Source organism: Saccostrea echinata, unplaced genomic scaffold (genome assembly GCF_033153115.1).
Source record: "Saccostrea echinata isolate AGI-Se365-2 ecotype Australia unplaced genomic scaffold, CSIRO_AGI_Sech_v1 ptg000009l, whole genome shotgun sequence".
In the NCBI taxonomy this organism is placed as follows: domain Eukaryota; kingdom Metazoa; phylum Mollusca; class Bivalvia; order Ostreida; family Ostreidae; genus Saccostrea; species Saccostrea echinata.
In genome coordinates this window covers 19,437,666-19,572,150 of record NW_026889758.1, presented here as the reverse complement: position 1 = coordinate 19,572,150, position 134,485 = coordinate 19,437,666, and the positions used below count along the sequence as shown (strand labels likewise).

Genomic DNA, 134,485 nt, shown 5'->3' with positions numbered 1-134,485 from the left:
ACTTTTTTCTGAGTAGAAATTGAAATAGGCAGATATTCAAAGCCTTGTATCCCAAAAGAATCTCGTTTTTGTCAATATTGTAAAAATGTTGTAGAAAATGAAATACATTTCATATATGACTGTCCTATATATAAAGATTTGCGAAAAAAGTATTACCCCTTGAACATCTATAATTTAAATGATAACATGTTGAAGGAAAATCATTGTAAAGTACTTTGTAATCCTGACAATGCAGTTCATTCTAGAAGGCTATGCGAATTTTTACATGAATGTTTTGAATTGCGTTCTAAAAATAGAGCACAATAATATATATTTAATGCATTAATTAGTTTATCTCTGTCCATATTATACTGTTTATACTATTTGCATAATGATTATGTATAACTTCAAGTTGTAAACGTAGTTGACTTCACTGATTTGTACACTTGCATATATGTATGTACTTTAGTATATGTTTTAGTAATCTGAAAACACACTGTATTTTTCATTTCGTTTGTAACATGGTTGTATGCCAACATGTTTGGTGAATCAATAAATTGAATTGAAATTGAGTATAGTATTTTGCTATAGTAAGTCTTCCTTTAGATGCTGGCCCCCCTCCCCACTTTTTGTTGCTGTATGGTCGAGCACTGACGAATTCCAGGATTCGGACAGTTAAGGAGTTTTTTTTTAATGCCCCCGTAATCGAAGATTTAGGGATATATTATACTTTTTGCCCTGTCCGTCCGTCTGTCTGTCTGTCTGTTTGTCTGCAAAAAAAATTAACATTGCCCATAACTTTTGATTGGTTAGAGCTATGCCTTCCATATATCAAATGTTTATTCCTTGACGATGACAAGACATTCCCTTGGGTACCAACATATTTGATCTCTTGTCCTTGAAGTTTGACATACTTTTGAAAAACTTTAACCTTTGCCATAACTTTTGAATAGTTGGTGATAGGGCTTTTATATTTTGCATGTGTATTTCTTATGGCAAGGTCTTCCCCTGCGTACCATTAATTTTGACCCTTTGACCTTGAACTTGGAGTTTGACTCACTGAAAACATTAACCTTGACGATAACTTTTGAATGGTTGGTGCCTGGGCTTTTATATTTACCAGGTATATATATCCATTGACACGTCTTTTTTGGGTAGCAACATTTTTTACCTCTTGACCTTGACCTTGGAGTTTGACATGCATTTGAGAAACTTTAACCTTCGCCTTAAGCATCAGTGTTTCACAAACACATCTTTCTTTCAGATTTTTTCAAACCGATGCTACGGGCCTAAATCAAACAGTCTAAATGATCCGACACTGTATATTTTAGCATTCTAATGATTTATCGGGTTCCTGTGGTTTCAGAAAGGGAAATATCTTTCCGATATTGTGTATTGTTTTCCTAAAATGACCAGATGATTCATTTGATACAATGTGTTGCATTCGACTTTATATTTAGATTTGCTATCTCTGGACCATCTCTCCACGATTTTAAATTATTATTTGTGTGAATTTAAACTCAACAAAACGAGCAAACACATTTTTTTAAATGTAATCAGAGAGATCGAAGACCAAGAGACCATAAAATGAACATTTAAAAAAAGGGGGGGGGGAGAACAAAAAAATGACATTCATTGTGTAAACTCATTTCCAATATGTTGCAACGATAGCACTGTGATTTTGATCGACCATTTTTTTTTTTTTTACAAAACAAAGAATGTTATTCGACCCCTTTTATTCAGTTATTGCTTCACTATGGACTGATTGAGTTGAACTCAGTGTTGAAAAGACGCTCGAACTTTTATTCTATTAGTTTTGTCAAACAAAACCGGCCGCGTCTACGATCCACTGTAACAAAGTTACCAGCGATTGTAGTGTAGATTATAAAACACCTTGTCAGCAAATACAGTCTATCATTAAGTAGAATGCTGACCGACGTTTTTCATACTAATTGTTATTCATTATCCATTATTTACACACTGGATTGTCTACGGATTTTCCCGATCATGACCGGTCGACATGAGATGCTTACTCCTCCATGGCACCTGATCCCACTTCTGATTTTTTTTTTAAAGGCCCGTGTTTGCTCTGCTCCCAATTTGTATTGTTTCAATGGACTTTTGAGCTTGATTACTCTTCGTTATCTCCATATTTCAATTTAACCACCGTATTTGTATCTCTGCTGGTGGACAATCTATCCCGAGGATAATTTTGGTACTTCTTCCTTCATGAGTAGTACATAGTATAACGAAATGATACTGGCAGATACTGATATACCCTGTATAAAAAGGCGTCAGTCTTTTGAGTCTATAAAGGACATGGACTCAAGAGTTCAATCGGTGTCCCTCGAATAATCCTCAGGTATATTAAACATGTGTCATATGTGCAGTCTTCATATTCCTAGTTTTGGTACAAAACCAACAGTTCATACATAAAAATTGAAGGAATGTACAATTTCTATTAGAGATATATTTGAAGATTCCTTTTCCGATCCCATGTCTTCTATTTCAAAATGTTCTGTCAAGAACTGTAAAACCTGATGTTTTGATTACAATAACAAAACCCTGCAAGTGGTAATACAAGGAGGAAATTCTTCAAAATCTATGTCAGTATTAAATATTGTTAATCAAAATGAATTTGAATTACCATACTTATACTGGATTCTGTACTGGATTCCTAATCAGAAACATAGCAGGTTCCAGTAAATGTTCTACCAAGCCGCTTTCTTTAATTTACTTCTCACTAAAATATCAATAGCAATGAAGGAGAAACTTCAAGATTACTGTAGTATAACAGACTATAGCATACTTGAACAAAACTTCAGTGCAAAATTAAAATCCGTCGAAATTACACCACCCCATATCGTATATACCAGTACTTAGAACTGCGAACGATAGTATTGTTCTCCCGCATACTTCAAAGTCAATTTTCAAAAGTTAACACATTTGAATGATTTTTCATATCTATATATATAGATATTTATATGAATTTTCATAAAACATTACTTCGTTGGGAAAACAAAGAGAGATAACTCTATAATTTTGGTAAAACGTGTGTTTTTCACTATAGAAATCAACGGAAAAAGGAAAATATTTTTAAAACATCCCCCCCCCCCCCGTGAAACAAAAATTCCCTTTTACAGGTAATATGGACTGTCCTTTCACAAATTCGTACCAAAGCTGTTTGTGTTTCACGGGGGGTGGGGTGGGGGGCATATGTTTACAGACAAAAAAACCACAAAAATGCTTATTTTTTTCACCAATTTCAAAGGGGTTTACAAGTAAAACATTGTATTTTATTAATAATATATGTTTAATTTTATATGAGTAAAACATAAGAAAAGATTTAAGGAACATCTATTCATATCCAAGAATATTTTAAAGTGTGGTGATGCTTTAAAGCCCGATTTCAATGAAAAATATCGTCTACCCCCCTTATTTAAAAAGCTGGAATTAGGGGTAATGAACTATTTAACACTGGTATTAAAATTATCAGTCAATACCATTGAAGTGTTCTTTGCATTCAACAAAGATTTTACGGCCAAATTGCCATTAGTATTGAATTAAATGGGGGTAAAATGTAGGCGGGAATCGAGAGTTAGCGTGCGTAGTTCTTTACGATTTGCACCCTTGAAAATAGTCTCCGCATGTTAACTTTTTTCCCTTGTCAAGGAATTTATGTTTGCCCCTCCACCCCACTCCCAGCTGAATTTGTTTTCTACGGGACAGATCAAAAATTGTGCCACTGTTGTAAAGAAACAGCGTTAGAAAAAAATTCTATCTCGCAGACTACAAATATTTTACTGTCATTAATCCAAAGTTTCAAGTATTCCCATAGTCAAGCGACCCAGCAAAGTCACATACATTTTCTTTGTTAACCTGATATACATGTATGTATATGCATGTATCAGACATCGTCCATGTCTATATTACTGATATTGAATTACTGAATAACTGATTCTTAATTCATTGCTCTCTCTCTCTCTCTCTCCCTCTCTCTCTCTGTTTTACTTTATTATTTACACTTCATATTTTCAATTTATTGTTTGCATGATTTGCGATTGATTTTGAATAACACGGATGTTGTTTGTAGATTTCCTGACAATTATAGGGATTAATAAATAATGTATGAATTTATTGATTAAGATGGCCAGTATCTCACCATCATGAAACAGGAGAAATTCCTTAACACTTATACATGGATATTAATATTTCTTTGTTTAATAATTAGTGGGACATACAGCGCATACAAAGGTACGTTAACTTGTAAAAGTCTGAGATAAAACCTTGTGTCATTTTCGTAAAAAGTTATAGCTTTTTGAAAAGACAAATGGCGAATACAATTAATTTTGATTGGATTTTCAGAGAGAACATGTATATATTATTATACCGAAGTTATGTCAATGATTTGTGAGTTAACAAGAAAGATTCTACGAAGATTCGTTGTAATCATTATTGAAAATTAGATTGCAAGATCTTTTGTCTTGACATTATTTGATATTTTTCGAAATTAACATTTTATTACATGTACGTTCTGATAATACCCTATCGCCTTAGTTTTATACGCTATCACTTTAGTTTATGCTATCATGTCATTGTCTTTTTTTCCAAGATGTTCTATTTATTCTTGAGTCATCAGAAAATATCTCTCAAGATAACTTTGAAGAAGTAGTGGATTTCGTTGCCAACGTGACGTCATGGCTCACAATTGAGCGGAACGAGACCCTCGTTTCTGTGATTACATATGCTTCAAATGTGACAGAACAGTTTCCATTGACCACGTATGCCACTTCTCTCGAATTAATACCCGCTATACAATCACTGAAGTCCATCATGCCAACAGGCGGAACCTTCACTCATCTGGCTCTGAATTACAGTTATTCAAATTCCTTTGAATCCAGAAATGGAACTTCCAAGGCAATTGTGGTTCTGACATACGGGAAGTCTCATAGTCAAAATGAGACCCATAAAGCAGCAGATGACCTTCGGTCAATTGGAGTGGAGGTTTATGCAGTGGGAGTGGGTAGTGAATTCATGTACTCTGACCTACAGGCCATAGCTAACGATCCAGACACAGATTATATCTATCACCTGGACGACTTTGTATATCTCTGTAACGTCATTCCAGGCATCGTCCATAAATTAGGTAGATACAAATCTATGAATATAATATACAAACACCATTATATTTTCTACATTATTTTTTGTTATATCCTGAAGATTTTTTTTTATTCTCAAATATCCAGTAGAGGAATTACACAGGGAATGGGACAACTCACTTCAACTTTTATATTCAACAAGATTTGGACAAAATAAAAAAAAATTGCGAATCGTAATATAATTTGTAGGTGAGGTTAAAGGTAGAATATTTACGTAAACATCACATTCCTCGCACTTCTTACTCTTTATATTTTCAATATAAGAATTCATTAATCTTCGAAAGGAAAAGAAATAAATATATACATGTATGTTTATTTTAATTAATACGAACGCGTGAACTTTTTGGAGTGCTCATGAAAATGTATCATTTATGTATTTTTTTCACTCATTCTTTGAACTGTTAGTAAAAAAGTAAAAGACAAATCTTCTTTACATAAGGCCATTTTAAGTTTTTTTTCTGTGCTTAACGTTCGCCTTGGTTTTTTGAAACCCGAGATCAGAAAAAACTACACAAAATCCAAAGTCACGAAATTAATTAATATGGTAGAAACATCCGAATGCTGTCATTTTCATTCTATATTTAAACAAAAACCCATCAAAATAGTAAATACTTAGCATTTAATACTTTCGTTTGCATAGTAATCTATCTCTCTGCAAGAAAATAAAATAAAGAAACACACACAGATAAAACATTCGTTTTTAAGACTTTTAAGTTTGTGTTTAATTTTAGGCTTGTGTGATTTTTGTGAATAGGTAGGTAGGTAGGTACTTGAACAATGATGGACGCTAAAAACTTGGAATGGCCTAATGAAGCTAACTGCGACATGCAATACACATTTTCCATCAAATTGAATTACTAAAGAACACTTCATACACTGCACACGAAAGAGTTCTGATTCTGTGGTGTTTGATGCAGTTAAGAGGTATCTGCCCTTTGATCTTATATAAAATAAATTGAAATTTAACGTGTATTATTTAATCTGATATTAATTTATGCATTTTAATAGGCCTAGATAATTAAATTGAACTCTTTATTTGCATGTATGTATTTGCATCCCCACTTAAACAGTGATTTCTTTCATTGATACCTCGTTTTTTTTCCTGTGGGCAAATGCCAAGTACTCTATGTTAAAAAATAAATGGACAAGCTCAATATCTACACAGTATAGGTTTCTCAACCCCACCCCCCAAATAATAATAATAAAAATAAAAAATAAAAAACAAAACAAAACACGTTCCTTTAGTGTATAGAGGGTTCTTAAATAATACCAATACATATTACATGTAATTCACATTAAAGGACTTAAACAATACTAATACCAGAATAAAAATAAATTAAAATGATTTAAGTTCGTTTAATTTTTGGTAATATCGCAAAAAGCGAGGATCCTCGCTCCTTCCAAACCAACGCTTCAATGAAAACACAGAGGCTCTTTATTTTAGCAAGACAATTTACATTAATTTAACAACGTCCCCCCCAAAAACTAACTTATAATGACTTTGACTGTAAAATAAAATAAATTATTATATTATTCGCAGAGAACACTGCAGTACCAATCTCAGACTCAGGCTGTCCAGAAATAACAACAACAACATCACCGAAGATTAATGCAACGACAGACGAGACAATATCAACAACGACAGAGGAGTCAACGTCTATCGCAGACAATACAACAGGTATATTGTTCGTATTCACAATGCTCATCCTGGTCTATCAATACACAAAACTGTGTTCTGTTGATTGGTATTTTATCGTAGCTTCTAGGCAAGAGCAATTAATAAGCACTTTATAAAAAGAAGACAATCTTAAACGTTAATTGATATTGAACTATCCTTAGTTAACTGAATAAGCCTGCTCACGGCTACAGTGACCAACTACTTTGTCATTTCAAACTAATGTCGCAATGATGACTTTGTCAAAGCATGATACCCAGATTCTTTTGTCTTCTCGGTCACTGGAAAGTCCAATAATGTCATTCAACCCATGATCCTTTGTCATAATGTACTGCAGGAACTTGCCATTTTTATCTAATAAATGAACTCGATCTTCATGGTCTCCCACAAGTATGCTACCCAACGTACTGCAATCAATGCATTTTGGTTCAAATTTCCCACCATTGAGACCCTTGTACGTAAATTTTCTTTGACCGTCTGCAGCAACTGCAACCACACACTTCTTAGCCATGTCCACTACTACAATGTCTCTTGTCACACTTGAGGCGACTTTGGCGGGGTTTTGAAACATCAGTCGCCGACGTTCATCACTACAAATTTGCTGCAGCGATTTTCCCGTGCTGTCATACCGCACAATTTTGCCAAACTGATCCTCTTTGTGATAGAGACATGCCAAAATTTCTCCATCTTCGTTTACACACAGTCCCTGAGCATGGAAAGGACTGGTATCAATAAAGCGGGTAAATGATCCATTTTTCAGTTTTTTTATTTCCATGTTCCATGTGCTCATGTAAAGATCCTTGCCCAGCTTGGAACATGCAATGTTGTATGGCGTTATTTCCACCTTGATGCTGGCTAAAACTTTTCCAGTTATTGTGACGACCTGAACAATTCTCTCCTCTGTTCCTATCATGGCGTTTCCATTTCCGGTAGTACATATACTGTAAATCCCATTTCGAGCTTTCTGGGCGAAGCTGGCGATGACTTGAGCTTTTACGTTGAGAGGAAACGCGACGGTTGTTCGGCGTCTCGTCAACACTGGTCTTGGTTCGTATTCTAAAGTTCCAAACACCTTGGAGAATTCTTCGTCTTGTTTGCCAGAAACAAATTCCGGCGGACAAATCTTTTCTGGTCCGGTTTCAGCAGATGGTAATTTCAGTTTTTCTACTTTCCGCTCAGTCTCTGCACATGCATCAAGCAAACTTATACCACTTTTGTTTGATAAGTTGTTTCTGCAGAAGTGAATCGTTTCTGCCACTTTCGTTGAGAGATTTTGCAGTTTGAATTGTTTTCTATTGATGAACTGTAAGTCTACTTCTTCTTTGGTTTCAATTTCCTTAAGCATATTGTCAGTAATGCTGTCCAGTTCAAATTTCAACTTCTCGTTTCTTTCTTTTATTAATTCCCTCTTTAGAGCTGCACTAGATACATACTCAGCTTTGTTTTCTTCATAGTTTTCTGTCATTTTTCTTGCCTTTTCAAGTTCATATTTTTCAAGGTGTTCGAATTTCTTTCTCAGCTGGTTAAATTTTTGCTCAGCGGCATCACCGATGTCCGAAATATTGTGAGTCTTGTGAATTGTCCGAACACAAATGTGACACACAAGCATGTCGCATAAATTGCAGTACAATTCACATACTTGTTCTTCGTGAATGCGACAGATGTGTAATTCGATATCATCTATATCAATGGCGTCACTTCCGGATTCCATTTCGTCATCTTTGTCTTCCCGAAGAAGCCATATTCCATGCTGTTTACTTGCATTACTTCGGGAGTGTAACGTTTGACAATTATCACACAAATTCTGGGCACAATCATGACAAGCCCAATTCACAAGGAAATATGAAAAACATAGATCACATTTAACGTTAGCAGGATCTGAAATGTCAGGAAGCGCTTCTGCCATTTTACTACAAGTGAATTAATGAATTTCGCAAGCGTTTCATCGTGTTGTCTTTTTCCGGAACATGCTGCAGCGAGTGCCTACCAGAGAGATGTCAGATCGGAACATAGAACATAGAAATAAGTTTCTCTGGTCGTTGTAACTCAATTAGTCGTCGCAATGACGTTGTTTTTCGCCGATGGTCAGACATTAAGATAGACATCTACAGACCTTCACTCTATCACGTCCTCTGTACTTATGTTTATATTATGTACAGTTGTAAACACTTACATTTCTCCTATTTATTGGCGTACATTATCATTTATTGATCTTTTCTTCTCAGTGTTAAATGCTCACGTCTAATTAATGCTTTGCAAACTGAAATCCACGTAGGCAATATTTTTTTTGCTATTTTTGTCAATAGCTTCATCCAATATGTGCAGCAGTATTCTTACCGCGCTTACGTGTTTAAAATTCTGCCTTTTTTGGGACATAAACAATGTTTTTAAACATAATTTACTTCGGAAAAAAACTGTACATTTAAAAATATTTATGTTTAATGGGAAGTGTTGTAGCCAGATTTGATAAAAGCAGAGAGAGAGAGAGAATGTTCTAAATGACCGGTCCCTCAAGGGATCAATAAGTATTCTTAAGTATGCTGGAGATTGACATGAATTCCATTTTGCATATTTATAGAACCAACAGGTGTGAATTATAGTATTTCTTGAGATTTACTTGAGATAAGGGGTCTATATGTGTATCTGTGTTTTTGTAAATGAATTATCAAATATTTCGCTTGTTTATCGTATTTTTTTCAACAAAAGTTGATTGAGATATATTAGAGGTATAAACATGCTTTTGCAATTTTCCGAATAAAACAAAGAAATTGAACCAGTATTATCCATTCCTTACTTTATCTTTTATAGTTTACGCTTTTGCATACATTAAGTAATGAAATCATTTCTATTAATTCGTCATATTAGAATGGCATTTAAAGAACTATATTGGTTTCTGTCATATACTTTAATTCCGATAAAAAGTGCGTAATAATGAGTAAAAGGTTATAACGTATGTGTCATAATGTGGATAAAAGGCAAAAGAACTTACGACTAAGACCAAAAACTTCAGTTTATTGTAAAATTTTGCAGACTTAATGATTCTGTTCAAAATTGCCTTTTGTAAAACGGACCAGGTTTTAAGGCGTTTGATAAAGGACTCAAAGCTCATTGCATCATGCAATTTGCTTGCTAGATATTTAAACAAGATTTTTAAAGAATATGTAATTTTCTAAAATCATGCAACAGTTCCTGCTAGATTGACTGCAGTAAAGATTCACAAAGGTGAATTTTCTATATATACATGATCAATCTAGCTCACCGCACATCCCATAGGACCTAAACCCTGGATACGTTGGGTATGAATTTCACATTTTTGGTAGAGAGCTAATTTCTCATTATAATAAATTAAATACTGGTAGTTTGCAGCTAGATGTCCAGGAATAAAGATTTTAAAATGAATAATATATTTTCAATATGTAACCAACCCTTCATGCCCTTCTGCGAAACTTGAACCCTGGACAAAGGGGACATCCATTTCACATTTTTGGTGGAAGGCAAATTGTTCAGTATAATCTTGCAAAAAGTTTGCATACTTGGTGTCCAAGAGAAAAGAAGAAAGAGTAAATAAATGTTGAATAAATGACAAGGTATAGTCTTACTGAGAGGGAGAGAGGAAGATTTTTAAAGAATTTATGCATTTTTACTATATGATCTATAGAGCCCTGTCCTAACACCAGAACCCCTGACCCAAGGGCCAAGATATTTACAATTTTGGAAGAGGCGCTCTTGCTCACCATACCTATATATACTTGGTTTACCTGCTAAATACCTAGGAGCAGAGAAGATTTTCAAAGAAATAATGCACTTTCGCTATGTAATCAATAGATCCCCTCTCCTGCAGAACCCCTCACCCTGGGGCCACAAATTTCACAAATTTGGAAGAGGCACTCTTGATCATCATAACCATACACCTAGTTTATCTGCTTTATATACAGGGGGAGAGAAGAAGATTTTTGAAGAATTTATGTGTGTTCACTACATGATCATTAGAACCCCACCCTAACTCCAGAACCCCTGACCATGGGGCCAGGAATTTCAACATTTTGGTAGCGGGCTCAATGCTTATTAAAATCATGCCAGCAGTTTGACTGCTTGATCTCCAGGAGTAAAGAAGAGGATTTTTAAAGATAGCACTAATTTTGATAATTTTAGCCCCACCCCTCAGGCCCCAGGGGGGGGGGGGAGGGACCATGAATTCACAATTTTTTACCCTTTCACCCATTGATGCTACATGTCAAAATTGGTTGATATTGGTTCAGTGGTTCAAGAGAAGAAGCTGAAAATGTCCAAAAGTTTATGACGCACGTTGCACAACGACGGACGAAAAAAGATAGCAATAGGTCACCTGAGTGACTCAGTTGACCTAGAAATCAATTTAAAAAATCTTCTCAAGAACAGCAAAGCCATGATTAGTCACTTTAATATGGAAGCATCCACAGATAGTGTAGCAAATCATAGATAGATAAGACATGATAAGTCATATTTATATGGAAATATCCTCATGTAATGTACAATCAAATTTATTTAAATCATAACCTCTGGGGGTAGGGTGAGGCCACGATGGGGGATCAACTTTTGACATGTCTATGTAAGGGAAAAAACTTCAAAAATCTTCTTCTCAGGAGCAGCAAAGCCATAATTAGTCATATTTATATGGAAGCATTGTGGCAACGCACTTTGAAAAAAATTTTCAAAGTGCGTTAAAATTGGGACAAAATCAAATCACTTTGAAAAAAATTTTCAAAGTGCGTTAAATTTGGGACAAAATCAACGCACTTTGAAATTTTTTTCCAAATTGCATTAAGAGTGTACATCAACATTTTTTACCATGGAGACACTTAACGCTTTTTGAAAAAATACGTACAAAACAGAAATTCTGGACTTAGATTTTAGTAATAGACAGCATTAATTTGTTATATTTCTTCCGAAAAACTGATGAATTCATCGAGAACGAGGAGAAGACAGGTAGAAAGTCCCTCAGCCCAACACTCTATCTTTCTCACACAAATATATGTATTTACATAACTGGTATGATATTTGATATTATTTCTCTCAATAAATTTCAGTGAACGTAAAATAGATGAAAATGATTGAGATAAGCTTTCCTGAAAAAAAGGTACGCACCCTCTTATATCAAAGAAGAGAGCCTCATAACCTTTATTCAAAATATATCCACAATGATTCCTCAGAAAAAAAGGCATTTACATGGTAACTAAAACATGCTATTGGACATGTCTAGCGGTTTTATGATATCAAATTACAGATTTAGAAGTAATCTGACTGCATAACTTTTTTGAGAAAAAGTTAATAGTGAACGAGGTAAAAATTTCAATCGAGTGAGTAATATGGCTAAGGTTTATTTTCTTACTATCAAATAAATGAGTCAACCATTGTTTCATATATGTTCACAATAGATAGATAGATGAATATGCTGAGAGAGAGAGAAAATTTTCATAGTATGGAAAAAATCATGATTACCCCCTTTTCCCTAAGAAAAATGCAATGCTTTAAGTCACTTATCAACACCTACATCTACCGAACTTATTAGAGACTGGATAAAATTTAAAGAATAAAAGAAAAAAAGAAACGAAACTGTGCTATTAAACAATCATTCCTCCTTTATTTCTAAAAGACCCATTTCCCTTTTATAACATCTTCTAGAACCTTTGGAAACAAGACAACTCCTAAAAATCTTTAAAACGTCTATATCTCAGATCCTGACGTCATCACCGAAAAGTTATCCAACCAGGTTCAAATAATTATTTATCATACCTAAAATTTGCAAGAATATTGACCAAGCCGTGCACAGTTTTTTTTTCAAAGTGCGTTAATATGGTTCGATATTAACGCACTTTGAAAAGGAATAATTTTTTTTTCAAAGTGTGTTAACGTGGTCCCAAAATTAACGCAATTTTTCAAAGTGCGTTGTAACAAAGCATCCCCAGGTATTGTAGAATCAATTTTGTTCAAATTATTGGACAAAATCTTCAAAAATCTTCTTCTGGAGAACAGCAAAGCCACTATTAGACATATTTTTAGCTCTACTGTTCTGAGACAAGAGCCTATGCGATAGTAGGGTGTCCGTCGTTCGTCCGTCTGTCTGTCTGTCCGTCCGTCTGTAAACAATTTTTCAAACCGCTTCTCCTCTTACAGTTTTGGTCCGATTTCAATATAACTTGGCACATAGGTAGACTACACTAAGATACATAATTCTGTGTATCGGTTTTTGATTTCAATGAACGGTATTGCCATGGTTACTAAAAATAGAGATTTCTGGGAAATACTTTCAAAATGCTACTCCTCCTACAGTTTTGGTCCGATTTCAATATAACTTGGCACACAAGTAGACTACGCTAAGTTACATATTTCTGTGTATCGATGTTTGATTTCAATGAATAGTGTTGCCATGGTTACTAAAAATAGAAATTTTTGTGAAAAACTTTCAAATTGCTACTCCTCCTACAGTTTTGATCTGATTTCAATATAAGTTTGCAAACAAGTAGACTTCACTAGGATACATAATTCTGTTTATTGGTATATGATTTCGGTATACGGTGTTGCCATGGATACTAAAAATACAAATTTCTGTGAAAAACTTTCAAAATGCTACTCCTCCTACAGTTTTGATCTGATTTCAGTATAACTTGGCACACAAGTAGACTACACTAAGATACATAATTCTGTTTATTAGTTTTTGATTTCGTTGAACGGTTGCCATGGTTACTAAAAATAGAAAATTTTCTGTGAAATACTTTCAAAACCCAACTGCTCTTACAGTTTTGGTCTGATTTCGGTATAACTTGGTAGACAAGTATACTACACTAAGAAACACAATTGTCTTTATTTTTTTATTTTGTTGAATGATATTGCCATGGTTATTAAAATAGAATTTTTTGTAAACTTCTTTATAAAAGGCTACTCCTCCTACAGTTTTAGTCTGATAGCAATTAATCTTGCTACAAAAAGAGACTAAACCAAGGATCATTACTCTATTTATTGCTACTGCATGTTTCAAGTCCAAGTGCTACCTTTCTCTTCCTTTGTTATCAGTACAAACCAGTAGAGCTACAGTCTCGACGGAGACTTCTGGTTATGGATGCATCCCCAGATGTGTAGGTTCAAGTTTGTTCAAATCATGATTTCGGGTGGTATTGTCAGTAAAGGCTACAAAAAAACCTGGACTTCTTAAGAAACTTATATCTTCAGAGATAATTTAAACAAAATTTACATTTCCTTTATTCGACTTCTTGAGGATGCATCTGACGTTTGGTCAGGCTATTGAAAAACTTGAAAACGTTCAACTGCATGCCAGCTGCAAAAATTGTTACAGGTATTAGCATCAAGAAACTCATTGTGTTGAAACTGGTTGGGAGCCTCTTGTAATAAGAAGAGACAAGGTTCTGACACATGAAAAATATTGTACCAAAGGTTAGAAAAGCTGTTTCGAATTATTATTCATGTAATTATTCATTACCACAACGCAAACTTGAATTACTTAACAAGTAATTTGTCCCCGAAACCATTCGCAAATAGAATTCACCCAGTAACGAAACAAGGAAAATATCTTCAATAGGAATTTTAAACAGAAAATTATCATATGGTAAAAGGTATCTGAACATTTTACATACAAGGCTAAGACACAATTGTATTTTAAATGATTTTGTGAATATAGAAGTAATATTATAACGAATCCAAGTTGTTCTTGTGGATATGAGGATAGTCATCATTTTTTTTCTTCGTGTGTAGAAATTATTTAGAAGCTAGACGTTTAATGATGAATGTACTTGTAATTAATAATGTAAATAATAATGTAAAAATGTTAAATGTTCATCATTTGCTATGAGAGATGTCAGAATTCTTATCTTTGTAGGAAAATTAAAAAAATAATGGTATTGTTCAAAAACTTATTCATAAGACGGATCGTTTCAATTAATACTTGTTTGTATTATCTCTTTTGAAACTATTATCAATATAATCATCATCGTCGTTATAATCGTCATTATTAATGATATTCCTTAGCTATAAAAACGATTTTTTTCTATGTACTTTAATGTTATGTAAATGATATGGCTTAGTCAGATTCATGAATGGGGAAAGGACTACCTAAGTTTTTGGAACTTGTGTCCAATCCTTTTGACATATTGTCAATAAAATACGAGGGTCATTCAATAAGTAATGCAACATACAGTTTATCATAATAAATGTAGACAGTTGAAAAGTTCTATTTAAGAACTCATAATCACAGAACCCCCCATGCTTTTTCCTATTGTTGTCGCAAAGGAATTCACTTTCAAAGTAAGCATGGTCACTACACTGAGCTGATAATTGTGTAAAAATGATCTCTGCCAAGAAGATGAAAATGAGGGCGTATATAAAAACTGTGCTTCATTATATATATATAGCTGAACAACCCATATTAAAGATATGATTTTGATATGTGGAAAGACTAGTCTTTCACCCTGTATAGTTTTCAGATGGATTTGCAAATTTAAAAGAAAAAAAGTACAGTTAATTTTGATTTGTGGAAAGACTAGTCTTTCACGCTGTATAGTTTTCAGATGGATTTGGAAATTTAAAAGAAAAAAGTACAGTTAAAAGATTGCAGTCAAACTGGTATATCGAAATCTGTAGGGGCACCAAAAAATATCGATGCTGTGAGCAACATGATATCTGAAAATACCAAATTTCCGTTGATAGACTTTGCTAAAACATGAAACATTTCATCGTCATAACAGTTTATAAAGTTCTGACAAATGAAATAAATCTAACAATAATTCTGTCAGATGAGGGCCTTATTTCTTTACAAATGCCTAAGAGAAAACACACGTTTAGTGCCAATGATCAATTTAAAAATAAATACTTTTACAAAAAAGAAGATTTGATAAACTTGAGTGATGGATGACGAAACATGGGTGTACTTTTTATAGCCGAAAAGGAAGATCAAGAATAAAATATGGAATAAAAGAGAAAGCTGTCGTCCTATTACTGCAAAGAGAAGCAAGGGTTCCAAATATGTTTTATTACATGTAATTTTCTTTTTATTCAAGAGTTCCAGTAAACATGTAATATAGCCAAAGGAAGGACTATCAATGGTAACTTTTATGTAAAAAGTTAAGCAGATTTCCTTCAAAGCAAGCCCAAATACTGGTCCCGGAATATTTTTTTCTGTACTTGAAAACGCTGCTGCAAAAAAGCATAGAGAAATAAATAAAATTTTGAAGAAAGGAAAGTTTACAGAGCTTGGGCATCCAACATATTAGCTAGATCTTAGCCATTGTGAGGTCTTTTTCTTCCAAAAACATATGAAAGTAATCAAAGGAAGATTTTACAATTCCAGGTATATCATGGAAAGTATTATTCACCAGTGTCTTTAGGGCATCCCTAAAGATGTTCTGGTCATGGGTACAAAGATTTTTAACATGTGTAAATGTTAACAGGGAAGTTTTGAGGGATTGAAAGTATTAAGAAGTATTTAGAATCTGCTTTACCTGCTTTTCCTATTTTTAGATTACCTTTTGCATTGTTTATTGAACGACCCTCGTATGTTCAACACAAAACAAAGCATCCCGTGACCCCCGGAGATTCGGTGGGGTCACAATGAGAATATACACATGTATAGGGAAAAAATCTAAAAATCTTTTCTCAAAAACAGCAAAGTCATGATAGGTCATATTAATTAATGTGGAAGCATATTCAGGTAGTGTAGATTCAAGTTTGTTCACATCATGACCCCCAGGGAAGGTTGGGGCCACATAAGGGGATCAAAGTTTTACCTTTGGAGAATATAGAGAAAAAAAAATCTTTAAAATTTTTTTCTCAAGAACAGAAAATCCATGATTAGTCACATTTATTTGAAAGTATCCTCAGGTAGTGTATATTCAAATTTGTTCAGTGGCAAATCATGACCCCCTGGGATAGGATGGGCCACAATATGTGATCAAAGTTTTACAAAGGAATCTTTAAAGATCTTCTTCTCAAAAACTGTGCCATGTTTAAGCTTCTTCAGGTTGTGTAGAGTTTACCCTCGGGAACACATTGTGGGACCACAATATGTGATCAAAGTTTTATATAGGAATAGATGGAGGTAAATCTGCTAATGAAGAACAGCAGGGCCATAGTTACTCAGGTGAGCGTTATGGCCCATGAGACTCTTGTTTGGCGTTGTTATCCCTTCTCATTTTGCATTAAAACGCCTTCAATTTTTTTTCCTAATAGACTTTCGTAGGTTAGCACAAAAAAAGAGAAGAAAATACTAAAATTCTCCTTAAAGCTTTAACCATTTGATTATATGTTCAGAAGCCTTATGTTATAAATAATAAAAGCGCTAAGAGATGTTTTCTTACTTTTCAAAGAAATAATGCAATTTCACTATACAATCAATAGACCCCCCCCCCCGCAGAACCCCTCACCCTGGGGCCACACATTTCACAATTTTGTAAGAAGCGCCTTTGATCATCATAACCATGCACCTAGTTTATCTGCGTTATATACATGGGGAGAGAAGATTTTTAAAGATTCACTTTATGATCACTTTGAAAATCTTATCTGCTCCTAGGGGTATATAAATATGATGAGCAAGGGCGACTCTTCCAAAATTGTGAATATCTTGGTCCCTGGGTCAGTGGTTCTGGTTTAGGGCGGGCTTTGTCATATATCATATACTATTATTATTATAGCACGGCCGTAGGAACCGGGGGGGGGGGGGGCACGGCCCCCCCAATAATTTTGCCGATATATAGGTTACCATAGTAACCATAGTAAACATAGATACCATATGCTAGTGCCCCCTCAATAAAAACGTCTGAAGACCTTTTTTTTTGCTTGTCAGGAAATCAGGAAATTTTTGGTAGTGCCCCCTCAACTGTCAACTGAAAAATGTATGGCTGTGCCCCCCCCCCCCCAAACTGAAATTGCTTCCTACGGGCCTGTATAGTGAAACTGCATTAATTCTATAGAAATTTTTTTTTAAAGTTACATAGTGAATCAATTCCATGTGTTTCTTTTAAGATAATTATATCATGAAACTAAAGAGTTGTGAGAAATATGAATAAGGCGAAGTTTTGAGAGACTGCAAAATGTAAGTGCCGGAAAAAGAAAACTTGTATCTATGGCGTGGTTGTTATAGTCAATGTCAAGGTTATGTGTCTTTTATTTTTAGCGTGAAACTTGTAAACAACATTGAATTGGGGCAATCAAAAGTGAGGATTAAATTCTTATTATCTTTTTTGAAGATTATATCGAAATCCTCGGTCATCCGACATTTATATCTATGGAATTGACACCATGGTAACGTCTTCAACTTTTCTGCGCATGCGCACCTTAAAGAGGAAGAAGTGAAGCATATTTTCGTGTTGGGACAAACTAAAATTATTTTTACTTATATTTTTCTCCATAAAAGTAGATTTTTTAGTTTCTGAAACCTGTAATTTTCTGAAACCTAACACTTTCAAAAATTGAATAAAATTTGCATGTGTCCTGCAAAAATTCTACTTTTGTCAATTTTTCCTTTTTTCCGTTAAAGCGTCTTCTTAATATTTGGAGTGCAAAGTCAATTATTTTTATTTTTAAATTTAAGTTTGTCATTATTAGTAAAAATTTCTATAAAAGGGATGGGGACCGGTATACAAGGAAGGTAAAACTACTGTTTATTTATTATTATAGCTGTAACATATCGCTTGTGTAGATGGGTTGCAATGATACACGGTGTTAAAAAAACAAAAAAAAAACAAAAAAAAAAAAAACAAAAAAAAAACCCCTCAAAAACAAACAAACAAACAACAACAAAAAAACAAACAAACAAAAAACAAAAAAAAGCCGGATCATTTGAAGCAAATAGAAAAAGGCAACTTATAGGGAAGGGAGATACTAAGTGCTCCCAACCTACCCGCCCCCAGAAAAATAAAAACAAAATAAAATTAAATAAGTACCAGAAATCGATGTTGTAGTTCCTGTACTTTTATATTTAATTCAAAACTTTCATTATGAAAGATTCGGAATATTTTTGTCCAGTACACACACACACACACACACACCAATTTAAAACAGATGACCAGAAATCTAGAAATTCAAATTAATTAGAGAGAGAGAGAGAGAGAGAGCTGTAGCTGTTTCAATATGCTACATAGAGGATCCCCCCTCCCACCTTAAACTCGGTGCTTAAATTTAAACTCCATTATCCTCACGCTGATATGGGCCACACCACTCACCTGAGCACATTTGCTAGGAAAAAGCAGAAATCAGTACAGTATTGAAAAGTTAATAAGGGAGAGAGACAGAGAGAGGCTATGCTGTTCTTGGGCAGAAGATTTTAAAAAAATTCCTATGTAAAACTTTGATCGCTCACTGTGGCCCCACCCTACCCACCCTAAATTTGAACAAATTTGAATCTTCACTACACTGAAATTGGTAGTATTTTTAAAAGAATATCTTGTGCAAAATTCACTAGGCCCGGAAAAGCGCTGATCCCCTCCCCTTCCACTTTCTGTAATAAAAGTAAAATCAGCCACTGAAAGGGGGGAGCACAACCAAAATTTTCAGTATGGGGAGCACTTCATTGAACAAAAATTCGGCCTTGACAACATGGGCCCCAGTCTGATTGAAACCACCCCCCTTCTCCTTACACTCCTGACGAGTGTAAGAGAAGGGGTGCATGGTTTTAATCAAACTGCTTGAGCCTGGGCCAATAAAAGTCATCAGGTTTGATTATTGAGGGAGCAAATAAAGTAGTTTTGTTTTTTCATAGTATACTATATATCGGCAACATTATTGGGACCCCCCCCCCCCCTCCCCTCCCCCTATACATTCATGAATGTTTTCAAAAGTCAGAGACAAATTGTTTTTAAGAGATATGCCTATAAGAGAAAGCTGAGAGAAGCGCGAGATCTCGTTTAGTGATTTTGTTTTAAGTTGGTACATTTCAAATTTTTTGGTATAATTCCAAATTATGTGGAAAAATTCTAACGTTGATTAGGCCTAAAACATGAATACATGTATGGTGCTGTCGACTGCCTGGACATTTAAACCGTCCTATTAGTCCTTAGGGGGTGCCGTATTGACAATAACAATAATTACACAAGCGATGTAAATAACGACTTATTAAATTCCCTGTCAATACCTATCTACAATTTTGATCCGGAAAGTGACGTCTTCAAGTCATAAAATTTCTTAACGCTTGTTGTTGCTTAGCTACATTATGCCAAATCTTGCGACATTGAGCTTTCCGGGTCACTGAGAAAATTTTCACCCAATCGTATCGTGCGATACCCGAGTCTCGATCAAGTAAGCGTTTGAAAGAGCTAGTTTCGGTGTGCATGTAATACTTAGAAGGCAGGGATATTTTTGTTACACAAGATTTTCGCGATTTCTATTACATATGAGAGAGGAATGTAGAATCATTAAGAATTTTCGCAAGGGAACATTAAACGGTGTCGGCATGTGATGAAAATTTAAGCGCTGGATCGCTTTAAATAGTATATAGACCTTCAGAAATGCAAGGAAGGTTTCGCACACAACGAATTTTCATTTTCCACATTGCGTGTGTTTTGTTATTAGAACTTGGTAAGTGCATGTAACGAATTATTTTTCCCCACTATTTCGGTTATACAAAAATCGACCCTGTATTGTAAATAGTAAGGTTTTTGTTGTTCAAACAACAATTTTTTAAATTAATTTAATTATTGAGACCAGAGATCTAGAGAGTAAATAACATATACATTGCCTGGCCATAAGTGAGTCATAATTTTATTTTTCCGCTATATATTTCATTGAAAAATGCATTTTTCTAAAATATTATTGCAGTGTTATTTATTGCTCATTTTTTTATGATTAAACACCATAAAATGTAGAATTCTTTGTAGTTTCTCAGGGTTCGACACTAACATTTTTAGGCTTTAGTCCGGCCGGACTAGTGCTTCTCTACTTTTACTAGTCCGCACGCGATTTTATGAGTCCCTCAAAAAAATAAATAAATAAACCATCAATGTTTTGTAACGGTTAATTTAAAAAAAAAAAATTGCAATGTACTTTTTATACTTTTTTGAAATAAACAAAACATTTACGTGAAATGTTTTATTCCAAGATTCGTTGAAATCTCGTGATCAGGAACTACGATCGTATTCCCGATCTCGTTTGTTTTTCTCTATACATTACATCCAAACGTCCAACATCTTTCTTTATGTATCATACTAAAACATGATGAACTAAAATGTTTAATTTCATATCAATCAGTCCTAAATTTGAGCGCCGAATTGACTCGGAATTACCTAACTTCCCGCCAAGAAGCTAGAAAGCTAAAAATACATGCGGGGTTTTCTTTCCAGTGAAAGTTGTCGAGAATCGAACATCGGTAATTGATTGATTTTTTCCAGAAATTTTAATTAGTCCGTTCGGACTAATTAGCCATAGATTTTATTAGTCCGAATGAAAATGTATTAGTCTGAGACTAACGGACTAAGGTTAATGTCGAACCCTGTTTCTTCACATCATTTCAGAATAAATTGTAGGGATTGCAGTGATATAACACATCAAATGCGAATAAAAAATTTTAGGACTCAAATTTGTTAAAAAATTATAGTATTTGAGGGAAAAAAAATTTATTTTGATGATTTAATAAATTATTCTCAATGATTAGTGTATCTTGTTTAGTAATCTGCATGATTCAGTGAAAAAATCATGGAAATTGGGCTAAAATTGACCTCACAATAAGTTTTTAAAATAATTGGTTTTTCAGTGAAATATGTTATAGTAAGTAAAAATGCAATTATGACTCACTTATGGCCAGATATGTAGGCAATTTATAGATGGGACAGGGAAAATTTTTACAATCGCTAAAACTATGAATCCTCGACAGAAATGAAAAAAACTGACCTTTGTAACTAACAATCATAATTATAATGTTGTATATTGGTATCTCATAATATCTTGGTACTTATTTCTTAAATTTTGTGTAAAAAAAAGTTATCAAAATTTCTTACTTTAATTTTTCATCAAATTCTATCCATAAACCGACAATGGAACCCATATGATATAATGAGAATTGAGTATACAGGTTGGAACCAATTGGTAGGGATGGGTATTGCCAAAAATTTTGTCTCTTGATATATCATGACTTTTTTTCAAAAGTATAACTATTATGTGATATTTAAACATGGAGTTTTTATTATGATTTAAACAGTTAAGTCTCTCTCAAATACTAGGGCTGTGCAAAAATATCGATATTCCGGTATATTACGATTCCTTAACAAAAAATTTCGTATTGTGATACGTTTTTCCAGTACCGGTCGGTATAACGGTAAAATGCTTGGGCTTGGGTTTTCTCATAATAAAAGTAATTTAAGATGCCAGAAATGCTTTCAATCATGCCAAGCAATAAGGTTCCTGTTGTATGGTTGAATTTCGTTGTAAAACTGAAGTGAAGTCGACAAGAACTTTTTTTTGCACAACGTATAAGATACACAATAGTCATGTAGTTTTATTCACTCTGATTATAAATGGAGTTTAATAAATAAGAAAAGAGCATCTTGACTGTTATTAAAAATATTGCAATACATATTGCAATACAGTTTAAAATATTGCAGTATATCCAGGGATCGACACTAACTTTAAAACCATAGTTGCCAGCAGGGCTAGCAATTTCCATTTTTTACTAGCCCTGTTCATGTATTAGTTGTCCAGCAGCCAAAGGCTGCTTGCCAAGTCGCAAAGCGACGAGGAGGGTAGGTGTGGGAGGGTGTTTCCCCCTCCTACTGGTGGGGGTATGGGGGCTTCCCCCAGAAAATTTTGAAAATAGAGATACCAAATCCTGCATTCTGGTTGTAATTTGGGTAAAATTATATGTCACGCTATGACTGTACCTAAGATATTTTTCTATTTGAAAAATTCCACATTTACAGTCATTTAGGGTATTCCGAATCACCTTGTACATTTTGACTCACAAAAAAAAATAATTTTGATGTTAAAACATGTATGAAAATAAATTAAACAATTATCAGGTCTTACAATATTACTCTTTAACGTGAACATACTCATGCATGCTTGTACACATCTGTATTGAATGTATTTCAGTGTATGATAAAAAGATCAACAATGACCATTGTATACCTGAGCTAGTCTTTAATAGCTTTTGCTTTGTCATATTATAACTTTCATATCCCTCGCATTTAAAGAAAAATATCTGACATATTTAAAAAATTACAGTAGCCCTGCAGGGCAAGCTTAAAGACATGTTTAAGTTGCTTGACCTCAATTTTCAGTTGTCCTGAGCCAGTAGGCTACCGTTAGTGTCAAACCCTGATATCCCAAAACAAAATTCCCAGCCAATACCCAGCCCTATCAAATGCATAATATGTACATTTTTCCCACTTCCGCTAATTTTAATTCAAAGTTTGAAAAAATGCTTTCTGGAATTTATAATTATCTGTACCTGTATTTTAGTCTTCATATCGCAATATATTGAACAATAAAAAATCATGATGTACTGGTATATTGATATAATCGTGCATCCCTACAAATTGCCCAAATATTTATTAGTACAGTAAAACTAGCAAAGTACCAGGAATGAACAGTATATATTACACGTAACTTTTTTAAATCTATGGGGAAAGAAAATCACTTTACCATAAGCATGAATTTTATTGTTAGCAATTTGTTTGCTATAACCATGTTTTTACTGTATGTCTTTTTATTTTTGTGAGTGTGGTAAATTTATTACCAGAACATCAGAGTACTTTAAACAGATACTGACATTGAAATTTTCTATTTTTTATTGTTACTGCAATCTAAAAATGTTTTATATGACTTCAGCAGTCAAATGTGAATATTTAGTCCCACTGACTGATCTTAATCCAAATCTGGACATTAGAGGATGTGATATAATATGATTTACAGTTGAGCAAATATTACAGTAAATGTTGAATGAAATTTTTTTTAAGTGACAAAGATTAGTGTATTACTGTGTGAACATGTACAAAAGAAAAAAAATTTACATTTTTTATGAAAAAAAAAATATACGAAACCAATTGTTTCCAAAATAGTAGTGCTTACCTGGAACATCAAACACTTCAGACATGTTAGAATTGAGATTTTTAGAATTATTAACTGAATGATGTTTTGTTTTTTCAGACTTGACCGCTGCCCAGTGTAACTGTTCGACCGACTGTGTGACTAGTTGTGCTGCTGGACAGTACTATAGTAGTACCTCATCATCATGTATCACATGTGAGCCCGGTCATTAGTAAGTATTATTTAGCCTATGTAACCAACATAGAAAATTTATATCTTTCTCTGCCATGTCACACATTTTCCATGCTTTATCTCACTGTTAGACTTTGTTGGAAGAGAAGACTTAATGTTTTAAAAGTTTTCCTACTTACAAAGTCAGGTTTCAATGGGGGTTCACAGTTCTAGAGCATTACACAATTATATAAGAAATAATGGTATCTTTCAGTGCAAGGTCAAATTTAATATAAATCAAACCATTTTAAAATTTATCTCAACCATATTGAAAAGTTATCAGGAAATAAGTAAAATGACATTTAGAGAAGGAATTTAAACATCATTAAATAGGCCTTCACACCTCAGATTTATTTTCAAATGTTTGTTTTAGGATTTTAGATTGGCCAAGGTATACAATTTACATGGACCCTGCTTCTGTGTATCTGTCTATAGAACTCAGGATCCACAAAAAGCTAAATACATATACATGTACATATACTTTATCTGTTATACAAAACTCTGAATTTTACAGAGACTTACAAATAAGTATATTATAATTATGTATTTATCAATGTACATAAGGAATGCACACACACAAACACACACACAACCCATGTAAAATCTTAGAGAAGGGACAAGTGTGTTATTTGTGTAATATCTATGTTATATTACATTTTCACAGTGGAATACTGTAATTTATTTGTTGAATAAATGAAATTCTATCACAGTGTGAAAGGATATATATCAAAGTGATCAGAAATGTCCATGGCAATTTACTCTCAATTTTCCTTCCCTTCATGAAGAATGTTGTAAAAAAAATACTCCCTATCCTTTATAATATAGAGAGTGTAAATAAAGCATCCTGACAGAAACTAAAACTGTCCAGGTTTCTCTTAACATGTTGCTGAAATCCATGTTTACAATGTATTCAATCTCACAATTGCTAAGCTATGACATCTCAACCACTCAACTACAAAGTCACAGCCTAGCTATGCCAATGTATTATGAAAGACAGATGCAAAGGGAAAATCAAAGAAAATGTACTAAGCAGAAAATTCAATATTTTTTAGTTGGATATGGAATTTATTTGGCTCTGGAGACAGAATTTTTTATTTTTTATTTCACACTCTTGGTACACACTCTTGAAAATATTTTGAAAAAATCCTGTCCTACTCGTGAAATAAATTCCATATCCAACTACAAAACATTGAATATCCTTTAAATATTTCTTCCAAGCCCCTAAATGGCAGTCTGATAGATGCATTTCTAAATATTAGTTCAGGTAAATTATGCAACCTGTTGGGGTGACCATTATCATTATGTAAATGTGTAATAGAAAGATGTGGACCAAGTTCTTCTCTTACTCTACTGAAAGAACTTTAATTCAATGAGATTAATATATTGTTTTGTGGTGTGATTCAATAATTATCGAATGTTCTCAGGCTGATTGCTGCATGACACTTATAGTTTGTGTCAAAAAAATTGATGATGCATAGCAAAAATGCTCATATTTCTTGAGTATTGATCGTAGTGTGAGGAATTTTAAAATTTAAGTTTATATCAGGTTATATTGTGCTTTAATATGGGTTTTAGTATGAACAAGCAGATTGATTTTGCCTGCAGTTTTAGACAAGCTATTTTTTGTTCTGTTATAGTAGATAATATTGAGGACAAAGTTCTCCTAAATCACTTAGTATTACTCTCTATTAAACATGGTTAAAACAATAGAAAACATTTAGAGAATTTGTGTCCTGTTACATCCGTCAAACATTGGTTAAAGAGTTCTGTAACATGTTTGTATCCAAGTTCAAAATCCCCCACCTCCATTTTAATGAAACAGTGACTGTGTATAATGTCAATTAATTCTTTTAAGTCAATTTGATAGAACCTTAAATGTAAGAGAAATTTAAAAATTTTGAAATTTGAATTTATGTTCAACTCTAAGGATCCACTCTATATTATTATTTCTTATAGCAGTTTTCTTGCAGTAAAGTACCTTAATTTTAACAATTTTTGTATGACAAAACATACAGTTTCTTGGGATTATAGTTTTGGTAAGGAATGAGCAAATAGCTGCAAATACTGTGTTATACAGGTAACTCTCGATACCTCGAAGTCCGCGGGACCGAGGAAAAACTTCGAGAGATCAAGAGTTCGAGTTTTCAAGAGTCAAGAGTCTGGAATTTTCCGGATTTGTTGACAGGTTTTAAAATTAGTCTTACCGAATGTAATGATTTTCATGCAGTGCTAACCTTTTACACGTGGTTTTTATAAAAACAACGATATTTTCTCGAAATTTAAATGAATATTTCATTAAACTGAGTAAAGCAAAAAATGTATATTGTCATTTCATATTTATTTATTTATTCTTTGTAATACGGACATCATACTACGCATCCGTTACATGAAAACGACATTTTACAGCGTCGTACATTGCATTGACTATTCCAAACATGATCACTGAACGCAGTTCTGTAAGTATTTGTCCAATAATAGTCGTCATACTGACTTTGAGGCTGTTTCTGCTTTTTCATATTTCGTTTAACTTTGACACTGACTCAAAATAAAAATTAAATTAGTGTTCCGTCTTTTAATCAATTACTACTTTTCACTGACACTGCGTCTCTAAATCATCCTAAGACAGACGATGATAATTATTTTAATAGCATATAGGCAAAATAGGATTAATTATAAATCAATCATCACCTTGCAGCATAAGTGTCACCCGAATAAACATCCCGGTCCTCGAGACCCGCATCTTCTGCCTGGGGCCATTTAAATGTCCAGTTAAAGGTGCAAATTATATAACCTTGTATACACATAGCCACTTCGAGGTATCGAGGGTAAATTCTAATAGAATATGCATAGCGGGACTGCATTTTGACTTCGAGGGATCAAGGGTTTCGAGAGATCAAGAGTTCGAGAAATCAAGAGTAAATTTGCTTAGTTATATAGGGGGAAAATTCGGGACCGGAGACTCACTTCGAGCGATCAAGAACTTCGAGAGATCGAAGTTCGAGCCATCAAGAGTTACCTGTATTTATAAAGACGATAACTATAGCCTAAAAGTTGAAGTTATATTGATTTTCTTTTTTTTCTTGCTTTGTCTTAGAGGAAGCTTTTATTAAACCTTGTATCGTTGATTCAAACCTTGACACATGACAACTGATTTAAACCAATATATACCCTTGGTAGAGAAAAACACAGGTACATGACGTGATTCTAAGATTGCAGTATTAAATGCACTATGAAAGAACAAACAACCTTCATTAATCTTTAAATTTCTTAACAAGGAAGTATTGCTAATCACCATTGCTTTACAATCTCTTGCCTTCTCATGGTTCTGTTCACATATATTGATAAAGCTGTAGATACACATGAGAAAGAGGTCATACATTAATCAATGCTTTAATTAGACATTGGAGACTTTCAAATGCAAATCATACTCTTTAGTATGGATACACTGAGTGGTGACTGTATCATTATTTGATGCTGGTGTGTAGATGAGTTCTGAAGATTCATTGTATGGAACCCACTTTAGATTATATTGACATATAGATAAATATAATAAGTACATGTCCTGAAATATTTATATATATAATTATTAGCAGCTAAAAAAAAAATCAAATGCCATGCATATGTCTTGAACATAGTACATGACTTGTACATGTTACAAATGATACAGCACATGTTTTAAAATGAAAATTAATATTGGGGTGTGCTGATGTTTGCTTTCATGTATAGGGCTTTCAACCTTTTGAGGAAAGTGGAGTGTTTGCTAAACAGAAACTCCGAACCATTTAGCATTTATTCAGGCTGATTTATGGATCAACTAGCTGAATGTAGGGTATGATCTGTCAACAGAGATACCTTCCTTATGAATGTGGACATTGTCTCCTAAGCAAGATCACTTCAGTAAACTGGCACATCTTTATATTTGTTTAAACACAAGAATTCAGTCTTAATTAAATGTTACCAGTCACACATGGAAAGTCCATCCTTCTATCAGAGAAAAAAAAAATTAACTCTTAAGATATTTATTTCTACTAAATACAGGACCTGTGATATATTTTTTTTGATTACTGATTACTAAAAAAATTTCCTACCATTTTGTAGTAATGTTAATTTAAATACAATCTGAGTTAAAATTTAACACAACTATAAGTCTCTAAATACATGGAGATGACATTTTATATCCTGCACTGATATCAGTGATATATATGTGATGAAAAAAAAAAAAGACCGCATGCATCTGCACAGGCTTTTATTTAAATTGATTATCTTGACATCAAACATGACAATTCCATTGAACTGTATTTGAAACTTAGGAAGTAATAGATAACATGTATTAAAGACACTTGATTGTGGTAAGTTTTTTTCCTGAGTTGTTCTTAAATGCCAAGGGTCTTCATGGATACCTTGGTATCAAAACTATGTAGTTATGACCAGCTCTGAAATATGCATCAATCATTTTACCTTATAGAATAACTGAGAGTGCAGCAAGCGTCAAGTCCTCACATTTATTTTAAACAAATCACTTTTTGTATTTATCATCACCTGTAAATGCTCAGGTTTCCACAATGTTGTTGATAGTGTTTAGTAAGGTTTTTGGAAGACAAGTAGTGAAGAGAACTATCGAGGGATATAGACTTCAGGAAAAGTGGTCTGCTTATCATTTAAAGTGTGAAAACATAGAGCTTACACACTTCATAAGATTAATAAGAAAAAAATGTATATTTATCATAAAATGGTCATAAATATTTTATGTAATCCCAGTGGTTTAATACCTGGTACCGGTAGTTATGAAACAGATATCGAGATAATGAACCACCATTTTCCTAGATACCATATAATTAAATGCTATTGCACATTTTCATAAAATTGCAAATAAATTCTGTTAAAGTGCGTAATCCTAAGTAAATTGTTTTGTAATTTATATTTAGGCTCCACCATGAATATGGCAGGGACAAATAGTGTAATTATCATGTCTGTCTTCTATTGTTCCATCTGTCCATCTATTATAATTAGTGTCTAGCTCAGTCTTAGGGAATTAATTACTATTTATTGACAAGATATTTTAAACAAACCTTATATGCTAGCTAGTATACATTTATGGAATGGGTATGAGGGAAATAGCAAATTTATGGTTCCCCAAGGGAGGAAACTATTTCCAGAGGCGGCGAAGCCGCCGAGAGGAATAGTTTCCTGCCAAAGGGAACCATAAATTTGATATTTCCCTCATACCCATTCCATAACTGTTTTATTATACCGAAACAATCATGGGAGATTTATAAAACTAGAGACTCAGGCATTTTTTAAAACAATATAGAGGCATTTAAATAATCACAAATACATGTGATTAAAAATATTGTAAGATAAATAATGCATCAATACCAAGGAAAATAAAATTATCAGAAAATATATAATAAATTCACTGACACTTCAAAGGATTATCGTTGCCTTCATTTTGTTAGAATTCCAGTATGAATTTGACATCGCTTGTCGAAATGTTTTGAGGTCATAGTTACATTTCTAATAACATTACGTCACAGACTCGAGATTCCTTGAATGCTCCGCCCACTGTTCATTTGAGTTGGTTAAAATTATTAATAAATATTCATGAGGGAGTAGTCCCAGGGAGTAGCTCTGATTTTTCAGGGAGTAGTCCTCAGATGAGGGAAGTAGTATCTTCTCAGGGAAATAAACAGTTTTATGGTATTAATTTTATATAGAGTAATAACAGTGTAGGTATAATAATATACAGTTATGGAATGGGTATGAGGGAAATATCAAATTTATGGTTCCCCTCGGCAGGAAACTATTTCCCTCGGCGGCTTTGCCGCCTCGGGAAATAGTTTCCTCCCTCAGGGAACCATAAATTTGATATTTCCCTCATACCCATTCCATAACTGTTTTATTATACCGAAACAAACAAAGCAGATTTATTAACTAGAGACTTAGACATTTTTAAAACAATATAGAGGCATAAATTATTTAAAAAATAATCAAAAATGCATGTGATTCCAATTTTGTTAAATATATAATGTATCAGTACGGAAAAAATAACAGTTTTATTATATATACCTCTACTGTTTTTACTCTATATAAAATTAATACCATAAAACTGTCTATTTTCCCGAGAAGATACTATTTCCCCCATCTGAGGACTACTCCCTGAAAAATCAGAGCTACTCCCTGGGACTACTCCCTCATGAATAATTATTTTTAATTTTAACCAATTAAAATGTGGGCGGAGCGTTCAAGGAATCTCGAGTCCGTGACGTAATGTTATTAGAAATGTAACTATGACGTCAAAACATTTCGACATGCGATGTCAATATCATACTTGAATTTCTTAGCAAAAAGAGGACAACGATAATCCTTCGAAATGTCAGTGAAATTTTTGTTTTTTTAAAATAACTTTATTTTTCCCGTTTTATATAGAGTAATAAGAGTAGAGGTATAATAATATGTATTAATGAAAACTATTCAACTGCAACAATTTTTTTTACCTTGACCTTTCCTTTGACCTTGACCTCACTTTTCTTAAATTTGTGTTTTAATAGCTCAGTTTTAAAGAAACTATTCAAGATATTTTTATCTGACTTCAAATGCTGATAGATATTGATAAGAACTATTCAATTGTGTCAACATTTTTTACCTTGATCTTACCTTTGACCTCAATTTTCTTAAATTTGTTTTTAGCTCAGTCTCAAAGAAACTATTCAAGATATTTTTATCAAACCTCATATGCTGATACATATTAGTGAGAGCTATTCAAATGTATCAAAAATATTTGACTTGACCTTCCCTTTGACCTTGACATCACTTTTCTTAAATTTGCAATTAGCTCAGTTTCAAAGAAACAATTTTAATTACGGTAAGATATTTTCATCAAACTTTAAATGCTGATACAATTTAGTGATTGCTATTGAACTGCATTAAAATTTTGGACCTTGACCTCACTTTTTTTAAATTTGCATTTAGCTAAGATTCAAAGAAACTATTCAAGATATTTCTGTCTAAACACATATGCTGTACATATTCGTGACATGTATGACCTTGCTTTTCTTAATTTTGCCTTAATTAAGCTAAGTTTCAAAGAAAATATTTAAGATATTTTTTATGTAAGCTTATGCACTAGCTGCTAATAATTTGGTGAAAAATTATCAACTGTATCCAATATTTTTTATTTAAATCGTGACCTTTCCTATGTCCTTTGACTTTATTATTTATTGTATATAAAACTTAGTTTTAAAGAAACTATTCAAGATATATTCATCAAACTTCATACACTAATACAAATTTTCATGTTTCATACATGTAAAATGAACCGCGGACAGGGCATTCATGTCCTGTGGCTATATTTCTTATTTTATTAATCATTATTATTCTGATTTTGCTTTATTTCAAGCATTCAAGTTTATGGAGAAAAAATATAAATCTAAATAACAAAATACCTGCACATTTACTTAGAACTGTAAATTAAAGGCACAGTTTAAATAACCTATGTAGTGCCACCCAGATCAAAAGACATTTATCTGATGCCTGCTAAGATGAAACAGTTTTACTTATATTGAACTATAATATAAATCTCAATACATTCAGATGTACAAAATGAAAGTCAGTGGGAGAGATAACATTAAATGAAATGCTATTCTGGAATGAGATGAGTTCTGAATGCATTCATTGGGTATTATCCCAAATTTGCCAATTTTAATGCCCCTGCATTGGACTTTAGTGGTTTGATTAAGTAGTAAAACCTTTTTTTTTTATTTACCTCAACAACATCGAGAAGAGAGATTTTTTTTTTTTTTGAGCAGGTTCATTTCCCAAGTATTAACTGTAAGCTCTTATAAGTGTTTGTGGGTATATCAACCATGAATGGTCATGTTAGATGTTGCTTTTCTTCTACTTCCCAGGAATGAATCCTCTGGTCCAGGAATCTTAATTAAGTATAATCTTGAACATTTCTTCCAGATTTTAAACAGCTCCTGACACCCCCCCCCCCCTTTCCCAACACCAACGGCTTCACTGTAAGATTCTGTTGAGCAAAAAGGTTCAATATCAAAGGTTCTTTAATAACTAAGTGCTTGAAGTTGGAGGAATGTCACACTTACCCCTGAAAGTTTTCTGGTGTACATGTTTAAATATTTAGTGTCTTACCAAACACTGTTTGTGTTGGGGATGATTCTAAGGAATAATATTTGATATTATGAAAGCAGACTTATTCAGAGTGAGAGAGGGAGTACACTTATACAAGATTTCTAATTGTGGTGTGTTTTAATGTTTTCTTTGTACAGTGAATACAAATCGTGCATGTACAAAGTCAAAATGTTTATTTTTCTATATCTGTTTTAGTTACATCTGTGCTTATACAAAAGGGGTCAGTCAGAGAAAAATTTAAAATGAATTCTGGTTTTAAGGTGTTGAAATCCGGTGTTAGTAGTTAGAGGTCAATAGAAACACAGTTGTTTAATTTGTCTACTGAGATATTAATTTTGATAAACATGTCAAAGTCAAACCTTTATGTAAAAATTCAAACCTATAGTCATAACTCTTTACAGGTATCTAATTTAGAATTGTGTAATTCAATCCTTTTATAATTAAGGCTAGAGCAAGATTGTCACCTTATTGTAATCATTTTAAATTCTTATCTTTTTTTGCTTTACAAAATGATACACACCTTTAGTATGTAATATAATTATATACATAATATACAAAATGAACATTTAAACTTTGTGGGCCATGTGGGTATTTTTAGGTAAATAAATTCTTAGGACCAACAGTGTGTTTGTTGTCAGCAATAAATATTGAAATATTTTTGTATTGTTTAAATGCTATACATGTGTGTAACACTGTACAGTTAAACTTTGGTTTGTTTTGAACATATTTTATTGACAATGTGTCAAAGGGATTGGACACAAGTTCTAAAAACTTAGATAGTCCTCTCCCTCTTAAACTATGGTATCTTGAACAACATATCGAATACCATAGAATATGCTTCCATATCAATATGACTACAGAAGGCTTTGCTGTTCTTGAGAAGGTTTTTAAAGTTTTTTCCTACATATTCCTATGTAAAACTTTGATCCCCCATTGTGGCCCCATCCTACCCTCAAGGATCATCATTTGAACAAATTTGAATCTACACTTATATATAAAGAAGGTTTCCTATAAGTTTCAACTTATTTTGGCCCAGTGGTTCTTGAGAAGAAGATTTTTAAAACATATGCCATCAATTTTTCACTATTTCTGAATTATCTCCCCTTGAGTAAGGGCGTGGTCCATCATTTGAACAGCTTTAATTTCCTTCATCCAAGTATGCTCTGCCAAGTTTGGTTGAAATTGGCCCAGTAGTTCTGGAGAAAAAGATGAAATTGTGAAAAGTTTACGACAAAGACAACAGATAAACTTTGATCAGAAAAACTCACTTGAGCATTAAATGGCTCAGCTAGGTGAGCTAATAACATGGTTTTAATATGTTTACATTCATATTATTCAAAATTAAACTTAAATATGTATCAGACCCATTTAATATGAATGTTACCTTCAAAATAATTTTTGTCTATTGACCGCTTTTGATGCAAAATGTATATTAATCTTAATGTGTTTGAACTTAAATTTGATCTTTTTAATGTCAGTGATATTGTGATTGTACATTTCCAGTAAGAGTATAAAACTCATGTTACTATAAATTTGGAGAAAAGTAATGTTTTAATAAATTAATAAAATATCTAAGATTTTAAACTTTTAAAGATTCTGTAGATTAATTGGGAGAAGTTTCTTAAAATCAATAAATTACTAACAGTTTAACCATTGTTATGAAGATTTATAACCATTAATTAAGCTAATATCTGCCTGAATTTGCGATGATTTCTATTTCTAGACACAATGCTCTGTAACATTTAGTGTTATTCAGTTACCAACTATTTCAAAAAATAAAAATTCAAAAGTAATATGACTTCATTTTATGATACTGAAATTAAAAAATTTAACAATACAAAATTACAACAGGATATGACTGAAAAGAAGAGGGTAGATTATGTAATTATTTGACAATCATTTAAAACTTTGAATATAAGAACTGAACATGGTGTATGTACTGTGTACAATTAATAACTATGTTTATACCTATGCAGGCAGACTGTGTCAGCATATGCCTAGGCATGCTCTGGGCCATTGAAAAAATGTTTCTGACATGGAGATAAAAAACACACAAAATGTAATCTTTATTTGATTACCACCTAATCATTAAAATCTGCAGAACATGCAACCAGTTGGTAGAATAATGACAAAGGATAGACTGTTTACTGACTGATATTAACAATTATAAAGGACTTTTCTTGATGAAAGAAAATAAACATTAGATTGGACAGGATACCAGAGCCCTTATATTCTCACAACTGGTTAATAGGTATTAATTGTCACATGTAGCCAGGTGATAATAATCTGCCTCAATAAGTAGGTACATTTCTACCTACCAGTATTTTATTACAATCCTTCTGGTATTTGATTCTGAGACTGACATGAATTCTGGCACTATAGCTGTTTGATATTTTCAGCCATGAATAAAAAAATACTTGTAATGTATGACATACTTTTTTTTTTGTAAAATAATACTACTTTATAATAAAATTATACCTAATATCATTCATGAATATGTATTTTAACTTTAATATCTATAAAAACAAAACAAAACAAAACAAAAATAGTTTACATGTAAGGCTTGTAAGCCCTTATCTTTAAGGGCAGTGCTAAGATGGTTTTTGCTGGGTGGTTTCCATTAATTATTGGAACTTGCACAGCTATCTAATAAAATATGTTTCTTAAGATTTAATCTACTACTTACACTAAGTTACCTGACTATTCAAAGCTATTAGAATGTACTTTTTATATATATTATATATTTAAAATTCTTGTATACATGTTAAATTGTTTTATTCAATTTACCTACCAATAACATTATTTACATTGGTTAATTATCATAGGTGAATAACAAAGGGAAATAACTTCTCTAATAAAGCAGCTAGAGTATTCATTCTCATAAATGATCAAAATAAAGGCCAATCCTAAAACCCCCAAAACCCCTGTCTCTGGGGCCAAGAATTTTAAATTTTGAAAGACCTCTTTCTCATCATAACCATGCACTTAGTTTCTCTGTTAATTATAGTGATTTGAACTCCCAGCTCTCTTCGACATAATCTCAGGTAGTGTGGATTCAAGTTTGTACAAATGATGACCCCTGATGACCCCTATGGAGGATCAAAGTTTTACATAAGAATATACTGGGAAACACTTCAAAAATCTTCTTCTCAAAAACAGCAAAGCCATGTTTAGTCATATTGATAATGGAAGCAACCTCAGGTAGTGTAGATTCAAGTTTGTTCAAATCATGAACGCCAGGGGTAGGTGGGGCCACAATGGGGGATCAAAGTTTTACATAGGAATTTATAGGAAAAAAGCTTCTTCTCAAGAACAGAAAAGCCATATTTAGTCATATTAATATGGAAGCACCCTCAGGTAGTGTAAGTTCAAATTTGTTTAAATCATGACCCCAGGGGTGGGGAGGGGCAACAATTGGGGATCAACTTTTTACAAAGGAAAAATAAGTCCTTAAAAATTTTCTGCTCAAGAACATGCAGAAAAGCCATTTATTATATTGATATGGAAGCATCCTTAAGTAGGTTAAAATCTTATCCCCCCCCCCCCCCACCCCGTAAACTTTTCAATACTGAACTGATGTGTGCGTTTTCCTAGCCAATGTGCTCAGATGAGCGTTGTGGCCCATGGACTCTTGTAATTTTTTCATATAGTAGTCTGATAAATGTGCATGCATATACTAGTACATTTGATGCATTTGTACAAACAAAAGTATGGAGTTAGACAAATAAATGTACCGGTACACTTCCTCAAACTGTGTAAGCCTTGCAGTAAGTAATGAAAACAAACTTTGATTCCCTGGTGACTGAAGTCTTAACACATACAGTTTAGACTTTATAGACACTGATTTGCTGCAGATTTATAGCTGCTCAATTGAACAGTTATTTTATTGAAAATTTATATTTGATTCTTTTGGGGTTTTTGAGTAAGAATTCCATGCTTCAGTCCTGTTTTGAATGACATATTACATGATAACAGATTGGTGCAATTTAAAGCTTTATTGTGTGTCAGTAATGGATGTATTCTGTACTGTCAATCCCATTAAGCAAGGCCTCAAATGTATTCTGAGCAAAGAGTATTGATTCAAGAAAAGTTGATTATTTATAAGCCCTTTCACATTCATATTTTATGGCCTCGTTTCTTTGGTGACATTACATGACTGCAACTTCATTTTATTCTCACAAGGAAAATGGAAAATTTTACACAGTTGATTCAAATTAATTATTAATCATTTGATTAGCTAAATTAGAACATGATGCCACATGTACAACCATTTTAAGAATTACCTTTATCTTAACACATACCTGTCCAGTATATAAAGCTTAAGATGTAAAATACATTCAGTATTGTATAAAAGTAATAAGTAATATAATGCCAAAATGTTAAAGAATCTAGAGCTCTGTAACTTATTTATCAGGTTTTTTTTTTAAATTTTTCTACCAATGGTAATGGTACCAAGCTAGCAGACAGATAGTTTGTGTGATGATGAGTTCTGCAGCACTCTACTTAAGTCCAGATTTGTTGACTTAGTAAACAATGGTTAAATAAAATAAGGAGGTTTGATAGGCCCCAGGAATGAAAAAAAGTAGAGAATGCAACTCTGTATCCCAATAATAAGAGCTCCAATATTGAATGCAATTAGAGGGAAGTTTGAAGGCTATTAGAACCTTTAAATATACAGCCCAAAAGATTTTTAAAAAAAATTATCAATAGCCTTTTTTTAATGTTTTTTTTTTTAAAGTTTACTTGAATTCTAATTATTTTGAATTATCTTAACTCTTTGCTGTCATTGGTATAGATTTCTTTGACTTTTAGTATGTACATAAACTAATTACAGTGCTAAGGTTTTTACCAAGGGTAAAGAGACAGTATCAGTATTGAGAGAACTGTGAAGGTCAAGCATTTGACATGTATCTAAATCAAGAAAGGGTTTTGCTTTTAAAGGTGCCGGTACACAGATTGTTGAACTGATAAGTGTAAGTGAGATATGTTGCAATCCATTGATAGAGGCATAATAAATAACCAGAAAAGGAAGAAAATGTCCCAGAAATAATTTACAATATAACATTATTTATTCATGACTTTGGATTACAGATTTGTCTTACATTAGTCCATGATTTGTTGTAAAGGGATGGGGGGATCTATAAGCATGTTTGTAATTGCAGTGGAATCATAGGTATATATAAGCTTTTAAGAAATTAATACACAAAATTTTTGTTCAGGATGATCCAGAAAAACAGTCTTTGCTATAGTTAGCTGCAGAACTGTAGCTCTCTGAAAAAATATATTGACAGACCAGTCTGACAATATATTTTTTTTTGGAAAGCTACAGTTCTGCAGCTATTAAAATTTACATATGAAAATAGTTATCTGATGTGCTGGATTAGAAACTCAACTTAATAATGCTGTTAATGTTCTTATGACACTGGGTAAATATAATTTGTAAACTGAAAAGGTAAAATCAAAGAGCTATTTGAAAGGTGAAAAATGTAAACTACATGCAGTTTTTATAAGCTTCAGCATTGAGAAGTAATGTTGATGGTATTAGAAGCTTTAATAGTTTTGAATTTTAAATGGTTGATTTATATTAGGTTTGCTTGCACTCAAATTAAAAATTACCGAAGCACTGAGCCACTTAATAAAGTTTCAGTAAAATTTGTTTAGAATTGACTAAATATGTTGAACTTGAAGGACATAGACAGGAGATAACATTAAGAGAATTATTTTGGAAGACAGTTAAAGCTTTCTGCTTTTGAAGATTTATAAATATACCTGATGAACAAATTAATTAACTATTGATACAAGGTAAAAAATTCTTACACCTGTAATTATGATCAAGTTTAAATATCCAACGGGGCTGCTAGTTCTTTTTTGGCAAGCCCTGAATCCTACCCCCCCCCTCCCCCCAATCCATAGACTGTAAGCAGCAGATCTGTAGTTACTGCCCACCCCTTCCCTTCCAGAAAGATAGGGGCATTCCTGCGGATACCTTGTCGTAATAATTTAAACCAAGAAGCAGTTCATGATTGTTATTGTTGAAAATGTTTTGCTTAAGAAATTCGAAATGAACAGGTTATTTAATTGTTTTTTATTTTTAAGTTCTAATTCTGGAAAATATGATAGATTTTAACATAATTTTTAAGTGTCTTTCAATACAATACTCCTCCTACAGTTTTGGTCGGATTTCAATTAAACAAGTAGACTATACTAAGATACATCTTTCTTTACCCACCAGTAGAGCTACAGTGTCGTCAGGGACTTCTGGCTTGTGTTATTTATCATTCAGATGGAAATTTAATACCTTTTGTATATTGAGTATTTTTCTCTACCATATTATACATATTTGATGTCACTTCATTTTGTATCCGTGTTCATGCACACCATTGGAAACTTGGAAATATAAGTTGGGGGCACTTTCTGCAATAATTACTGTAAATATTTAGAAGTGTTTATGTGTAAGGTAAATTAATAAAATAATTTTTTTAATGTATCTAATAAATAAAGTTTCAACAAAGAAAGTATGATACCCTATGATCTATTGTTTAAAAATAAACACATTGATACACACTCCTTCATTGAAGGGTTCTTTCTTAGTCTCAAAAGTACACTATATTTCATGAATAATTAAAAACAGTTGGTTTACACACCACACCTTTGGACAATGATCAGGTACATAATGGGATATGTTAAAATTGTAGGTAAATAATTAGGTCGTAAACCCACTCTTGACGTTTGTTTACATACTGAGCTTTATGGTTATAAATCCTATTATAGAAGCAGACAATGTGCCCATACCTGAATGTTGGTTTTGTAATTACCATTCCTGTGAAGTACAAGTGACCACCACAGTGGCATGGGATAAGTTACCATGTTGTTCAGCAATTTAATTTGCCTCATAAACTGCAATTTATATCAAAATATTGAGTTTAAAAAGCAAATTCATGGTTGCATTTGTATAAACATGCAGACTTCAGACTTCAATGTTCTAAATCTCACCTTGTGTTAGTTTTGTGTGAATACACTAAATTATTCTTAGAACAATCAGAAATCGATCATTAATATGGCTTTAATGCAGGAATCAATATTCAAGGATCATAAATTTATGGAATCCAAACTGTAATAATTGTAGAAGGTAGATGGTGTGAGCACATTTTACGATTATACATTGCCTCGGTACAAATGAACACTGACCACAAAAAAAGTTGATGTTGTTGTTTAAATGTAAGAGTAAAAATTTGGACATTTCTCTAGGTTCTGTTATAATTGACTATACATGGAACAAATTCTATTGAAGAAACAGAAATGTGTTCTATAAATCTATCAGATCTTTTTATTTTGGCCTCCTTCATTTTTTAATTGACTGACACAACAGATAAAATGGATTTAATTGGATTTTACTTGGAACTGTTATGTTTGCACTGACTGAAATAAGTACAAATAATACCTCTCAGGTTTATATGTATTTAGTGTTTATGCTTTTGTTGGCAAAACTTTAAATTCATTTCAGGAGTATTGAATACCTCAGGTGATTTAATTTTGTGAAAAGTAATTTAAAAATAATGTATATTAATGCACTTTGGAGGAGGCATTTGTCTGTGGGTTTTCTTATGGCTTAGAAGATATTGCATACCATAATTAAATCTATGAAAATTCAGTTCTTGGCTTAGTATTAGAAGAAATCTTTTGAAATCTGGTTTAATTATAAATATGTGTTGATGTGCTCAGTTGTTTACAGTAGCACCTTTAATTTGGCTTTTTGATTAAAAAATATACTTACTATGATTATGAAGTCAACATCCATGAAAATACTTTTATGACTTGCATATTAGGTAATTGGTGTTATGTATCAAGCTAAGCTTGATTACATAATTATGAGAAGTCCATTATTTGACTTTTTGGTATTTAATGGTAGCCAATTTTGAACTTTGTGGGAATATTGTGAATATTGCTTTTGTAATCATTTGAATATGATACACTGTGCTCAGGGCCTATAGAGGTCGATTATTAATCCATGTTACATTAGTAATATGATTAAAATGTATTTTAATAAGAAACATTCATATAGAGCAATGAAATCATGTTATGTCATTAAGTACAAAAAAGTAATAAAGCATTATTATAAAATAAATGTAACAATAAAGCACTTCTGACTGTTCAAGTTGCTTGCTTGACATTCTTATATTGTATGTAATAAAAAAACGTTGACCAAGTATTTCTACATTTCACACATTCTTCTGTATCAAATTTATGTTCGATTAGGAGTGTATATATATGTTTGCAGTGCTACCATGTTTATAAAGAATTCCAAAATTTTACAAAGTCTGAAAGATCTTTGAAACAATATTAAGAATTGAAAATGAATTTGTCCTGTTAATACATGTACCAGTACAAGCTTGTCCTAAAAACTTATCATAGATGGGATACATGTATATGAATAGCATATATCTTTTTTTTATTATAGTAAAAAGTAATAATTGGTCTCCAGGGCCTACCTCAAGAAAAAATTATCTGTCTTCCAAAAATTGTAAGGCTGCGTTTTTGGAACAATTAATATATATTTGACCAAAAATACGGCCTTTTAAGTTTTTGAGAACTATTAAATTTTTCTTGAAGTAGGCCAAATATTAATAAAGTGCAAAGAAGAGCAAAATTGGGTATTACATCTAATAGATGTTCCAAAAAGTAATTCAATTAGTTTTCAAAAATATAATTTCATTAAAATGTGCTAGTCTCTACAGTAAGAACCCTGTTTGTGTTTTACAGTTGTGTGGGAGGAGTCACTGGTATGCAGGCATGTTCTGCTGGTACCGCCAATCCAAACTCCGGATCCTCCACTTCTGGTGCGTGTGTGACCTGTAATGCTGATGAAATAAGTACCGCTGGGTCATCTGCCTGTATAAAATGTCCAGCAGGCTTCAGCTGTTCCTCACAGACTTCCCAAACAGCTTGTGCTACTAAAGAGTACTCATTGGAAGGGGAGACAACTTGTACATCATGTCCTGCTGGATCAATATGTCCAACTAAAACCCAGGCTCCACAGGTATAATGAAAGGGTTTCTTGTTATTAATGTTCAAACCATTTGTAAGTTTCTAGGATAAATTGAAAACACAACCTTTCTTTATACTGTTAATGTTTTTTGATCAGGGAGAAATATAACAATTGTAATCTACAGATTTGATTTTGCCTTAGGTTTTCTTATCTTTTACATGGATATAAAATCCATTTTCAAATAAGTATTGATCACTAAAAAAATTTAACAGACGAGTAAACTGCTGGCTTCACTTAATATTACCCTTTTATTTATATTTACAGAAACAAATCCCAAATTTTCACCATATATATAGTTATAAAATCAAACAAAATTGTGATAAATGTCAATCACAAAACCTAGGTGCATCATTAAATTTTGTTACAAATTCAACAGAAACTGTGCAATTTTCAATGTCTCTCAAGACATACTGCAAGCACATATACAAGTTCATATATATATTGTAGATCACCAAATTTTTACGATACCTTATTTTTGTGAGATGGTCATTTGGCATTTATATGCAAGACATACATTTATTTTCATGAACTTTGGATATTGTTCAGTATATCGTTTTGTTTGGAATAAACACGAGAATTAAATATTTGTGAGCAGACTGTCTCGCATAATTAAGCGAAAATAAAGTTATCGCGAATAAAAAGTAATTTACAGTATTGACATATATAGAGTAAACCTTGGTTTTAAAGGAATCGCTGAAAAGAAATCTCATTTACAAGGAATCTTTTGCAAATCCTGTGGAAGACTTTTCAATGTGTTCTTTATACAGATATAAAGAGAGACTCTTATTATAAGGAAGCAAAATTCAAGGTCCCAGTGACTTTTTCTTATAACTGAGTTTTACCATGTATATACAACAAACAGATTCAAATATTTTAGAAAAAAAAGTAATTGCAAAATTGATTCAACCTGTATACAGCACTAAAAAAGAACACTTGTGAATTTCGTTAATCTTTCTTAGAATAATTAGTCCCAGATTGAATAATATGTTAAAAGTATGAAATGCTTTATATTATGAAATATTTGACTTAGGACTGTCCAGCTGGTAAGGAACCAGATGGTACCCAGACAGCATGTACAGACTGTGTAGCAGGGAGCTACAGTTCTGCCTCAGATAATTCATGCCAGACATGTCCCAAAGGTAAGATATAAGTTTAAAAACTAAATCTATTTTATAGGAATGTCAACGAATATTCAAGTACTCGACTATCGTTTGATCATACAGGGTTAGAAACTCCCTAAAATTACAACTCGCAAATTATTGCGAGTACCAAGAAAGTGAACTCGCAATTTTATAAGACTACTCGCAATTTTCATATAAAGTTAAATTTATATAAATTAAATACATGTAACTTAAGGAAAAATTAACTACTGTACAATACACAAAATACAGCTACAGGGTGACTTTTATTTGAATTACTGATTTAAATCAAAAGCATTGTGTTTTGTCATATTATATAAATTGCTACAGTTTCAATGCAAAAAAATCAACTCGCAAGTTTTTGCGAGTTACCTAATTTTTAACTCGCAATTTTGGAATTGTAACTCGTGTTTTGCGAGTTGTATATAGAATTTCGAACCCTGTCATACCAACTATCGACTAAATTTTTTTAGTCGGTTATTCATTAAAAATTTGCTACTTATTCAAGGTAAAAAAAAAAATCATAGTAAAAAAATGGATCTGCTCAGTTCGTTTACTAACGTATCAGTGTTTTCGTAAGTAAAACTCCAGAAAAGACTGAACCGGTCTTCATTAATTGTTCAAAGGAATTTTTGTTCGGTAAACATGCATTGGCATACTTTAAAAGATGTCAAATTCAAATTGTAAAGTTCAACCTGCATTTCCATAAGATCTCGTATAATGCAACTATCATTTATTTAATAATTAAACAGCTGTTACATATTTGTAAATACATGTAAATTGGGGACAGTTATGAGCTGATTTAAAGGTGTTTCTTTCTGATATTACATGTAATATTAGTCATTTTAAAATTGTATTGATTGTTTGCAAAAAAATCTCACAATTAAAATTTATCATAAGCTCTCTTTGTTTTTATAAGAATTAAGCTTTAATTGTTTAACAATCACGGGTTACTGACAAGACACATGCAATGGCTTCAGGTAAGAACTCAAAAACAGGTACATGTACTAGCAGCAAAAAGAAAGGATAAATGTGAGCATTTGATATTCTGTATATAGATAAAATGTGCAGTAAATATTATATTTGAAATCAAATACTGTAACATTGGATACATATATTTATCACTACGTAAATGTTAACGATTCAATAATTCGTTGTATAATGGTGATAGTGTAGATTAAATATTGTACAGGCTAGCAGTCTGTTAAAGACAAATAGGAAAAAATGACATGAAAAATTAAAAATATTTAAATTTCAACAAGTACTCGACTATCGTTCAACTAAAGCCTCCGACTATTCAACTAAGCTGTCCGAGTAAAATTGATATCCCTACTATTTTATCACAATTACTATTGCAATTCTAAAACTGTAAATGTAAATTTAGTTATACAGAATAAACAATGGTGCCAAATATGTAAAATTAAAAAAAAATATCTATGGAGAAATTTTTTTATGTGTAGTAAAATTTGCGTTTTTTTTTTTTGTTGCCAGGCATTAATTGATTACTGGTATATCTTTTAGGATCAAAATGTCCCACAAATGGCATGACGGCCCACACTGTGTGTCCTTCAGGGGAGTACCAGGATAACACAGGTCAGACCTCGTGTTCTGCATGTACTGCCGGACATGAGTGTTCTAATCCAGCTATTGCTCCTGTCCAGTGTAATGCAGGATCCTATGCACCAGCAAACTCGGTGACATGTACAGCATGTGCATCAGGTAAAATTATTTTGATAGTTAGTAGATAATCTAAGAACATTCATGGTTGCAGATTTTTCCAAAACAATGTATTGTCGTGCATTGTTTATCAGCAGAAAATACGTCAGATGATGAATTCTTCAGCAGTTTGTCACTTTTCCAGTGTCATAATCATTAACACTTAATATTCATTTTACAGGTATTTAAATTTTGCCTGAATTTATGGTATTCTATTTCTTTCAGCAAGTGTTTAAAAAAGCTTTACAAATTGAACAATTTTAACAGGCACATATAGCAACAGTACAGGTTCTAGCTCTTGTTCTGAGTGTCCAGCAGGCAAAGTTTGTTTGGATCCCTCTTTGACCCCCACAGATTGCCCTGCAGGGACCTTCAGTGCCCTGAACATTTCAGCATGTACCCCATGTCCAGCAGGACATTACAGTAGTGCAGGGTCAGATAGTTGTACAGTTTGCCCTGCAGGCAAGAATTGTTCCAGTCGTGTTGGTGTTCCATCTGATTGTCCAGAAATGACCTACAGCACTGTGGGCAGTAGTGGCTGTACAGCTTGTTCTCAAGGTGTGCATTAATTTCAGGATACAGAACTTTTTGGCTTGAATTTTGGAAATGCCATTCATAAGTTGGTTTCCTAAATTCTTTACCTTCATGCGTAGTTCATTTGTTTTTAAGATTTTTGAAACTTGCATGCCATTTAAATATTGAGGAGTACCAAAATTTTAATTATTGCTTCGGTTTCATTTATAATGTTTGTAAGATAATCAGATAATAAGATAATCATATCAGTTCAGTTGTGAAGTTCAATTTTACTTTGTTCATAAGTTTTCTTTTACACTGGTACCCTCTGCAGGATACTACAGTACAGCTGGATCAGGTAGCTGTACAATCTGCCCCTCAGGAAAATCCTGTCAAACAGCCACCCCTAATGACTGTCCCCCAGGAACCTACAGTAAGGAAGGAGATGGAATGTGCACAAATTGTGCTGTAGGATATTACAGCAGCAGTTCTGGAGCTTCTTCCTGCACAGTGTGTGCTGCAGGAATGTCTTGTAGCTCCAACTCCAGCCAGCCTTGTGCTGCTGGCACATATGGAGTGGAGGGGGAGTTGACATGTCGGCCATGTTCTGGTGGACATTACAGTGAGTCCGGGGCCAGTAATTGTAGTGTGTGCCCTGGTGGTAAAGACTGTAGCAGTGCAGCAGGAGTTCCCCCTGACTGTGTGGCTGGTCAGTACAGTGTAGAGGGAGGTTCAGGCTGTACCAACTGTCCCTCAGGTATTCATGTTCGGGGGATTGTATGTTGTAGAATGTTGTTTTTCCTAAGGCATTTGTTTGGTTTAAAAAATCATGTTGTGGTCTTTTCTTTGACACTGTTCTGTCCTAAGGATTATTGGTGTTTGCATGTAAAGTGATTTATATTGATGGTAAACATGAATAATGTCTTCCTGTCTGTATGGTGTTTTAGAAAGTAAGTGAAAAGTTGCTTTTCAGTCACTATTCACTCACATTGGTGTTTACATGTTGATTTGTGAAGTCATCTAACTTCTACCTTTTCAGGTTAGGTTTTTATTTTTGGCTTTAGATGAATTTTGCACTGTTTTAAAGACCTGTATACAGGCCTGGAAATCCACTCTACTTATTTCTTATATAAAACGTAATGATCCACTTCTATATACTACTCAGGACCAGCATGCAATCACTTTTATTATTACAGATTTGTATGTACAGTAAATTGCTGTATGTCTTGTAATCAGTGGTGTTGGCAGAGAAGTTACGTTGTATTGATTTATAAACTTTATAACATTTTATTACTTTCAGTTGAATTGCACAAATGATGATTTTATGTTTTTGTGCATTTACAGAATTAAAAAAAAATGAGGAATTGGACATTGACAATTGAAAGCAATTTATTTTGGTTTAACAAGTACATGAAAGAATTGAATTAATTTTTGTTTGATTAACTCTTCTTTTCATGAGTAGGTATTTTGTCAGTCACCTCACATTTTGTTAATGGTTATAAATTCTGAGCCTTAGAAAAAGAAAAAAAATGACTTTTTCAGGGACATATAGCAACAGTACAGGTTCTAGCTCTTGTTCTAAGTGTCCAGCAGGCAAAGAATGCTCCAACCCTGCCCTGACCCCCACAGATTGTCCTGCAGGGACCTACAGTGCCCTGAACATTTCAGCATGTACACCATGTCCAGCAGGGCATTACAGTAGTGCAGGGTCAGATAGTTGTACAGTTTGTCCTGCAGGCAAAAATTGTTCCAGTCGTGTAGGTGCTCCATCTGGTTGTCCAGAAATGACCTACAGCACTGTGGGCAGCAGTGGCTGTACAGCCTGTTCTCAAGGTGTGCATTGTCCAAAACAATTAACTTTCTCACCCCAAAAAAGAAAAAAAAAGTTCATTAAAACTAACATTTAACAAAAGTCACTTCATTTTCAGTAAGAATAAACCATTCTAATTTTAATACAGTACTCTTAAGTTAAAAGATCTTCATTTATTACTGAATTCTTCTTTTCACCCTTTTCTTTTTAAATACAAAGTGTGTAAATTGATTATAGCTTTTAAAATTTCATGAAAGGAATTTCAGATATTTCACATTCTTCTATAAATATTTTTTTCCATTTGCTGCTCAATGATAGGATACTACAGTACAGCTGGATCAGGTAGCTGTACAATCTGCCCCTCAGGAAAATCCTGTCAAACAGCCACCCCTAATGACTGTCCCCCAGGAACCTACAGTAAGGAAGGAGATGGAATGTGCACAAATTGTGCTGTAGGATATTACAGCAGCAGTTCTGGAGCTTCTTCCTGCACAGTGTGTGCTGCAGGAATGTCTTGTAGCTCCAATTCCAGCCAGCCTTGTGCTGCTGGCACATATGGTGTGGAGGGGGAGTTGACATGTCGGCCATGTTCTAGTGGACATTACAGTGAGTCCGGGGCCAGTAATTGTAGTGTGTGTCCTGGTGGTAAAGACTGTAGCAGTGCAGCAGGAGTTCCCCCTGACTGTGTGGCTGGACAGTACAGTGTAGAGGGAGATTCAGGCTGTACCAACTGTCCCTCAGGTATCCTACAGCATAGCACTTGGAGGGTTGCATGTGAATGGATGTTGTTTGTTAACTTGTCTGCATGCTGCAATAAAACATTCTGGCAATTTCTCTAATTCTGCAGTGTATTGAGGGTTTGAAATTGATGGTCATCTTTTATTTCTTGCATTATTTTTTTCACATGTGTGTGCATGTATATATAATAGTTCTTTTTAAGCATGAAGTTTTCATCCTCACATTTTGTCTCTTCTTATCATTTTTTATAACTATTTCTAATCTTTGACGACAGAAGCACTAAAAAGATTTATATCTTTATCATCTGGAACTTTTAAATTTCTATATAAGTCAGGTTCTTGATTCATATTTGATTGAGTTATATGTTATGTGTGTGCTTGTTTGAAGTTCTACACGTATTCAAAACTTCACACACTGGGTATGCATGGATGGTTCTAATATTGTTTTCGGTTAGCTATATACATATATGTAAACTAGTTTACTGACATTGAAAAGTAATGTATTAGTTATGATATGTCTTTTTAGAGCAAAAAAACTTTTGTTACAGATAGAAGTGACAATACATATGAAATGAAAATCTTTACAGTTTTCTTCATTATTACTGATGATTGTTGATTTTGCAGATCAAGTTTTAATATCATTTTTTTTCAATTAGGCCTTACTGAAAAGTACAGCTCTATAGTTATCATTGTGTCAATGTGTCAGAATTTCAATACATTTATGTGACATACTTTAGGTCTTCCTAATTTCATGTACTACATACTATTTAGTAGAGGAGGATGCACAGGGTTCGACACTAACTTTTTTACCTTGGTGGACCGCAGGTCCACTAGTCAAAAAATATTGGTGGACCTTCTCTAATTCTGGTGGACCTTTATAAATGTTTGAATTAATGAATGAATTCATTACACAAGGCTTGAAACCAACTTATGTACCCAGTCTCGTCAGACTAATAAAATATAAGTTTAACCAGTCAACAGAAACAAATCAATTAGTCAGGAGTTTTTAGCAATATTGTGAAACATATTTTCAATATTTAAAAAAAACCCCACAATCTACATCTTCAAATAATTTGTTATTTTAATATTATTTATTTACAATGGTAAAAACCTGCATTTATTTAGCTTCCAACGGTAGATACAATTTATAATCCCAATAATTGAGTTGTTCATATAAACAAATGAATTTTTCATGTATCTATGGCTAGAATACTTTTTACTACGATGCAAAACTGACAAAAGTATATTTATTTATTTTTTTAAATTATTATTTATTCAAATAAATTGCGATCATATGATTCTTTTATGTGATATAATGTATAGCAGAATAAAACAGGTACTGCAGATAACGTATTCATAAAATGTAAATCACACCTGTTTGAGGACAATGCATAAATGCAGCTGTCAATCAATTCTCATTATCTCCAAACCTGGCCATCGGAGTGCGTTCAGGCATGAAGTGATTTCCTGTTACCCAGTATATATTTTCAAACCTTTCTGTGCATTAAACAAACAAAGGACAGACTGACCAATTTGGCTCGAATTTTACATGCTTCTTTTTCAAGGTCCGTGTTGAATGTTCTTGCAGTCAATGTTATTGATATTGTAGTCATCAATATTACATGTAAAATATATATTTAGTCGCTAGGTTGCCCTGATTACCCAAAATAAATTATACCTTATTTATTCCTTGTAAAATATAAGTATGGATGAATTAATCGTTGATTTACGGATATCGATTTATAGAAAAAGTGGAATTACCGTTTTTTTTAATATGGTGTTTAATTTTTAAGTGGACCGGCGGTCCACCTAGTCCAGAACATTTGGTGGACCTTCCAATTTTTTGGTGGACTCGGGCCGCCGGTCCACCGTAAGTGTTGAACCCTGATGCATGCCTACAGATTTTGGGGTTATGTGGTCAAATGTAAAGGTTAATGATTTAATGATCTGACTATACATGTGTGTGTGTGTGTATATATATATATATATATATATATATATATATATATATATATATATATATATATATATATATATATATATATATATATATATATCAGAGTCTAATATATACTACAATTGGCAGTAAAATGGCCACATGCTTTAAGCCAAAATTTAGACTAGTCAAAGACTAGGTCAAGATTAGTTCAATAAGCAAAGTGTTGTTGCCCTGTATGACTTTGACACATTCTTAAAAATACCTTTATAATGATTAAAATCAAAATTATATATGCATTAAAAAACATCTATAGGAATGTACAGTACCAGTGCAGGTTCCAGCTCTTGTTCTGAGTGTCCAGCAGGCAAAGATTGCTCCAACCCTGCCCTGACCCCCACAGATTGTCCTGCAGGGACCTACAGTGCCCTGAACATTACAGCATGTACACCATGTCCAGCAGGGCATTACAGTAGTGCAGGGTCAGATAGTTGTACAGTTTGCCGTGCAGGCAAGAATTGTTCCAGTAGTGTTGGTGTTCCATCTGATTGTCCAGAAATGACCTACAGCACTGTGGGCAGTAGTGGCTGTACAGCTTGTTCTCAAGGTGTGCATTGACCAAAGTTAGTTACCACCAACTCCTGTAATGACTACTTGAAATAAAAGTAGAATAAAATTCAGCAGCAGAATTGTTATATGCATCTTTTTGAATCTAAAATTAGGTGACAAACTTTCATGTTTTCCATCAGTATTTAGAGTTTGATTACAAAATATAGGTGTAATATGATGCATTCAAAGTAAACAATTGGTCTAAGACTCTGATGGTTTAAAATCCTTTCTCATTTCTATTGCACAATGTCAGGATACTACAGTACAGCTGGGTCAGGTAGCTGTACAATCTGTCCCTCAGGAAAATCCTGTCAAACAGCCACCCCTAATGACTGTCCCCCAGGAACCTACAGTAAGGAAGGAGATGGAGTGTGCACAAATTGTGCTGTAGGATATTACAGCAGCAGTTATGGAGCTTCTTCCTGCACAGTGTGTGCTGCAGGAATGTCTTGTAGCTCCAACTTCAGCCAGCCTTGTGCTGCTGGCACATATGGAGTGGAGGGGGAGTTGACATGTCGGCCATGTTCTGGTGGACATTACAGTGAGTCCGGGGCCAGTAATTGTAGTGTGTGTCCTGGTGGTAAAGACTGTAGCAGTGCAGCAGGAGTTCCCCCTGACTGTGTGGCTGGACAGTACAGTGTAGAGGGAGATTCAGGCTGTACCAACTGTTCCTCAGGTATCCACTGTACCAAGTCTGCATGTGGAGGGGTGTTGTTTTGACAATTACTTTACTCTAAATGTGTGCATGCAAGAAACCATAACCCTGCATATATAAATCCATTGTTTTATGATATTATATGTATATTGCATGTTATTCAGAGGGATGCTTGCATGAGGAAAGATTCCTTGGTTATGGTTGTTTTTTTTTTGAAAGTTTGACATCATATATTATGCTGATGTGTTCTTGTATTAACATATAATGATATTATTCCTATAAAAGTGTAAGGCTGTGTATACCAGGTCATTGGAAATGATGAAACAAGATTATTTTGCATTTTAATTTTCTCATCCTTATAATCCTTATTATCAATCACCACTGCCTACAGTAAAACACGCTTATAGCAAACATGCTTATAATGAATTGATGCTAACAGCAAAGTGATTTTCATTTCCTGTGGCTTTTAAATAAATTGGGAGCTTATCAGATATAAGGAATTACATTTATAATGAAAAAAAATTGTCCGTCTTTGGCACTTTGTTATAAATGTGTTTTACTGCACATTATATTTTTGCAGGCTTATATTTTGTGGAATCTGTTTTCTATATTGATATATATTGCAACTTTGCTTTTCAGGTTTATAGGAACAACACTGCATTCAATATTAATGTTGTGACATTTGTTGCTGTGTTGCATGCATATATTGTAGCAATTGTGGATGTGGCTTATAAATAGGGACAATTATTATGAAGTATTTTCTAACTATAACACTAGGCATGATGTACATTAATGTGTATTAAATTACAGATTAGTAAAAGCTGACAGTTGCTTGTTGATTTATATTGTATGTTTTATTCACCATGTAGCTTTAAACTTAAAGGTTTTTTTTAGGAACAATCAAGAGGTATTTTTCATTGTAATTGAAATTACATTTGAGCAAGTCTTAAAGCCAACTCCATTTTCCTCTGAATAAAAACTTGCGTTCTGAAAATGCCTTTATTTACTGTTATAGGATACTATAGTTCAGCTGGTGCCACAAGTTGTACCCAGTGTACAGCTGGACATTTCTGCACCTCTTCCACACAAACAAATTGTGGTGCCACAAAATACAGCAGTGCAGGAGCCACAGCATGCAGTGATTGCCCAGCAGGATATGCTTGTCCAGGCCCCACCACGTCAACTCCTACTCAGTGTCTAGCTGGAACATACTCAGGGACCAAAGCCTCTTCTTGTAGCCCTTGTCCTAAGGGGTATCAGTGTCCTCTGGATGGAATGACGGCCCCAGAGGCTTGTGGGAATGGAACTTATGCTCCTTCAACTGGTGCCACTGCTTGTACACTTTGTCCAGCTGGTATGCTTTTTTTTTTGTTTTAGAAAAGAAAAAAAATTTTGAGAAGATATCTGAAAAAGATATAGCAATTATCTATAATTGATCTTGTGACCTTGTTTTGTTTATGTAAATAATGTTTTGTGAATATATCTGCACTTTTGGTAGTTTTGTTTAGAATCTGTTGATCGAGTTTGATGTGTAGAATTTTCCTTTAATCCTGGATTTGATTCACAGGTCAAAAATGTCCTGATGTAACCTCAGCAGCCAGTGACTGTGTAGCAGGAAAGTACAGTCCTGAGGGTTCCTCGTACTGTTATGACTGTCAGGATGGCTGGTATGCTGATTCAGTCCAGTCCACTACATGTACAGAGTGTCCAGCAGGATCAGCATGTCCCAACAAGAACACAGCACCCTCACTATGTGCACCTGGAGAGTACAGGTATATATACAAGTACAGCAAACATGAATAAAAAAAAATCTGATGTGATTTTATAATACAGTCTTTAGATATAAAACATAGCAAATAAAAGTGGTCCAAAGGTATGTAGGGAATATCAACAGTTTATCTTAACTTCCTAAGTTTTCCAAAAGACATGACAATAAAGGGTGAAAGTATTTTTACCCATGATATTTTGTTTGTAAAAAGTCTTATTAGTAAGTGAATGTTTTGTAATAGTTCTGCTGGCCAGACATCCTGTACTCAGTGTGCAGTAGGGACGTACAAGACAGGAAGTGGAGCGGGCAGCTGTTCGCCATGTGATGCTGGGTACGAGTGTCCTACAACCACTGCAAGTAAGTTTATAAAGGGAAACTCTACCTGTATTTTAATGCTACTTAGATGATCATACTAATAATTTAATAATATATTGAAGAATATTTCAGCTGGTGTATTTCTTATTTTTGGATATCGATCATCACCTTGATGACAACAATTAATGCAATTTATTTAAATATTTCACTATCAGGATCTGCATGCAGCAGTGGATACTACTCACTGGGAGGAAACACAGCCTGTATTCCCTGTCCAGGGGGTTATTCATGTGCCAGTACCAGCTCCAGTCCTGTGTTATGTACAGCAGGAAACTACGCCAACAATGCCAGCACTTCCTGTACGCCATGTGCTGCTGGATATTACTGTCCTACTGATGGCATGTCTGAACCTCTGGCTTGTCCTACAGGCTTCTTCCAAACCAGTACAGGCCAGACAAGCTGTACACAGTGTGGACAAGGTAAAAAATCTTATGAGGAATGGAAAAAACAGAAAACAGTTGATTAGAGTTTTGTTACATGTAATGTATGTTGTTTTATCATTAATCTTGGAACTTACTTTGTCAACAGGTTATAAATGCCCAAACAAGACTGTGACCCAGGAAGCTTGCCCCAAGGGAGAGTACCAAGATGGCAGAGGGATGGAATCTTGTAAATCTGTAAGTTGTCACAATAAATGCATAAAATTTTGGGTAAAAAATGTTTTTTTTTAGAAGTAAAAAAGAAAATATTTATATTGTATTGTTGGATTTATTATTGTAGTGTCCCTCTGGTTACTATGCCGACACTACAGGTAAGGTGACCTGTACCATTTGTCCCGCTGGGTCCAGCTGTTCTGATCCCACTGTAGCTCCTGTGGCCTGTCCTAGTGGCCAGGTAGGTCTAATCATACTCAATAATATGAAAGTTGATTTTCTTTTGTAAAAAGCAAATTTTAATCTGTACTTCTGTACTTGTATAAACTTTTAAAGCATTGTAAACTTCTAGTGTAACATGTAAATCCATTGTCAGAAATTTGATGTTCTGTGAAGAGTGTTTTTATACCCCCGCTCCGAAGGAGAGGGGGGTATACTGTTTTACCCTTGTGTGTCTGTCTGTCTTTCTGTCCGTCCGTCTGTCTGTCTGTCCGTAACAAACTTTGGTCGCAGTTTTCTCAGCAACTACTTATCACAGGTGCTTGAAATTTTAACACACTCTTTGTTTAGGCATGCCATATGGTGGGATTCATTTTTATATGAATTCGATGTCAACTTCCTGTTTATCCATGCGTTTGTCCGTACCATACATAACAAATTTTGGTCGTAGTTTTCTCAGCAACTACTCATTGCAGATGCTTGAAATTTTAACACAATCTTTGTTTAGGCATGCCATATGGTGGGATTCATTTTTGTACGAATCCGATGTCAACTTCCTGTTTATTCGTGCGTCTGTCCGTACCACACATAACAAATTTTGGTCGCAGTTTTCTCAGCAACTACTCATCATAGGTGCTTGAAATTTTAACACAATCTTTGTTTAGGCATGCCATATGGAGGGATTCATTTTTGTACGAATCCGATGTCAACTTCCTGTTTATCCGTGCGTCTGTCCGTACCATACATAACAAATTTTGGTCGTAGTTTTCTCAGCAACTACTCATTGCAGATGCTTGAAATTTTAACACAATCTTTGTTTAGGCATGCCATATGGTGGGATTCATTTTTGTACGAATCCGATGTCAACTTCCTGTTTATCCGTGCGTCTGTCCGTATCACACATAACAAACTTTGGTCGCAGTTTTCTCAGCAACTACTCATCACAGGTGCTTGAAATTTTAACACACTCTTTGTTTAGGCATGCCATATGGTGGGATTCATTTTTGTACGAATCCGATGACAACTTCCTGTTTATTCGTGCGTCTGTCCGTACCACACATAACAAATTTTGGTCGCAGTTTTCTCAGCAACTACTCATTGCAGATGCTTGAAATTTTAGCACAATCTTTGTTTAGGCATGCCATATAATAGGATTCATTTTTGGAATAAATCCGATGTCAACTTCCTGTTTATCCGTGCGTCTGTCCGTACCATACATAATAAATTTTGGTCGTAGTTTTCTCAGCAACTACTCATTGCAGATGCTTGAAATTTTTTCTTTGTTTAGGCATGCCATATGTTGGGATTCAGTTTTTACAAATCCGATGTCAATTTCTTGATTATCACTGTGTTTGTCCATAACTGAACTTGTGTATTCACATCAGAGCGGGGGTATTATTAGTGAGCATTGGCTCACAGACTTCTTGTTGTTGTGTTCATTTACAGTAAAAAATAATTGACATCACCTTATCTTTCAGTATTCCCTTGCTGGTGCCACGTCCTGCACTACATGTCCTGCTGGCTATGCATGTTCATCAGGAACCCAGACAGCCTGCACTGTAAGTATAAGGAGATTACACGTGTCATAGATTTAGAGCTTCTTCTATATTTCACTTTGAGCATGAATTTATACATTGTATACTTATTTGCAAATTCAGCACTTGTAATTTATGTTGTTGTATTTTACTCAGAATGGACAATACTCCAACGGAACTCACTGTTTGGACTGCCCAGCTGGTACATACTGTGCCTCCCCAACTCTAGGCAGTGTGGTCTGTAGTAATGGTCAGTACCAGCCCAGCACAGGTCAGACTTCCTGTCTCCAGTGTCCCAGCGGTCAATCCTGTTTGGATAAAACAGCCTCACCTGTAAATTGTGTTGCAGGATATTTCAGCTTGGCTGGGGAGGAAACATGCACTGTAAGACTTATTGAATGTGTACATGTATTTTATTCAATTAGATATGTAGTAACTTTCATATTTTCATTATGAATTCTTAAATAGTAGAGAAACTTCATTTCCTTTTTATACAAATTGTTACTAGTAGGATTTTGTTTCTAAATCTGTTGTAAATGATGAATGTCTTCTCCTTCAGAAATGTCCCGATGGCTACTACAGTGCTGCCCAGGCTGGCTCCTGTACACAGTGCCCCGCTGGACAGAAATGTTTCGATGGATCAAACTTTATTTCGCCTACTAACTGTAATGCAGGGTACTACAGTGCTTTGGGACAGACTACATGTACAATCTGTGAAGCAGGTAAGTTGTCAAACATTTTTATCAATGTTCATGATAATGTCATGTGTGTATTGTGCAGTATTGTATAATGCCTCCCACCCCACCCTTATTTAGATCAATTTCTCCTTCATAAAGTGCTTTATCTGTAGTTCAAACATAAAAAAAAATAAATTAATAAATGGATAGAATTAGAGATAAAGGTTAAAAAATAACTAAGTTTTTGCTCTGCAAGTGGACATTCTATACAATGTCAAGATAGAAATACATTGTAAGAAAGCTTGCCAAAATAAAAAAATACATGTAATTATAGAATTTGCTGAAATAAGTAATGCATGTGTACAGTTATTTAATGATTACTCAGTGAATTAGCATTGTAGGTCATTTTAAATTTTTTCACTGACATACATGATTGCAGGGTCTTGCTAACAAACAAGCTTTCATATTGATAGGAGAAAATGCTAAATTGATACCAAATGATGGTCAAATGTTTTGAAATGAATATAGGATGGAACTATTTATATGTTAATTTCACCATGCAATCTTCATTAGACATGGATGATTAACAAATGTATGGTACTTTAACATAACAGTGAAATAAGGTTTGTTAGCAAGTTTTAATTTTTAAGACGAGGATAATTTTCTTCTATGTGTAGAACATCCCATTTTTGGTAAGGAGTCTGAGAAAAAATATGTTGGCATTATGCACATGAAATCACAACAGCTTTTCTTCTTCTGTTAAAAATTTTAATTTACTGATCAAGATTAAATGTGTACCATGTAATTGAATGCAAAATAGAGCTTTTAAATTTGAACAATTAATGGATGTACCCATCCAGTAACACAATTATTCATAATTGTTGTGATAGTAGTTGCTCTAATAATCACATGACAATATTTTCTGTAGGATACACCAGCTCTGCAGCGGCCGCTTCCTGTTCCCAATGTTCAGCCGGATTTCAGTGTCTGGATCCTACCAATCCAGTTGCTTGTACAAGTGGTTATTACAGCCTGTCTGGAAAGGCAAGAATGAAATAGAAATATTCTCATCCATTCACTTGAGTTTGTTTCTCTGAAATGATGGACCTTTAATACTATATCATGAATTTTGTTAGAACTCATGTTAATTTCATTTCTTAATTGTTTTCCTGCAGACAACTTCATGTACTCAGTGTCCAGCTGGATTTTCCTGTAGTGCAAACAATGTTTCCCCTGTAGCATGCCCCAGTGGTACCTACTCCAATGCTGGACAGACATCCTGTACAGCATGTCCAGCTGGTTCAACTTGTGATGGAGGGTCACCTACTAGTTGTGGGACAGGATATTACAGTCCTTCAGTAAGAGGCCTAACTTGTTACTATTGAATATTATCAAAATGATATTGATGGTCAAAGTAAATTATTATCTCTCATTGACAAGTTGCACTTTCATTGATTAAAATGTGACATATTCCTGCTGGCTATATTTCTGTTTCTAGCAAGCAGGAATAAAATACAGCCACATGGCTGATGCCCACCTAGCCATCTAAATGTTAGGGATCTTTTATTATCATGTGCATGTCTATTTTATACATTATGAAAATGTCCAATCTTTGCCTTCTTTTGATGAGTAAAGACACACATCATTACATTTGTTCTAAGTGTGAGATAAATAATCTGTGCTTTAATTGCAGGGTTCTGGCTGCAGTATTTGTCCTGCAGGTTCTGAGTGCAGTGGTAGCACAGCCACTCCATGTAGCTCTGGATACTACAGTCTGTCAGGAGAGATGAATTGTACCATATGTCCAGCTGGTAAAATGTGTCCCTTCCCCTCCATCTCTCCCATCAACTGCCCTAGCGGAACCCACACACAGAACTTGGAAGGACAGACGTCATGTACTGATTGTCAGGCAGGATTTTACTGTCCAGCTAATGCGTAAGTTTGTGGACCTCTGCACAAGGATGGAAGGTTGCCAAATTTTCATAAAAACAATAATTCTATATGTAGCATATTCCCAATGCACAAAAATTTAAATTATTGATGTTGATGATTAAAACTTAAAAATAATTCAACAAAATTTTTATGTTGGAAATGATAAAGTAAAACTGGAAATATATTTTTATTACAGCCCAAATCAGATTGCCTGTTCTTCTGGAGAATATTCCCTAGTAAAATCCACTTCCTGTACGGCTTGTCCAGCAGGCTACTCCTGTGCCACGACCTCAGCCTCCCCCACCGTCTGTGCTGCAGGCACGTACTCATTAGGAAGTGCTACCAGTTGTACAGACTGTGATCCTGGCTATGCCTGTCCATCCACTTCTTCCCTGTCAAACAGATACCCATGTCCTTCAGGTAAAGTAATAAAAAAAGAACCAGATACAGTAAAACCATTTTTTTACCCCGTAGAAGCCAAATTTTTGAAAATTTCTACAAATGTACCCAATTGTATATACCCTAAAACCTTGAAAATAAGCTGCGGCTTATTTTAAGTTTTGGTAAGAAAATGGGGGCTTATTTTCAAAACCGTCTTATTTTCAAATCGCGGCTTATTATCAAAACAAAAAACCGATAAGCGACGAGAGCATAATCACGGCTTATTATCTAAACAATAAATTATGATCGATCGGTTTTGAACTGCCACATTTGGCCGAGTATAATATGCACGGCTATCGGACATACTGTAGCATTACCAACAGACATAGACAATTTCTTGTTGTTTACTGCTATATTTAAAACCTTAGTAAATTATGATAAGAACGTAAACTTGTTGAAAATGTTCAATTTATAATCTGTTGATGGTTAAATGATATTGGAAAGCGCGTTAAAATTAATTATAGCTGCATATTCAAGCCGCCATATCACGATGTTATTTATAGACGTTTACACATTCCTTTGCCACGTGCTTGCGTAATGTACCAAATCAGTCTGACACTCTGTTTTCAAAAAAAAAAAGAAGCAATTTATAAGTTTATTTTGATTTTAAATAACTCAGTGGAAATTTCATGTAAACACCCCGTATACGTCCCAATTAAAGCCATTGTTGTGAAGGAGTGTACATGTTTGTTTAATAATTTTCTTATTACCTCTATTATCAATGGCTTTGATTATTTTCATTGATATAATTGGGGTCGATTTATAACTTTCGTCCATTATAGTAATTTAAAAAAAGAAATATCAAGTTTTTTGAAACTTAATTATTAAAATAACTCGAGCTCTGTTGAAAATAAGAGATTACTGCAATGCACACAGTCATGATTACCGTTGCTAAATAAAGATTTAAGTCGATTTTATGAAACTGACAAGATGAAATCCCGCGCAAGCGCGGGGAATTGAATTTATACCTGGTCCACTACCGACAGAGTATATTGTAGTTTCTACTGACACCCTACAGGCTTATAGCAGGAAGAATTACTTTGTTCAAAATCCCGCATGAAGTAAATGTTCGTCTTCATCCCACCCACCCCACCCTTTTTGTAAAAACTTGAAAAAATAACAATTTCATTAATTGAAGTTTATTGTGAAACCTGTTATATTTTGTTATGGATATTGTACTTCAGATGCTCTTTTTTCATTTCCATTAAGGATAAAAGCAGCGAATATGAACAGTAAATACTGATAAATTGATTTGGGGGGGGGGGGGGGGTTAAAAATTCACAAGTACTTGGATCTTGGTTTATAAATATGTATGTACCTTATTGATATGTAAAAATGTACTATTCATTTTTTACTTATCAATAAGGTATTAACATATTTATAAACCAAACAAAATACCTGTATAAAAATTAGGTTTTAACGCCCTATAAATATGCTGAGTATTCAATATAAAAGATTGTATTCAGAAAAAAAGCTGAAATGTATTGATTAAAGAACAGAATTTTACAGCTTTAATTGTATTTGAACAATACCTTATTCATTAATTTTCTCTTTTCATGTAAGCACGTTAATTACGAAGTACAAATTGTACTTCGGGTTCGTTGCCACGATGCTCTCATTAATGAATATATAGGAATTTTACCGTTAAATTTATTAGGAAAACCTACTACATATATGTAATAGTCTTTAAATATATAAATATTATAATCTATAAATATATTCACAACTTATAGTGTTATCAATGATTTACCATTATTTCATGACCATTTACACAAGTTTTTTTTAATGTTCATGCAGCTATAATCGCCTCGTTTTTCTTTTTATGATCGGGCTCGATGCTACATGATGTTCTAGAAGCTTCCGTCAATATTAAAATCGGTGAATGACGAAAATAATTTGCATATTTAGCTTTTTAATCGGTTATTACAACTTGTTTCCTTTATATCATTTAAATAAAGTTTTGATTGAATAATTCAGTGATGATTTTTTATGAAATAAATAAACGATTGCTTGTTGTCAGTTTCATTAAAAATTGCCAGAAACTTAGATCCGCCAACCGGAAACGCCACCGTACTCGCGTTTTTGCTATTTCATGGCTGTTTATAGAAAATGAAAGTAGACTTTTAATTTAATGTACGAAACTTACTATGCAATTGAAATCTAAATATAGTTTACGAACATCATCTTGTATATAGTGTATTGTTAGAGAAGTAAGTAAGAACTCTGGTGCACCCGTTTTGGAGTTTATTTCTAAAATTTATTAATTTATAAGTATAGAAGTTCAACAGTTTCTCGTGCATTGTTGAAATAAAATTATTTCTGCGAGGATAAAGATGACATGTAATGAATGACAAGATTTCTGTGAGCTAAAAAGAAAATAATAGTGCTTTAAAATCTTATACTTTGTTGAATAAAATTATTAATGTCATAGAATGTTTATTATAAAATAAAATATATTGTAATTAAAAATAACGCTGTGTTCTAAATGGAACTATCATTACCGGCTTATTTTCAAATCAGGCTTATTTTCAAGTAATTTTCAATGCAAGAAATAGGTGGCTTATTTTCAAAACCAGCTTATTATTAAATCCGGCAAATTTTCAAGGTTTTAGGGTATTGTATGATAAATCTGAATTAACAAAAATTATTGTAGTTTGGAAGCAGATTATCAGCAATTCTTGTTTCTTTGACTTCCCAAACTAGAGTAAAACACACTTATAGTGAACACACTTTTAATGATTCGCTTATAGCGAAGTGATTTTCATTCTCCTTGGGTTTTAAACATATTGTGAAGCTAACGGATCATCCTCGCAATGCCAGGGGTCCTGAGTCAACACATTGCCATTGGACCCCTGGCATATTTCATGCAATATTCGTGGGCTAACTGAAGCGACGACTTTTGGAAAAATCTTGATTGTTTTTCTTATCTCTCAACCAATCACATTAAGCCTTTCTATGATAAACAACTTGTAACACGTGCATTTGAGGTGTCAACTTGATCCTTATCTAACTATTTATGAAAGCTTTAATTTGATTGGTGCTTCTCAATGAGAGAAGCAAGCCCTAAAATATCTAATGAAATATGCCAGGGGTCCAACGGCAACGTGTTGACTCGGGACCCCTGGCATTGCGAGGATGCTAACGGATATAACAAATTATGTTTATAACGAAGCGAAATCGCCCGTCCCTGGCACTTCATTATAAGCGTGTTTTACTGTATTTGGATTTTCCCATTACTTTCAAGAAAGAGTAAAAAGTGGACAAAATTCAATTCTGAGTGTAGAATTTACTGAGTTCAGTAATTTTGGAAATTTTAATTATTTTATTAGGGAGTCACTCCGTTGGTGCCCAATCTTCCTGCACATTATGCACTGCTGGTAAAGCTTGTGCATCTACCACATTAAACACAGAAACTCCCTGTAGTGCAGGAGAGTATGCTTTTGCTGGGTCAGCCACCTGCACAGCATGTGAAGCTGGATGGGAGTGTCCTAATGTAGATGGTAGTCAGAATGCCCAGTGTCTGCCAGGAACTTACTCTGTTGGAAGTCAAACATCATGTACCCAATGTGTTGCTGGGAAAGCTTGCCCACTCACAAACAGTGCTTCTAGCATCACATGTACTGCAGGCTCATATGCTTTAGCTGAAAGTACCACATGTACTGAGTGTCCACCAGGGTATGAATGTCCATCTACCACAACCAACACAGAGACTAAATGTGCTGACGGATTCTACAGTGAAGGTAGACGTGCTGCATGTGTGCAGTGCACAGCTGGTTACGAGTGTCCGACAATTTATGACAGCTACTCAGTGGTGTGTGCTGCTGGTTATTATTCCCTAGCCGGAGCCAAAGAATGCACTGTATGTCCTGCCGGAGAGGAGTGTCCTTCCACCACGAGTGCAGGGACAGCATGCACAACTGGCTATTACAGTCTAGGTGGACAGACTACCTGTACAGAGTGTCCAGCTGGTTACTACTGTGCCAACAACAACCAAAAACCAGTCATATGTGGTGTTGGTAAATACAGTGCTGCAGGAGCTACCGTATGTTCTGATTGTGATGCTGGGTTCTTCTGTCCTGCAGGGAGCATTCAAAAGGACCCACCTTCCGCCATTTGTTCACTGGGATACTACTGTGAATTAGGAGCAACTGTTGAAACACCTTGTGATATGGGAACATATGGTGCAACAAAAGGACTCAAAGCAGCAGCTGAGTGCACTGACTGCCCACAAGGATTTTACTGCCCTGCAGGAACTGCTGGTGTACCAACCAACAGTCTTATATGTCCTAGAGGGCATTACTGTCCAACTAAAACAGGAGATTACAAGGCTAGTCCATGTCCTCATGGCAAATTTTATAGTGGTTTGGGAGCAGTTAAAGTTGATGAATGTATTGATTGTCCTGCTGGAAGATACTGCCCTCCTGGAACAGATGATCCTATGTATGATGGGTATATTTGCCCCAGAGGATCTTACTGTCCACAAGGATCAGGAACAGCACCAATAAATTGTCCAGCTGGTAAATACACAGAGGAAGAAGGGGCAATAGGATTGCAGAGCTGTAAATCTTGCCCTGCTGGACATTACTGCCCAGCTGGAACCCATACACCAACACCTTGTAGTCCAGGAAAATTCAATGAATATACAGAGAGAGGAGCAGCCACAGATTGCCAAGACTGTATTGCTGGACAAGCCTGTACTAAACATGGACTAGCGAAACCAGATTATCCATGTTCACCTGGTTACTACTGTCCAGGAGGAAACCATCTACCCAACCAACCAGAATATGCCTGTCCTGCTGGAACATTCACCGACTTTAAGAACCTGACAGCCCAGTCTCAGTGTGAGACCTGTAGATCAACCAAAGCCTGTCTGGTGGGAACCGGAGGACAGCAGAAACCACCGGTTCCCTGTGGTCAAGGCCACTTCTGTCCGGATGGAACAGCTTCTCCTACTCAATATCCCTGTCCAGCTGGAACTTACACCAACTTGACCAATCTGTACAAAGTGGAGCAATGTACCATCTGTCCCCGGGGCTGGTACTGTTTGGAGGGATCGGCTACCCCCACTGATTTGTGTGCTAAGGGACATTGGTGCCCTGATGGTAAGAATCAAAAGTCTGTAAATCTTCAGAATTATTGATATATTTTCTCTTCAAATGAAATAATAATTTTTAAAAATAATATTGGACTTTAATATTCTTTCAAATTTTTACAATTAAACTATTTTAACTTTCAAAGAAATCTGTATAATTCTCTGTTCGTTTCTGCAGTATTTAGAATGATTTTAGAAACAGTATTATTCAAATACATATAGTTATGTCAATTTACATTCATTGTGTTTATATATGATTAACAGTGGAATCATTTTAACTTGTGGGGGTCATTTGCTGGCAATAAATATTATACTGGTTTGTGGGACCGTAGTTGTATATATACACAAGAATCAGTGAACCACTGTGGAGAATTTAGTTAGTGTGACCCACAAAATTCACGAACATTGGTTCCTCCTTAAACAGTGATTTCACGTTATCTTTGAGATACATATGTGAAATGATTGTGAAGTTTCACATGACTTTTTTTTGATATACTCTGTTTTAAGATATTATTTTGAGTGTTACTTGTTTACTTTTATAAATGATATGCAAATTTAAAAAAAATTGTTTTAGAAATCAGATCCTTAACAACTGTGAAATCACTAATATTTGTGGGGTTTAATGTTTGTTGTTTTGTGGTTTGAAGAGATCCACAAATTCATGTCCTCCATGAAATCAAATCTCAAAGAACCAATAGTTTTTTCCACGATTAAACCACAAAAATTTGACTCCAGGAAAATAAGTGATTTGACAGTACATCCCGTAATTATTCATCTGAATGTTACCATACTTAAATAAATGTAAATTGTCTCAAAAGCTATTGCTAAAAAAAAAGGGGGGGGAAAAGTAAAAATGATGATTTCAATGTGCTTTATATTTAAGTATTAATTAATTAACATTCCATATTTGACCATCAGAATTCATGTATTTTGAAATAAAAAAGTTCACTTAACACTTTATAATGTCCAATTTATTCATTCTTAATTTTACATTTTCACTTTTGGCATATATTATTTTACATTGTTTGAACGTAATGAATATAAAATCCCTTGTCCACTGATTACCAGTACATCGTTGTGTTGAAAGTGGCCCATTGTTACCAGTGGCATTAACCATATTCCTTATATTATCACCCCATGATTTTCCAATATGTAGTCGGATCCAGTGAGTATATCCAGAAATTATTGTTGTCGTAAATTCCAAGGTGATAGATTTTCAGAATTGTCTCTAAATGAGCATGAAACCAGCATGATTTATATTGAGAGAAGTCTTTTTTAAGATGATTGGTACATGGATTCATTGTTGGTGCTAGTATATTTTTAATTCTTTCCTGTATGCATGTTTACCCACAGAATCCCCAAAGAACCTGTCCTTAATGTCTCTTGTCCAAGATAAAGCTATAGAACCTAGTTTTTTTTTTTTGCAAAATCAGGGTTGTAAAATTTTATTTTATTTGCAGTTATTTTATTCGCAACATAACAAAAGGAATTAAATTAAGGAAAGACTTTATGTGCTAGATAATCAAAGGACTTATGATCAAAATTATTACCGTTCCTTTATTTTCAATATTGACTGAACATCAAAAACACTAAGTATATGATAATCAAATGTAAACATAGCTACTGGTATATCTTTTTCAGATAGATATAAGTATAGAACCAAAAAACTGCTATAAATAGTTTAACTTAGCTTTCAATTTATGAAGTTATGTTTATTTCTATAATTTTTGGAGACTTTTGCTTATTTCTTACCTCAGACAAGAGAATGCATGTGGATATTTGTAAATGTTTGCATGGATTTAATTGTTATGAAGGATGTTATTTTGGACAAAATTATATAAATTTCATGCAACTTTAAATTGAGCCATGCTTAAACTAATTTTCCACACTGCCTGATTTTAATTGATAAATTCTGTGATGTATAGGTACACCAACAGCCACTACTAACCCTTGTCATGCTGGGTCCTACAGTAACAAGACGGGGAACACAGCCTGGGAGCAGTGTGATGATTGTCCCGAGGGTCACTACTGTCCCCAGGCATCTGTACTACCCACAGCCTGCCCAGCGTAAGTTCTTATTTTCACACATTACAATTCTATCAGACAGAAAGGCCTCTTTGTAACATCTGCTGCTGCTTCGTAAAAGGATAAATAATGAAAGTTTTTAGTGTTTTGTCTAGTTGAAAATAGTTAAAAGCTATTTTAAATAATTTAATATGTAAATTTTCACACCTATGATTGTTTTTTTACAGTGGCAAATACAACAATCAGATCAAGGGTGAGAACATCACGTACTGTGTGGACTGTACTGCTGGATATTACTGCCCGGGAACTGGTAATGTGGACCCCATCATCTGTGACAAGGGGAATTACTCTGACTCTGGAGCCTCGGCCTGTACGACGTGTGAGGCAGGCTACTACTGTAATCTGAATGCCACCAGTATGACTTACATGTATAGTGACCGAATCTGTCCAGCAGGTCTTGAGTGTCCACCAGGAATGACTAGGGCTCCAGAACTTGTCCAGGATAAATGTCGCAAAGGTCACTACTGTCCAAAAGGAGATGTAAACCCTTACCCAGTGCCTTGTCCTAATGGAACATTCAATGCAGAATACGGCCTTAAACAGGTATCAGAATGTCAACAGTGTACACCAGGTATGTACTGTATACCAGAGGGATTGTCTTCTCCTGCTGGGGACTGTCCAGGAGGTTATTACTGTCCACTTGGTACAGCTGCACCTGATTCTTATCCTTGTCCCATTGGATTCTACAGGAATGGCTCAGCAAAGGAGTCATTCCAAGATTGTGCTGAATGTATTTCTGGTTATTACTGTGATAGAGAGGGACTAGCCATTCCCATTGATTGTCCTGCTGGATCTTTCTGTGTCAGTGGAAGCACTTTCCCACAGCCCTGTGCCCTGGGAACCTACAGCAATTCCACAGGTCTACGTAGGAGTACCGACTGCACCCCTTGTCCTGGGGGTTATTATTGTGATGGTATTGGACGAACTGCTCCGACAGATGTGTGTGATCCAGGATTTTACTGTAGAGAAAAGGCCTACTCCTCAGCCCCTCCTGATGGCCTCACAGGAGGACTGTGCCCTGCAGGAGGTTACTGTCCAGCTGGATCTGCCACGCCTACTTCCTGTCCTGTAGGGGAGTACAGTAAAAGTCCTGGAGCTAAGACAAAGTTTGACTGTATTCCCTGTGACCCTGGGTATTATTGTGCTGGTTCTAGTAGTACTTCAGCCTCATCCATGTGTGCTGCAGGATTTTATTGTACTGGGGGATCAGGAGTCCCAACCCAATATTCCACACCTGCTGGTCACTACACAAAAGAAGGAGCCTTTAAACCAGAGCCCTGTCCAGCTGGTCAATTCCAACTGGCCAAAGAGTCATCACAGTGTGAATTGTGTAGTCAAGGTTACTACTGTAATGGGACTGGTACAGTTGATCAGATTCTGTGTCCAAGAGGATATTATTGTCCTGAAGGCAGTAGCTATCCTACACCTTGTCCTCGAGGAACATTCCTGAAGGATACTGGAAAGTATGAAGAAGCTCACTGTGATCCCTGTACCACTGGTTATGCCTGTGATTCTGTAGGACTTCCTGAGGCTGTGACTCCATGCTCTGCAGGACACTATTGTACTTTAGGATCTAACATGACTGACCCTGTTGGGCAAACTTTCGGTGACTTCTGTCCTCCTGGCTATTATTGTCCTGAGGGCACTGGAGACTATCAGCATTACCCTTGTGCAAATGGAACATACAGTGCTTACACAGGTTAGTATCTATAGTTGACCTCTTTCAAATCCATGTTATGAAAATTAAAGACAAGTAGTTAACTTAACAAATTGAACATATTGTGTATAATATTATTTATGTTGACATATTAATACAGTACTAAGCTCTTTTGTGTCCATTGATAGGTAACATGGGAGAGAGTAACTGTACTGCTTGTGATGGTGGTAAAGCTTGTGTTGGAGCTGGTCTGACTGCTCCTAACAGGAACTGTTCAGCTGGTTATTACTGTAAGTCAGGGGCATACTCCGACACCCCAATGGATGGAGGAGCCACAGGTGATCCATGTACAAAGGGTCACTACTGTCCTGAGGGGACCAGTACTCCTCTGGCCTGTCCAGCAGGGTCCTACATGAACACCACAGGGTACTCCTACTGTTTCGACTGTCCTGCAGGATTTTTCTGTGTTTCGGGAGAAGTGGACCCCTTGAGGTGCCCCAGAGGAAGATATTGCCCTGGCAACACTACAGCTGACCAACCTCCCTGTCCTACAGGCACATATAACCCTGATTATGGTCAGTACAGCAAGCTGTATTAATGTTTACTTTAAAGTGTGATCATTACTGGGTATTTAATCAGTTCTGTGAATTGTGCACAATGCACAGAATTTGTTATATGAAAGAAAATTGTACTAATGAATTATTTTAGAAAATATTTTCATTTACTTTCTCTTTCAAGAAAAAGAATAGTTGTATTATAATAGTACATGTATCACATGAATGGCTAACTGACGAAAGTATTTGTTTTTTTTCAACAGGAATGACCAAGGAATCAGACTGCCTGCCTTGTTCTGGGGGATACTATTGTTACAAACTTGGTGCCATTAATTTTGATTTCAGCTTGAATGACACAGGAACAGGACAGTGTGCTGCAGGCTATTACTGCAAATCAGGTACACTATCAGAATTCTGATCAAATTTCAGAAATGGAAGAGAACGGAAATGAGATTTACAAATGTAAATTTGATAAATGTTTATCAAAGAACTTTTACTCACTTTAAACTTTTAACTTTGTAATTTTAAAGAATTCTGCTAGCTATCCCCTCACCTGCACAAAATCAAACAGGAGTGGATACTTTGTTTTGTTCTGCTTATTAGTCATTTTCCTGCATATCACTGCAAAACTTGAACATGGAGCATGACCTTTAAATAATATTTATGTCTCCAAAATTTCATTAAAAGGGAAAGAGATATGTTTTTACTTTTTGGTTGCTATTTTTCCAACAACTCAATCTTGTCTTCATTTTTAATTCTTCATGATAGGGACTTCCTTTGTGAACAAAGTTAAGGCAATCAGTCAAAGTTCAGAAGGACTCTGTATTTTGTTTCACCATTACTTACTGTTTTATAGGAGTAAATGTCAGTACCCCCACACCTGCTACAACCAGTGGTATTGGAGGCCCATGTCCCCCGGGATTCTACTGTCCAATACAAACAGAGGATCCTGTCTCCTGTCCCAATGGAACATACAGAGACCTACCCCAGGGAGAGAAAGTTGCTGATTGTTGGCCATGTAAGCTGGGACATTACTGTGGAACAAAGAATCTAACTGATGCTACAGGACCATGTGACAAAGGATTCTACTGCTACAGAGGAAACAATGTGCCTACACCATTAGGTAAACTGTGATAAAGATCTCTGATGAAATTATCTTACGAATGAAATGTTGAGTATCCTCTGGAAGTTTTGTAAGAATTGTGTTTTTAAAGACTTTGTTTCATATAAATTCTCATATTGCCATTTTTGGCTATTGGAAAGAATCAGGGTGCATGGTGAGATTGCAAAATGAGTAGAAATTGTACAGTAAAACTTGTTGAATCCGGATGTTGTGCATTCCGGCACGTTGTTCAGTCCGGCGTAATATTTTAGTCCCAAGAATTTTCTTTATAATTTATGTTTAATAAATGTTGTTCAATCCGGATCTTGCCTATTCTGTAAACCGGCCGCTATTTGAAGAACTAACTGCTCATAATTAGTACAAATTATCTCCTCTAATCCGGCCACTTATTTTTACCTGTGCCCGCTGGTTATTACCGAAGTCTTGTGTGGGGTAATTATTGTCCCGTTAATGATCTCTCCTTTATCGACAGTTTAGATTTTAACAAACGCGATAAATAAATCATTAATTGCTCAAGTAAGGCGATGGTTGCGTGTAGCATGTCTGTAGAAAAACTTGGAGACTTATTCATGACCTCCTTTCTACTTTCGTTTTGCGTGCACGACGTTGCAATTCGAATTACTTCCCTTTGTGTCGCTAGTTTACAACGACCATAACGACAGAAGATTTTTTTCCAATATTCATCAAAACATTTGAAATTAACAAATACAGTGTCAAAATATTCAAACATATTAATTTTAAAAGAAAGAAATTAATTAGCAATCTGTCCCTAACAAAATAATATTTACAGCTACGATGAGGTTTTGGAGTGTGTTTAAAATATTTAACGATTTTCAAATTTAATAAATGACCAAGAGATATCATATTTCGTTACTGAATAAAAAACTTTAAACAGAAATGAAAATTCTGAAAAACAGAGCAAACGAAACAGATGATTTTTTCAAGTGAAACGTTTGATCAAGTATTTATTTACCACTCTTTGTTTATATCTATGTAATTTTTATCTTGCTATAACGGTTCAATTTTCTCCAATCCGGATGTTGTCTAATCCGGCCAAAAATTTTGGAACCACTGGTCGCCGGATTAGACAAGTTTTACTGTAATAACCAGACTGTGACATTAATGATTATGTTTTATACAGGGGATCAGCCTGATGTAGGAGGTCCATGTCCGGTTTCTCACTACTGTCCAGAAGGAACATCCACCCCTCTGGCCTGTCCCTCAGGCACATACAACAATCTGACTGGGCAGTGGAACTGTACAGAATGTCCTGCTGGCTTCTACTGTAATGAAAACACAACCTCCTATGAACCCTTCCCATGTCCCACTGGATATTATTGTCCCAATGGAACCAAGAATGCCAATGAGTATCCTTGTCCCAAGGGCAGTTACCGTGACACTTTGATGGGACAGAGTGAATCAGATTGTCTCCCTTGTACAGCTGGAAACTACTGTGGAACACAGGGCCTCAGTGCTGTGTCAGGACAGTGTACTGCAGGTAAGTTACAGGATAATGTTTAATTACTATAATAGGATATGAAGTAACTATAGCTGTTATGATATAATCATTATTATTTTTAATAAAATGATGATTAATGTTCCATCTGTGGTTTGCAGGATATTTCTGTGTCCTTGGTGCCTGGTCAGCCACCCCTACAGACTACAACAATTTTACATCAGGAGACTGTCTGTGCCCAGCTAACAGCACTGGGGGGATATGTCAGCCTGGTTACTACTGTCCCACAGGATCCAGGGAACCCACATTGTGTGATGAAGGACATTACTGTAACACACCAGGTAAATCTAAACAACTTATAATTCTGTATAAAACAGTAACACCAAATATTATTATGTGTAAAAAATGAGGGATATAATTGACAAAATGGCTGGTTTAAACTCTTGTGTACAAGTACATTTCTATTATATTTGTTTTCTAGGTTTGGCCACCACTGCCGGTCAATGTCAGGCTGGATACTACTGTGCAGGACGCGCTGACCGCCAGGATCCTACTGATGGAGTAACAGGAAATATCTGTCCACCAGGCAGATATTGTGGTAGGTTTTACACACATATACGTACAAAAATACAAATATATTCTCAAAGTTGTAAATCTTCCTTACATTTAAAGAACTGTAACATAGTTATCAGTAATCATTTTAACTAGCATTTTCTCATAATTTTATTTTACAGGAGTTGGAACCACAAGCAATCAACCAAAATGTCCAACAGGCACCTTTTCGAATAAGACAGGAAATACTTTGTCATCAGATTGCACACCGTGTACTCAGGGATACTACTGCCAGAATGAGGGTCTGACAGAACCCACTGGGCCTTGTGATGCAGGTAGGATTTGTTTGATGGAATGTCACAAGTAATGCTTCAAAAAATACCCCAGTACATGTTATGATTATTGAACCTTAATAAATGTTGGGATACATCTTTAAATGCAATTTTTCAGGATACTATTGTCCTACTGGTCAGAACATAAGTAACCCATTTGTTTGTTCTGCTGGATTCTACTGCCCAGTGGGAAGTTTTGAACAGATCAAATGTCCATCTGGTCAATACCAGGACCAGCAAGGCCAGTCGTCCTGTAAAACGTGTCCACCAGGTCTGTATCTCATCACAGATTGTGTTGGGGGGAGGTACCTTGTACATATATACATTTATAGTACATGTATTAAAAGGTAAAATCATCATTCATTTCCTTACAAATAAAATGATTTACAGATACATAAATTTTACTGATGCAATATTTTTTTTTTAATTTTAGGCTATTACTGTGACATTGCTAACTCCCCTGTAACTACCTATTCCCCCTACCCCTGTCCACAGGGTCACTATTGTCCTAATGGTACAGAGTCCAGCACTCACTACCCCTGTCCAGCAGGAACCTACAATCCATACACCAAACTTCGAGATGTCACGGAATGTACATCTTGTGATGCCGGGAAGTATTGTGGAACTAATGGACTTACTGCAGTCACTGGTCAGTACCCAGAAGTTTACAATTATGTTGCTGTTTTTGAAAAGTGTATAATCTAATTATTGCATTTCAACTATCTCGATATTTAGCAGTACATAGCACATAGTTGTCCTTTATTAAAGAAGATATAGCTGCAATAGAATATGGATGTATTATTTCCATTAGAGTACAGCAACTCTTAATAGTAATATTGAACTTATATGTAATTCTTATGATTATCATGCATTTGATTTCAATAAAGAGAAACTTTCTAACTATTTCTTTTCTTGTTAAATAGGTGACTGTTTGGCTCAGTACTGGTGTATTAATGGCTCTTCTACTTCGACACCCACTGATGGGGTCACTGGTCAACTATGTCCAGCTGGTCAGTACTGTGTACAAGGAACTCCTGTCCCAACCCCTTGTCCACTAGGTAATGCCACCTGATATCTAAGATTTGATGAAGTTATTTGATCCACAGGTTATAAAGGTTCTGTGGTTTAAATGCTTTGCTACTTTTAGTTAATAACTTCTGTTCCCAATAATCATATCAAACATTTTGAACATTGAAAATTAAATCTTGATGTACAATATAGGTACATGGTCCAACAGTACTGGTCTGGCACTGGCTGGAGAATGTACTGACTGCTCAGGAGGGCAATATTGTGACACCACAGGATTGACTTCACCCACAGGACCATGTTCTCCAGGGTACTACTGCTCAGGAAAATCCATCACAGCCACACCCAATGACACCACAACTGGAGACCCATGTACAATAGGACATTACTGCCCAGAGGGCACTGCCGTCCCAATCCCCTGTCCAGATGGGAAGTACATGACTAACACTGGTGCTGCTGAATGCTGGAACTGCACACCAGGACATTATTGTATCACTGGTTTGACTCCTGATGATTGTCCACCTGGCTATTATTGCCCTGAAGGTACAGGGCAGATCTGGCAATCTTGCCCTCTAGGAACATTCAGTACTTCCACAGGCCTCTGGGATGCGGATAACTGTACACAGTGTACAGGAGGCTGGTATTGTGATAAACTTAATGCTACAACATTGGCTGGTAAATGTAATGCTGGATACTACTGTACTTCTGGATCGAACACACCATCACCAGATGTCAACAATACTGGGGTTGCTGGACCATGTCCTACAGGTCATTATTGCCCTCAACAGACCACCACACCTCTTCCATGTCCACTGGGAACCTTCAACAACCAGACTAAATTAACACTGCAATCAGAATGCACACCTTGTTCCTATGGAAAATACTGTGGCTCCACGGGTCTCACTGAGCCCTCAGGAGACTGCTGGGCTGGATTTTACTGTCTGCAGGGAGCTCAATCACCAAACAATCCAGTGGTAGATGCCACAGGAGGACCCTGTCCTATTGGCAGTTATTGTCCCAATGGAACCTCATATCCACTGGGATGCCCAGCAGGACAATACAATCCATCCACTGGACTGGCTGAATGTATACAATGTCCAGCTGGCTACTACTGCCCTGAAAATTCTACAAACTATGTAGGAAACGACTGTCCCAAAGGTCATTACTGCCTGCCAGGAACTGGTAGCATGAACCAATATCCATGTAGTATAGGTACCTATAATGACTATATAGGCAAGCAATCCAGTGCTGACTGTGTTCCTTGTGATCCAGGCAAGTATTGTGCTACACCTGGCCTCTCCCTCCCTACAGGGGACTGTATGGCAGGCTGGTACTGTGTGAGGGGGGCATCATCCAACCAGCCCACTGACATCACCACTTTTAACTACACCATGTCTTCCTGTTTCTGTCCTGTCAACCAGACAGGAGGGAAATGTCAACCAGGAGAGTATTGTCCAACAGGCTCAGATCAACCCCAGTCTTGTCTTCCAGGTCAGTGACATCTTCTCAACAATTTTTGACATTTCAAATTTTACAAATATCAGAAATAAAGTGTATACTCACTGTCATGTTGAAACTCTGATAAATATGGTATGTTTTGATTGCATATACAGATGACCTTGCAAATGGCACTAAAAAGTGAATCCTGTTCAATAAGCACATAAGGTACTAATCAGAATCTTTATGTTAAGCATGGAATATTTTTGATTTACAGGATACTACTGTAGCTCTGCAGGATTAGCCAATGTCACGGGGCCATGTGATGCTGGTTACTACTGCACACTGGGAGCAACACGATCAGACCCACAGAACGATGCCACCGGAGGCACCTGTCCTACTGGACACTACTGTCCACAGGGGACCGGAGTCCCTCAGGGCTGTCCCCCTGGTTACTTCTCTAATGCTACTGGGAATGTGGACTTCTCAGGCTGTAAACTCTGTACTGCAGGTATGAATTACAGTAAAGAAATTAAATACATCAGGAAACAATAGGGAAACTCTGTGAAACATTTAAATTGATTTCATATAATGCTGAGAAAATGCAGTTTCTTAAAAGGATAATTTTTGCTGGAACCTGGTATAATTGTTACAAAATTTGTAACTAATTATCTCTTGTTTATAAAGTTAAGAATTACCAGTTAAATTTCTTTTGGTTTTTTTTTTTAGGTTTTTACTGTGAGACAACTGGACTCTCAGCCCCTACTGGTGACTGTTCTGTTGGTTACTACTGTCCAGCTGGCCAAAATGTCAGTAACCCTACAGCTTATGTGTGTACCCCTGGTCACTACTGTCCTGCTGGAAGTCCTTCAGAGGTGTCTTGTCCCTCTGGCTCATACCAAAATCAACTAGGACAGGTAAATAAATGCCATTTCATTCTGTATATGTATCGTAGGGGATTATACATTGTAGTACTTTTTTAGTTTGTTGGCCATTATTAAACATTCATGGAAAACATATAACACTTAAGTTTATAACAATTATAAATCATTAGAATTTTTTCAAGCTTTGCTTATGTGGTTTTCTTTATATTAGGGAACTTGTAAGAACTGCCCAGAAGGCTATTATTGTGATGGCACTATACAAAACAGCACCTTCTGTTCCACTGGTGTCCAAAACCCAACATCTTGTCAACCTGGTTACTATTGTCCAAACGGAACCAAATACGCCACAGAGTTTGGCTGTCCTAATGGTACGTACAGTGACCAGTCTTACCTGAAGTTGGCTAGTGAGTGCATCACCTGCCCAGGAGGAAAGTACTGTGGACAGGAAGGTCTATCAGCCCCCTCTGGTGACTGCCATGGTGGCTATGTCTGTATACTGGGGGCCTACACTGCAACACCAACAGATGGCACCACTGGCAAGATCTGTGATCCCGGAGCTTACTGTCCTGTAGGATCCAATAGCACCACACTGTGCCCAGCTGGAACATACAGCCCCACACAAGGTAATGTGTTTTCAATTAATGATCCTGTAGAGCTTTTAAGCATGGCTTAAAAAAATATTTAGGCTGGAAAATTGAAAATTAAATCTGGTTAAGGTGAAGATAGGTTCTTATATTCAGTTAGGTTCAAACTTAACAAGACTCAGTATACTTGATTTACGCATATGTTTTCAAGCAGTATTGTTTTAGATGCATCACAGCATACTAAATTGCTGTCACAATTGAATACAATAACGTCACAGTTTAAATGACGTCAAACTGTGCTAAAATATCGTACAGTTCTTCCATGGGGTGCGCATATAAAAGCTTTTCTCTATTTTTGTGTTTTGCACATCTAGAGATGAATTTGCTAGTTTCATTATAAATAAAATAAAACAACAGATTTTTTGTTCTTGATTAGGAGGGGACAAAAGTCTTTATTTGATTTGTTAAAACATGTAAAAACTATAAACCTTTCTATTTCAGGTCTGCAGTACCTAACTGAGTGTACTGGGTGTACTCCTGGAATGTTTTGTCCAAACAGTGGAATGACAGCTCCACAAGGAAACTGTTCTGCTCAGTACTACTGTGCAGGTAATGCCACAACAGCCACACCTACCGATGGAGTGACCGGTAATGCTTGTCCAGTGGGACATTACTGCCCTGAGGGAACACCCACTGCCATTCCATGTGACCCAGGATATTACACAGACACCACTCTCAACTCTGTGTGTCAAATCTGCCCTGCTGGTAAATACTGTACAACAGGGTCTAACCCTCAGGCATGTCCAGCTGGGTTCTACTGTCCTGAGGGAACCGGACATGTCTGGCAAGCTTGTCCAGCAGGTACCTTCAACCCAAGCACAGGACTGTCAAATGTAACTGAATGCACTCAATGTACTGGAGGATTCTACTGTGATGTGACCAATCTGACAGCAGTGGCTGGTTCCTGTGCAGCGGGTTACTTCTGCAGAAGTGGATCAGATGATGAGACTCCAAGTGGTTCTACAGCGGGAGATGCTGGACCTTGCCCTATTGGTCATTATTGTATAGCACAGACTCAGGACCCAACACCATGTCCAGCTGGAACGTTCAACAACCGAACCATGCTCCAAGCAGAATCTGAGTGCCAACAGTGTACACCTGGATACTACTGTGAGGTTCCAGGTCTGGAGTACCCAACTGGAATTTGTAATCCTGGCTTCTTCTGTGCTGGAGGTTCAAATTCATCCAGTCCCTCTACCACTGATGCCACAGGAGGACCATGTCCAGCTGGTACCTACTGTCCAGCAGGAACCAGTGTAGCCATCAACTGTACAGCAGGAACCTACACTCTGACTGACCAGCAGTCTAACTGTACAACATGTCCTACTGGTTATTACTGTCCATCTGGAAGCAGCAGCATTACTGCCTGTCCTCAAGGTAGCTTCTGTTTGTTGTTTTTTGGTATTTTGAAAAAAAAAATTCAATACATTTTAAATTCTGGAAATGTTTTGAAGACATCTTAAGTCAGAAATAAATCTATTTCAGGTTACTACTGTCCAGTGGCCACGGAGTTTGCCTATCAATATCCATGTCCAAATGGTACATACAACAACATTACCGGAGCCCAGGATTCTAGTCTCTGTCAGATGTGCCCTCCAGGGGAGTACTGTCCTACCCCGGGGCTGGGCCTGCCGGCTGGGAAGTGTTCTGGAGGCTGGTACTGCACATCTGGTTCCTGGTCCAGTCAACCAGCAGTTCTGGGTAATGACACTGGTTCTACCTGTGACTGTCCAGCTCAGAGTATTGGTGGGAAGTGCCAGGCTGGTACCTTCTGTCCAGAAGGATCGTCAACTCCAACTTCCTGTCTTGGGGGACATTACTGTGATGTGGCTGGTCTAGATAATGTTACTGGAGAGTGTTTACCAGGTAATAATCAATTAAACTTTTTCAATTTTTCAGTTATTTTTAAGGGGATGAAAATATTGGTAACAAATTAGAAAAATGCATTTCAATACTATAGATGATTTTTATTAAGTAATAGTAGTAGGTAACATATGTCTATGTTTATCAACAGGATATTACTGTAGTGGAGGTGCCATTTTAATGAATCCTATCAATGAGACATACGGTGACATCTGTCCAAAGGGACACTACTGCCCCCAGGCCAGCTCTTATGCTATACCATGTGCTGAGGGAACATTCAACAACTGGTTTGGGGCTAACAACATCTCCACATGTCTACCATGCACAGCTGGCAAATACTGTTCAGGAACAGGGAGAGCATTGCCCAATGATGACTGTGACGTAGGATGGTACTGTCCCGAAGGTTCTATTGTTCCACAGCCTCCAGGAAAACAATGCCTGGCAGGGCATATGTGTCCTAAGGGCAGTCCATCACAAACACCCTGCTCCTCTGGATATTATCAACCTCTTCCTGGACAGGGGGCTTGTACAGAGTGCCCTGCTGGTAAGCTGAATGAATTACTTTTATTGATGCATGATATTCTTAAAGCAATGCCAATTAAGATATTTTGTGTTCTTTGTTTAAAACGTATCAAGTTTGTGTAAATATAAAAAAGTGATGCTCTTGCTTGCCTTATTCATTTTCCCAACAATATTGTGTAAAATTAAGTAAATGTACATGCATACACTGTAAAATATGTGTGTGTGTTCATTTCTTTTGCCGATTTATTTTCTTTTGTAATATGCACATTTTTAGGAGAATGAATACAAATGTTAAAAGGGCAATAACTCTATCATATATTTTTTTCTTTACCCCTGCATTCTTCTATTTTTGAAGTGGATTATTTATATGTCTTGACATTCATATTAGAAATGTGATGTAATTCTCCTCTTTTCAGGAAAATACTGTTCTCAGACTGAGGCGATAGCAGAACAACAAAGTGGAGTGAATGCTTCATCACACGGAGTTGTAACACCAAAAGACTGTCCATCAGGATTCTATTGTCCTAATGGCACACAGACTGACCGAGAATACCCCTGTCCAGTTGGGACATACAGTAACACCACTGGCCTGGAGAGTGTAGCAGAGTGTACAGATTGCCCACCAGGTTATTACTGTGACTCGGAGAATATCACTGAACCATCTGGACAATGCTTTGCTGGATATTATTGTATCCTGAAGTCTTCCTCTCCCACACCATCACTATCAGCTGCTGGTGGCCCTTGCCCCCAGGGATCCTACTGTGAGGTGGGCTGGTCTTACCCCACACCTTGTCCCAAGGGAACCTATGGAGATAGAGAGCAGCTTCCATCTTTGAATGACTGTACATTCTGTCCACCTGGAGACTACTGTTCCTCTTCCAATCTGAATGCTTCCACAGGGTCATGTTTAGCTGGGTACTACTGCACCAATGGATCAGAGGAGGCCAATCCAGTTGGTAAAACATATGGTGATGAATGTCCAGCTGGTCATTATTGTCCAGAAAAAAGTTACCAGCCCACAGCCTGCCCAGCAGGTACCTACAATCCCAACACCAGAAGCACCAACCAGACTGCCTGTCTCTCCTGTGACCCAGGTAAATTCTGTAATGGAACAGGACTTTCTGCAGTCTCTGGAGACTGCACTGATGGCTTCTACTGTACTGGAGGAGCTAGTTCTTCTGCTCCCTATGATGGACTTACCGGAAACATTTGCCCTGCTGGGTCCTACTGCCCTGCAGGCTCTCCACAGCACCTGTTCTGTCCTAACGGCACCTACACTAACCACACAGGGGCTTCCTCCTGTTATGATTGTCCAGAGGGTTATTACTGTGTGAACAAAGACCGAGCTGACCTGTGTCCACCTGGGTATTACTGCCCATACCAGACAGGAGCGGATCTCCAGCCTTGCCCTGCAGGAACCTACAACCCAGTGTCTGGTCTGGCCAATGTCAGTCAATGTACACAGTGTGATGGAGGGAAGTATTGCCAGGTGCCAGGACTCTCTGCTGTTAGTGGAAACTGTAACTCAGGATTCTTTTGTACATCTGGTGAGTTAATAGACTAATCAATCTTAACATGCTCAATATTTTTAAGCTTTATAAGTTATTTGGTCTTTTATCTTTTTTTAAGGAATTTTTTTTTGAATAATCTCCTGGCTATTGATTTAAGAAAAAAGTGTAAAGTGTTGTTGTACTTCAGTTTTATTAATTACACATTATTTGGTGATATTAATTAGGAGTGGACACAGCCAGTCCTGCAGGTAATAACACAGGAGTAGGAGGTGTGTGTCCTATAGGGAGTTATTGCCCAGAGGCTACTATCACCCCTCTACCTTGCCCAGCTGGACAATACAGGTAAAAATACATTCATGTATATACTATGCATTATTTTTTGTAATCACTTGATAACATCTGTGAGGACATGGATTATGTAATTCACTACCATAATAATATATGAAGTATTTTATTTTGATATTGTACAGGACTTGAATATTTATTTCACATTTTTATAGCGAATCATATATAGCAATTTTCCCCAAAATGTTTCTGATGAGGTTAATTAATTTGTGTATATTGAGATTAATTGATGGACTGATATTTGTACAGTGACAGTACAGGCCAGACAAACTGTACCCTGTGTCCACTGGGTTATTACTGTGTGGAGAACTCCACTGCCTTCTCAGAACAGCTCTGTCCCCCAGGCTATTACTGTCCAGAGGGTACCAGTAATCCATACCAGTATCCCTGTCCTAAAGGAACCTACAACCCCGTCAATGCTAGCCACTCCCTCAGCGACTGTCTCACCTGCCCACCAGGACAATACTGCCAGTGTAAGTATACTTGTATTGTCTACATGGGGAAAGGAATAACATCAAAGCATGACAAAATCAAATAATTTGAAATGTTATTTTTCATTTTAAACTGATGAAAATATGATTATCAGTATTAAATAGATTCAAAACAAATTCCATGATTATAAGTTTTTTCTTTCTACTTTTAGCTGATGGTCTTGGTGCCACCTCTGGAAACTGCACCGCAGGATGGTACTGTACAGGGGGTTCCTACATGGCTCAACCCACCACCACTGCCAACCAGACCAACCTGCCAGACTGTACCTGTCCATTAGCCAACTACACAGGTGGACAGTGTTGGCCAGGTACCTACTGTCCAAGCGGAACAAATTACCCAGTTAATTGTGATCCCGGGAAGTACTGTATGCAGTCTGGATTATCTGCCCCAGAAGGTGACTGTGATGCTGGGTATTACTGTAATGCTAGCAGTACCCGTCCTGACCCTCCAGGAAATGAGTGCCCTGCTGGGTATTACTGTGAGGCAGGGTCAGGAACACCCACACCATGTCCAGCTGGGACGATGTCCAACACCGGGGGAAATACAAATTCCAGTAACTGTCTCCAGTGTACTCCAGGTAAATTTAAAATCCCAAAAATACACATCTCATCAGCATATCTAGACAAATTATACAAGGGGGCTTCATATATTTCCTGTTCTGTTTGTGGTTTTGTGTTTTGATGGTAATTTTTTACTTATATCCTAGGTTATTATTGTGCTGGAACTGCCAATACCAATGTAACTGGCCTCTGCTCAGCTGGATTTTACTGCCCAGGTGGTCAAGACAGTGCCACACCCTTAGACTACAACTGTACAATGGGTCATTACTGTCCAGCTGGATCTGGACAACCTGTGCCCTGTGCTGCTGGGTCATACCAAGACAGTGTAGGATCTACAACATGTCTGCCATGTCCTGCAGGAAGGTTAGTATACATCAGAATTTCTTTTTAAAATAGATTCGTTTTTACAGATATAAAAAAAATCAAAAAAAGTCATTCAAAAGCAAAATCTGATGCATCAAAATGATACTGAAAATTTAAACAAAAAAATTTAAAACATTGTGGCATATCTAAAATATATTATTTTTTCAAAACTGCTACTATTAATAATCAAGTTAACTAACACAATTAAATTCTAAAAATTTGCATGAATTCCTTCCTTAGTTACTGTGATCCTGTGGAAGCTGCTGCCTCACTGGGAATCAATGGAACAGGAGTGGTAACCCCCACAGACTGTCCCCGGGGTCACTACTGCCTCCAGAGCACCCCCAGCAGTACTACCTATCCTTGTCCTTTAGGGGCCTTCAACAATGGCACAAAACTTCAGGCAGCAAGTTCCTGTCTCTCCTGTACATCAGGCTACTACTGTGGTGCTCTTGGTAAGTAGAAAGACTTAACTCAGATTGGAAGCTAATCTAGAATTATTCAGAGCTAATCCTTATAAAATAAACACTGATGAGTTGGAACAAAGTTGATCTCTTTTCTTTAAAGGCTTGACAGAACCAACTGCTCCTTGTGATGCTGGCTATGTGTGCACAAGTGGAGCAAACTCCTCCTCACCAACAGATGGCACCACTGGTTACCTCTGCCCAATGGGAGCATACTGCCCAGCTGGTTCTGGGTTAGAAACCAAATGTCCAACAGGAACATTTAGTAATCAGACTGGCCTCCATAATGTCTCATCTTGTGAACAGTGCACACCTGGATGGTATTGTAATGTACAAGGTCGGTAACTTTCCTTCAATGAAATACTTATCTTCATATTTATTATACCCCCAGCTTGAAAAGGGTGATGGTAGTGTCTGTCCATGTGTCTGTACATCTGTTAACTTTGCCATTGTGCATCTCCTATTTTCATACATGTGATATGTACAGGCTGTACGCAAAATGTACAGTTTTTTGAGCCCATTCATTGTGTACCGGTGGGACACCAAAATTCACGGAATATGAAAATTTGTACAGTATTTTGAATTTCTCGCTAAATACCGCCATTTTCCTCTCATTCTCGCTCGCGAGACACTGGAAAACGTCACCTGTGTTTGACACTTGACCTTCTGATAATTGTGTAGTGTACACAAACCATCGCGTGTGAAGGTGTGAACTGCCAATTGAGATAATTATCTTGCTATAAATCCATATCAAATACCCCTTTAGGTAGCTTTATTTTTTAAGGGGTACTTAATTACTGTTAATGTTTCGTATACGTAACTTGATTGAAAAAAATTAAGCCAACTTCTAAAGTTGATATACATGACTTTAGTCTTAATATACGTGAATCTGACCCAGATCTTCGTAGGTATAAAATATACGATGTTTATTACAATGATTACGATGGAATTTCAGAAGAATTTAAGCGATATTTTATACCATTTTTTGTACAGTTTTTTGATAGGCAGTGTACAGTTTTTTCACCCAAATTCCAGTTTTTTTATGGCTCCTGTACAGTTTTGTGGACTTTGACTTATCACATGTATGTATTTTACATTTTGATCAGACAGATATTTGGGGTTTCCCATAACAAAACATGAACTTAGCCATTATAGTTGGGGGGGGGGGGGTCATTTTGTGAGCTCAGTGCTCACAGTACCTCTAGTTTCTTACTTCTTAAAAAAATCATCTGTTTACAATATTAGAATTAATATCAAAAATTGGTTCAGATTATTTTGTGGAATTTTGTCACATTATGAGGAGTATAATGAAATAAGATTGGTGCTAGTTTTTGATCGTTTAGAAATGATGATGTGTTATCTTCTCCTGATTTTAGGCTTGACTTCTCCTGCTGGGAAATGTTTGGCTGGTCACTATTGCCTCCTGGGATCTACAGAACAGAATCCTATTGGCCAGTCTTATGGAGACTACTGTACAGCTGGTCACTACTGTCCTGAGGGCACAGGAAGTCCTGTTCCTTGTCCAATTGGAACATACCTCCCCAGCACTGGACAGTCTTTACAGATCCACTGTATTGATTGTGCACTAGGAAAATATTGTGACACTGTTGGGCAAGCCAATTACACAGGTGAGGGTCACAGGGGAACAAATTTTTAATAAGAGAACCTGTCAAAGATATAATTTGGAATAAGTGAATTTTTTTTAGTGATATATATGTGTACTTCACTAAGGAAATATTTTTCTTTAAATGATTTAGGAATTCTAATGGTGGCAATCAGTGTATAAGAAATAAAATATTTGAAAGTAAAAATTATATTTAGGTGACTGTGATGCTGGATTTTACTGTGACCGAGGAGCCAATGTTAGCCAGCCCACTGATGGGGTCACAGGAGGGGTGTGTCCTGCAGGAAACTACTGTCCCCAGGGTACTGCAGTGCCCATACCATGTGAAGATGGTAAGTTGGAATTTTGAATTGGTAAATGAATTTCAGTAGAAGAGTCTTCATATTGAAATTTTTGAGTAAAAAATACATATTCTTTACACATATTTTTATAATTTAAGTAATAAACAAACATTTTTTTCCATTAAGGTTCTTATATGAATCACACCCAGGCCAGTCTATGTGACCCTTGCCCTGCTAGATATTACTGTGTTAACAAAGACAGAGCAGATCCATGTCCAGTTGGCAAATACTGTATTGGTAGGTGTCCAAATCTCATATCTTCTATTTTAAAAGCAATTTCCTTCTTGACTTGACCTCATGTATGGAAGAATGATATTGTTGGTGACATGAAAATCAAGAAATGGAATTTATTTTTAAATGCAGGAAACACAGGCTTTAACTATTCCCTGTGTCCCCCTGGAACATACAACCCAACTGAGTTACTGATGTCCGAGTCTGAATGTAAGCAGTGTGATGGAGGATACTACTGTGATGTACCAGGGCTGTCCAATGTGACCGCTCCCTGTGCTGAGGGGTACTACTGCCAGAGTGGGGTCAACACTGCAGCCCCCAGTAACAACAACACAGGATTTGGAGGTAAGCTTGCAACTTTAATAGATTGGGTTATAAGGTACATATACAGTATTTTAAATAAATATGACTGTACCAAGTTTAGTTCATAAACTTCAATAGTACTCTTTTACACAGTATAGCTATTAATTATTTCTAGTGCATAGGAAAGCAGTATGTTTCTTCACTTGCAGTTTCAAAGACTTCATGTTTTATTGTTGTTTTAGATATCTCCTCCACTGATATAAACATGTAACAAAATCTATATACTGATACCTCTCTGTTGTTAGGTGGCTGTCCTGAATCCCACTACTGTCCACTGGGCACCACAGAACCTATCTCCTGTCCTGCCGGAACATACAATGACCTGACTCACCAGAAAATCTGCAAGTCATGTGAGCCAGGCTATTACTGTCTGGCCAACTCCACCACATACCTGTCCACACCTTGTCCTGCAGGTAACAAAGCAAAATTAAATGTATTAAACTGTCTTGCACTATTCTATGTCTCTGGGTTCTTTACTACTGGGTCAGACCTTGGGATGTTACACAACTGTGCATTGAATTGTTATTTTACACCCTTGATCTTATATTCTTAGGTTCCTACTGCCCCAGTGGAACTCAGTTTTCCACAGAACACCTCTGTCCAGCTGGTACATACAACAATAAAACTGGTGCCAACAGTGAATTTGATTGTTTACCTTGTACAGGCAAGTCTACAAATATGAGTTTCAAAGTTGTTATTATTCTATACCATATCTTAAAGTACACATTTATATTACTGTGGAATCATTTAAATTCATGGGGGTCAATGTTCGTGGGCAAGCAAAATTTTACTGGTTCATGGGGATGTAATTTTGTGGGCAGCTTGTTTATTTGGTGGATTTAATTAATCAGTATGTTGACAAAAAAATTGTTCATGGGGATGTAAATTTGTGGGTAAGGGTGACCCACGAAATCCACAAAGATTGATCCCCCACGAACAATGATGATTCCACAGTATCAATGTTTCTGTTTAATAACCAAGTTATTTTGATTTCACCAGGTGGTAAATACTGTAATGGAGATGGTCTATCAGAGCCCAGTGGTGACTGTGCTGCAGGGTGGTACTGCTCAGGTGGTGCCTACACAGACAAACCCACCACATATGTCAACTCCACCACACTGTACAGCACCAACTATTCTTGTCCTGTTTATGCCCTCAACAACACTGGAGGCATTTGTGAACCAGGTACTTTTACAGTCTCACTGAAACCTGTCACAGATTAATCCAAAATGAATCACATAAAACTATTGATGATATCATCATTAATGTGAAACAAGGTTTTTTAACTTCAAATTAATGAGAGATTGAATAAGTTTGTTTGTTTTAAGCCATTGAGGCATTGTTGATACCCAAACATGTAAATATGGTTCAGTTAACTTTCTTAAAGTTCAGCTTTAAGTATACATGTATACCTATTTAATGTTCATTTTCTCACATTTTTTTGTGTATAGGATACTACTGTCCAGTGGGAAGTAACCTGCCCCTCTCGTGCAGCTTGGGTAAATACTGTGATACCTACGAGCTGTCCTCTCCTACAGGAAACTGTTCCGCAGGCTACTTCTGTAATGGTACTGCCAGTGTTCCCAACCCCAGGGAGTGTGACATGGGATACTACTGCCCAGAGGGAACAACAGTGCAGATGCCCTGCCAACCAGGGACATTCTCAAGTAGGTTTTAAAGGCAAAGAGTGTTAAGTGCTTTGCAGAATTCAAGAAAATAAATTTTGTCCTACATTTTAACAAAAAAGTAACTTTTGAGCTTTAACTTATTTTTGCAGATCGAACAGGAAACACCAATGACTCTTTCTGCATGCCTTGTACTGCTGGTCAATACTGCCAGGATTATGGGCTGGCCCTGCCTAACGGAGACTGTTTTGCTGGTTATTATTGTCCAGAAGGTCAGGATGTACCACAACCAACCACATATGCATGTAGCCCAGGTCACTTCTGTGAAGTGGGCAGTTGGAATGAGACAGGATGTCCTTCAGGAATGTATCAACCTCACTGGACCAGATCAACCTGTGACATCTGTCCAGCTGGCTCCTACTGCAAGGCCTTTGGTGTGTAACATTGCATGAATTGAAGAGTTGTGACATTTTGAATAGATGAATTTCTTTTATTGACTGATTGTTGATAGTTCTCTTTATAAAATTCCTGTGTGGTTAGTCCTTATTTTTCATTGGGTGGGGGTCATGAAATAATATTTTCTTTTACATATTTCAGGAGATTATGAGGTTCTTGATGCACCAAATGTCACCTTGTCAGGTAACTACACCAACAGGTACAGGAGCTACCGTGGTGTATCTGTCCCCACAGCCTGTCCCTCAGGGTCCTACTGCCCACAAGGCACCAAGGACGCCATGGAATACCTGTGTCCAGAAGGTTCCTACAGTAACAAGACAAGCCTGAACAACTACACACAATGTACACCTTGTGATCCTGGGTATTACTGCAGTGGACAAGGTATTGTGAATTGTTATTGGCGTATCAGTCGGGTATTAGCATCATTGAAGTTTTACTTATATCCTTTTCCGTAGTCTAAATGTAAAAGGATTTGTAGTTGAATACTTTTTTATTTAGGAGAAGTTATATGAGGTTTTCCTGTAAACATGAAAAACAGGAAATTGAGAGAAAAAATATTCAATTGTATCATTTCTTTACTTTTAATATACTTACAGGTAACACAGAGTCTGTGACAAAGTGCTCTGCAGGTTACTACTGTACAAGTGGTGCCTACAATTCAACCCCAACAGATGGCACCACAGGCAACATCTGCCCACCTGGCCGCTACTGTGAAGTGGGCAGCATTACTGGATTGGGCTGCCCAGTGGGCACTTACAGTAACCAGGTTGGACTACAGAGCAGTTCAGAGTGTACCAACTGTACAGGAGGCTATTACTGTGGAACAACTGGGCTTACAGCAGAGTCTGGTCTCTGTCATGCAGGTTTGTCTTTGTATGAACTTTATTATATGAAATATTCAGTCTTGCTACTTGGTGACTTTAATATTTATTTCAACAGGCTCCCATGAGTGTTTTGGTGAATGAGAGAAAATATTTCCCCCCAAGATTTAATCTAGGAAAACAATATGCAGATATGAAACTTCTATTTTCTATGTTAACACAGAAAAGAGTACATGTACATGTATATGTAGTTTGTACTTTTCATTTTGAATTCTCATAGGATATTACTGCACACTTGGATCAGAAGAACCAGCTCCCATTGGTAAGTCCTATGGAGATGTGTGTCCTGCTGGGCACTACTGTAACAATGGCACCCACACTCCAGCACCATGTCCCCCGGGCACATTCCTCAACTCTACAACTATGGGAGACATCAACGACTGCCTACAGTGTTCTCCAGGTAAACTGCCAAAATATGTCTTCATTAGAAAATCCTCGATTCAGATTCTCTGAAAGAAAAATTATTCAAAATGACACCGTTTAAAGACATCCTCAGTAATGTTGTTGAAATTGTATTTCTAGAACTTGATGAGTGTTTCAAATGTCATACAACAGCATATTGTTCTTTCTTTGTTATAGGTTATTTCTGTGATGGACATGGACAAACAGCAGTAACAGCAGAGTGTGCTGCTGGGTACTACTGCACCCTGGGAGCCAACACATCCACACCAACAGATGGCAGCACAGGTGCTTTTTTTTCTTTTTGCTCGTTTATAGAGATATAAACTTGGAATTAAATTAATTACTTAACACATTCATGCAAAGTCACATATTCCAAATCTTTACTCATTGTATTTTCCTCTATTTAGGAAACATCTGCCCAGAAGGCCATTACTGTATTCAGGGATCTAGTAAACCTGAACCTTGTGGAAATGGAACCTATATGAACCACACTGGTGCCTCTTCCTGTTACGTCTGTCCTGCAGGCTACTATTGTGTCAACAGAGACAGGGCAGATATCTGTCGACAGGGATATTACTGTCCAGAAGGTACTGGGGCAGACCTTCAACCCTGTCCCACAGGAACTTTCGGAAACACCACAGGACTTATCAATGAAACACAATGTAGTCCATGTACAGGTAAAGCTGTTTTGGAATTAATTTTATATAAATTTATTCTGAAGTATGTTAAACATGAAGTATGTAAAATTTTGAATGATAACAAAAACCCTAAAAACTTTACAGGTGGATCTTTCTGTGGCACCCCTGGAGCCTCCCAGCCAGATGGGGAGTGTTTGTCTGGTTATTATTGTGAAACTGGAGTTGACACAGCCACACCCACAGATTCTGGGGCTCACAAAGGAATAGGAGGACAGTGTCCCCTTGGATCCTACTGTCCAAAAGGATCAGCCACACCAGCACCTTGTGCTGCTGGGACATATACCAGTGTCAAACGTATGTTATTCATATTATTAATTCAAGTTTGATAATTCATTGTCATTCCATTTAAAATCACTTAATTTTGAAATCCCTTTTCATACTTCACAAGTACTTTCTTGTATTGTTAGAGGTTGTAAAATAATTTCAGATCTGTAGAAAAACTCAAGGGTAAAAATGCTTGTCTACATAGAAATTTGCTTTTTCCTGTTTGCAGAAAAGGGATCTTGTGACCAGTGCACTGGAGGCTACTACTGCGTAATGAACACCAGTGACCCCAGCTCCTTCCCCTGCCCTGTGGGTCATTATTGTCCCCCAGGAACTCAGTATGACACCCAGTACAAGTGCCCTGCTGGTACCTACAATCCCCTTCCCACCCAGACCAGCTCCTCAGCATGTAAACTGTGTGATGCTGGTACCTATTGCTTTGGGGATGGATTGAGTGCCCCCACAGGAAACTGTAGTCAGGGCTGGTTCTGCACTGGAGGAGCCTCAGAGACCAAACCATTGCTGCTTGGTAACTTGGATTTTAATGACAAGATATTTAGTGTCTGTTATGCTAGAAAAGTAGAAATGTAAATGTTTGAATTGAATTGATTAAATGAAATTTTCAGATGGTAAGTTTTCTTTGCGGTATTGCTGATCTTAGTTGCACAATGCTTATAATCATTCAATATATTTGCCAGGAAACTACACCAGTATAGATGTGTGTACCTGTCCAGCCAATAATTACACGGGGGGTAAATGTCAACCTGGGTCCTTCTGTCCGGAGGGATCTTCTGCCCCAACGTTGTGTACAGCTGGAATGTACTGTGATGACTTTGAATTGGCTACTCCTAAAGGCAAATATGTTCTCTCTGTAAAAGATGCAAATCTATTGTAAAAGATGCAAATCTATTGTCATTTTTACTTTTTGACTATAATTTCAAAGAGAATATTTTTTCATGTAAACTTCCAAGTACTGTATATGTTATAGATAATGAAAAAAGAATATGTTTATCAAAATTAAATGGAAAACTTTTCCGTTGATCAGGAAATTGTCAAGCTGGGTACTACTGCCCGATTGGTCAGACTGAAGCTAACCCTTCTGCTTTCATCTGTATTGCTGGTCATTACTGTGAGGAGGGATCAGGCACGCCCACTCAGTGTCCAATCGGAACCTTCTCCAATGCCACGGGGAACAGCAATGTCACTGACTGCAAACCTTGTACTGCTGGTAAGAAATTACAAAAGTACAGTCACATTGTAAATTTGTACCTTGAAGTTTTGTTTTGTTAGCAAAATTTGACATGAATTACAATTTTGTTGTACTTTATAGGATATTATTGTGATGGGCTTGGTTTAGTGGCTGAAACAGGACCATGTACTGCAGGGTATTATTGCCCTGAGGGCCAAACAACTGGGGCACCAACAGCATATGTATGTCCCACAGGATCATATTGCCCCACAGGAAGTGCTCTACCAACCATATGTCCAAGAGGTATTAAAGGAGAATGTTAAAAATTTAACTTAAAATCTTTTAAACTTTAAATACAAAGGTAACTGTATTTAAAATGCATGTGTAATGCGAGCAAAGTTCTTTCTTTTTGGAATAGTATTTTCCTCTGGAATTTTATCTTATTATATTTAATTGTTTTTAAAAGTAAATTTAAATGTCCTTTATATGATTTCAGGTAAATACAACTATCAGACTACCCAGGCCACTTGTCTGGACTGTCCAGCAGGGAAATATTGTGACCCCCATGAGAATGGTAACGTGACGGGAATTGTGACCCCAGAAAGCTGCCCTGCTGGTTATTATTGCCTGTTGGGTACAGGATACAACATGACCTATCCTTGTCCAACAGGAACGTACAGTCCAATCACAGACCTAACTGCTGCCAGTAAGTCACAACTTGTAGCACTGTCATTATACAAGCTATTCTACACCAGAACATTTAGGTTATAGGTATAAAAGTTCTTAAGTTTCGAACATATTTTCATCATCAAGAATGTAGTAAGAGGCACATATTTATATTTGAAAATAAATTCTGATAGAAATGAATTTGCTTTGCCAAAAAAAAATTATATAGAAAAATAAAATGATTCCTTTGATATAATCTCAACATGTTTTCAAATTTTAAAGGTTCCTGTCCTTCATGTGACCCAGGCAAATACTGTCAGACCCCCGGTCTAACAGCCCCAGAGGGAGACTGTGCCACTGGTCACTGGTGTATGAATGGGGCCAACACGTCCACTCCCACAGATGGGACGACTGGCGATGTGTGTCCACAAGGAAGTTACTGTCCAGCTGGCAGCTTCAGAGGTTGGTAAAGGAGGCTCTGGAATGAACCTTTGAACTGAAGAAAGAAAGAACAAAAATTTATTTGGAAGTTTTGGGAACAACTTGTTCTCTTCTTGTGTTTTCATTTTTACTTGCTTACAAAGCGTCTTTAAAACATTTGCTTGAAACTTATGGATTATTTTCAATGATTGAATCACTTTTTCATATTTACAGGAACTTACTGTCCACAAGGCACATTTGGCAACACAACAGGACTGAGAACAGCCAATGAATGCATTGCCTGTGAGCCTGGCTACTATTGCCCCTCTCAGGGACATACAAAACCTTATGATCAGTGTAGTGCTGGTTACCACTGTTCTGGGGGATCTATTGAGGCCAGCCCTGTGGGTCAGGCCTATGGATATATCTGCCCTGTTGGACACTACTGCCCACAAGGAACACCAGTCTTAGTACCTTGTCCCAAAGGAACCTATCAGCCAGGCACAGGTAAGTTTGCTCTCAATGTTCCGTAAGTGTTCCAGGGCATTTAAAATCATATGCACTGTATGTTGTACCAATCTTTATATGTATGTGAAGATCAGATCATTGAAAGCAATGCAGTCATTTTAAGAATTATGCTATATATACAGGAAAGTCACAGTTGTCACATTGTGTGGACTGCTCACCAGGTCGGTACTGTCTGGAATCTGGTAATGACACTACAACCGGAGATTGCCAGGCTGGTTATTACTGCATTGGTAAAGCTGAGGTTCCCAACCCAACAGGTAGATGTCTGACAGAGTATGAAGAGATAAAAAAAAAATAGGATAAAAATATTTTTGACTGATATTTTCCATCTGATTTTGTTGATCTAATCCATTGATTAAAGTGAAATTAGACATTCACTATTATTACCTTATTGTTTTTGTCCATTTTTTCCCCATAACAGATGGAACAACAGGAAATATTTGCCCTATTGGTCATTACTGCCCCACTGGTTCATCATCTCCACAGCCCTGCAGTTCAACCACCTACATGAACCACACAGGTGCAGCAGTATGTTACACTTGTCCCGAGGGTTACATGTGCACCTCTGGCAGCACTGCTGACCCCTGCCCCCAGGGATACTACTGTCCTATAGGGACTGGTACAGACAAGAAACCATGTCCTGTTGGTAAGTGCTGTATCATGTAATCATTTGAAACAGATTTCTTGCTTTTCTTGCTCTTAAAAAAAAAACAACTAAGTTTTGAATGTTAACATATTAAGTATATCTTGTGGCTTTTAATATGGGAAAACTATTTCTGTTTTTTATGTATTTCTAAAATTATACCAAAAAAAATCTTGTGTAGTGTTGAATGGTCTCAGATACAGGAAATACTACAATAAATACTTTTGTGTAAATCTGAAAGATAAAATTTACTGTTACTCATTTCTAGGTACATTTGGAGCGACAGACAGATTGAGTAACGAGACTGAGTGTACGGCCTGTACAGGAGGTCATTACTGTGACTCTCAGGCCCTTACCCAGCCAGCTGGGGGATGTAATGCAGGGTATTACTGTGTCTCAGGTAAATCTAATACATGTAATTCAAAATCAGAAGTTCAAAATTACACAGGAACTTCTCAATTCATAACATGAAATGACCAATACTTAGAGTGTATTGCTTAGTTTTGTTGGATACATCTGATCATTATACTGTGACAATAGCACAAGGACTGTTCTCGTTTCATTGAAGAACATAATGCTTACTGAGTTCTGATTTACAGGTGTGAACATTGCCTCCCCTGCTGTGGCTGGAACCTTCCTTGGTGATGGAGGGGTGTGTCCCCCTGGAACAGAGTGTCCTGTCAACTCCAGCTATCCTACACCTTGTGCCCCAGGGAGATATGCTCCTATGGGAACTACTGCAGCATGTAGTGACTGCCCAGCTGGTATGATTATCAAGAATTTTACCTGTCTTTGTTTTTTTACCTTTTAGTTTGTATTGTCCTCTCTTACTCTGTGTATTTCTTTATGCATAGGAAGTAGATACACATAAAGAAAGAACATACCTCATTTACATGTACATAATTTTGAAATATTTTTTAATATTTCTATGACTATATTTTAGGTTACTACTGTGTAAATGCCACTGTGACCCCTACTACTTGTCCAGTAGGTCACTACTGTCCCAAGAACACAGAGTTTGACCACCATTACCCATGTCCTGCAGGAACTTATTACAACCAGACTGGTAAGCATCTTCTTTACCACAGTGGATTTAAATTTGCAGTGAAGTCTGCTTCATCAGTACACATTGGCAGTGTTCTGAATATGTGAAACGTCATAGATTCAAGATTAAAAATTGTACCCACAAGGAAAAAGACAATCTGTGATTTATTTCATACAAGTGATATTGTAGTTTCTGATTTCAAACTTTAAAATACCTTTGACTTATCATTGTAAATGATTTTTTAAATAGGAGGCTTAGCAGAGACTGACTGCATGGACTGTCCACCTGGCCAGTATTGTGAGGGGACAGGCAATGTGTACCCTACAGGCTTCTGTGACGAGGGATTCTGGTGTGGAGGTAAATCCTTCCAGAGACGACCGTATGACACAGGAAACCTCACAGTCATCAATGGCACTACCAAGTAAGCAAATCTTTGTTGTATCTCACAGAGTACTTTTAATGGGTTGTTATCTTAATATTTACATCATAATTTTTACATAGACATTACTCAGATGAACAATATATTGTTTTTGAACTTCTAAATACATGTACTAGTCAGTAATCAATGCTTGAGATTTGAAGAAATAGTTCTTGGTCCATCTAATAAGTAGAAATAGTGATAGAAAATGAATTTTAGGATGTTACACCAAGCATTATAATTTCAGTGACTTGTATTCCAATGACACCTGTGCCCCGCTGTGGGGATGTGTGTGTCCAGCATTTCAAATGACCAGTGGAGGTATCTGTCCAATGGGATACTTCTGTCCTGTTGGGTCCTCTCAGCCTTCTGCTTGTACCCCTGGCATGTACTGTGAGACACCAGGATTGCCCCTCCCAACAGGTGGGTTGAAAGAATTAAGGTTCTAAATATATACATAATCAATATTTATATACGTAATGGAAATTAAAATTGATCTTTTTTTTAATTTAATGAAAAAGTTAGACAGACAGAAAATTTGTTGCATATACAATTAAAATTATACTTTTATATACAAATAAGCAAATCATGTATTGATGTTGTTGTTGTTGCATACTTTCAATAGGAAACTGCAGTGCAGGCTGGTACTGCAATCACACAAGTTCCACCAAATACCAACATATCTGTCCAGCTGGATCCTACTGCCCATCCGGATCAGACATCCCCACTCCATGTCCAGCTGGAACCTACTCTGGTCTGGATAACAATGGAGCCCTCAGTGATTGTGTCAACTGTACAGCGGGCCAGTATTGTCATGGTAAGATCCTAGATGGCTAACTGCAAGACCCATGTTTGTGAATCATAGTTCTCATTTTACAAGTTTGAAAGTCAGCTCATTTGAAAAATTCAGTCAAAATGTTGAACAAAATGTTTTATTTGATTTATGAATAAGTTTAAGAACTACATGTAATTGTTAGATAGAAATTGTATTATTTTATCCTGGAATTTTTTCCTTAGGTCTTGGAAACACAGCTCCTACAGCCCAGTGTGCACCAGGTTACTACTGCCCGGGGGGTCAGGAGACTAGCACACCCTCGGGTCTGGAATGCTTTGCAGGCCATTATTGCCCACAGGGCTCAAATTACCCCATCATGTGTTCTAATGGAACCTATCAACCAAGTCCAGGACAAGACAACTGTCTGACCTGCCCAGCTGGATATTTCTGTGATTCCGCAACAGGTAATTATAGAGTCTGGGATACAGAGTTTATGGCTGTTCCCATGGGAACAATGAATCTATTTAACATTGACATCTTTTAACGAATGTGACAAATTTGTTATTATTATTTACAGGAAATGTGACATACGTGAATGGTAATTTAAATCACTTGCATGTTTGTATAATACACTCTGTTCAGTAATTCTATCTTTTGTTAACATGTTTTATAGTGTTGTAACATTGTAACCTAACATACTATATTCTGAGCATACAAATATCAGAATGAAGAAATAAATTCATTAATGCTTCTCACAAATCAAATACATGTCAAAAAATATTCTTGTCCAAAATGTATGCTTTGATTTAATCTGCACAGTAATTCCAGATTTCTTGACAGTCCTCCTCACCATACCCTTAATTTCCTCACCATTTTTTTTACTTAATGCAAACTTACATTAGAGAGTTAACATATTTTAAGGACTAGCTTTCAATAATAGCTATATTTCCTGTAATTATTCTTATTTACCATTGTATTTTTTATCTAAAAGAGCAGAAAAATCCTATTTAAGCCCAAAGAAAATTGATATAGTTTTTTCAGGCAAAAAATTTCAAGTTCAATGCTGGAGGCAGGTCTTCTTTTTTAAGAAAGTGTTAATTCTCTTTTCATGTCAGTCAAAATAATATATATACTGATTCTTACTTTTTCGTACTCTTATATTAATTATAATATATACTCAATTTTAAATAATTTTATTCCAATCATTTTTATAAAAACTTCAATTATAAAGTACCATTTTAACTAGAAATATATTGTGTATCTTTCTGTGTATGTATGAAAAGGGGCATAACTCTATTTTCTTTTTCAACATACAAAAAAATTGAAATTGAGTTATTTCCCTTTGCAGTATGTCAATAAAATTGATCAATTCGGCAGTGTTTGACCATATGCTGTGTTGCCTGAGAAACTAGAGAATATCCTATGGAGCTTATAATTCATGTCTCTTTTTAGGAAACCCTGTGGTTAACCCCACGGCTTGCCCCACAGGATATTATTGTCCTGAGGGTACAATTTCTGGCCAGTCTTATCCCTGTCCCATTGGAACATTTGGTCCCAATCAGTACCTGTTTGCCCAGGAGAATTGTACGTCTTGTACAGCAGGTTACTACTGTGAACAGACAGGGTTGTCTGCCCCTACTGGAGAGTGCTATGGAGGCTTCTACTGTACAGGTGGTGCTGAAGTTGCTGAACCTGTGTCTCACAATGTGAGTTTTTTTTTCTTTGAGATCATAACCCAAACAGATTCATAGTCAAAATATAGAATTTAATTTCCCATGTTGATTGTATTAGTATAGAAACTAACAATTTTATACTTTTTGAAAGAGTGAAACTGATTTTTTTTTCTTTTCTGGAGGAAGATTCATTGCATTGCAATGCTGCTATTTCTGTTTAGGTCAATTTGACCCATAATGTCACCTTCACTGGAAATGACAGATGTCCAACAGGGTATTTCTGTCCCAATGGTACAAGCTACCCCAAGCCGTGCCCCATAGGGACCTTCTCAGAAGTGAGGGAGGTGTCTGTGGAGACTGACTGTCAGCCGTGTAGACCAGGGAGGTACTGTAATCAACAGGCCTTCACCATGATCACCACTGCCCCTAACTGCTCAGCTGGGTAGGTACACTGTACAGTTGATCTCTGATATCTCGAATACTGATATCTCAATTACCCTGGATATTTTGAAGTGATTTGGAAGTCCCAATCACTTATTCTTTAAGTATTTTACCTGATGTCTTAAATCTTTAGATATCTCGAAGTTTTTTTCTTGGTCCCATTGAGTTCGAGATAACGAAGTTTTACTGTATTTTCTTGTTTTCCTCTTGATCAAGAAATGCCTTTATGGAAATGAAATATGCATAATGTTCATTTTATCAGTAGAATACAGACTTTTAACTTCAAAGGAAAATATATTCAATTTTCCAAATATTTCAAGATGTGAAACTTAACTCAATTTTGCTCTTTTGTATAATTTTGATAGATATCAAACTTGGTTTTAGAAATTAATAAATTAAATGGAGAATACTTGCAAAATTTACAATCTAATGATTTGAATTTGATTTCTATCCACAATAAGCAATGTGATTTTGGATTTTTCATGAAGGTACGTGTGCACAGGGGGAGCCAGTAATCCTATCCCCAATGCAACACATGGATACATATGCCCCACTGGTCATTTCTGTGTAGAGGGCACCACACAAGAGCAGGGCTGTCCTCTGGGTACATACCAGTCCAACATGGGTCAGGACCATTGTCTCAATTGTCCTGCTGGCAAAATGTGCACAGAGTTGAACTTGACGCTGCCATTGGATTGTAAAACAGGTATGTCTGTCAAGGTTATCTCGGAAATGGGAACATTTTATAGTATTTGTATTGCATTTATGAACAATAATTTGAGAAAAGGAAGTAACCTGCATACATGGAATTTTTGTCCTTAAGGTTTTTTCTTACTATCAGTTTTCAGAGTATCAAGTAAAAAGTTATCCTCTCAAAGCATAACCATACAATTAACATTTAAGATTTTTTTTTCTGTGGACATCTTTATCATTGTTCCATGTTTCTTTTTTATGAAGGATATTACTGTCTGGCTGCCCAGGACCCAATTCCGTGTCCTAATGGTACCTATAACAATGCCACAGGAATGGATGACCTCTCAGATTGTGTGGACTGTCCAGTAGGAAAATATTGTGAAGGAATTGGAAACAGTATCCCTGATGGTCAGTTTGAAACACATTTTTATACCTTATACATGTATAAATAAATTCTGGGGAATATGTATAGGAATATCTCCTATTTATCCTTCCAAATTTTATTGTGGGGCATAACAACACTGAAGACTCCGTGTATACTTCAAACTGTTACTACTAATAGACTGAGATTGGACTTCAATTTCCAGATACTTTGATTTAGAATTTAAATGGTAGAATAGATTTAAGATAAAGTAAATAGTAACATGTACACTTGTTATGAATACTTTAAACCTACTTTTATTCACTTGTGAGAAATATCCACAGATTTCATTACATTCTTTAACTCTCAAATAATTAGAGATGCAAACCATTAATTTACTTAATTGTGTATTTTTGAAGAATGAAGGTGCAAAATTAGTAGTCATGGATAGATTTTACAGTGAAAAAAGTCAATTAGAAGTTGTGATAAATAATAGCTGTTAGTTTTAATGCTTATACTTCAGGTGACTGTGATGCTGGGTACTTCTGCGAAGGTGGAGCCACCAGCCGTGCCCCTTCCCCCTCAATGACCTACCCCAACAATGGACTGTGTGACCCAGGGAGATACTGTACCTCAGGGACCAGCAGTCAAGTAGAGTGTCCCACTGGCACCTTCAGAAACACCTCAGGTTAGCAAAGAATAAGTTTATAGTAACTAAAAGACAAAATCGTGTGTAGTTCAGATACTAAATTATTTGATTTGATTTGCACAGATACACATGTAAATTATGTAATGCTTTTATCCAGGTAATTAATGATTGACTTTTTTTTTTTTGCTTTATAAGAATAAATAATTGAACTGAGGTTCTAACAACGTAGAAATTTAAGCATCCACCTCATTTGAATATTGAGCATAGACTTACCATTAATTAAAAGTGTTGCATTGTGTGTATTAGGTGCTGCGTCAGCATCAGATTGTCTCCCCTGTACTGGTGGTTACTACTGTGCGGGCACTGGACTGACCTCTCCCACTGGTCTGTGTGCTGCGGGCTACTACTGTCCAGATAATGAAACCATTGCTTCTGCCACACCTACTGGCTTCCAGTGCCCAGCAAACTACAAGTGTCCCGAGGGATCTGCCGATCCTGTGGCCTGTCCATCAGGGGAGTACCAGGCCAATATGGGGCAGTCCACATGTGACAAATGTCCAGCTGGCTACTTCTGTAACACAACTGGAAATGTACCAATCAAATATGACTGTCCACCATTCCATTATTGTCCAGAAGGTGAGAAATAGAAACGTTGCTTTTTAATCATGCATGATGCTCTCAAGGATGTATGGGGAAAAATGAGTTGTTCAAATGTTAACAAAAAGAGATGAAAGTCCTAGAATAACAAGAACATATTGAGCCTATTGTATAAAATACTAAACTCTGAATTTTAGGAACCTGGAATCCTACAAACTGTCCAGATGGAACATTTACCTTTTCCAATATGACTAATCTGGAATCTGCTGCTGAGTGCTTGCCCTGTCTACCTGGAAATTACTGCAGGTTTGCCTCCCTAAGAATCCGGGATATTACACTAGTAAACTGCAACAGTTGTAAATGTGTAAACAAATTTTAGTTTTATATTAATTATTTGTTGTTTTTGTTCTATAGAGGAGGACAAATTTCCAGTGAGTGTTTAGCTGGATACTGGTGCAAATCTGGGTCAAGCAATAACCTAGTCAACAGAACCATGGAATTCCAGAACTGCTCAGCCAATCAGGACTGTTCTGGCCTGTGTCCAAGAGGTCACTACTGTCCACAAGGTGTCGATCTACCTGTCCCATGCCCAGAGCACACGTATAGAGGTACAGAAGGGGCTGAGACTCCGGATCAGTGTGACCCTTGTCCTGCAGGCTTCTACTGTCCATCAGGTAAAGAGTTTGTGATTCTCGAAATATTCACAAACAGTATTGAAAAATAACACACCATGACATAAGCAAATTCAATTCAGTGCAGCATTATTAGGGCCCCGCTCTGCGGGCGCCCTATAGTGATCAGTCTGTCCGTCCGTCTGTCTGTCCGTCTGTCCGTCCGAGATCTCTTGTCCGGAGCATATCTTCTCTCTCCTTGGCCCAATCTGGCTCATACTTCACCCACAGAGTGTCTTTGGGTAAAGGGTGTGCAGTGACCTTGAACCATGTTTCTAGGTCTAAGGTCAAGGTCATAACAGAATTATATGAAAAATCCTTGTCCGGAGCATATCTTCTCTCCTCTTGGTCCAATGTGACTCATACTTCACTCACAGAGTGCCACTGGTCAATGGATGTGCAGTGACCTTGAACGAAGTTTCTAGGTCAAGGGTCAAGGTCAAAAATAGCCTCTCTGTTTAAATTCATGTCCGGAGCATATCTTTTCTCTCTCCTTGGCCCAATCTGGCTCATACTTCACCCAAAGAGTGTCTTTGGGTAAAGGGTGTGCAGTGACCTTGAACCATGTTTCTAGGTCTAAGGTCAAGGTCATAACAGAATTATATGAAAAATCCTTGTCCGGAGCATATCTTCTCTCCTCTTGGTCCAGTGTGGCTCATACTTCACTCACAGAGTGCCACTGGTCAATGGATGTGCAGTGACCTTGAACGAAGTTTCTAGGTCAAGGGTCAAGGTCAAAAATAGCCTCTCTGTTTAAAATCTTTGTTCGGTGCATGGTTTCTTTCTCTTATTAGTCTAGTCAGCCTCAAACTTTACCAATTGACGTAGGGTACAGAACATTTGTGAATTTCCTTCCATATTTTGATACATATGCAACAGTTTTCATAGAGGATATGCAACATTTGTGATTTTTGTGCTGCTTTTTGATAGAGGGTATGGAGCACTCGTGATTTTCATGCCATTTTTTATTATAACAAGGTTGACATAGAAGCCCTTTAGACTCAAACAACACATCCCTTAATAGTACACAAGTGTTCCTCTTCAAAATAAACCCTTTTCAGCTCCTTTACTTTTTCATGTTCCTTGCTGAAAGCGGGGCCCTTTGAGATGGCCACCATCTCAATAATATCTAGTTTTGATTTATATTTATATGGTCTTAAAACCATTTTCTTTAAATTAAAGTAAAGATTAGGAATTTCTTTAAATTCATGCATTAATTATCTTTCTTTTTTTAAATTACAGCTGGTAAGTTGCATGCTTTCACTTGAGAATTCTATATATATAATTTATGGCTTCTTTATATACAGATTTTTGAAAACCCATTTTCCCCCTAGTATCATTTTCCCATCTGATTCCCAAATGAGTGTGTTATCCATAGATAAACCTTACAATATATTATACATACACGCTTGTTTTTTGTTTTAGCAGAAGTTCTATTCTTCATGTTATAGTGAAAATATGCTCAGTCATTTTTTTTGGACCTTTGTGTAGAGCACTTTCATTTAGCAATCTTAAACCCCAAAATGGGAAAACGTACACTGAACCTAGGATCTTTTTTTCATATACCAAACCTGCTTAATATTCAATATCTGTCATTTCAGAACCTTGAAATTTCATTATAATTTATTTGAACTCATTATCAATTGCCATGCTAGAGGATTATTTGCTTGGCATATTTGTTTTATTTTTGTGCATGCACTTTACATTGGATAATGTTTTCTTAAAGAATGTATTTGCCAAAAGTAGGAGATTCATTGATGCTATCTTAACAAAGTGACATCACTGTAATAACTTTGAAAAACCATCCCTACCCTCTCCCTAACCATTTAGGATATAGATATTCCTTACATTGTTTATTACATTTAACATCAAAGATGCAGTTGTTAGGATTTATTTTCCTTTATAGATGGAATGCTGCTTTAATTTGCTTTTGTTTTTCGTTTACCAAATTAGTATGCTGCATGCAATTATCAGAAGAACAATATTCTTGTTCAATTTTAAATTCCATGTGCCAGACAAATGCATGTTAAATAATGAAGTTTTACAATGCAGTAATGTTAATCAGATATTTGTGACTTTATGTGCTTGGAATGTGATTTGCCGAAATAAATAGTCTAACAAATATTAAAATATCAATTGAATGATTTGCAGTGATGTGTTAAAAAAAGTTCAAGTGTATAATTTCTGCAACATAAAAATTTCATCTTTATAGGACTGAATAGAAGTATTTTTTAATAATGACCATGGACTTGCCATTTCTTTTCTATGTTTTTGAAGACAAATTTGGTTATTAAGAACTAGATTATAAGAAATATTTTGTTATGAGTAAATGAAAATTAATACTTGTATAATTATACATGTATATATACATTCTTGAACATATGGAACTGTTTTGTATACAAAAACACAAAACATCCTTATTCAGTTACAAGAAACCTCAGTTATGAGGAACAAAATTTATGTTCTACTAGAAATCAATAGATGAAAGTTTCATTGTTGTTGACATTGGGATGATAATCCATTATGACCGTGCAAGTTTTCTATTTAGGCACTGCTGATCCTGATCCATGTCCCATTGGTTATTACTGTGAGGAGGGAAATGGTACCACAGAATGTCCCAGACTACAATTCAGAAATATCACAGGGGCAGCCACTGTGTCAGACTGCTTCCCCTGTGTGGCAGGGTACTACTGCAATGAGACAGGTAAAGAAGAAAAAAAATAAGGGGATTTTTGAGTATAAAAAATATATTTTTATTCCTGTAACAGGCCAAAAATGGGATTAGACATTTGATTTGCTGATCTGTTCAATTTTTGTTGGTATAAAGTGTTTCAGAGGTAAATGTGTTTGAACTAGAATTTACCTGAGATGTAATATTTTAGGTATGTCTGATTACTCCACCTATCCATGTCCACCCGGATTTTATTGTTTGGAAGGATCAGAGCCAATACTTTGTCCTGCTGGTAGGATGAGAGACAGTGCAGGAGCTGAGAATTACACAGACTGTGAACTTTGTCGTGGTGGCTACTACTGCCCCAATGATACAATCAATACACAAGGCATCCCTTGTAGAGCTACTTATGAATGTCCCACTGGTGCCTCAATGGAGATTGACTGCCGTCCAGGTCATTACTGCCCAGGTGTAACTGGAACCCCACCAATCTGTCCACCAGGATACTACTGTCCAAATGCAACTGAGACTCCCATTTTATGTGTATACCCATTCTACTGCCCACAGGGTAGCAATATGACCTTGGCTTGTGACCTTGGATATCAAGCATTGACCCATGCTGGAATAAGATATGACAAAGCAATGTCATGTAGAATCTGTCCACCTGGCTATTATGGAAACTCTACCACCAGAGCCACCTGTGAGCTTTGTCCAGCTGGATTCTATTGTCCAGAAGGAACTGGTCATGGTAACACAAACCCCTGTCCAATTGGTACATACTGTCCTATAGGCTCAGATCATCCCACAAAATGCCCTGCTGGATACCGAGGAGAGAAGCTTCGAGCTGAGAGTTTCTATGACTGTCATGGCTGCCCTGCTGGTACGTACAGTGATACAGAGGCTGCCACTCATTGTAAGCCTTGTGGAAGCTCCTCCTACTCAACAGGAAACAGCTCCATCTGTACCTGTCTAGGGAAGTACCGATCCTTCCAGAAGTCTGTAGGATCCTGTGTGTGTCTGTCTGGGTATATCTATTATGATGAGACAGATACTCAGCAGACAGAGGAGAACTCAGATGAAGATTGTCAGCAGATTGTGGACACCAGATGTACGGAGTATGAAGTACGCCTCTCCTCCACCCGGCAGTGTGTCCTGAAGGAAATGGTCAATTGTAATGCAGGATGTGACACATCTGGATATCTGGATGTGGAACTTGGAGTGTATGTATTAAATGATTTGCCACAAGTTTAATAATCATTCATTTTTAACTTTTTGTCCTGTTTTGCTAATAGACAAACTTGAGGTTCATTCACTGATATTAATTTTTCCAGGTGTCTCTGTAATAACTTGATAGCAGCAGATTCTGTTTGTGACGCATCATGTCTGGCTGTAGCACCTGCTGTAACAGCAGAGTTACAGAATGACGGAACACTGCAAGTGACAATCACCAACTCCAGTGGACATGTGGTTGAAGCAAAGGTGAATGTCTGATTTATATTTTGATATAATTTTAAAAAGTGTGCTTGAACAGATTTTCTTCTGAAAATTTTCAGCATTTCACAAACAGTATATTTGTTGATATTTTGTATTTTAGACTATGACAGACATATTTGGTCCACTGGAGAGCACCAATGGTGTGAAGGGGGTGATGGTTGTCAATTTTTATGATGACCGCATCACAGCCTCAATCTTTAGAGATCAGACTGAGGCCAAGGATTTGTTCTGTAAGTCTATACAACTATCTCAATCATACTGTTAGGTTGGTTGTGTACATTTACTAAAAATATTATCTAATCATCATAACATACTTAACATAATTATGCTGTTGACAACAAAAAATATGAAAAATAACTGTAGAATCATGCAAAGTTAATTTAATTTTTAGAGATCCTAACATGGGCTACACTCATCACATAAATGTTTCATCATATTTTGATTTGATTCAGTGACAACTCAAGAGATGGCCAGTGGGGTGACCAATGCCCCGGGGACCCACATTGGTAGACGTCGTTTACTGACCACAACTGTCCCAAATAACCAGATTTCCAATAGCGTTTTGTGTCTGGAACTCAATGAAATGGTCATGTTCAAGGTTTGGATCAATGATACGGACCGCACCAAGAGTCATTACCCAGTCTACTTAAAGGACCATCTGTTCAGCAATAACCCCAACTTTGACTATGGACAGTTCCTGGCTCTGAAGAACTTGATTGAGACAACCAATGTTAACATCTCCACATTTGCCTTTGTCTTCACAGAAGCTGGAAATTATGTCTTCCAGGACTACTCAACTTCCACATCGTAAGTTTTCATACTACTGAACTTTGGTATCTCAATCATTAATATCTCTAATACCATGAATATGTCAAAGTGAGTGGAAGTCTCAGTGTTGGTTATCCAATGTTGTGAGGATAACTGTTCTGTTTTTTTTCTCAGCCTGATCTACATTAAAGTAATGAATGCTGGCACCACATGTGGTACTGGGTCCAGAGTCCAGGCAGCCACCGCCTCCAATCTGGTGTCACTTGGATTCTATAAGGCAAACCCCAGCAATGTGGCACCTGACTGGGGACTTATCATAGGTAAAATTACAATCATTGTTATTGGACTAAAAAAAACTTTGTCCAAAGATTACTTTACCCATGAAATCAAACTAAAAAGAAATATATTGTAAAAATACTCATCATACACATTGCTGATAATATTGTTTCATGCTGAGTGAATTTCTTTTGACAGGTATGATAGCTTTCTTTGGTGCTCTAGTCGTGTTACTGGTTGCAGCTGTCATTGTCTGGAGACCTAAGGAGGCTGGAATATACCCCATGAAACATTGGAAACCCCAGTATCGAAGCCTTGGAGCCCCACCACCTGTACCTTCCTATATGAGATATGATGTAGGACACTGGCCTGATAAAGCCATGTAAGTACTGACACAAAATCCCTCCTTGGTCACTTTTTAATGAAAAAGAGTGTCAATTTGTTTTGCATGGGTTTTAATTTACAATGGAGGCCAATTTTAAACAGTTAAACATTGATTTTCTGATTTGTTTAGTGCTAACAGTGGTCTAGGAGAGAGAGTGACTGGTGATGGAGCAGAAGCTGATGTTCTAAACTCAATGGGTAAGTTTCGTTATCATTCCCCATCAAAAAAAAAAGTTCTAAGAATTTAAACTGCCAGTACTGTAACCAGATATTATAGTATTAATGTTAATAGTATATTTCTCTTTTAATAGCTGTCAAAGGAGTGGAGGATCTGGAGAATTTCAATGTGAGAGTTTTCTATGACAAACTGGAAGATCAGAACCTCCACCTGGCATCACAGCTGGCCAAACAACAGGAAGATCTGAAATCCTTCTACAAGAAGATCTGTGACCAAAATGAAGAGCTCAAGCAGCTGCTGAAGAACCTGGACCCAGCTAAACTGGAGGAACTAGAGAGGAAGATGGCAGAGCGTGCTAAACAAGAGGAGGGCATGCAGAAAGGAGCAGGGGATGTCTTCAACATCATCAATGGAAAAGCCAATATGAGAGATGGAAAATACAGATTTGCCGGTATGAATTTCTCAGTTTCTTAGTCATAGTTTGTCTTAAATATATAATTTTTAAGACTAGGTATTAATTCTTGTATTTAAACTGTTATTTATCCTCCAGGTGGAAACAACAGGGAAGCAGAGTTGATGGCTGCCCTACAGCTCCTCCTAGACAGACTGAACTCTGGGAACCTGCCGATCAGCCAGAGTGTTTGGGAGGAGATACAGAAGGGAGGCGTAGTACCTGATGGAGGGTCTGTTACCAACATAAACAGACTGCCTGGAGGTCGGGGCAAACAGGTAAATTATGTCAGATAAAAGTTCAAGAACATCTGGAATTATTTATTGATTAAAAAAGTTTTAAAATTCAACATGTAAGGGTACATTAAGCAGAAATTGTACAAATTGTGGTGTAAATGTTTTTGAATAACAATAAATGAACCTTTATTACAGGGAGAAGTGCTTAGGAAACAGAGAGAGGAGAGAATGCAGTTGGAACGAGAATTACAGCAGGAAGAGAATGACATGATCTCAGACATGGTGTCTCGTACCGAGGATCAGCGCAAAGACACTGTCAACATGATGACTGATGGGCTTGCTGGCAAGCTCCAAGGTGACCCTAAAGATGCACAGGTCAAGGACATTTTAGACAAATATGAGAAAGACCTTGATGCTAATATGAACAAGTTTAACATGGAGAAAGAGAAACAGTTGCAAGACCTAAGAAGGAAGTTGGCTGAGAAGAGAAGGAGAAAGGAAGCTCAACTAAGAGAAAAACATAAGCAAGAGGTGATTTGATATATCTCAAGCAAAAGGAAATCTATTAGCCATATTGAAAATATTGGTAATTTTTAAAATGTCTATGCTTCCAAGTATCTTAAAAAATAACTCTAACTGCTATTGTTTTGAAGGCTGAGGAAGCAGGTATTCCACCACCTCTTGAAGAAGAAGACCATGTTGCAGACACAAAGATCAGACAATCAGAGGCCCTGTATGACACTCTGCTGGCAGAGGAGGCTGCTGGGGCCGCTAAAGGAGAGGGAGAGACTGACCACCAACTTAATGAAGACAAACGCAGACTGGAGTCAGAAAAACTCCAGGAACATCTCGTGAGTTTTAATTCTTTTTTCTTTTTCACTTAAATTTCACTGAAAACAAAAACCCTGCTTTTTGGCACATTATATCCTACAATGTGTGTAACTGTGCTCTGATATTTCTGATAACATTCATTCCAGAACCAACTGACTCAGCAGGGCATAATTACAGCCCAGCAGAAGGATGAACTGCTCAGGAAACACTTAGAAGCTGAGCAGAACCTGAAGAAGGTTCATGACCACCAGAGAGAGACTCAGGTCTCTCACCTTAAAGACAAGCTGGCAGACAGACGCAAGAAGAAGCTGGCCAAGCTACGCAGTGAACAGGAACAAGAGCTATCTGATGTAGGTGTTACAGGCGCGTCAGATGGCTTACATTATTAGATAACTGTATTTGAATGTAAATGTATATGTCATGTATATTGAATTGTGTAATATTATGCTATTATAATCACCTCCAAAAAAAGTATAAGGATATTATAGCCTTAGTATTGATTTCTTCTTCCTTATTTTTATAGCTGTCTTCAAAACTTATCCAAGATGGAAACACTGAAGATTTAGAGCAGGAGTTAGAACAGCTGAAGAATCTTCATAAACAGCAAATGGAAGCCGCTGAAGCAGAGCTGGATGCTGAGGAGAAAGAACATGAACGACGCATCATAAAGAAGGTGGATGATGAACATAATGAGGCTTCCAAGAAGAAACGCAGTGAAATATTCAAACAGGTTAGTGTTTGGGTAAAACATGTTTTAAAAAGATAACAAGTCTGATGTTATTTCCCTACAGAATTTGATATGTGTGATAAATCATAAAGACTTTCTGAGTCCCATCTTTTCATTCTCTTTTACAGATTGCTGACCAGTGCCCAGAAAAGCAGCAGACAGCTATGCAACGTCTCCTTGACAACTATCAACATGACACAGAGACTCTTGAACAAGAGTTAGCAGTACAGAGAAGTCGTCACATGGCAGACCTTCAAGTAAATATGACTTGGAATTCTTTTCAGTCAAGAGTCTGATACATTGAAAAGTTTACCCTTAAAAAGAATTTGACTTTTACTTGAATTCAAATTGTTTGAAAAGTATTGTTTAAATGTTTGATCTTATATAAACCTCTTTTTGATTTGTTCAGGCCAAGCTTGCTGCCAGAAGAGCCCGTAAATTAGCGGAGGCTCAGAGGAAACTGGACGGGGAAGAGCAGCAGCGATTGATCTCAGAACAGAATCGTCAGATGCAGCAAGGAGGAGGTATTGAGGAAGAAGAAACTGACCTGGCCCATGTTCCTAAAGTCCAGTACAGTCAGTCCATTGAAGAGCAGGCTCTTCAGAAGGAACAGGTACTAATGAGTCTTATGACTATCATGGGGAAATACATTGGTTCCCATGGTATCATGGGAAAGTTTGAATACATCAATCCAGAACTGTAATAGATTCATTTGAAAGAATTGTGTTGAGAAGGAATGATCAAAAGCTAAGAGCAATAATCTAAAATTCATAAAGCACTATGTTTCCTTTATTAAATTTTTATCATTAACAATGATTTGTCTAAGATTTTGACCCGTAGGGTTAAATGAATTGGATTACTTTTCAGTATTTTGCTCATTCTTGTGTTAACAAATTGTCACCTGCAGCAAAATTGGAACTAAGTGAAAGAGGGCCAATCTCCCCTAAACAGAAATCAATGCTGTCTTTCTTTAGTTGTGAATTTTGACTCTTTTGATGATGGTGATGTGTGACTGAGGATTTAATTAGATAAACTTGATATTGAAGGAGAGGATAAGAGAAGACATGAAGAAGAGACAAAAACAGGAAAGAGATAAGGTAGTAGAAAAGTTGGATGCTGAGGAGGAAAAAGAAGAGAGGTCACTGGCCAAGGAGCTGGACTCCCAGAAAGAGAAGTTACTGAGGGAGAAGAGGAACAGACAAGCTACAGAGCTGTCCTCACGCAAAGATTTGACTGATGATCAAATGAGAGAGGTCAGTTTATGTTTACAAGAGCCAAATCAGGTGTTTTCTCATACTTTATAAGTTCCAGAGCATATGTGTGAAGTATTGTATTTAAATAATGTCATGTTGAAGAATGTTTTTTTTTTTATCATAATTATCTCATTTCCAGCTGATGGCTTCACATGAGCAAGAACTTCAAGATTTAGAGGAGAAACTAGAGAATGAAAGACACAGGCAATTCCTAAGTCTGAAGGAGAAACTCAATGCTAAACGTAATAGAAAGATGGATGAAGTACGGCGAAAACAAGATGTGGAGACCACTAAGGAGATGATTGAACAAAAGAAAGAAGTGGATGAAATTAAATTAAAGAAAGTAAGTTTATAAGATCTTAAATGCTCAATTCTGTTTGTTAAGCAATAGTTAAAAGGATATTGCAATTGATATTGTGGGTACAAGATTTGTACAAGTATTTGCATGATTCTTCAGGCTAAAGGTGTTGAACATGAAGCCATTGTGGAAGGAATCAAACAAAATGGTGAAGAAGATACAGATAAAGTGGTCAAGGCTGTTCTGGCAAAGAGACACGCTCAGGTAGGTTATCTGTTTGGTTCAAGGCTGAACTATAGTAAGACCTGATAGCTTTGAAATAAGAATCAACTTGAAGTAAATACAGTTGAATTTCGGTGTCTAGAATACTGATATCTTGAATAGCATGGATATGTCAGTGTGATTTGGAAGTCCCAACCACTTATTCTTTAAGTATTTTACCCTGAATATATTGAATCCTTGATTTTTTCTCATTTTTAGCTCTTCTGAGCCAAAGGCTCAAAGAGCTAATGCTATGGCCATTTGTGCGGTGTGCGTAAACTTTTTAGAATATGGGCCATAACTCAAGAACTCCTTGGCCAATTATTGTGAAATTTGTCACAGGGTATCCTTGGCCCAAGGGCTCCCTTTTATACTAAAACTGGGGTTGTGACCCTTTAACAAGGGGAGATAATTAGGAAAATAGAAACAAAAGTACTGGTTGCTAAAAAATCTTCTTCTCAAGAACCACTGGGCAGATTATCACCAAACTTACACAAAAGGATGAGGATATGTTGTAGATTAAAATTTGCACGGGGATTTACCCTGGGGCAAAGGGCGTGGTCTCAAGGTCACTTCAAAGTTGACCAAAAATTACATTTTATTAAAATGTTGATATTTTGCTTACTATAAGGACTAGGATCATCAAATCTTGTCAGTTGGTGCATCTAAGGACCTCATATCATGTTGACTCAAAAGTAGGTCACAGTGACCTACTTTTTAAATTTTGCGGCCATTCTTTTTCAAAATGATTTAGAGGCATATTTTGAACAATTTAAGGCCTATGATCATCAAACTTTGTCAGTTGATGCATCTTGGGTCCTCAAAGTACGTCAACTAAAAAGTAGGTCACCTTGACCTACTTTTTGAATTTTATGGCTAATCTTTTTTAAAACAATTAAGGTCAATAATTCGAATACGGGGAGGCTTAGAATCATTAAATCTTGTAAGATGATGCATCTTGGGGCCATAAAACATAGTTATTAAAAAGTAGGTCACAGTGACCTACTTTTTGAACTTTGCAGGCATTCGATTTCAAAGCGTTTTAGAGGCATAATTTGGACATTTTAAGTCCTATGATCATAAAACTTTGTAAGTTGATGCATCTTGGGTCCTCAAAAAAGGTCAACTGAAAAGTAGGTCACCGTGACCTACTTTTCAATTTATATGACTATAATTAAATATTTCAGGTACTAATTGGCTTAGAATCATCAAACTTTGTCAGTTGATGCATCTTGGGTCTTCAGAGTAGGTCGACTAAAAAGTAGGTCACAGTGATCTACTTTTGAAAATTTAAGGCGTTAATTAAATATTTCGGGTACTAATTGGCTTAGAATCATCAAACTTTGTCAGTTGATGCATCTTAGGTCTTCGGAGTAGGTCAACTAAAAAGTAGGTCACAGTGACCTACTTTTGAAAATTTATGGCGTTAATTAAATATTTCGGGTACTAATTGGCTTAGAATCATCAAACTTTGTCAGTTGATGCATCTTGGGTCTTCAGAGTAGATCGACTAAAAAGTAGGTCACCGTGACCTACTTTTGAAAATTTATGGCTTTAATTAAATATATCGGGTACTAATTGGCTTAGAATCATCAAACTTTGTCAGTTGATGCGTCATGGGTCTTCGGAGTAGGTCGACTAAAAAGTAGGTCACCGTGACCTACTTTTGGAAAATTTATGGCTTTAATAAAATATTTCTGGTACTAATTGGCTTAGAATCATGAAACTTTGTCAGTTTAGGCGTCATGGGTCCTCGGAGTACAACAACTGAAAAGTAGGTCACGGTGACCTACTTTTGAAAATTTATGGCTTAAATCAAATATTTCGGGTACTAATTGGCTTAGAATCATTAAACTTTGTCAGTTGATGCGTCTTGGGTCCTCGGAGTACAACAACTGAAAAGTAGGTCACGGTGACCTACTTTTGAAATTTTATGGCTGTATTTAATATTTTCAGGAATTATTTGGCTTAGAATCGTCAAAATTTGTCAGTTGATGCATCTTTGGTCCTCGGAGTAGGTTGACTGAAAAGTAGGTCACTGTGACCTACTTTTGAAAATTTATGGCTGTAATTAAATATATTTTGGGTACTTATTGGCTAGAATCATCAAACTTTGTCAGTCGATGTATCTTTGGTCCTCGGAGTACAGCAACTGAAAAGTAGGTCACGGTGACCTACTTTTGAAAATTTATGGCTTTAATTAAATATTACAGGTACTAATTGGCTTAGAATCATCAAACTTTGTCAGTTGATGCATCTTGGGTCCTTGGAGTAAAACAATTGAAAAGTAGGTCACTTTGACCTACTTATAAAATTTTATGATTATAATTCTAAAAAATATTTTAGGTATTAATTGGCTTAGAATCATCAAACTTAGTTGATGGGTCCTCAGAGAATGACAAGTGATAAGTAGGTCACCATGACCAACACTCAGGTACTAATTGGCTTAGAATCATCTTGGGTTCTCAGAGTGTGAATTGGAATTTCAAGGGTTTATGTAAATATACAGGATACTTCGAGGCTTCAAATAGAAGTGATAGGTTGTACAGTTTATCAGAAGAGCGATTCAAGGCCCATGGGCCTCTTGTTTTCTCAGTCCTTTTGAGTTTGAAATAACAAGGTTTGACTGTATGTGATAACACTTTCATACAAACAACAGGAAATGCAAGACCTTGAGAACCAGTTTAAAACCAAGAGAAAGCTGGTGGTTGATGATGCCCTCAGTAAACTGCATGAAAAGTATGACAAACTGCGGGACAGTTTGTCCAAGCAGCACCAGGAAGAGTTAGCTGCCCTTCAGGTAAGTGAGGAAAAGGAAAATTAAGAACTTAACAAAACTGAATGAGTCCAATTTAGAATGAATTCAAAAAATATTTAACTAATAAAATTTCTTGCAATTTTACTTCTTATGAACTATGAAATTCTTTTATTCACTTTTAAAGTAATAATTTGCAAAACAATTGACAGAATAAATTGTGTGTTGTAGAAGAAGGGATTAAGTCCGGAGGAGTATCAGCACCAGAGAACACAGCTCCTGAACAAACAGCAGTTAGAGATGGCGGACCTGGAGAGGAGGCTGTCTGAGGAGGAACACGAGATAGAGAAGGGGGCACTGACTGACTGGGAGGTCCAGTATGCCAGGGCCAAACTGGAGCTCAAGGAGAAACACTACAAGGTAGACTCATGGAAAACAGTCCGGCATAGTTATTGATCATTTAATGATTCAAGTGTATATGAACTGTTTTAGTAGTGAGAGTATAATTAAAGCTCGGCTGTTCATCTGTAGTATTAAAAAAGACAAATTGAAATGTACATGTTCATTACAAGAGACCGGACCCCTTTGAGTTGCTAAATGTTTTATAACTGTGCTTTATGTTACTATAACAGGAATTTGCTGAGGCACTGAAGGAGTTTTCACCAGAACATGATGGCATAAAGGAAGCTGAGCAGAATGTTGAGGAACTGGAGAGACTCAAGCATGAACTGGAACAAGAACGCAAGAACCAGTTAGACCAGGCCAAGAAAGAACAACAAGGTACAGCTGTCATTCTAAACACATTAATTTTCTCATATTCTCTGTATTATTATGAAAAGTTTCAAGTTATTTAATTCAGCAAAGCCTTCTTTTTCAATAAAAATTCTGTAGCACATTTGTGTGTCTTGCAGAATTTGAAAAGAATGAGAAAAAGCGTTTAGAGGCAGAAATGGAAGAATATGCAAAACAACTAGAAAAGGACACTATTCGTGAAAAAGAGCAGCAAGACCGCAAGATTGAGCAGCTCAATAAACGCAAAGAGGACATGGTCAAAGAAAAGAAACAAAAAATGAATGTATGTGAAGATAATCAGATTTTACCCAACCCCCTTCAAAAAAAAAATTATGGAAATTGTGTTTTGAATTTTAAAAAAAATCGTAATTTAAATCTTTGTCTACACAAACAAATAATGTAGAATTTGAAAGCCAAAAAAATGTCTCTATTATTTTTTTTCCCAGGAGGAACTTGAGAAGATCAGACAACAGGGTGCTAGTGAGGATGAGCAGAAACGCTTGATTGAACAACATGAGCGTGACTTACAGAATATACTCAATAAGATGGATGCTGACAAGATGAGAATGCAGAGTAATCTACAAGAGAGACTGAAAAAGAAGAAGGAGGAAAGACTAAGACATAAACAAGAGGAGCTGAAAGAAAACTTCAAAGACCAGAAACGAGAGATGGAACAAAAACAGAAGAGTGAAGCCAACAGAATCAAGAAGAATGAGGTATGCATCCAGTGCTTAGAATAGCACCACAAGAAGTTTGTTCAGTCTGTTCACTGACAAATACTTACTGTGAGCTATCATACAGTAAAAGGAAATATTCTTGAAGAGGTGAATATGCAATGTTCAGAAGATATATAAATCTGTTTTTTACTTTTCAGGCATTGGCCATCCAAGAAAGCATCAGTTCTGGCTATGTCCCCCAGCGTACATCCTCACCACCTCCAAAACAAGATTATCAATCTGACACAGAGGAACCTGAGACTACAGCACCTCCTCAGGAACCCATGCCAACCTCATACCAGATGGCAGCACCTCTCAATGAGGCAGAGCTGATGTCCCTCCTCATGGCATCACCAGTATATCAGAAACTGGAACAAATCAAAGATTCTGTCAAAAATGGAATCACACCACCCAAACATAGAATGAATCCTGGTTAGTCTCTGTTTTAATGAACTGAAATAATTGATATTTGAGTCTTTTTCTCTACAATTCTCTTTTAAGTGTTTGGTATATCTGATGTTGAAGTGGAAGTAATACTCTTGTTACATGCATAGAATATTCTGTAACTTGTTCCACTGAGTGTTGTATAATGTAGTTAAAACATGTTCCTGTGATTGAAGGTGAAGGGTATCAAGATACTAGAGATGCTGAATGGTCAAAGGACACAGAGCTGGTCCCTGTGGACATTGGAACCCTGAATGCCCGCTCCTTCATTGTTTACAAGTTTGGCTGCTTTGTCACAGACCTTGTGTCATCCAGGTGTCATCATGCCCCTGTAACAATTCTCCTAGCGGACAAGATCCCATCCAACAAGAACCTGGCCAGGAATGCCTTTAGGAACTCCTTCCACTATGATGCCAACAACAGGATTCTCTATATTAGAGTAGCCCGACTAGACACAGTCGGAGATTTCATTGTGGTACTGATACACTCCCTTGCTCACATCAAAGCAGGTAGGAAACAGCTCCTCTGGCATGCATAGAATATTCTGTATCTTGTCACTTTTTCAATGTAGAATTGTGATGCTAAATTGATGACATAATGTCATAATTAAAAAAAAAAATCTTTTCTTTATTTTTATGGATGACTTGTTTTGAATTATTACAAATAACTTGAGAATGTGTGTGTTTTTTTGTGTCAGTCTTTTTGTTCTTTGATTTGTAGGAGACCTTAGAGACGACAGTAACCCAGACTTCATCAAGGAATACAATAGAGCCCTGGCTGTTGTCTGTGATGACCTCTTCTTTGCCAGATACAGGAGAACAACAGGGCACTCTACCATCTCTAAATCTACTGGAGGAAACTCAGAGCAGGCGGCCCTTCAGATGCTGCAGGCAATGTTCAGTGGCTGTCGCACAGAGGATGAAAAGGTCAAGATGGTAGATGATCTTTTGGATGTCAAACTCCTGCCAGGCACTAATATGGAGGGTGTGCACTTCAACAAGGAGAGATTGACTGACAGGTAAATTTCTTTTAGATTTTTAGCTCTTCTGAGCCAAAGGCTCAAAGAGCTAATGCTATGGCCATTTGTGCGGTGTGCGTAAACTTTTTAGAATATGGGCCATAACTCAAGAACCCCTTGGTCAATTATTGTGAAATTTGTCACAGGGTATCCTTGGCCCAAGGGCTCCCTTTCATACTAAAACTGGGGTTGTGACCCTTTAACAAGGGGAGATAATTAGGAAAATAGAAACAAAAGTAGTGGTTGCTAAAAAATCTTCTTCTCAAGAACCACTGGGCAGATTATCACCAAACTTACACAAAAGGATGAGGATATGTTGTAGATTAAAATTTGCACGGGGATTTACCCTGGGGCAAAGGGCGTGGTCTCAAGGTCACTTCAAAGTTGACCAAAAATTACATTTTATTAAAATGTTGATATTTTGCTTACTATAAGGACTAGGATCATCAAATCTTGTCAGTTGGTGCATCTAAGGACCTCATATCATGTTGGCTCAAAAGTAGGTCACAGTGACCTACTTTTTAAATTTTGCGGCCATTCTTTTTCAAAATGATTTAGAGGCATATTTTGAACAATTTAAGGCCTATGATCATCAAACTTTGTCAGTTGATGCATCTTGGGTCCTCAAAGTACGTCAACTAAAAAGTAGGTCACCTTGACCTACTTTTTGAATTTAATGGCTAATCTTTTTTAAAACAATTAAGGTCATTAATTCGAATACGGGGAGGCTTAGAATCATTAAATCTTGTAAGATGATGCATCTTGGGGCCAAAAAACATAATTATTAATAAGTAGGTCACAGTGACCTACTTTTTGAACTTTGCAGGCATTCGATTTCAAAGCGTTTTAGAGGCATAATTTGGACATTTTAAGTCCTATGATCATAAAACTTTGTAAGTTGATGCATCTTGGGTCCTCAAAAAAGGTCAACTGAAAAGTAGGTCACCGTGACCTACTTTTCAATTTATATGACTATAATTAAATATTTCAGGTACTAATTGGCTTAGAATCATCAAACTTTGTCAGTTGATGCATCTTGGGTCTTGGGGGAAGGTCGACTAAAAAGTAGGTCACAGTGACCTACTTTTGAAAATTTATGGCGTTAATTAAATATTTCGGATACTAATTGGCTTAGAATCATCAAACTTTGTCAGTTGATGCATCTTGGGTCTTCAGAGTAGATCGACTAAAAAGTAGGTCACCGTGATCTACTTTTGAAAATTTATGGCTTTAATTAAATATTTTGGGTACTAATTGGCTTAGAATCATCAAACTTTGTCAGTTGATGCGTCATGGGTCTTCGGAGTAGGTCGACTAAAAAGTAGGTCACCGTGACCTACTTTCAGAAAATTTATGGCTTTAATAAAATATTTCGGGTACTAATTGGCTTAGAATCATAAAACTTTGTCAGTTTATGCGTCATGGGTCCTCGGAGTACAACAACTGAAAAGTAGGTCACGGTGACCTACTTTTGAAAATTTATGGCTTTAATCAAATATTTCGGGTACTAATTGGCTTAGAATCATTAAACTTTGTCAGTTGATGCGTCTTGGGTCCTCGGAGTACAACAACTGAAAAGTAGGTCACGGTGACCTACTTTTGAAATTTTACTGTATTTAATATTTTCAGGAATTATTTGGCTTAGAATCGTCAAAATTTGTCAGTTGATGCATCTTTGGTCCTCGGAGTAGGTTGACTGAAAAGTAGGTCACTGTGACCTACTTTTGAAAATTTATGGCTGTAATTAAATATTTTGGGTACTTATTGGCTAGAATCATCAAACTTTGTCAGTCGATGTATCTTTGGTCCTCGGAGTACAGCAACTGAAAAGTAGGTCACGGTGACCTACTTTTGAAAATTTATGGCTTTAATTAAATATTACAGGTACTAATTGGCTTAGAATCATCAAACTTTGTCAGTTGATGCATCTTGGGTCCTTGGAGTAAAACAATTGAAAAGTAGGTCACTTTGACCTACTTATAAAATTTTATGATTATAATTTTAAAAAATATTTTAGGTATTAATTGGCTTAGAATCATCAAACTGAGTTGATGGGTCCTCAGAGAATGACAAGTGATAAGTAGGTCACCATGAGCAACTCTCAGGTACTAATTGGCTTAGAATCATCTTGGGTTCTCAGAGTGTGAATTGGAATTTCAAGGGTTTATGTAAATAGGAGGGGTTATCAAAAAGTTCGTGGACTGATGCGATAAAATTAATACTATGTAGTCGTTGACTACAAATTTTATAGGGAACATAAGACAACAAAAGTTTAGAAAGTGTTGAAAATTTCCGCTTGATATGTTGATTATTTGCCAAATTATCATTAACTAAAAAGGGTATTATACGACCACCCGGCGCTGTCGCCGTTTAGTTTCATGACGTCCGACAACGCCATTATTTCTCAATACCCGCTCCTTCTGCCACAATACACTTATCTTGATAAGATTCTCTGGAGTAAAGTAAAGACCTAAACCCGTCTTGTTTATATGACTTTACAAGGTCATAATCACCTTATTTCAATGCATTTATATTGTAGATATTAAACCTATACATAGGAAAAGATCCTCGCTTGATTTGCCAGCATAATTTTCTTGTCGGAGTTCAATGTCAACCAATGATCAACGTTACTTTTCGACATGACTGACTTTGGACACCCTGAATATAAATCGACATTATCCGTGTGTCTCTCTTGCTGAATCTTTTTTGATATTTAAAAACAAGTACCCTGGATGTATTTTAATTTCTCTGTAGCCTGTTTAAACATTTTCTAAGTCTAAACCAATTTTTCCAGGGGCTGAAACTTTGTAGAATGTTGTAAAATGACACCCTACCCCCTTTCGACGTCATTTTTAACCCCTTTATTGTTTGGACATTCAATATAAAATTTACGATAAAATTTCATAGAATATACAAGGTGAGGTGAAATTTGCAACTGTTAAGGAAAAATTGTGTCATATAACATAAGAGAGTTAATTGGACTTTCGGATGACAAATGCTCATATTAGAAGAGTTTTTCTCAGTTACACTCAGGTAGAAAATACGTTATGTTTGAGGTTGCGCCGCCTGGGCATACCATTGCTAACAAAAACATTTACGATTCACTAAAAAACAAAACTTATGATTTATAGTTTATTTTACAGATAGAAAAGATGATGCTTATTAAATGTTTAAAAATTCATTGTTGTACATTTAGCGGTTTTAATTTTATGGTGCTAGTCCACGAACTTTTTGATAACCCCTCGTATACAGGATACTTCGAGGCTTCAAATAGAAGTGATAGGTTGTACAGTTAATCAGAAGAGCGATTCAAGGCCCATGGGCCTCTTGTTGAATACTATCATACACTCATTGATTAATTAACTATTGGAACATTAGCTTTTAAACACTGTTGAAATGGGAAAGCAAGCTTTTCTGACTTAAAACTAGATGCCCTGTGAACAAACAGAAACATTTCATGTTGAAATGCTATGATGCATGGATCAAACTTTGATACAAATTTGAAAACAGGGGATGTTGTGTAGCTTGTAAAGTTATGGCTTGACGTTAATTTTTCAGGTTATCCAAATACTCTGGATTTAGCAACCTAAACCAACTGCAAAACATGCTGGGAAATATGGAAGACAAAATGGCACAGGCAAAAGCTCAAGGGAGCTCTAAGGGATCTATTGATCAGCTGGCAACACTCAGTCATAGATTTTCCACTTCAGGTAAGACCAACTGGAAAAGGTAGCAAGTTTAAGTTTGCTTTTAGACATAACTACACGTCCATTTGAAGAATTGACCTAAATTTAGCTTATACATGTATGTAATCGTTGATGTTATTAAATCAAAAATTAACGGTAGACCAATGATATATCATGTATTTCTCCTCTTTGTAATACATGTTAGGATATAAATATTGGTTTATTTGTGAAAAAAAGAAATGTGCAGTGCATGATATTTGAAGCTAACATTAAATTTATGGTATTTTGTAGGTCCTCCTTCCGCCCTTAGCAAGTTACCCCCATTCCGCTTTGTGACTGCAAACATGACTGGACAGGCATTATGGCAGACTTTTGCCAACCATGAAGATGGTGAAGAGGAAAATGTCTCTCGAGAGGAGGTCATACAAGACTCACTGGTAAGTTCTTTTTTATAGAACAAGGACTTGCTATCTACAGTCCATGAATTAAAGATTATGTCACACTCCTAGAACTTAAATGAAGTAAGAGTGTAACTTTTCTGCTTTCTCTCCAGGAAATTCTTCAAGAACGTCATGACAATTTAACAGCAGACTTTTCCAACATCAACTCTGAAATCATTGAACTACAAGACCGCTCTCGCTCACTAGAGGAGGAATTGGCAACAGAGAGCAAGCTCATGGAGACTACAAAGGAGAAAGAGAAGCATGCTCAGCTCGCAAAGAAAGTGAGATCTAAGCTTAATGACACTCGAGCAAGAATTGCAAGACTTGAGATGGAGAAAAACCTGATGTTGAGAAAATTGGCTGAATGTGAGAAAGATATAGAAATCAAGAAACTTGGGCCACAACAAAATGAGGAGAAGACTGTGACATTTAATACAGATAGCAAGAAAAAATCCAAAAAATAAATTTTCATCAACAGTACTGTGGACCCTGATTACTAGTTGTAAAGATTTGTATATTTGACAAAGAATGTGACATAAACAAAGTATTGGTTTGTTTAGATATACTAAAATCCAGACCTTTGTGATGTCATACACCAGACAACTTGATGTTAAACTATGAGAAAAGTTGTGTACGATATATATGTCTCCATGTTATTTTTTTTTAAGTAGAAAACTAATTTTGATACAATTAAAATTTAATTTATTCATCATTTTCTGATGAGAATATTATCAACTGTTTTTAAAAATGTCAAAAATATAATCTTATCTAACAATTTTGACACATCACAGAAGAGTGACATGATTCTAAACGATTGTTGTTAATTTAGACAGAGCATTTTATTCTTAACTGTTGCATAATTTATGTAGACATTACGTATACCAGGTTATATTCTTTAAATCAATCTCCTCACTCATGAGAAAACTGCATTATTATAATAAGCATATGATATAGCTGTGATATTTTATATTTAATGTATATGTATTTTGATAAATGATTATATTTTTATGTTTTTTCAATATGACTACATGTCATCAGCTGAATCATAAAAAGCATTACTCATTAATGTTAATTAATTAATAAGTAGGTCCATTCTGTATTGAAGATCATGGCTGTTTTCTTCTGTCCTGTTTGGTTAAGTGCAAGACCTCTTTTTTTTTTTGGTTTTGTTTTGTTTTGTTTTTGTTTTTTTTTTTTTGCTATTAGCTAATTGTTTTTGACTTGAGATTAAAATATTTCTTTGATTATTTACACAGATGCTTATAGTTTTTGTATGACTTTTTCTTTAAGGTTTACACCGAATTGATTTGTGCAATATCTGTGTGTTGTCTTACAAAATCATTTCAATGTGAAATCGACTCCGTCCAATATTTATGTCAAATATTTATGTTTGATGCTATGCATACTTGTACACATCAGAAAGATTCTCTGTGAAAATCAAAATACTTTTGTCTTGCAAGTGCAATTAGCTTCGCAAATGGCTAAGGCTTAAGTGATTTTATTTTGTGTTTATCTTTTCCTCTGTTATTGTTTATTGTTACCAAATACAAACTCAATACACCATTGTTAACAATTTTGTACATTTATACATGAAGTCATATGAATCATTTGTTTAGTGTTCATAAAGTTCATTGAATTCTTTTTGTAATAAATATCCTATGGTCATGAAGTGTTAAGTTTATTTTGTTGTATACTCTGCAGGGGTACTAATTCTCAGAAAGAATATGCCTGGATTCCTACATTCTCTCCACTCCCCATTTTCTTTTGAGATTCATACACCAGAGCATCTTGCAAAAAAAATGGATTAGGAACCAAAGAATTTTCTGATGGTTTAAGTCAAGGTCATCTGGATTAGGACATTGTCGTATTATTATAATAAGATTTTCTGTATTAAAGATCAAAGGGGGTTAAAAGTGTTGGATTTGAAATGGGGCCATGTGTAGAGGTAACGGCACATTGGCTGATTAGGAGTACAGGACATTGTCACTAAGGCTGGTCATCTGGATGAGGTCAAAACATGCACAATGTAAAATTGTCCAGATCAAGAAGCTTTGTTTGTAATTTGCTTTAAACCAAAGGACTTGCTACTACTTTTGAACTAATTTTTTGAAGGTCATCTGTATTTCAAGTAGGATGACAGTATTTATATGCATTACTAGTTGAAATCCCGCGCAAGCGCGGGTAATTGAATTTATACCACTACCGACAGAAAATACATTGTAGTTTCTACTGACAGCCTACAGGCTTATAGCAGGAAGAAATACGCTGTTCAAAATCCCGCATGTGCGTCCCCCCCTCCCCCCTTTTGTAAAAGCCTGAAAAAATAACAATTTCATTAATTAATGTTTATTGTGAAACCTGTTATACTATCTTATTTCATTTCCGCCAAGGATAAAAGCAGCGAATATGCACATTTTACTGATAGTTTTTTTTTTTTGAAGGGGGGGGGGGGTGTAAAAATTCACAGGTACTCGGGTCTTGGTTTATGAATATGTACGTACCTTTTTGATATGTAAAAAATGTACTTTACCTTTTTTACATATCAATAAGGTACATACATATATATAAACCAAGACGCAAGTACCTTTGTAAAAATTAGCTTTTAACGCCCTATGAATAGGCCGAGTATTTGACACAAAAGACTGTATACAGAAAAAAAACTGAAATGTATCGATTAAAGCACAAAATTTTACAGCTTTAATTGTATTTGAGCAATATCTTATTCATAAATTTCTCTTTTCATGTAAGCAATTTTATTACGAAGTAGAAATTGTACTTCGGGTTCGTTGCCACGATGCTCTCACAGTGATGAATATACTACACATTTTACCAATAAATTTATTAGGAAAACCTACTACATGTACATATATCTAATAGTCTTTCGATATATAAATATATTCACAACTTATAGTGTTATCAATGATTTACCATTATTTCAATGACCATTCACACATAACCTTTTTTGTGTTCCTGCAGCTATGATCGTCTCGTTTTTCTTTTTAACATCGGGCTCGATGCTATATGATGTTCTAGAAGCTTCCGTCAATATTAAGATCGGTGAATGACAAAAATAATTTGCACATTTCCCTTTTTAATCGGTTATCACAACTTATTTCTTTTATGTCATTTAAATCAAGTTTTGATTGAATAATTCAGTGATGACGTTTTATGAAATAAGTAAACGATTGATTGTTGTCAGTTTCATTGAAAATTGCCAGAAACTTAGATCCGCCAACCGGAAACGCCACCGTACTCATGTTTTTGCTATTTCATGGCTTTTTATAGAAAATAAAAGTAGACTTTTAATTTAATGCACGATACTTACAATGCCAGTGAAATCTAAATATAGTTTACGGACATCATATTGTATCTAGTGTATTCTTAGAGGAGTAAGTAAAAACTCTGGTACATCGGTTTCGGAGTTTATTTGCAAAATTTATAGATTTATAAGTATAGATATATTCCTTCAAACACTTGAGTTTGCACAGAGTAACTGTTAACAGCATAGCTGACCATGTTTGTCTGTCTATCCATCTGGCATTTTTGAATGATTGTTAGAAAGAATATCTAGATGTATATTTCTGACGCCTATATTTTATGAATATTTTACAAGTGTGGAGAATGAATCTGTTGAAAATTTAATGTGTATATTACGATTATATTGCAGGCTCGTAGAATGCGGGGGAAGAGGGGCACTTTTTCTGCTGTAGTTTTAATATAGATGCTGCCCCCCTCCCCCGGAAGGTCGAACACTGACAAATTCCAGCATTTTAAAAATACGTATCAAAAAGTTAGAGGCAAGGTCAAACTTCCCCCTCCCCCCAACGAAACAGGATTTTGGGTATGAGTGTTTTTGTTTTTGTTTTGTTTTTTTTTTTTTTTTGCTTGTCAATTTTTTTTTTGGGGGGGGGGTCCCCTTTTTAGGTCACCTGAGTTTACTCAGTTGAACTATTGTTATCTGTTTTCGTTCGTCATAGTGTTTCGAATCATGTGTTAACATTTAAACATTTTCAACTTCTTCTCTGGAACCACTGAACCAATTTCAGTATATAACATATATGGGTGAAGGGGAGGAGGAGTTGTGAAATTCAAGGCCTCTGCCCCCCCCCCTCGGGAGGGGCATGAGGGGTGGGGCTAAAACCATCAAAAGTAATGCTATCTTTAAAAATCTTCTTCTTTACTCCTGGACATCAAGCAGTCAAACTGTTAGCATGATTGTAATAAGAATTGAGCTCCCTTATCAAAATTGTGAAATTCATGGCCCCAGGGTCAGGGGTTCTGGTGCTAGGGCGGGGCTCTGTTGAGTATGTATATTGGGCCGATGAACCAAGTACATAGTTATGAGGAGGAAGGGTGCCTCTTCCAAAATTATGAAAGATATGGCCCCTGGGTCATGTGTTCTGGTGTTGAGGCGGGGCTCTAATGATTATATAGTGAAAATGCATTAATTCTTTGAAAATCTTTTCCTCTGTTTCCGGGTATTAAGCCAATGAACTAAGTACATAGTTATGATGTGGAAGGGTGCCTCTTCCAACAAGTATTCTCTGACAAAATGTCAGAGACACTCAAGCTGTAGAAAGTCAACTAAGAAGTGTCATAAAATATCCTAAAATGACAAAAGATGAAGGATAATGAGTTTCAATAACTTCTAGATCTGTTGAATAAAATACACATGTACTAGAAAACAAAATACATGTACATATTCATTCATGAAGTGACTTTATCACGAAATTGAACTTGCATGCGTGAAAAATAAATATTTTTCAATATTTTACCAAAAATTCACATCGTACTACTTTTAAAAATGAATTGTATTCAATATGTCACTCATTTTCAGGAATATTTTATGAAGCATTTCTATATTGATTGAAATATTTGCCCATATAAACGTATTTAATACAACATGCATTTATTTGAATTACTATTTCCTTAACGACATCGCAAAATTTGATATACTGCCAATCCAAATAGCTTGTTACAGGCCTGTAGCAACGTTTTTGCAAAGTGGAGGGAAATGGCAAGCTCCGAAAAAATCCCTAGTATTACGGGCCTGTGCTACATCTTTCCAATTTTGAAGTCTTCCGTACAAATCCAAGACAGATATGTCAAGTCCCAGTCCTTAAAGGTTATCCAAAATAGCCTTCATTTTTTTAAATAACAAAAATATAGGCCTATCGGGGGGCTTATTCCACGAACGGCTACTCGCCAAAATCAACATCTAATTATCACACCCAATTAAGGGGCCCTCTAAGGGGTACAGGTAGATTTACCTGTATGAATAAATTACCTGAATTTCAAATGCATATAAACAGAACAAACTATGAAGTCATTTTTAATGATTATATCATTTTAAATGTTTTTTTTTTAATTTTTAACTTAATTATCTATTTTATTTAAATTTATTTAATTTTTTTTTTTTTTTTTGCTGTTAAATAATTTCTATTTCTATCTAAGGGTATACAGTTAAGGTATTTCAACCCTCATAATTTTAATATGGGTTTTAAAGTAGAAAAACTGCACTAATTTTTTTTTTATTTTCACTAAATATAGTTTAAATTAATCGATAACCGCAAAAGATATATAAATTGCCTTATTTTTTTTCTAAGACATACTTGACATAAAAAACAAAAGTGTATGTTCAGCATAAAAAAATTGTACATTTTTAGTAAACATAATAAAAAAATATATATTAAAACTGGTTCAACTGGATAATTCGGATGCTGAAAGTTCCAAAATAATTGTCACTTTCCAAATATGTTCCGATGCTAGGTCCAAAATAACTGTTACTTTAAAAATATGTTTGAACTGTGAATATCAAGGAACCATTTTACATTTAGAAATACAATAAATAAAATGCCTGAATGAAGATACATGAGAAAGAGTTCTTGCCCTAAGCAACATTTTTAAAGAGTGAATTGTTGATTAAACAAAGAAAGTATTCATTTTTAAAATTATATTTCTGATTTTTTTTTTCTTACGCCAATTGAAAATCATTCTTCCAAAGGATGCATTTCTATTGGGTAAAAATTTAAAATAATTAATTGATAACATTTTTTGCAAAAACATATGACACCACAGGAAAGTGGAAATAACTTAACAAGTAATAACTTCCAGGCACGAAGTTTCAGGGGGGCTGTCTCCCCCCTCACACCCCCTCCCCCCCAAAAAATAACAATATACTATTGAAAATGTTTACTGAAAGGCTGCAACCTTAAGAAAAGGTTGGACCCCCACTTCAAGTTCAAAAATTCCCCATTAATAGGATTTAACAGTTTGAAAAAAAATATTATTAAAGGTACAGTATTAAAGGTGCAATAATACAAAGCAATGTATAAAATATGTTTTAATAATATTTTGAAATTTTTTGTTTAAATTTATTTATCAAATCTTGGGGCTTTTTAATGTATTTTTTTAATGAAAAAAAATGAAATTTCATATCCTTATTTATCAAATACTGGTTATCCAGGTAAACACAGGTAAATCTTCCAGTACCCCTTAGAGGGCCCCTTAATTGGGTGTGATAATTACTTGTTGTTTTTGGTGAGTAGCCGTTCGGGGACAGAATTTAACATTTGTGCTATTAAAGTACTATCACTAAAGTCAGGTGTTAACGAAGGGTTAACCTGTGTCACCTTTCAGAGTAACCAATCAACTCGTCCATACGGTCGTTGGAAAACTTGCCTGAGATTCCTGCGCAAACGAAAGCGCGAAATCTCTGTATATGTTGCATCACTGCGGAGCATCACTCATTATTCCTTCGTCATAGAATATAATCCGACATCTTTGAATATACAGAGATTTTCAAGATAAACTTCATTTTTGTTTCTAGAAATGTTCTTATTTACACAAATAATACATATTCGTGTTTTTAAACTGAGTAAATCGATAGCCTAGCATCGTTTAAGGCTTGAGTAAAAATTGTGAATTTCATGGCCTCAGGGTCAAGGGTTGTTGTGTTAGGGTGGGGCTCTAATGATAATATAGTGAAAATGCATTAATTCTTTGAAAATAGTCTTCTCTGCTCCTGGGTATTAAGCCGATGAACTAAGAACATAGTTATAATGAAGAAGGATGTCTCTTTCCAAATTGTGAATTTCATGGCCCCTGGGTCAGGGGGTCTGATGTTAGACCGGGGCTCTAATGATAATATAGTGAAAATACATTTAATTCTTTGAAAATCGTCTCCTCTGCTCCTGAGTATGAGGCCGATGAACTACATGTAAGTACATAGTTATGATGAGAAAGGAAGCCTCTTCCAAAATCATAAATTTCATGGCCCCAGGGTCAGGGGTTCTGTGTTAGGGCGGAACTCTAATGATAATATAGTGAAAATGCATTATTTCTTTGAAAATCTTCTCCTCTGCCCCTGTGTATTAAGCCGATGAACTAAGTACATAGTTATGATGAGAAAGGGTGCCTCTTCCAAAATTGTGAAAGATGTGGCCCCTGGGTCAGATGTTCCGGGGGGGGGCTTATTTATTATATACTGAAAATGAATCAATGCTTTGAAAATCTTCTCCTCTGCCTCTTGGTATTAAGCAAACAAACTAAATGCATATTAATTATGAGCAAGGGTGCCTCTTCCAAAAATTGTGAATTTCATGGCCCCTGGGTCAGGGGTTCTGGTGTTTGGGCGGAGCTCTATTGATTATATAAAGCAAAAATGCATTAATACTTTGAAAATCTTCTCCTCTGCCCCTGAGTATTAGGCAAACAGACTAAATGCAATGATATAAATGTAAAAATATAAATATAAGTAAATGTGCCTTTTCTCTGCTCCTGGGTATCTAGGAAGCAAACAGAATACAATGAAGCAAATGAGGGTTACTCCCTTTGCTAAATTGTGTTAAATCAAAAAATCCTTGTATATAATTTTATTAACAGGTTATTTGATGGAACGAGGATACAAGAAAGAATGTTTTATATATAGAAACAAAATAAAAGTGAATGTTTGTTTTAAACGAGCAAAGCATGCTCAAAATCGGATTCTTGCCTGGAAAGCAGTATAAAAGTTGAAATAAAGGTTATTTATTCAACAAAAGGGTCAATTGTACTTTGTGTGTGTATACTGTGGTGTTCTGTCGGACAATTGACGACTAATTGTCAGGTAAATTCATGGAGATCAGAGATTAGTTGGCAAGATAATGCAAGAAGTTGTTTTTATACTTTATCAAAGTGAACAAGTGAACAGAGAGCCAGAGTGCTACGGGACTATACAGACATTACATATTTCTCTTTGTATACTTAATTGTAGCACTAGGCAAGTGTCAATACATATCTGTATATATTGAATACCTTACACACTAGGCAAATGTTTATTTTACATGTATTTTTATACTTTTCATTTATCATCATCCCTGTAAGAGTTGGGAAAATCATGTACGATCCCAAGGAAACCACTCGGGTCTCGCACGTTACAATAAGCAAGAGTATTTTTACCAGAATTTTTGAAATTCTTGGGCAACATTGCTTCATCTTTCAGTTAATTCTGTTTTATACTCCTATGACTCCTTTACAGTGTTGTATTATACTCAGGTGACCGTTAAGGCCTTTGGGCTTCTTGTTTAACGAAGTTGCCGCGGACCTGTGTTGTGAAGAGAATATCTGATATCTTGTTATTAGAGGGAGGTATATTTAAAACAAACCTGAACAAACGACGTATCGACGAGGGATACATAAATACATGTTAATTTATAGATTTATGATGGCAAAGTTTTATAGAATGTGTATTTTTTACGTATGTGAATAATTGCTTCCACAGAAGTACATTTTGTTATAATATTCCATTCTTTGCAATGCCTTTTTGAGGAATCCAAAAATCCGACGACTTCTACCAACACCAAATGAATCACTCAGAACGTCAACAAAATCTATAAATCAGTAAGCCTTTACGTATAAAAATATGATTGATTAAACATGATAATTGCTTAAGTGAGTTTATCGATTTCTTCACCAATCAGCATATTTTCTGCGACTTGAATCGCAGAAATCATGAACGTAACGGAGGAGAGCGCAACTTCAGAGCGCGGGAGTGTTGCGGAGATTTTTCTGCCCCCTCTCGGATTATTTCTAGGAGGAGCTATAGGTAAGAAAGATGTGATTATAAAAAGACACTTTAGAGTCATTAAAGTTTTCTTGTTGTAAGAAGTGTTTTAGAGTGACAATTGTACAAGATTTAATTTTACTTAACTTTGAGTAAATAAACTACATATTATCGTATACGTATAAAAAAAATACTATTGCAACCCTTTTTTGATTACCCTTGACATATAAAAAATATCAAGGTTAATGTGCTACCCCTTGTGTAAAAAATAATTACCCTCACATGTATGAGAAAATAACCTTTTTTTTTTTTTAAATTTTCATCTCTATTATTTTCATTAGGGGTCGGTTAACCCATTATTGACCTTTAATGTAGAATCAAGTGATGTTGCTTCAATAAATATGATAAGTAAGCAGAAATACACGGGTCTACTGAATATTTCAAAAAAAAAAAAAACAATTGTTGATAATCATTTTGAGCTGAAACCAAACGAAGAAAAAAGACAAAAACAACACTTATGATGTTTTCTTACAGAATTATGAAATTTCTCATTTAAATATTCAGTCGACGTGAAAAGCCCTAACCCTTTCTCATTTTTTTACTTTCAATTTTAAAATTCATACTCTCTGTTACTAAAAGAGTGTGAATTTTTATAAAAAGTTGACTTTAAGTCATATTAAATGGATTTTCAATTGTAATACATGTACTTCATAAATATCATAGAAAAATATTTTATTTAAAAAAAGTCGAAGAACCCTTCGGGTACGGAAAGCGGGGGTGGGGGTGGGGTGTCCCATCCCCAAGCACCTGTGATTCAAGTTATAGACAAAAATGTAGGAGTGTCTTTTGAAACGGAACTAAGCACTCAGTGATTATCATGTATATGCTATAATTGGTATCATATAGATAGATTCCCCCATAGTTCTAAGTCTACATACGGTACGAGCTGAGAAATAAAATATGAAAAAAAAATTAAAACTGCCTATTTCATTAATTTAAAAAGTTCACATGTTACAGTAGTAAATCAGTGTAAATACGTATAATTTAAAAATAAACAGCCTCGTATGCGATCGAATGTATTTTAATTGACTGCTTAAAGTAACTGAGTTAAAAAGAATATTTGTGTAATAATTTAAACATATCAGTGTCCATTGTCCAGGGGCTTTAGAGATACGACAGAGTCAATGTTATCGAGTCGCGGTCCTGATTCATCAACCGTACAACATACTCAAGTTTGAATTTATTCCAAGCACGTGTCCAAGAACACGATTTTGTGGCAGACCATGTTTGGAGTAGATATGCATGATTTAATGTTATTTGTTATAGTAAGGTTACAATGGTATTTCACTTCATATTCGAGTAGGCCATCAGTGACTAGCTTGGCATACGATATATGCTTCGTTTTTTTTGAGTAATTTTACACTAAAAGTGCATTATTTCGTCAATAGGTTCAAATATCAATTTCATATTGATAAAATACTTCCCATTCATTAAACTAACAAAAGAACAAGGGTATGGTATCTACATGTAACGGCCGAATATGGCCCCTTATTTATACACAGTCAAAATTATCGTATTACAGAGGATCATTTCATTTAGGACCTATCAAATAATATTTTTGAATTCGATATAACGAATTATCAAATTTGTTAAAACAAATTTAATTCGTTATATCATTTTTTTTTAAATTCGTTATAACGAATTTAATCTGTTATAACAAATTTGTTAAATTTATTATAACGAATTAAAAAAAAAATTGTTGTAACGAATTAGTTTCGTTTCAAATTCGACAATTCATTACATGTATATCGAATTGATAAATATTTTTCGATAAGCCCTAAATGTCGAATTCGATAAAACGAATTTAATTCGTTATAATAAATTTAAGAATTCGTTCAAACGATTTAATTTCGTCATAACAAATTTTAAGAATTCGTTTAATCGAATTTAATTCGTTGCATCAAATTGTTGAATTCGTTATATAATGAATTCAACAATATGTTATAACGAATTAAATTCGCTATCACGAATTCAGAAAAATTGTTACTACGAAGTAAATTAGTTTTAACATATTCAATAATTCGTTTTATCGAATTCAAAAATATTTTTTTTGATAGATCCTAAATGGGCCACCGTGAAAATTGCAATAGTTTGCATTGGTCTGATGAACAAATTGAACATTTTGTCAAATTTGAGATTTTTACTTCTTACCGCGGAAAACGTAGAACATAAGCTTGCTTATCTGAGATTTTCACAAATAAGATGTATCTGATACTGGTGCATGTTATATAAATATTTGGTAGATAGGCAAGCTTGTGATCTATGTTTTGTGAAACAAAATGAGCTTTAAAACTGATGAAAATTTGAATGAAATTGAGAAAACTTGGAAATGACTAATTTTGCGACCCTCCCGTGACTTGTGTATCATATTGCTTGGAATCAGTACTCATTTTGTAACAGGGATGACAACAGGCTTTTAAACGCAAACGATTAAATGACACAAGCCTAATATCTGAAGTACTTAGTAAAATTTGCCCAACATTTCCTTTGCTAACATAGCATTAAAACAGAAATAAATTTCCTACCACATATATTTATTTTACTTTTTACATCTTGCTTCGCATTGCATGGTTGTTTCAGTTTAAACTAACGAGCATGTTTGTTATGGTCATTGGAAAACGTAAATTTCATTTTTTAATTATTTTTTTGATTTAACAAATGTTAAAGCAGAATTCATATGAATCTAAAATATCAATCGATATTAAGAACAAAAGATGGTGATAAAATGAATTGATTTTTCTGGCTAGCTGGCTAATGATTATATATAATCTATAGAATAGCATCCGGCATCGTTAACAAAAAAATCAAAGAAAAAAATGTATGACACTTTTCTTGTGATATATATATATATATATATATATATATATATATATATATATATATATATATATATATATATATATATATATATATATATATATATATATATATATATATACCCTTTCTGCATGTTAGGGAGCGTTCCAGCGTGTGTGAAATCAACTAAATCAATTAAAGTAAGAATCGACAAGGGAAACAAAATGCCTATAAGGCGGCATTTCAGAAAAAAAAAATAAATCAATGTCTGAATACAATTAAACCACTATAAAACTGATCTATCAAAGAAACAGATGAAAAAAAAACAATACTTGATTAAATATTGATTACTTATTTCTTTATCAATCTACTCTTTAAAAACTGACATGGATACTTGGATGTACACGTTATAAGGATATATTAATATAACAGCCCTCTTGCACTTTGTACACCTTAAAAATGTATTTAAATCACTGGCCTTCAGATCGCTATACCCCCAGTCTGTCGGCTTCTGAAACCCTATCCAGATTAACCCACTCCATCATACACAACATACGTACACAATACGATATATTATTATTCTTCATTTCATCAAAGCAAATGAAAAGAAGATCTACATGTATATGAAAGTCTGAAAACATCGAATTGGGAATTTTTGATGTTTTTAAGGTTTCAAAAAACATTTAAAAAATTCCTTTTGTATGATAGGGAGTGTGAGTGCAGTGGGTGGTATGTGTGCGTTTTACTACTTATAAATATACTTATAAAATTTGATGACCAACTGGTGAAAGTAATACTAGTTACATCCTATAATGAGATTTGAAATTACCAGAATGCTTGAAATTGTTAATTACCAGATTACTTTATGTGTTAAGTTCATATAGTATTTTCTTTCATCAGTTCGTTGTCCATTTGTTTTTTCTCATGAGATCGTGGTCTGCTGAGCTTTTGTTCCTAACGACATTAAAAAAAACTCATTTCAAGCAAGTCGATCGAAATAAAGAATGAAATGGATTAAACCGAGTGTTGCATGACTTCGCTCTTTGAGGATTTCTAACCTCCCGAGAACCGAGTAAAGGGAAATAGCAACAATACAATTCAGTATTTCCAAATAACAAGTTTGCAACGATTTTAAAATCGCAGAATGTAATGTTATCTTATTATACATGTATTTATTTTTCTCGAGGACCATAAATTTCCAGTTGAGACTGGTAGTTGGTCAAATATCTCACTGAATGAAAGACTTTGTACATTATGCAACTCAGGTCAAATAGCAGATGAATTCCATCTCATTTGAGAATGTAATTCATCCCTGATTTTGTAAAGCGCCAAAGATACTAGTACTCAAGTTTAGCGAAATTATATGTCAACCAACAGTTTTAAATCTTTAAAAAAATTTCTCTATATTCATTCTAATTTACGTCATTCAGTTTGTCCTCCATAATTTACATCTATATTTTTCTTTACTTTCTGTTTTTTATTGCGTGCATGTTGTTGCTATAATTTGCACAAGTACATATGTATATGTTTTATTTAAGGAAAAAATGTCTAAATGTTTGGTTTTGTGATCAAGCGATTGACTTGCGTGATATTTTGCATAAACACCCAATGCGTTTATGCATACATTTATCACGCAAGCCAATTGCTTGATCATCATCATAACACCAAAAAGTCTGACAGTTATTCCTTATATCTACATGCTCTTGATTCCGTAAATTCACGTGCTCCAAGCCCCGCCTACTCTCCCTCTCTCTCCCGCCTAGCACGCAATTTTTTCTAAACAACGCCTATCGATGAACCAGTAGCTTTATGTAGAAATCAAGTATTTTTATTATTAGTAGTTTTATCACAGACAAAGAAATTTAAAAATGTAAATATATGTCTCTCTTTCTCCCCCCCTCTCTCTCTCTGGTGTTATTGTATCACATATTTTTCTTTTTACTATTTAACTATGACGATTTGTTATATACTTTATACCTCATGTACCACTTTTGGTGTGAGTGTAATAAATTAGACGAACTTGAGTACTTCGGAAATAATATACCTTGTAGTAAATAATTCCCAATATCGAAAAGGTAAAGCGTCAGCCAAATTTTCATCTGCCGAATATATAGCCTCAGACACGTGTCACGTTTAAGCCAATCAAAGTGTGACATTTCAGGAAAAATAAAAAGTAATAATTGTCTACGGAGTACTCCGTCTACCTGATAGGGCTCACTGCAGGTATGACCTGTCGACAGGGGATGTTTACTCCTCCTAGGCACCTGAACCTACCTCAGGTGTTTCCATAGGTCTGTGATTTTCCCTGTTGTCTGAGATCAATAGGTTAAAGATTTACATCAGCTTGTTTCGCTGCCACATCCGGAAGTCCAAACTGTTGCTGAAAATGTTCTAGCATAGTAAGGTCAAATTAAATAGCAAAGTGCTGAAGCCTCTTACTTTCATCTTGTATTGAAACCATGTTGCCACAAAATCATTACTAAACTTTTATTAAGAGGAACCTTCTTAAGGAAAAATTATTCAGTAGGGCTAAATATTTTGAAATGAAAAGTAACGTTCATTCAAAATGACGGGGCATTTTGAATAGTTTTTCACCATGGATTTGACCACGGAAAAATATTACTTATACCAGATAGAGCAAGGGATGTACATTTATGATCATATTCTAATCTATTTCTGTAAATAGTAACATATTGTCAATCTGGAAAACAATTTAAATATTTTATATGTGTCTATTATAGATAGATTTCATCGATAGCTTGGACTATCAATACGTATATTTTCGATCGCACAGTCCTGTTACGTTCCCTGCATATTTTGGGTCATAGCGAGATTAAGAATTAGAATTATAGAGTTTAGTCGATACATAAAGCAATGATTAAGAGATAATTTTTATGGCAGGATTCTTACAGCATTTTTTAGAAATATTCGAAACTCTAAAGTATGGAAGAAAATCCCTACTTCGAAACATTATTATTTATTTAGAATGAAACTAATAACATGAATAACCCGGGAGAAATGACCAATAATGAATGAAGTGAAGTTTCAAAAAAAAAAACACACCAAAAAACAACCAATATGTTACAGAAATGGCCGAGTAGTTACGAATGACGATATCAAACATGGCTGTTATACTCCGGATGATTGCTTACTGTTCAAGTAATATACTGAACCTACTTGATGTGATGTCACAATTCTTAAATGTCTTTTATTAAATTGAGTTTAGTAGTATTCATGCATCTTATGTAATTAAATAAACATTATCTTTCAGCCTTAACTCTGTTGGCGATCTGTACATCACACTCATGCAGACATTTAAGGCCAAGGTCACTTGCGTGTGTTGGTCCCTCTCTCTCAAAGTCAAGCTTCACAAGTTTCACGAGTTTGCTATCTAACCCAGGAGCAAACAGTCAAAGTCAAAGCCAAAGTTCATTTGCTGACCTAAACGGATTTTACACAAAATCTGATGCTGAGATTTTGGAACATCTGCAGCTGTACCAAAACAACCCGCGGTATTTGTACAAAATTGCAATACCAGCAGTGACGTCATTAATATTTTGTCCGATGATAATGATTGCCTACAAACCAATTGCAAACTTCCTGTGGCCTGATCGAACACAGCCCGCTATCAATGAAGCGATCGCCTGTTTTTTGGCCCCTGCAGGCATGGTTTATGCAGTGTCGTTTGGTTTTGCCTTTCAGCAAGTCCTTCAAAAACAAATTGACATAACAGCAAGATTAAACAATGATTTTTCAGAAATGGAGCTGCTGATGAATTTAACCAAAAAATTGTCGTGTTTGAAATCGACTACTCGAATGAAGATGTATATTGCTCTTAAAGAGGAAATAATGACGGTAGTCCAGTATATAACCGAGGTGCCTGAACTTGAAAATAACAAGAATGGTACTCAGTCAATTAATTCTAATTACTTAAATTTCATTAGCAACAAGAAAATCTACTTTCGTAGGGAAACGTTCAATTTATTGCATACATAGAGTGACCAGTTTATAAATCCTCAGCAATATTTTCAGATGAACAGAGAATCAAAATTAAAAAAATTGTAGTTATTGACGAACTTCAAGAATAAGAAAATGTTTCAAGTATTGACAGGGTAGCTGATTTTCATTAGATAATCGTATTATTATGGTATCCGGTAAATGACTTTTTAAGTATCTTAAAATGCGACAAGTAGTTCATTATTTCTACTGGAAATTATCTCAAAGAATTTCAGTTTCTTTAATATCATATCAAAGTAAATTCAAGATTTCCAGAACAGCGTTGTTTCTATATTGAGCCACCAGAATAAAAAACAAGAGGCCCAGGGGCCACATCGCTCACCTGAGCACTCTGGCTAGGAAAAAATAGAAATCAGTTCAGTCTTGAAAAAGTTTAAATA

The 134,485-nt window shown here is 35.8% G+C and overlaps 4 protein-coding genes across 4 annotated transcripts in view; 3 read left to right on the top strand and 1 right to left on the bottom strand.

The window, feature by feature from the left end:
• The first annotated feature begins 4,812 nt into the window (after positions 1-4,812).
• LOC133182512 (collagen alpha-1(XXI) chain-like) lies at positions 4,813-6,985 on the top strand. Its single transcript, XM_061317357.1, has 3 exons — positions 4,813-5,125; positions 6,679-6,816; positions 6,978-6,985. The coding sequence occupies exons 1-3, from the start codon at positions 4,813-4,815 to the stop codon at positions 6,983-6,985; spliced, it is 459 nt and encodes a 152-aa protein (XP_061173341.1).
• LOC133183424 (uncharacterized) lies at positions 6,852-8,719 on the bottom strand. Its single transcript, XM_061318384.1, has one exon. It carries the CDS (start codon positions 8,717-8,719, stop codon positions 7,028-7,030), a length of 1,692 nt encoding a protein of 563 aa, XP_061174368.1. The 3' UTR covers positions 6,852-7,027.
• An 11,414-nt stretch (positions 8,720-20,133) lies between these two features.
• On the top strand, positions 20,134-119,854 carry LOC133181962 (uncharacterized). The gene is made up of 119 exons (XM_061316624.1): positions 20,134-20,370; positions 23,932-24,043; positions 40,951-41,227; positions 42,267-42,375; positions 43,897-44,094; positions 44,359-44,649; positions 44,939-45,361; positions 46,147-46,437; positions 46,733-47,155; positions 51,367-51,705; positions 51,919-52,123; positions 52,361-52,476; positions 52,650-52,913; positions 53,023-53,111; positions 53,215-53,328; positions 54,785-54,865; positions 54,998-55,225; positions 55,401-55,563; positions 56,447-56,562; positions 56,694-56,876; positions 57,212-57,453; positions 57,647-57,870; positions 61,221-62,993; positions 64,909-65,050; positions 65,236-66,767; positions 66,914-67,300; positions 67,543-67,677; positions 68,136-68,402; positions 69,544-69,900; positions 70,020-70,199; positions 70,340-70,456; positions 70,593-70,745; positions 70,861-71,013; positions 71,176-71,391; positions 71,666-71,800; positions 71,964-73,259; positions 73,483-73,716; positions 73,935-74,122; positions 74,301-74,712; positions 75,175-76,110; positions 76,219-76,599; positions 76,748-77,140; positions 77,535-78,665; positions 78,854-78,971; positions 79,224-79,447; positions 79,618-80,043; positions 80,173-80,389; positions 80,630-80,844; positions 80,957-81,190; positions 82,230-82,481; positions 82,675-82,809; positions 82,945-83,055; positions 83,182-83,394; positions 83,658-83,825; positions 83,966-84,076; positions 84,412-84,597; positions 84,864-85,079; positions 85,190-85,471; positions 85,635-85,874; positions 86,090-86,356; positions 86,595-86,774; positions 86,954-87,061; positions 87,184-87,453; positions 87,559-87,768; positions 87,968-88,267; positions 88,437-88,592; positions 88,784-88,966; positions 89,069-89,230; positions 89,424-89,633; positions 89,876-90,055; positions 90,248-90,520; positions 90,664-90,798; positions 90,963-91,187; positions 91,453-91,584; positions 91,784-91,948; positions 92,128-92,250; positions 92,479-92,650; positions 92,895-93,070; positions 93,273-93,464; positions 93,665-93,886; positions 94,000-94,020; positions 94,875-95,128; positions 95,317-95,537; positions 96,025-96,242; positions 96,494-96,637; positions 97,114-97,278; positions 97,546-97,875; positions 98,034-98,142; positions 98,251-98,510; positions 101,056-101,211; positions 101,390-102,398; positions 102,510-102,657; positions 102,773-102,902; positions 103,125-103,479; positions 103,615-103,760; positions 103,915-104,098; positions 104,240-104,298; positions 104,412-104,729; positions 104,829-105,007; positions 105,161-105,496; positions 105,619-105,816; positions 105,943-106,146; positions 106,320-106,526; positions 106,652-106,780; positions 106,933-107,136; positions 107,570-107,776; positions 107,916-108,119; positions 108,234-108,338; positions 110,995-111,135; positions 111,322-111,510; positions 111,723-111,870; positions 112,002-112,165; positions 112,329-112,598; positions 112,757-113,030; positions 113,219-113,551; positions 113,763-114,060; positions 117,619-117,770; positions 118,038-118,183; positions 118,300-119,854. The coding sequence occupies exons 1-119, from the start codon at positions 20,301-20,303 to the stop codon at positions 118,651-118,653; spliced, it is 31,134 nt and encodes a 10,377-aa protein (XP_061172608.1). The 5' UTR covers positions 20,134-20,300; the 3' UTR covers positions 118,654-119,854.
• Positions 119,855-127,180: 7,326 nt separating this feature from the next.
• LOC133182511 (uncharacterized) overlaps positions 127,181-134,485 on the top strand; it is a 9,887-nt gene continuing 2,582 nt past the window's right edge. Inside the window, exons 1-2 of the mRNA XM_061317356.1 lie at positions 127,181-127,274; positions 133,360-133,992. Coding sequence (XP_061173340.1) covers positions 127,181-127,274; positions 133,360-133,992 — 727 coding nt within the window. The remainder of the gene's footprint in view (positions 127,275-133,359; positions 133,993-134,485) is intronic.

Bases quoted from the DNA above. Each gene is read 5' to 3' on its own strand.
- LOC133182512 (XM_061317357.1), top strand. From the start codon at position 4,813: ATGCCAACAGGCGGAACCTTCACTCATCTGGCTCTGAATTACAGTTAT. The intron at 5,126-6,678 runs GTAGATACAAAT...TATTATTCGCAG, and splicing joins AGGCATCGTCCATAAATTAG to AGAACACTGCAGTACCAATC.
- LOC133183424 (XM_061318384.1), bottom strand. From the start codon at position 8,719: ATGGCAGAAGCGCTTCCTGACATTTCAGATCCTGCTAACGTTAAATGT.
- LOC133181962 (XM_061316624.1), top strand. From the start codon at position 20,301: ATGCAAGGAAGGTTTCGCACACAACGAATTTTCATTTTCCACATTGCG. The intron at 70,457-70,592 runs GTAGGTTTTACA...TTTATTTTACAG, and splicing joins TCCACCAGGCAGATATTGTG to GAGTTGGAACCACAAGCAAT. The intron at 103,761-103,914 runs GTAAAATTACAA...TTCTTTTGACAG, and splicing joins TGACTGGGGACTTATCATAG to GTATGATAGCTTTCTTTGGT.